This window comes from Schistosoma haematobium, chromosome 6 (assembly GCF_000699445.3).
Source record: "Schistosoma haematobium chromosome 6, whole genome shotgun sequence".
NCBI lineage: Eukaryota > Metazoa > Platyhelminthes > Trematoda > Strigeidida > Schistosomatidae > Schistosoma > Schistosoma haematobium.
In genome coordinates, this window is record NC_067201.1 from 18611296 (window position 1) to 18755474 (window position 144179).

Consider the following 144179-nt stretch of genomic DNA (forward strand, 5'->3'; position numbering starts at 1 on the left):
CTCTAAATTAAGCTGTGGCATATGTGGTGTTTGAATGAACTAATGATTCCTTTGTACTTGTTGAATGCTTGATTTCGAATTCTAAATACAATACATTTGTTCTTGCTTGTCTAGTACTTCTTGATTCAATTACGTTAATTCTGGGATTCCTAGTTCATACTATAATTCAAATAATTCGAAACATAATAAACTACTTTCAGGTCATCGGCAACGAGGAAAGGCTTACCATACTGAAAGAGGAAACACACCTCATTGATAAAAAGGAGAAAGAGTAATGGACCAACCACACTTCCTTGTATAACCCCACTGGTTACATTCACAGGTTTAGAGTAGCAAGATCCAAAGCGAACGATTTGGCTACGTTCTTCTAAAAAAGATTTGAGCCAAGATAAAAGGGGATTCTGTATGCCAAATGAAGAGAGTTTTAAAAGAAGAAGTTTGTGTGAGACACTGTCGAAAGCCTTACTAAAATCGAAGTAAAGAACTATCACTGACCGACCAACATCTCTTCTCTGGGTAATTTGATCAAGAAATTCCAGGTGCGATGTGAAACATGAGCGTTTAGTCATAAACCCGTGTTGGGATGGGCTGATCAGACTAGCCGAAAGTAAAAATGATAGTAGCTGTTTGTGGATGATTTTTCCATGGTTCTTGAGAGCACGGATGTCAAATTAATTGACCTATAGTTAATAATATCACTACGTGATCCTGTTTTGAATCTAGGGGTAATAAGGGATGTTTTCCATACATATGGATGGGTCCCATATTCCATAGATAGATTGAAAAGTTTCAAACAAAATAGTGGAAATTCTCTACTTCCATATTTCACAAATGATGAAGGTATCCCATCAGGTCCACTATCATAAGACTTTTTTAGGGCAGCTTTGGTCTGCTTGATGTTGGAGTGTGTAAAATCAATTTTCGACAGATGTCTGGATGTCAGCATTGGTAATGTAATGGTAGGGCTTTCAGTTCCAGTTTTGTAGCACTGCGAGAAGTGCTTGCTGAATTGTTCGCATATAGTATTCGGGTAGTTAACAATGCTTCCGTTAACTATGAAGAATTTAGTCGTGCCAAGGGAATTTGACTTTACACGGGATTTAAAAAGCCGAAGTATTGATAATTCTGGGCTTTTACTACGTAGAGCTTTATTTTCTATATTCATGAAATGCTTACGTTTAGATGAAGCATTTCTGTCGATTAATTTAAGTATACTCTGAAGTGCATACACATCATTCTGCTCATAGTAGCGGTATTTTAATTTCCTCAGCTTTCTTTTAAAAGTATTTTGGCCCCTATTAGAATTATAAGCCACACGGCCAATAACTGGAGCAGTGCAGCCGAGACAATATATCAGGTTGTGGTATAGATTGGAAAGCGCAATGTCAACATTATTTGTGGTAAAATAAGTTTCCCATGGTAACCAGTGAATGAGAGTTTCAGTTCGTTTCCAGGTTTGTTGATCAAAATGTCTGCTCTGATACATCATTGAAGCTTTAGAGTTCAATTGTATGGCGTTTAAAGAGTGAATAATAATCAATACAACTCCATGATCACTCATAAAAAACTCATGACTGGTATGTACCGAGATAGAGTCTATGTCGGTTGTGAACAATAAATCAAGTATATTATTCCCCCTAGTCGGTTTTCGGACCTGTTAAACCCATCCACAAATTTCCATTGTTTCAAATAGCTTGTTATATCCACCCGGTACCGCAGTCGAACCCCATGTAATTTTTAGCAGATTAAAATCACGTCCGATGATTTTAAAAGTATGCGGTTGGTGCGAAGCAATGGAAAATATGTTTGTTAGTAATCTGTCAAACTTAGTATCCACATGAGGTGGTCTATATATGCATCCCACCAGTAAATAATTTTGGGATCCACAGTTTACAGTAACCCAAGTGGAGTCGTCTATAGCATCAAGAGATTTATCCCCAAATTTGCATGCTTGAATGTCTGAACGGACATAGATAATTGTACCGCCTCCTAATCCATAACATCTATCGGTTCTGAAGAAAACGTAGTCATCTACATTCGAGGAATGATCGGATATAGATTAATTGCACCACGTCTCCGTAATGAGTACAATGATTGGATTTACAAGGAATAAAAGAGTTTTAAGATGAATAAGTTTATTGGACAGAGAGTGGGTATTGAACGAAAAACTAAGAACCTCAGACTTATCATATTGAAGCAGGTTAGAGTATAAATCGTAGTTGGTAGTTCCGTGAATACTCGTAGGATTGGCTAAGGTAAGAGTTGTGTTGCGAGGGGAAATAGATTCAACCACTTTGTAATCATGTGAAATATGTTTACCGTTGCCGGCAGGAAAGCCGGCGGAATTACAGAAAAAGTCTTCTCATTGCCATTGGATATAACATCTGATAAAAGGCAAAGTGTACATATTGGGAACCGGACCAAGAAGGCTATCAGGTCTATGTGTGCGACAAAGTGGCCTTTTACAATTCAACTTACTATTTATACCTGATGTATGGGTAACATGTCCCAGACGTTTACTTCCAAGGTTTGTGGTTAATTTCGGCTTCTTCATAATTTGGAGAGGATCGTGTGCTGTTACACATACTTGGGATGGTTTGCGAGGTTCAAATATATCAGCGTTAACTATGTGGTCAGTTATATGAATGTTATGATTAGTTTTCCTGTTATTCATTGCACAGTTACTGTGACTTGGTGTTGCACCAACAGGGGTTTGGACTGTGTTATCCCATTCGTCATCAGCACAACTACTTCGGGTTGAATCTTAGTCAACATTCTTAAGAGGATGGACACTACCTACATCGGGATTACTTTCTTCTGGGTTTTGAACTTTAAGAGATTCAGAAGAGTTTTTCGGTGGCGGCATACCTGCAAAGCTAGACGTCCTCTTAGAATCGGACTTAATTTTACGATCATTAGGATTACGATGCGTTTGGGAGTTTGACGCTGGTGGTCTGTAGCTATCTCTTCCTGCTTTTCGCTGGCATGTTGTTCTATCCGGAAGAGTCTTAATATCCTTGAAAATCTGTTTTGGTCTCAATGAATTGGAGGAAGTTAAAAATTCACTGGCGCCTACAGATGAGGTGAATTTGAACAAGATCGGTCAGTGCATACCAGGATGACTTATTTTTAATCTTGTGCATACACATGGTACGTGTGTCATATTACTGGCTCTAAGCAGATTAGATTTGATATTTTTAAGGGCATATGTGTCCGGTATATTGAACACAATTGGACTGCTAGATCGTCTTATTCTTTCAAATACCTCTGATGCAACATGATCTAGGAAGTTATTTATGTCATTCATTTGACCTGGAGTCTCTGTGAGGTTGGGGTTGATGAGATATTTAAGCGGATTGAGAATGTTTATGTCTACTTGCAACTTTCTTATAGCATCCATATGGTTGCAGTTGAGATTATCACCACTGTTTACCAGCAGAGTTTTCAACATGTCTGGAATGGAGACAACTGGTAAAAGCTTGTCTGCTTGCGGATGAACAGAGTGGCTCTTCTCGTTGAAACTGTCGGAAATCATGTCAGCAGTGGAGTTAAATAGTGTCGTTTTCCTACGATGGCTGGACGCCTAGAAGCAGGGGTCTTCATTTTCTTTTGTGGCATGATAAGAAAGTGACGTATAGCAAGTGGATTGAACAGAATGTTGGAAATAGAAATGAGTGAAAAAATCAATTCCGAGGGCTCAAGTTAGTCTAGAAATCAAAACCTATGTTTTAACCAAGAGTGAGTGTATCGTGAGGATTAGTGGTGTCAAAAAACAAGAGATGATTCTGTGTTGTGTGGTCCGGTGGAATCCATATGGCTTTCTGTTTGCGTTTATGTGGGAATATGGTGCCGCCTATGACCAGCTTATTGAAAGCACATAGATTTGCAAATCTTTCAACATTTTCGTTTCTTTCTCCCAGTCCATGTCGTCCCATGGTGTCTTCATATGCGGTGTTGTCCGTTCCAACCTTGGCATTTAGGTCTCACATCACAATGGTCAAGTCATTTGTTGGGCACTTCTCGATGATTGACTGCAGCCTATTGTAGAATTGATCTTTAGCCTCTTCATCGTAGTCGTTGGTAGGCGCATAGCATTGGATGATGTTCATTGAAATGCCCTCTTTCTTTGTTTTAAACGACGCTTTGATGATCCTTGGTCCATGAGATTCCCATCCTATAAGCGCATTTTGTGCTTGTTTGGACAGCATCAATGCAACTCCTTGTGTATGTGGTGCATTTTCTTCTTCATGGCCGGAGTATAACAGGAGCTCTCCTGTAGTTAGTCGTTGTTGTCCAACTTGTGTCCAATGTGTTTCACTGATCCCAAGTACCTCTAGGTTGTATCTTCTCATTTCTGCAGCAATTTGGAAGGCTCTCCCGGTGTCCCACATTGCACGAACATTCCATGTACCTAAATTAATGGTCGCTCTGGTTGTCAGAACGGCAATCGGTCTCATGGCTTTCGAAGGAATTCGGCGTTCACTGTGAGGTGGCATAACTCTTCTAAATGAAGACATTCTAACTCCCAGGGAAGAGTTTAAATGGCTTGAATTATTTTGTCTGGTTAGCTTTCTACGAGATGTGGTCGCTAACCCCATACCAATGCTCCTCTTTTGTCCGGGTTTGAGACTGGTAGTATCCCGACGGGTCTCCAGGCTGAATTTCGAAGTAACCATAGAACCTAGATATGACGGAAAATAACCCACGTTGGGTGATTTCGCTTTTGGTTGGTTGACCACACCACTCCGTCTAAATCAAGTGGGCCCTCCAATCACTAACATAGATCACCTACGTTGGTGATCTGCAATCGAAAATACGAGTGATGAAAAAAACTACCCACAAAATAAGTTTGTGCTAACTACCTCCGCGAGGATTAACCACGTGACAGTACATCTATCATCGACGGCAGTCACTTTGTTTCGCACAAAAACATAACAAATGAGAGAAACGATAGTATAACATGATTGACTCGGAAATAATCGCAAATAACTGACTTCAAACATCTAACTACATTTCACCAAGACTACCGTAGCGAGAAGGCTAGAAACATTTGGTGGAAGCAAGTGTTGAATCTGAAAACCCTACTTAGGGAAAGCGTTAACCGGCTAATCATAGCTTACCAAGACGATGTTGACGCATGCGTTTCAAAAAGGGGGGTGATTTTGTACTTATTGCGATTACTCTTGCTTTTGTGTAATTGTTGCATTAAAAGCATTATGGGTCTACATTTGAAATCTCGCTAAAGTTTGTTTTGCGGTACCCTTTTACTTATTGACTGACACTTGTGTTCATATTGTGATCATATTGTGCTATAAATCTTAATCTGACTACAATGGTTGGTAGTACTCACAAATGTGGTCAACCAAACTTTGTTCCCTGTGGAGGAAGGAATGCAGTGTGATGGATGCAAAAAGTGGTTCCATAAGGTGTGTACCCATTTAAGTCCCACTGCATACAAAAGATGTTCGAAGCCTAACTTGCATTGGCTTTGCATATTTTGCTATGTAAACAAAACGTTACTAATACAGGAGGCTATGAACCCATTGGCCTTGGCCTGTAAGAAGAACGATAGCGGTTGTGCTGAAAACACGAGCACTGACATTGCAGAGTGTGTCAGTGTACGTGCTGTTGCAAGACGCCTCAAACTAACGACTGTGGTTGACGGGAAAGCTAAATCTCCGTTAACATTAACGAGAAGGGAAGTACCACCTGAAATCGACATTGGTAGTCATGCACCTCTAGTGAGAATTGAAGATGCGGATAAAATCGTCACCGTTCCAAATAGTCCTAGTGTCCTGAGGGATAAAAAATGGACTAAAGTACGGAGAAGACGAAACGAAAAGAAAAAGGCTGTAGGCAGTACGCAGGTAGTTAGCAAACCATTGGTGGACTCCTATTATGAGTCACAAAATGCACTGCCAAAGTCTGATAGTAAGAGAGAAACACACCCTGGCGTGACCGAGAAGGAGAATTTAATCTCATCGAATATTATTGTGAGCAAATTGCTGGAGTCAAACGACCCTGATCCCAAAACTAGACACGCGCATGATTTAGAGAAGCTGGGAGAATATATTCGTGGTACCTTACCAGATAACTCTAAAGGAGTTCAGGTCGAAAAACTGGTTAGGATAGATAAGAGGACCGAGAAGGACGTTGAACCCTGACCATGCAGACTCCTTAAGGTAATCCTAGGATCGGAGAAGCAACATGATCTCCTGTTAAGCAGCGCTCGTAGTCACGACAATTTCGACATCCAAGTTAGACCTGATATGTCTCTTGAAGATAGAGTAAGAAGGAAGAAAGCACTAGCTGAACCAGAAACCCGTCGATAAAGCGGTGAGGAAAATCTCCGGTTAGTGGGTTTTCGGAAAGTCAGGTCTTGGAAGCGAATGCTACCAAATTAATGCCACTCATTGTAGCAGTGACAGAAACTTGCTTAGTCTATGACTTAGACATTACTCCAGAAATATCGGGATACCATTACCTATGGAGTGATAGGCATAGATGTAGAAAAGGTGGCCTCCCTTTACATATAGCCAATAATATAAATATCCGCTCCTCTGCTAGCGAATCCCATGATAGCGGCGCTTGCAAAGTCATTAGCTGTAAATTGGCTATTGGATTTGGTACATTTATGCTCAGTGTCATCTATCTCAGCCCAATCTACTTAGCTGATGACTTTATTTTAAAGCACATTAAACTATGGACTGCAAATAACAGATGCTTGATAATAGGAGACTTTAATGCACCTGATATTAGTTGGACTGAGATGGTCACGGAAAGATGGAAACATGGAAACGGACTAAAACTCTCATTCACTGGTTACCATGGGAAACTTATTTTACCACAAATAATGTTGACATTGCGCTTTCCAATCTATACCACAACCTGATATATTGTCTCGGCTGCACTGCTCCAGTTATTGGCCGTGTGGCTTATAATTCTAATAGGGGCCAAAATACTTTTAAAAGAAAGCTGAGGAAATTAAAATACCGCTACTATGAGCAGAATGATGTGTATGCACTTCAGAGTATACTTAAATTAATCGACAGAAATGCTTCATCTAAACGTAAGCATTTCATGAATATAGAAAATAAAGCTCTACGTAGTAAAAGCCCAGAATTATCAATACTTCGGCTTTTTAAATCCCGTGTAAAGTCAAATTCCCTTGGCACGACTAAATTCTTCATAGTTAACGGAAGCATTGTTAACTACCCGAATACTATATGCGAACAATTCAGCAAGCACTTCTCGCAGTGCTACAAAACTGGAACTGAAAGCCCTACCATTACATTACCAATGCTGACATCCAGACATCTGTCGAAAATTGATTTTACACACTCCAACATCAAGCAGACCAAAGCTGCCCTAAAAAAGTCTTATGATAGTGGACCTGATGGGATACCTTCATCATTTGTGAAATATGGAAGTAGAGAATTTCCACTATTTTGTTTGAAACTTTTCAATCTATCTATGGAATATGGGACCCATCCATATGTATGGAAAACATCCCTTATTACCCCTAGATTCAAAACAGGATCACGTAGTGATATTATTAACTATAGGTCAATTAATTTGACATCCGTGCTCTCAAGAACCATGGAAAAATCATCCACAAACAGCTACTATCATTTTTACTTTCGGCTAGTCTGATCAGCCCATCCCAACACGGGTTTATGACTAAACGCTCATGTTTCACATCGCACCTGGAATTTCTTGATCAAATTACCCAGAGAAGAGATGTTGGTCGGTCAGTGATAGTTCTTTACTTCGATTTTAGTAAGGCTTTCGACAGTGTCTCACACAAACTTCTTCTTTTAAAACTCTCTTCATTTGGCATACAGAATCCCCTTTTATCTTGGCTCAAATCTTTTTTAGAAGAACGTAGCCAAATCGTTTGCTTTGGATCTTGCTACTCTAAACCTGTGAATGTAACCAGTGGGGTTATACAAGGAAGTGTGGTTGGTCCATTACTCTTTCTCCTTTTTATCAATGAGGTGTGTTTCCTCTTTCAGTATGGTAAGCCTTTCCTCGTTGCCGATGACCTGAAAGTAGTTTATTATGTTTCGAATTATTTGAATTATAGTATGAACTAGGAATCCCAGAATTAACGTAATTGAATCAAGAAGTACTAGACAAGCAAGAACAAATGTATTGCATTTAGAATTCGAAATCAAGCATTCAACAAGTACAAAGGAATCATTAGTTCATTCAAACACCACATTTATTCATTCTCTTCTCCCACGAAAGAAAGCTTTATTTCAGCGGTAATCCCAGAGGAAATAAACAAGTTATACGAATGGACTGTTTCGTGGAATTCGCCACTTAATGTTGACAAAAGTGGATTTATTCACATTGGTCGCTGCCTTAAATTAAATCTGACTATACACAAACATACACCCAAACCTCTCAACACTGTTCGTGACTTGGGTTTAAGATATAGCAACAGTCTGAACTTTTCTGAACACATTATATCTCAAGTATCCAAAGCTAGAAAGCTCATCGGATTGATAATGATAAACTTCAATAATATCGAATCGAGATTGTTATTATACAGAAAATGTATCTTACCCATTCTTGAATATGGTATTTTAGTTTACAGTAATTGCAGACATAATGACCTGATTTGAATTGAAGGTGTTCAAAGAAAGTTCACCAAAGCTGTTCTGGGGTATTCCGATAACAAAGACTATTACTAAAGATGTCAACAACTCAACTTAGAACCTCTTTGGATCAGACGTATGAAATTAAATCTTGCCTTTATCTACCGGCTTATTAACGGTACTTCCTACTCTTCGGTATCCACCCCTTCATACTTTATGATATCATCCCACAATCTACGCAATAAGGAGAATGTTAGAGCGATTCCAAGAACCCACACAGAATTACGCCAGAATTTTCTCCTTGTTTGCTACTCAACCATGTGGAACAGACTGCCAGTGAACCTCCGTTGCAGTGAAACTACAACCCGGTTCAAAAGTCTCCTTGACGATTTTCTTTCCGAAAGTGGATTATGTCACCTATTGAATATCAATGTATTCAACAATGATTTATAGAAACAAGGTCCGTCATCCATCTAATTGTCTGAAAAGCAAACTTAAACCTTTAAATCTTTCCACGGCTATTTTATTTTATTACTGTTTATCTTAACTCCGCCTGGAGTCCCTCCGGGGGCTACTGCCGGTCCCAAGCCCGGATAAAGGAGGAGGGTTGGGCATGGGATTAGCGTCCCCATCCCGTAGAAAACTAACTCGCTAAAAAACGCTAACCAGAAAACATTATTCAAATCTTTTAAACTCTGCCCTGGGAGTCAGAAGGTCTTCATTTAGAAGAATTATGACGCCTCATGATGAAAGCCGAATTCCTTCGGAAGTTACGAGGCCGATGCCCCTTCTGACAACCAGAGCGACCATTTATTTAGGTACATGGAATGTTCGTGCAATGTGGGACACCGGGAGAGCCTTCCAAATTGCTGCAGAAATGAGAAGATACAACCTAGAGGTACTTGGGATCAGTGAAACACATTGGACACAAGTTGGACAACAACGACTAACTACAGGAGAGCTCCTGTTATACTCCGGCCATGAAGAAGAAAATGCACCACATACACAAGGAGTTGCATTGATGCTGTCCAAACAAGCACAAAATGCGCTTATAGGATGGGAATCTCATGGACCAAGGATCATCAAAGCGTCGTTTAAAACAAAGAAAGAGGGCATTTCAATGAACATCATCCAATGCTATACGCCTACCAACGACTACGATGAAGAGGCTAAAGATCAATTCTACAATAGGCTGCAGTCAATCATCGAGAAGTGCCCAACAAATGACTTGACCATTGTGATGTGAGACCTAAATGCCAAGGTTGGAACGGACAACACCGCATATGAAGACACCATGGGACGACATGGACTGGGAGAAAGAAACGAAAATGTTGAAAGATTTGCAAATCTATGTGCTTTCAATAAGCTGGTCATAGGCGGCACCATATTCCCACATAAACGCATACACAAAACCACATGGACTTCACCGGATCACTCTACACAAAACCAAATCGACCATATTTGCATCAACAAAACGTTCAGGAGGACTATAGAGGACGTGAGAACCAAGAGAGGAGCTGATATAGCATCAGATCATCACTTACTGGTCGCTAAGATGAAATTGAAATTCAAGAAGCACTGGACAACGGGGCGGTAAATATCACAAAAGTTCAATACGGTCTTTCTTCGGGAAACTGACAAACTCAACAAATTCGAGATAGACCTCAGCAACAAGTTCCAGGCCTTTCATGATCTACTCAAAGGAGAAGGAACTACTGTGGAGAGCAACTGGAAGGGGATCAAAGAGGCAATCACTTCAACATGTCATGACGTCCTGGGTCACAAGAAGCACCACCACAAGGAATGGATCACTGTTGATACACTGGATAAGATTCAAGAAAGAAGGAACAAGAAGGCAGCGATCAATACCAGCCGAACATGAGCAGAAAAAGCCAAGGCACAAACTGAATACACGGAAATAAACAAACAAGTGAAGAGGAGCATCAGAACCGACAAACGTAAATATGTGGAAGATTTAGCAACGATGGCGGAAAAGGATGCAAGAGAAGGAAACATGAGACAATTGTATGACACGACAAAGAAACTCTCTGGAAATCGCCGCAAACCAGAACGACCAGTAAAAAGCAAGGAAGGCGAGGTAATCACCAACATTGAAGAGCAACAAAACAGATGGGTAGAACTTTTCAAAGAACTCTTGAATCGACCAGCTCCACTGAACCCATCCAATATCGAAGTAGCACCCACGGACCTCCCAAGCAATGTTGGCCCACCAACAATTGAAGAAATCAGCATGGCCATCAGACAAATCAAGAGTGGCAAAGCAGAAGGACCAGACGTAGCGGCAACTGCAAAGATACTCCACATTCTCTTCAATAAGATTTGGGATGAGGAACAAGTACCAACAGACTGGAAAGAAGGACTTCTGATCAAAATACCGAAGAAAGGCGATCTCAGCAAGTGTGATAACTACAGAGGCATCACTCTTCTCTCAATACCGGGAAAAGTCTTCAACAGGGTATTGTTAAACAGGATGAAGGACTGCGTAGACGCCCAACTTCGTGACCAACAGGCAGGATTCCGTAAGGATAGATCGTGTACAGACCAAATCGCAACTCTACGGAACATTGTGGAACAATCAATTGAATGGAATTCATCACTCTACATCAACTTCATTGACTACGAAAAGGCATTTGATAGCGTGGACAGAACAACACTGTGGAAACTTCTTCGACACTACGGCGTGCCTCAGAAGATAGTCAATATCATACAGAACTCATATGATGGATAACACTGCAAAATCGTGCATGGAGGACAGTTGACAAAGTCGTTCGAAGTGAAGACCGGTGTTAGGCAAGGTTGTCTACTCTCACCCTTTCTCTTTCTCCTGGTGATCGACTGGATCATGAAGACGTCAACGTCTGAAGGGAAGCGCGGGATACAATGGACATCTAAGATGCAGTTGGATGATCTAGACTTCGCAGACGATCTGGCCCTTCTATCCCAAACGCAACAACAGATGCAGGAGAAGACAAACAGGGTGGCAGCAGCCTCAGCAGCAATAGGTCTCAATATACACAAAGGGAAAAGCAGGATTCTCCGATACAACACAGTATGCAACAATCCAATCACAATTGACGGAGAAGATTCGGAAGATGTAAAAACCTTTACATATCTAGGCAGCATCATTGATGACAACGGTGGATCTGGTGCAGATGTGAAGGCATGAATTGGCAAAGCAAGAGTAGCATATCTACAATTCAACAACAACTGGAACTCAAAGCGACTGTCAACCAACACCAAGGTCAGAATTCTCAATACAAATGTCAAGACAGTTCCACTGTATGGGGCAGAAACCTGGAGAACTACGAAAGCCATCATCCAGAAAATACAGGTGTTTATTAACAATTGTCTACGCAAAATACTTCAGATCCATTGGCCGGACACTATTAGCAACAGCGTACTGTGGGAGAGAACAAACCAGATCCCAGCGGAGGAAGAAATCAGGAAGAAGCGCTGGAAGTGGATAGGACACACATTGAGGAAAGCACCCAACTGCGTCACAAGACAGGCCCTCACATGGAATCCTGAAGGTCAAAGGAAAAGAGGAAGACCAAAGAACACATTACGCCGAGAAATGGAGATAGACATGAGAAAAATGAACAAGAATTGGATGGAACTAGAAAAGAAGGCCCAGGATAGAGTGGGTTGGAGAATGCTGGTCAGCTGCCTATGCTCCATTGGGAGTAACAGGCGTAAGTAAGTAATTAAGTAACTATTTATCTTAATATATGAAATCTGCTTATGTTCGTGTTTATCATTATTACCGTTATTAATATCATTATTGGTTCCCCGACACACTAGATATTCTTTTTGTATCTTCTTATTCTTCTAAACATATTTAACTCCAGATTGTCCTTTAAAATCAATTGTGACTTTCATAGCATCAATCTTAATTATTATTGCACAAATATTTATACTAATATCCGGTTTCACTCTGTATACTATTACATAAATCTAAATGTATTCATCCGAGTGCATTAAAGGATTTTTATTTTATTTTTTCAATTGCTGGTTTCCTCCTGAGGTTGATATTCATTACACAATTATTATTCTTATCATGGATCAAAACTTTTCACTAAGCGTTCACTTCTTTTCTCTCTTCTTTCCCTCTAAATGAATATTATTCTTAAGATTACGAAGTTTGTAATTAAGACAATAACTTGTGTTATACTTACGTTAACTTCTCAGACCTGTTTTATATTCACTATGCATATATGTCTCATACATATTGATATTTTATTATCCTTTTCACTCAATTGAGACTTTCATAGCATCACTCCAAACTAATTTAACGATACACACATAGTCGTTTATTCTTGTCCTGTGTTCATAAACACGCCTATTAGACTGTTTGCGTATTTCACGTCTCCTTTATTTCTATTCCCTTATTTTCAACCTTCCCTTCTTTAAACTCAATTCAATATTCTTCTCAATTACATAGACCCGATTTATTATTATTAATATTCTACTATTATTGCTCTAAATTTTTATTTTTTATTTTTTTAAATGGCAAGTATAATGCTGAAATTATTGAAAATTGTGTATTATTGCATTTTTTGAAGAAACCCGAAATGGTTTCTTCACAACACTTATGTACCCATAAGATGTTTGTGAATAACAATAATAATAATAATAATAATAATAATAAGGAATGCCTGTAAAGCGTTAATAAGTAGGGCTAGACGATCATATGAAAAACAATTGGTTGGGGATTCTAGATATAGTTCGAAACTGTTATTCACGTATATAAAAAGGCAAACTCAGAGAAGCAATGGGATTCCATCAATTTTGATACAAGAATATCCGTTAATCTTGGCGAGAAACGATACCGATAAAGCCTCAGCTTTTTCGGAATATTTCAGTAAAGTGTTTTCTATCGGTAATGAGGAACGACCAACGATTAATTGTGATCGCGGCGGCTCGCTGACAGACCCTGTAGTCATTGAGCAAGGTACTGTTTTAAGGCTACTTCATCATCTCTAACCTGATAAGTCCAGTGGTTCTGATGATATTCATCCTAGGATGTGATCTTCATAGACATAAGTAAGGCCCTCGATAAAGTCTCCCACTCTGGTCTTAAATTCAAACTGGAACGTTTTGGAATCCATTATACAGTCGTAGATTGGATAAGTAACTTTCTCTATGACAGGAGACAAAGGGTAACGGTAAAAAGTGCAGTTCCCTCGGTCCGCTTCTCTTTTTACTTTATGTAAATGAATTACCAACTATAGCGAAATCCTCCGTTCTACTCTTCGCTGATGACATAAAGGTTTGGAGACCCATACACAGTATATTGGGTAGAATAGTATAACAGAATGATCTTAGCTCATTGATGGCATGGTTGTACAGGTGGTCACTAGAAGTTAATCCTAATAAGAGTGTGGTGATGCAATTAAATAACTATGATGAATCGTATCACTATACAATATGTGGATTAGTGCTACCCAAAGTAAGGAACTAGTGTGGTGGACCAGACAAATATGAACGCTCAAAGGTGTTAATCAAATTATAAAGAGTAAATAATAATGTTAATAGTTATTAATACAACATAAGAATATGGACTTTACTTAAATTCACCAAGTGTTGCGTGTTCTGATTGGGTCTGGTATTGTAAATCCACAATTATAATGTCCGATAATTCCGTACAGGTTATTGAACTCTCCAATAATGAAATCCACTGTTATGTGCGATGTGTCTCAGCTCACAGTCTATAAACGTGAATAATGTTCAATTTAGGATGCATTTAGCTCAATAATGAGTGAGAGTAGAACAAGGAGTGTGTGTGTAGCAGTGTATTTAAGAACAACCACAAGTGTGTCATGCTATGTAGTTACACAACGGAAAGTGTGTTCAAGGTCATTCACTAAAACAACGGTTACAGCCATTTAATGTTAAACATACATACAATGAAAGATTGGCAAAATAAATACAAATAGTATTAAAAACTATTTACAAAATAGGCTTGCCGGGCCTATCTCCACACTAAAAAGAATAAGGAGTCATATTAAGCAGTGACCTATATAACCACTAGTCACTGTAAGGCTGTTGCTGTGAAAGGCTACAGGTTAAGAGGCCCGTTGATCAAACTTCATGATCGTAAAAATGATTGTTATCGCCTATTCTCGTATATAATCGTCGACTTAAATCGCGTTAGTCAATAACGGAATTAAATAAGTCAACGAGAATCGACCTGTGCATACAAAATGACACGCAGGGAAGATGGCTGGGAAGCCAACTCCATTTTAGTCAAGCGTTACTCAATATTTATAGTCAGACAAAATAAAGCTACAGACATGTGATCAATGGGATAAGAAGGGCACACACATATACGCTCATATAAAAACAGTCAAGACTGATAAGCGAATAATTGACAAGGTCAAAATATGACTCAAGTAGAATGAATAGATTGGTTTGTCCAAAAACTAGAATAAGGTATATGGGCTTAAAATAATGACTGACACTACATAGGGTATTATGGTCTATTCGGTCTTTCCAGTATTTAGATGATGAAATGTTTAGATTATTATACCCGATTTACACTAATCGGATTCAAGCAACGAGTCCTTGTTTCGAGTATGAAGCAGATATGCTAGAAAGAGTCCAACGATGAGGTAATAAGATGGTAAAAGTTCTACCTGGCCTATCTTATAATGACAGACTGAGACACCCTAACTTATTTCCGTTATCTTACCGTAGAATACGGGGTGATATAATATTGGCTTATCGTATACTGAACGACGACCTTGATATGAACATGTCTTATCTTTTACTTCCGTCTAGGACTGATCATTTGAGAGACATTCGAAGTGAGTTCAAAAACCGAGATCAGATCGTTTACGTCTGGAGTTTCTTTTCTTTCACCGAGTAGTGGATTACCTGAATTCTCTACCGGAACACGTAATATCAGCACCTCCTGTTGATATATCCAAATTCAGATTGGACTTCCACAGTATAACTGAAGACTGATTATTGGACACCTTTTGCCTGGCTTATTCGTTTTACCTGTCTGACCTTGGCAGTCGTTCTTGTTGTGACAAGTAATTCCAAGCCTCTTGCTGAATTCAACACGTCGTGTCACGTCATTCGCACACTATAACTTTCAGTAGCCTGGTGGTTAGATTAGCCTCACTGGAAGTTGCTAAACATTTAAAACATTTTTCGTAAGTAACGCGCGCTTTTCGAACGGTAAGTTTGGTCCTAACGTGATTTGCGTTTATCAAACTTTTGCTGTGTTCTTACGCAACAAAAGTACCATTTCAGTTCTAAAGAATCTATCCTGAGCTATACGTTCGTTAGATTACTTTTTTTGAGTTTCACCATATTTAATAGTTACCTGTGGTTCTGCCTCAGCTTACTGTTCGGTTTTTTTGTTTTTCACGTATAGACTAGTTTCAGTTTATATTACTCGTTTTATCCATTTTTGTCCGTTTTCAGTGTGCTTTTTGGTGTTTTTTAAAGGTCTTAGACTTTTGCAAGCATCTATGACATAGTTTGCTTCAACATAGTCATGAAAAACTCATGCAAACGTCCGGGATGCCGTTTTGCTGTTATAACTGGCATGCAGTGCGACAACTGCAAAGGTTGGTTCCACGAAGCATTCACAGATCTGACAGCAACTGCTTACAACAGACTCAGCAAGTCAGACCCAAAGTGGGTATGTGTCACGTGCAGCACGGACGCTGTAGTCTTGCTGAGTAACATCATTGTCCTACTGACAGTTCTTCGGAACAATTTGTCAGTTAACTTGAATAACGATAGTAAAAAAACCGGTAGACAAACAAGAGCATGCGACGGATACAAAAATAGGGATGTCGACAGGTATACCATCGATGGAGCATCCATCAACACTAATGATGACGTGTCGAGGCTCAGCACCATCATTACGTCGACGGTATTAGACTCGCTAAGCAAACTCGGGTCTCCCAGCTCAGGGTCCCTGAACACAACCGTGGTTCCCAAAAACCCTGTAGGTGATTCGACCCACGTTAAGAGAGCCCAAAAGAACCAGGCATCACCGCCTAAGCCGAGCAACCCAAGTATTGCTGTACGGAAAATAACTGGCGATTTGGTCGCACAGTCTACCCCCAAGACTGTTCGTCCGGTCAATAAAGAGCCCAAGACTCAAAAACGCGCACTGACCTCCAAACAACAAGTTATTAAACCTGAACCCATCGTGAAACCTGGTAAATTAACAACAGTTCGTGACGATTCTCTCATTATCATGAACCTCGTTGACAATCCTGACCTTCCTCTCAGTCTGCAGGACAAAAACGACAGGATGCTCTGGGGTGAATTAAACAAGAAGCTCGGACTTCCTAGAATAGAGCCTTTGATGGTCACCCGGCTCACTCGAGGAAAGGATTCTAAGCATCTAAATCACCCGAGGCTTCTCCAAGTAACACTCAAGAATGCTACCGAAGTAGAGGACGTCTTGCTAGCAAGTCACTTGCTGAAATCCGATGGTAACGTAAGAATATTGCCCGACATACCGTACTCTGAGCGCAAAGAATCTCGCGAGTTTTTCCGCGAAAGAAACAACTGTGCAAGGTATACCGGAAAATGCAGACCCTACTCAATCAAATTCTGACATCAGGGAATGGAAATTCATCAAACAGTCCTTGAGGCTCAAACACATACTGACTCAGCATGTGACGAGACTAGCCAAGAAGGACGGTGATCTTAGACCCCGTCTAATGAAGATAACCTTCCCATCTTTCCGCATGGCGGCTGCAGTTCTGGAAGCATTTCGTGCTAATAGACGTCGATTGCCACCTGGAATCCACATGCACCCGGATAGGCCATATGAAGCTAGGACCAAGCACAAAGGCAAGTTGGAGCTGACCATTCCACTTGTGGACTGTCTAAATGATAAAAAACGTGTAAAGGACAGGGCCTACCACCTCGGCAAACCTCATATAGGTGGGCTACCTGTCCATTCACATAAGGCTCATACAGAAAAGCAGGACGAAGCTCACGCGTTCCAAATTGAAAGCATAAACTGCTTATATATGAACGCCGCAAGTCTACCAAACAAACTGGATGAATTACGTGAACTTAGTAACGCTAATAAGGCCCGTCTGATAGGAATATCTGAAACCTGGATATCTCAGTTCTCGGACCAAGAGTTAGCATTACCTGGGATGACTTTGTTCCGCAACGACAGGAAAACAGGAATTGGGGCTGGAGTAGCCATATACATAAGCTCTTGCTTGGAGGTGCACCAAGTTCACAACCTCGAGTTTAACAATCTTGAGGAATCCATATGGTGCTCTGTTAGATTGTCAAGTACTTCGAGGTGTCTAGTCGGAGTCATTTACAGGAAGCCAACTGCCGACATCGAGTACGATAGTTGTATGCTGGAAGGACTATCCCGCTCTACTCGTCTCGGTTTCACACACATCCTGATTCTAGGGGACTTCAATCTCCCTAGAGTCAACTTCGCGGACACACACGTACACTGGAGGCGACAACTCAATTGAAGCTCGGTTCTTCAACCTCATCGATGACTTGGGCTTATATGAAAATGTGAGGTCGGCAACTCGTTGGAGAAACAGTCAGACACCATCGCGCTTAGACTGTGTATTCACAAACGAAGAATTCCTAGTTGACAACCTCTCAATCCTGGCTCCTCTGGGAAAGAGCGATCATGCCATCATAGCCTTCAGTTTTGTCATCAAAACTAAGCTAAGGTATCCCAACAATAATTTGCGTTGGAATTTTAAACGGCTGAATGTGCCAGCTCTATATTGACTATGTATAACAGGTGGTTTGGGATGTTCACCCTCAACTCGATGTGGACGGTCATTGGGACTTCTTACTGCACACGCTCTTATGTGCTACAAACCATTCAGTTCCTCAAACGGTTCCCAAAAGCTGCAAGCCACCTACAGTAATCAAGAACCGTACCCTTCGCCTGCTAAGCCGCAAACGGCACTGTTGGGCGGAATACAAACGAACTGATAACTACGGGGCGTATAGGCAATATAAACATATAAGGAACACATGCACGAAGGCTATAAGAGAAGACAGGCTTCAGTACCAGACAAAGCTTATGGACAAATTTGCCTCTAACCCTAGAAGCCTATTCCGTTATGCAGCCTCTCTTCGTCAAGCCAAAACTGCTAGGTCTTAACGGCCCGACTAACAACGATGGCGACGCCGCTAACCTTGTGGCGGCACATTCCTCTCAAACATTTCAACCGGCTGACATCAACTTTACTGACGACAGTTTCATCTGCACTTCCACAGGACTTTCCGAAGTGGACCTAAGCGCTGACTTGGTGTTCCGGAAATTGCAGCACTTAAGACTAGATACTTCTCCTGGCCCGGATATGGTTCATCCTGCCATACTGAGGGAGGCAGCCTCAATCCTGGCAACGCCGCTTAGCGTGATGTTTTCTCACTCGCTTAGCCGAGGAAAACTACCGGAAAATTGGAAGTTGGCTCACATCACACCAATTTTCAAAGGAGGTCGACGCAATGAACCTTCAAGTTATCGGCCGGTGGCTCTTCTGTCATTACCTTCAAAACTCATGGATTCTCTGATATGCGACGGTTTGAACGACTATCTACTGTCCTTAAATTCCTTCTCACCCCAACAGCATGGTTTCAGGAAGGGTTACTCTTGTATAATCAACCTGCTGACTGCGGTGGACAGATGGACAAGCATCCTCGATCGCAAGGGAAAGGTTGATATCAATTACCTTGATTTCTCAAAAGCTTTTGATAAGGTTAACCACTTGTGTCTTATCAATAAGCTCAAACGACTAGGTATCAAACCACCTTGATCGATTGGCTTGCTTCATACCTAAAAAATCGACACTTTAAGGTTAGGGTTAATTTCACTTTATCTCAGGCTATGGAATGTCCTAGTGGGGTCCCCCAGGGCTCAGTACTAGGGCCTCTTCTCTTCTTGATCTACATAAATGATCTTCCTCAACAGGTAACGTCAGACTTATTACTTTTTGCCGACGACGTGAAACTTTGGAGAGAGAGAGATACGCAACCAAGATGATATACAGGCACTTCAGGAGGATCTGACTAGACTTCAAAGTTGGGCAGACGATAACTGACTTACCTTTAACACTTCAAAGTGTAAAGTAGTCCATCTGCGACATGTCGCAAACTACAGTTACAACTTAGGAAACTTCTCTCTAGTAGTATCCCAAGTGGAAAAAGATTTAGGAGTCCTGGTGCCCCATGATTTAAAGTCTTACGCTAACTGTGACAAAAATGCCTTCCGAGCAAACCTTGCACTGGTAACGTTGAAGCGCATTTTTGGTCAGTTTAACGGACGAACTTTCCATACAATCTTCAATAGTTTCATCCGTCCCCATTTAGAGTACGGAAACATAGTATTTCCTCCCTCACTCCAAAAGGACAAGGTCACTTTGGAGCGTATCCAACGGCGAGCCACGAAATCAGTTCGAGGACTCAAATCTAAACCTTACGAAGAACGCCTCCATTCACTAGACCTTTACCCATTAGAGTATAGGCGTCTTAGAGGTGATTTATTAATGGCTTATAGTATTCTTAACACTTCTGGACATCCTCTTAAACACCTACTTAAGCTTAGTTCGAATAATAACCTAAGGGGTAACACCCAGAAACTGGAGACACAACATAGCAAGACGGAGTGTAGACACAACTTCTACTCCTTAAGAGTTGTCAAAAGCTGGAATTCGCTGCCGGCCGAGCTAGTCCAAGCGACTTCTCAGGAGTCCTTCAAGAGGCAACTTGACCTATTCTTAAGGACCAAGGTCAGCATCACACTATGATTTACCAATTTCTTTCCCTCTTTTATTGTTAACATACCTAGGTTCCTGCCTGGAGGATCTGGTGATCCCCTGCTACTAGACACGGAAGCCTGTTAAGCGAAAGCTTCTATTCCATCCACAACCATTTGAACCATTTAAAAATGAGTACAAATTGTAGGCAAGGGAAAGTCGAGGTTAGTGGTAAGTATTAATGTATGCCAAACATTTTTCTATGAATCATTTTGAAAAAACATCAAGATCACTCGCTATTATCTGAATTTAATCAAGATGTTTGTCTTCAGCTTATTAATGGTCAGAAGGTCGGAAAGGGTATGTTTACATTCTGCTCATTAAATTTAAATATTTTCCAAATTCTAAAGATTCTGAAGCCCAAAGTCATAGTATTTTGAGTAATTATTTCACTGAAGAAATAAATTCAGACGATCCATTCGGTTCTGTTTGTGACTCAAAGCCTAATGAATTGGTAAGAGAGGTCAGTTTCTTAATTCATTTTACACTTCGTTAAAAAGTTATTACAATGGGGCTTTCAATTTTTGATTTTGGCATTTGCGGACAGACTTGTATAATGAACAATAGTTCATGACTGTTGTATAATAACTAGTAACTTCACCTGGTTACTGGTATTCGGTTACATGGGAAAAATTCCGAACCTGGTAATCAGTAATTAAAAAACGGGAACATGTTCTTTCTTCCAAGTGTAGGTCATGAGGTAACAGCAGCTTTATCGACCACTATGTTTTTTTTGTAGAAACTCAATAAAAATCTGAGGTAAATTTATCGACATTCAGAACCAGCTCTTGATGATTTTTTTTACTTTCTCTTAAATTTTGGGTTCTTGTAATGGGGTTTCCAATAATTTGGGTGGAAACGTATTAAAAACCTGGCTACATCAGCTGTTTTTGAACCATCTCAACTCAGCTTCAATCCCATATACTACTTGACTGGACTCTATAGTTTGTTTGCCAACATATCACAGATAAAATATTCAGATCACTCACTAAAAAGTTTTATCAGGTAGCAATGTACAATATAAGGTGTTTTTATGAGAACTTAAAGTCAACAATTAGGAAAGGTATCTCAACAATAAAGGTGTTTATCTCCGGGCTCTTAATTCATTATAACGATTTGGAAACTGGATAAATGGAACTTTTTTACTGGTCTTTTTTTATTGGGTCTTCAACTTTTGCCAATACTTTCTAAAAAATGGTCGTGATCATCACCTGTTTTAGGGAAGTACATATCCACCAAAGTTACTAAACAACTACCAACGTGGCAACTGTGTCAGTTTGGATTGTCATACCACATTAGTACAAGATAAAATTTGAAAGATGGATAACAAGAGTTCAAGTAGTGTAATAGCGAATGTCCGGCGCTTTAACGGGGTTGGTGGGTACGGAGGGTTCACCTAGAGGAGTTGGAAAATCCTGATTTCAAATCACTGGTGCACACGGGCTCTAGGATCCTAAGGAAACAAATGACGTATGAACCTATTGTTGATTACCGGCTACCATGGAACTTCATCTCCTGACATCCCACTGCCTTGTGGATTAGACCGTCGGATCAAGGGCTCGGGGAGTTTTTCCTAAAGAAAGCCACCTGCTTCGGTTTGGACACTCGGGCAGTATCCCAGCCCCCACACATCGAATGGTTTATGTGGCGCATATCTGTTTGATGCGTCCTTGTACTAATGTTTGTGTGTTTGAATAAATAAATAAAAATAACAGCGCTAATCATAAAAACTAAACACTAAATATATGGTTTGGATAGACTCGATACAAGAGTACTTAAAATCGAGATCTAGAGTAAGATAAAGAATGAATGCATTTGATAATATCATGAAACATAAACAACTAGTTTCAGATGTCTCGCGCACCCCAAACGGGTAATCTGAGTCTACGAACATGGGTCAAATCGGTAAGTCAGTCATATACAACATAGAACCCGATACATATGTGCATCGGTCGAAGTCGCCACACAACATTAGCACAGCGTGTTAGAGTGATCAAGACATCTTACTGTAGTAGAAAAAGTCACAGTATAAATAATATTGGTGGTAGTCGTATTAGTAGCAATAGAAAAGATTAAGTATCCCAACAAAGAAAAATATCTAAGGAAGTCTCAGGTCCTAGGGCCTGAGAGAGGACAGAATAAATGCATCTGAGTCACTACAAACTATTTGAAGCCACATCACCCAAAGTATCTAAGTATTGGTCACTACATTCACTCGGATCTCAACCAGGTACTCTACATCTACCTACAAAGCTCAATCTGACAGTCAGCGACTTCATGGACTGGTCTTATATCTTGGTTTGGCCACCCCTAGCTTTCTTCCAACCTACTGTTACACCAGTAAATATGTCATGCTTTTAGAGATTACACTTTCCTCATCCGAATTTCCAGGGGTTGAACTTCTACCGGGAGATTCACTTGTTGACTTAGAATATACTGATGACATAGTTTTGTTTGTTGAAGACGCCGACAAAATACAGAGTCTTCTGACTACTCTAAGCAACAACGCAAGCATGGTTGGGATGCGATTATCTCCCTCGAAATGCAAAATGTTGCTTCAGGATTGGGTTGCATCGACACCCGAACTAATGATAGCAAGTGAAGTAGTCGAGCGTGTCGACCGCTTCACTTATCTTGGGAGTCTCATCAGCCCTTGTGGTCTGGTGTGTGACGAAGTCTCAGCACGGATACAGATTGCTCGACTAGCTTTTGCCAACATGTGTCATTTATGGCATAGGCGAGATATCCGTCTACCAACCAAAGGACGGGTTTACTGCGCAGCAGTTCGTTCCGTCCTTCTTTATGGCAGTGAAACATGGACGGTAAGAGTAGAGGATATTCGTAGGTTACTAGTATTCGACCATAGATGTCCTCGAGGCATTCCTCATACATCCTGAGACCACCTGATAAGTAATGTAGTTGTTAGGAAACGGGTACTAGGTAAGGATGACGAATCAATTGATGAAGTAGTGAAACTTCATCAGTTGAGATGGCTGGGACACGTGTTACGTATGCCCGACCACCGACTGCCCCGACGTGCGATGTTTTATGGTGTAGGAGTAGGTTGGAAGAAAGCTAAGGGCAGCCAGACCAAAACATGGCACAAATCCGTGAAGACACTGACAAGTGGACTGAGCCATGTTCATAGGTGTAGACTACCTGATTGGGGTCCGCGAGATGATAGCAACCGATGGTTAGAGACCCTGAGTGACATGGCTCAAAATCGTTATTAATGGCGCAGGTGCACCCACTCTTTGTGTTCGCCCAAATTCTAATCTTTTGAATTCTTGATGTCCCTTTCTTTTTTCTCTTCCCAAATTTATTTCACTGGATTGTACTCCTTAGATGACATCTTCAAATCCTAATGTTTCCGATTACTGCTTATACTTTTACTACCTCCACCACTTAAGGACTTGAATCGACAATTGTGTCTGTGTGCTAATGTGGTATGGCGACTTGAACTGATGTACGTACGTAAGAAGTTCTACGTTGTTACTGACTGACTGAGTAGACATGTTAAGGTATGCAGTGAGTGATCTTGAATACGTAATGCATGTCCCAACCGCTTCGGCTGGTACAGATTCACTACCTTATCAACCAATTTGTTATCGCTACCTGGTACTCTGCGTCTAACCTCAGCGTTGCTTACTCGGTGGTCCCAAAGTGCACAGATAATGCTTCAGAAATACCTATGATCGAATGCTAGTACCCTATTATTATTATTATTATTATTATTATTATTATTATTATTATTATTATTATTATTATTATTATCATTATTATTATCACCGGCTTTATTCAATATTATATTTTTGGTACAATATAGAGTTCTCAGCGTAAAGTATTTCAACAAGTTTCCGTTTCTTTCTTCTTGGTCGGTCCTGGCCATAAATATCGAGTGATCGCCCGCTAGATGTTAGTAGTTCAGTAAATGAACATCTGAATAATGTGCATTCTTTTCGTTGTATATTGCCAGCAACCACATTGTCTCTTATTGAGTTTTTTGTAACCTTGACAACGAAAGGTTGTACACTTTTCAGAAACGCAGCAGAATAGGTTATGCGATTAATAAACATAATGATATATTAAAACAAACAAAAACAGATAACTTGTTGAAATATTTAGATGGCAGTAACAGGTAGCCCAGATGCTCAAGCAGGCCGCCCTACGAATATCCCTTGTTCTTAATAGCTCCTTATCGTGTTTGAAACCTATCGGGATACGTTTTCCAGCATCTATCAATTAAGTAGATGCCATCAGTATCCAGTGGTTTTTCAACCCATTGGTTTAAGTCACTGGTAGATATCACAGCTGTTTGTATATCATGCTAAGCCACATCTGGATGATCATTACTCTCATGATTCACTAGCTGCTTTTCTAATTGTTTCTGAAATATACTTTGAGGGTATCGTCGTTAAACTAAATTGTGATCAGTCTTTCTTTTGAGACTACTGCGTCCCGTAAAATGTACTAGAGTATGATTAAAGTCCAAATATATGCTTCAGAATGAGTTGGTCTTCTATTGAGCTTCTCTAACAGAGGCTGATTGCAATGTATTCTATTTGGGTCTACCGTTGAGTCGGTTGCCGTATCAGACGAATGCGTATATCGTGCTCATAGTTGGTGCTTGCTAGAAATAAACAATTGTCCGAGGATAGCTGCAGCAACCAGTCACCGTTATATGTTTGGTTTACTCACTCAATCTTTCCTATTTTTTCACGGAATTTCCTCCGATTAGCCCTTTTATTTGACTACTTATTTATCAATGTGCTTATACAGTTTCTAATTCTTGTTTTAGTGTTGATGACACTGGGGCTTATAGAAAAGGGGAACAACAAATATTTGTTACATAGTATTAAAGTTTACTCGTATACAGACATGTATACGCTATTTCTCTCCACCTATCTAACAGCTTTACGCTATTTTCATAGACCAAATCACCTAGCAATACTGATCTATCAAAGTGCTCTCAGTTGGATCCTAAACAAGATGTAACGAGTTTGAACCGTCTAAGACAACGAGATGCCTGGTTGCCTTCTGAATCTACTCAAAAAGCATTATTGAGTCCAAGTCCCGAAAACAAGTTAGTTGAGGTAAAACCTATTCTCATGGGCAAAGATTATGAGATTGGCGGTAGTGGTAGCACTTCTGCTTTTGATCCATTCCATTATTTGTTGGCTCAGTATACGGGCGATGAACCAAACGTTAATGCAATCCAACGGGTTCCATCTATTGAACTGAGGAGTCAAAGTGGTGATGATCTCAAAAAATTAATTGTAAGTTGTTAACTCTTCAATGGGGTGCATATCACAATTCAGTTATTAAAGATTCCCATTGTGAAAATCAGAACAACACATATAAGCGAACAATTGTTTTCAATTAGATTGTCATCAGGCTTTACTCTAATATACATGAATATTTATACGAAAATGTTAAATCAATCAAGGCAATATGGGTCAATAATCACAATGAAATATAATAGGTCACTGTTAATTCTATCGAAGCGTCTAAGTAACCCCGATTGAGATACGCGCAAAATCGAAGTTCCAAAACAACGATTTGTCTACAAAAGCGGTTCTTTATTAAATAATACACAAAATTTAGTTACAAACCTCAACTTGTGAGGTGTCTAGGCGTTTAAACGCGTCGTCCAAGAATGAAAATAGTAAAGGCTTCCTGTAAAAGTAACATAAAGGATGATTACAACATACGATAGTCCAAAGACAGTCGATAGCTGTGTCTAAATTTGATAACAGTTTATGAACAACCGAAACTCGAACCAAGAGCAAACAATATGGAAACTGTTGCGTTTAAACAAATGCATAAAACTGTGGATAACCGTTACAGCAATTAAATTACAGTGATTATAATGATAAATACAATGATGAGTAAAATAAACGTTAAAGATATATGTGAACATTTCAGAATGCTACAGTACAACCTGAGTTACAACATGATTGTGAAAATTGTTGGGCATACAACTGCTTACTGAATATAAATAAGTAGTATAAACCAACATACAAAAGAGTAGGAAAGGAATGAGCAGGAACAATGTAAAATAAACTTAACACCGCCCCCCAAAGATAGCATGTCTTTCCTTACTTTCGCTGATTAGGTATTAACGTAAAAACATTCAGAGGTGACAATGGTACGATTTACTCTAGCCACAGTCACTCTGAAAAGTCTCTCTATCCTCTACTTTTCGGTCGTCAGCTCCTTCTAATAAACAAATTTTACGTATGCCTCTAATAATTGTACCTTTCCACGTTCTGATCTTCGCTTGTTTCCATAGACCATCTCCTCCTGGATCAAAACTTACCACGAGGCCTTTAGGCCAGTTATTTCGTGCATAAGTGTCTCTAATAATCAAGACTGGACCGCGAACTTGTAAATCTCGTCTTCCTTGTGTCCATTTTGTTCGCGTCTGTAAGAGTGGTCTATCATTAGGTATTCTTTCTGCTTCAGTCAAACAGGTGGTGAGTGTCTCGTAGGACATAGATACTGCGCTCAAAAGTCTACGTATGCTTCCTATTAATTTTTCCCATACTCGATGATGATTTGCGTAGGGAGTGTTATGGTGCCATTCTATGTTCCGATGAGTCATTTCTTTAGCTACTCTACTATCCTTAGAGTCTGGTAATGGATGTTGTATCTGCTTGTCTAACCCAACTAAAGGGGACATGGATGTAGTTGTCTTAAACTTCTTATCATCATCAGCAGACTGAATAAAACAATCATCTTTCTGATTCTCTGTTTCATGCTTGATGTCAATAGAACTCTCAGCAGACTCCACTACAAGAGATACAAGTTTCGTATTTGCAGAGAACTGATTTGTTGTTGCTTTGCAACTAATTGATGACTCGTGTAGTAGTATCACAGACTTAGCACTATCGTTCACGTCAGAAACACCAGGGAGATTTGTTTCGGCAGAGAACATAACAGATGTTTTCGATGACATTAACTCGCCGCTATCTGTTGGAAGAATTTTGTCTGGAGGAGAAATACATCTAAGGTCAATATTCACTGCTGTATCGACATGACGATCGTTGGCAGTTTTTAGAAGGTACTCATCGTCAACAGCTGGTAATGAAATAACTTGTTCTAAATCCATTAAATTCTCGTCTGTCGCTTTAGATACAGAATCAAAGGTGTCTATAAGTCAGTTACTTCTTGAATCAGGTGGAGTGTTAAATCCTAAAGAACGAACTGACGGTAAACCTTGATGAACTCTGGAATCTTCAGTCTCAACAGCGGCTGCTGTTACTATGAGTGAGCGTACATCATCATCATCGACTATGAGTGACACATCAGGAGAGTGTTTAAGGCATAAACCAGGATCATCTATGAACGGCAACAAACGATTTGAAGAGTTTTCAGGCGCTACTGTGGTCAAAGAATGGGGTGGCGTGGGTCCGTCCTCGATAGAACTCTTTGCTTCTAAACAACCTTCCCAACTCAATCGTGACTCTTCATCTATCATCTCATCCCACCCATAGTTTTTACGACATAGCTGTTGCAGAATTCGTTTAGGGGTAAGTGATAAAGGCGCTAGAAATCCAAGCGGATCATATAACGATGATGCACATGATAGAATGCCTCTCTTAGTGATCGGGCGTTCGGGAAGATTTACGTCAAATGCAAAACAATCGGATTGCGTGTGCCAACAAAGTCCTAAAGTTCTCTGTATACGTTCTGTTGAACCTGGTATACGAACCAAATTGTTTGATCTATCACCTATAGGGACGTCATTCAGCGCTTCATTTACGTTACTAACCCATTTATGTAAACGAAAACCTCCAAGCGCAACGAGTCTTATTAGGTTATTTGCTAACTCGGCAGCTTCTGGTATTGTTTCTACTGAGACTAGACAATCGTCTACATAAAAATTTTCTCGTAAGGTGGACTGGGTTTTTTCATCAAACAAATCTCGGTGGTCTGTAGCTGTACGTCTTAAAGCATAGGTAGCGCAAAACGGCGAGGACGTAGCCCCGAAAGGGTGTACATGCAACTCATAGACCTCAGGAGGAGAATCAAGATTGCCATCGGGATACCATAAAAAGCTGAAGGCCTTTGTATCCTTTTCGGGTAGATGTACCTGGAGGAACATTTCTTCAATGTCTGCTGACAATCCAATCTTACGCTTTCTGAATCTAAGCAAAACTCCCACTAGGTCGTTTGTAAGATCTGGTCCAGAATATATACAATCATTTAGAGACCTGTTTTGTAACTTAGCAGCACAATCAAAGACTATCCGAACTTTACCTGGTTTTTAGGGTTAAATACGGGATGATGTGGAATAAAATACCTTTCTTCTTCGATAGCTTGAGTTACTCGAGACAAATATCCTTTACTTTCGTGGGTAGCTAATATAGTATACTGTTTCCGAAGCTGTTCGTCTTTTAGCAACCTTTTACGTAGGTAAATTAATCGTTTTTCTATTTCGCGCTTATTCCTTGGAAGTGAGTGCCAATCCACCCTCCAGGGTATCGGCACTTGATAATGTCCATCGAGCAATACTGTTTGTTTGTCAGTAATCTCCATAATGGTCTTATCACATAGGGACATGGTAACCTTATCAGAATACTTATTTTCAGAAAATTCATGTTCAAATAATTTGAGAATATCCTCCTCAAGGGAATTTTTCGCTTTTAAACAGTTCATGAAGACTGAAGTTTTATTAAGTTGACCCGTTGGTCCAAATAAAGCCCACCCTGACATGGTTAGTGAAGCATAGGGTTGTTTAGGCTTTCCGATACGCTGATCGAGTACCCAGTGGGCCTCTGGAACGTCAACACCAAGTAACAAACCAACCTTGTCACAGGCTATGGTGGGTAGTTGTATACCTTTCAAGTGTTTCCATCTTTCTTGGAAGTCCGTTGGTGGGATTTCTGCTCTTTTAATAGGTAGGTTATCTATAGTATATGCACCTTCGATTTTTATTCGGTTGGTCTTATCTAAAGACTCAATTTCGAAATTGGTAAGTTCGGCGTTCTGAGATGACGCTCCAATTACCGAAGATATGTTTAATCTTGTCACTGTACCAGAAATTCCTACCTGCTTTGCCACGTCACTAAGCAGTAATGTCGAGTCTGAACCATTATCTAACAATGCATAGGTATCCACGATGTCATGTGGTCTGCCGAACCGTTCATGTAGAATTTTAATTGCCTCAGTATAACCTTCCTTTTCTGGTAATAAAACACAGTGTTCTATAGCATCCTTTGCTATGCCTTCGCAATAGTGTATCAAGTACATTAATTTCTGAGTGTCATCATTTACTCTGTCAGCTATGTTAACCTTGAATCCCTTCATGAACGTCCGAAATTTCAGAGGGCTCCCGTCAAATTGCGTGATTTCTACCTTCGGTAAGCTTACTGACATACATAGCGCCTTGACGCTATCTACCTGTGCTTTGAATTGCATTTCATCGCTCGAAGGTACATCGGTGTATCGGTGACTTGCTGTAACTACTGAAGTCTTATCCTCGGATCGAGACCCCGACAACTCGGTAGTCTCCCTAGGTCTTCTCACTTTGTTTGAAGAGTTCGGAGTTAGCTCTAACAATCGCTTGCGTAGTTGGAGTTCTCTAATCTCCAGCTTAATCTTTTCTACTTCCCTTTCCCTAGAAACCACTTCGTCTTCTACGCTGTATCTAGTCTCTACATAGTTGTCTCCTACCGAGCAACTGTCTTTGGGGTTAGGTTTAACAATATCAAAGGCAAGATTTAAAGGAATAGGTGAATTCACCTTAGAAACTGAAGGAATAATATTTTCAGCACTGGAATTGTCTGTCTTGGGAACTGTCCTCGTTGTACTTCATTCTTCTCGTTTTAGTCATCGTTGGGATGAATGAACCAAACAGGATTCCTACCAAATTCGGAATGAGCAGGAACAATGTAAAACAAACTTAACAGTCACCACACATAATAAGTAAAAATACAAGTTGATAGTAGGAAGACAGGTGTACTGATAGTAGTAAGAATAATAAAATACGATAACAAAAGTCATATCAATAGTTAAAAGTTGGGAATAGAAGGTCAAACGTGGGTAAATAGACTTGGAATAGTCATCACAAAACATTGAAATCATTACGTAATAAGAAGCGTGTAAATAATTAGATAGTGAAGAATACAAACGGCAAGAAGCAGAAAATTACAAACAAATACTAGATGTGAAAACAAGGCTAATGATAACAAAGATAGAATAAAATAAATAATAACAATAATAATTAGAAAAAATTGTTAGTTAAGTTAGAACTGGTCATGGGAGGGGTAGGGGGGTTACGAATTTCTTCTGTACACAAATTGAGGTTATATGTACGAAATCCTATAGCTTCAGCTATATGTAGGAGGCGGGAACGAACTCCGTTGGGAAATGATGGAGGTATACGATAGATCACTCGAAATGGTTTTTTTATTATTATTGCTATTATTTATTTATTTTATTCTATCTTTGTTATCATTAGCCTTGTTTTCACATCTAGTATTTGTTTGTAATTTTCTGCTTCTTGCCGTTTGTATTCTTCACTATCTAATTATTTACACGCTTCTTATTACGTAATGATTTCAATGTTTTGTGATGACTATTCCAAGTCTATTTACCCACGTTTGACCTTCTATTCCCAACTTTTAACTATTGATATGACTTTTGTTATCGTATTTTATTATTCTTACTACTATCAGTACACCTGTCTTCCTACTATCAACTTGTATTTTTACTTATTATGTGTGGTGACCTATTATATTTCATTGTGATTATTGACCCATATTGCCTTGATTGATTTAACATTTTCGTATGAACAATCCAGTTAGCAATTGCATTATCTTAAGGATAGCCTATTTGCACATTTTGATCTTTCTATGACGCTAGTCTACCTCTAATAAGTTTGATAACTATGGTTGCCTGAAGCCTACATCTATTATATCAAGAGTGGATCTGATATTTGATAATTAAGATTTATTAACAACTTGATGTCTACTACTTTTAATGTGTCACCTGTCAAAAGCGAACTATACTATATCATTGAGTTATCATTCTGCTTTATTGACAGTAGTTTCCCTGGCTTGTAGATATTCTTTACAAAGGGCTACGTGTTCCAGAACCTCTGTGAATGCGTTTTCTTGTAAGGCATACTTAGTGTTTAGTAGCTAAATAAACTGCTAATAATTCTTTGCTAGTTCTGTTGTAGGACTTCTCGGTGGAAACAGGTTATCGTTAGTTATCATGCAACTCTTGTCGTAGTATTTATCCGACAACAATATTTCATGCGCCTCAACAAAAATAAGGATACTTTGACGTCGCTACAAACAAAAACGAATTTTTTGTCCACAAACTGTTTGGTTTCATATGACTTAATGTATGTATATATGCTCATATATAATATTATATGTATTTGGGTGAGGTTTTAATTTAAACGAAATTCCTCTCCAGCTAATTGCTATGTTTCAGCTTTCTGTTTGTGGAACAGTTGGTTGACTTCTAGGCCTAAACTTCATCCCACATACTTATGTTTGGGTAACCTCATAGTATTATTAGCCCTGGCTTACAGTAGATAACTCAAAACTGCATACACGTACTTCTGTCTCATTACTGAATTAAATCGAAGTTCTTTATTGGCTTAAGATATAATACACTAGGTGTTTATAACATTGAAAATTCAAGAATCCACCATCTCCATCTGTTTCTTTTCTCTCTTAGAACAATGGATGGTATACTTGTGCACTGAATCTTACTTATCGTATTCTTTCAGCTGCTGGTTTTAAAAATGACGAAAGTGAGGCCGTTTTATCTCCATATACTGCTCAGGTAAACATTGTGCTATTGTTGTAACATAGATTACTTTAACGTGTAAATATATCACCTATTAAAAATTATTTGAATTGTAAAATATCACTGGATTAAAATATATTTATTGTATGTATTTTGATTATTCTTGATCAATTCGGCTTCAATTTAAATTGATCGTAAATGACTAGTTTTTTATTTCCTCTGATGTATGGTTTTGTTTCATTGCATATTCACCGAATAACTCAATTTATCATTTTTATTTATCATAAGTTTCAACTGACGTTCCCTTTTATTTTGCCTCCTCTCTGTCATCTGGATCATATAATAGCCGATTCATTATATGTGTGCCTTTTCATATTATTGAATAGAAATTTGTATTTTTAATATATATATATATATATATATATATATATATATATATATATTGGTTGTCTAGATCTTCCTGCTGATGTTTAAGACTTAAGTTAATCAATCTTTTCGGTGTATGCTACTTATGTCCGTCGACATAAGTAGCATATAACACCCATCGGAAGTGGAAGCCCTGGCAGTAGAAGACTAAGAAGATCAAGCTGAAGAGAATAAAAAAGTTAAATAGAAAGGAATTACGAATAGTAAGAATCATATAGAATGCTGAGGTTGGATGATGGAAATTTGCAAATGAAGTATTCAATGTATGGTTCTCATATTTTACAAAGACATTTAGTAATTTTTTATTGAAATACGATTAGTTGTTCCCTATTTGTGTTGTCGTTCACAACATATGTGCATCCTGTGCGGGTTGCCTTTATATTCCTAGCAAGTCATAAACATACAAAGCATAAACGGAGATGGATGGCGACTAGCAGTGGAATCCAGGACGCGTGTTTTGTCCCATTCGGGACTCGTCAGCTGGGTGTACCTGCATGTTAGAGTCGATGTTCGCTCCGAGACTCGAACCCATCACTTTCAGGACTGATCAATTGCAGTGCTGAACATCGATGGGAAAATCGAAACAACCAATGTATATATGAATGAGAATAAAAATTCACCCCATTGCTCAAACCATAGGCTATCTGAACTCAGTCGCCAACTGGATGATAACACGATGGCGTTTGAAGCGAAAGGCATCGGTTCGAGTCACGGGATGAACATGGACATCCATCTGACGAGTCCCAAATGGAACGAAATGCGCGTCTCAAACCCCACTGCTAGCCACCATCCACCTCTTTAGAAATCTGTATGCTTCTTTATCTCTCATAAATTTACATGCATTCTTAGCTAGCATATGCTTAGTTTAATCTTCCTTGTATCTTTTCACTCTTTGGGGCCGTATTTTTTGCTTGTTTGTTTTTTCATGCTTTTCCTTCTTATGGTTAGATAATGGGGTGGTAGTTTTGTGGATAAAAGACAGGATTATCAGGCACTAGACTTCAGACTTGAGCCTATCAAACATTTGATTTCGGCTGTCTAGTAGTATCTTTGGTCTTCGGAAAATTATTTGATTTTTTATGTGCCATATGCCTTTGTTAATAAGAGTAGATTCTAAGTTTATGTTACAGAAAACCTTCATTACACAACATTAATCTAGTATCAAAGTAAATAGTTTCAACTCAAAACCCTTGACTAAATAGACATATTTATAGTCTTGAGTTGATAGATAATATCGCTTTATTATTCTTTGGCATACAAGTCACCCAAACTCCACGTCATCAGCTGATAATCGCCGCCCGCAAAAATTGCATTTGCACCATCGAAATGTATTTTTAGTCAGCCATAGACAATGTGGGACGTGATACAATTATGTATCGGTGCAAGTTATCAGATATGGCTCAGAATAGAAGCCAGTGGCGATCCTGCTGTAACCTTTTACTTTCTTCATAAAAAGTGGTTATGTCTCCCTTACCTGAAAGGTTTCTTCCGATTGTACCTTTCCGTTCCCTCATTACTACCACCAATCTCTTCGTTATTGTCCTCTTTTTTACGCTCCTTATCTTTTTTTTCTTTTCTCTTCGAATTCCCATTGTTTTGTGTGGCGCATATATATTGGCGCTCTCTTGTACCAATATTTATGTGTTCAAATAAATAAATAAATAAGGTACCATATCTCAAGTGAACATATTCAAATGGAATTAACAAAATTTATGGTATAAAAGTTGAGATAATATCATTGCTAGTGAATACTAAGTGTATGAAGTATAGTTAACAAGAAACTACTTGATTTAAAGACTCAATGAAATGAAATAATATTAAAACCCAATATGTAGAGAGGAAGATAGAGAGTGAGGACAACTATACCACGTTGACTGATTTTAAGCAATTATCTAGGGATTTCCACCACAGTTTACTATTATTTCACGAAGTGTATATTTCACACATCTCAAACCAGCGGTCTCCGATTTTATAGATTGGTACCATGTACTCAATTGAGGCTCCAACGATAACCAAAGTTATCAAATTAACAATTTCACTACTTGTTTTAAGGTTAAGCATGAACACAAGTTCCTTCTGAACCAACATTTTAGATTTACAGTATGGGGTTGAGGTCGTTGACACAGCCGTCGAGTGCTTTCAGGTTTTCAATGAGTGATCTAACATTTATCGGTTCATAGTTTCAATGAAGTTTTAGATTTAATGAGTCTTCTTCAAGAGTTTCTGACAGTTAGGTTAAAATAGATAAGTTGGACAGCCATAACAAATAACATTTGATGCAAGCAATTCCACTGGTACGATTTATATCATTTTTATGAAGAATCTTTAATAAATTGACTCACTTTATTGACAATTCTTTCGATGAAACACTGTCGAAAGCTGTTATTTCCACGAAACTGGCGAGAACATTTGCCTTCAATCATCTTCGATAGTGGGGCTATGAAAATAATGTAAAGGTTCATATATCTGGATAGTCGTTTGACTGTCAATACTAGTAAGGAGAACAAATTCAATCCTTCTAAAACATTTTAAGACTTCTTTTTGCAATCTGAGCCATATATTGCATCATCATAATTGTTGTATGGTCGTAAAAAATTTGGTGTGTATTACTACGGAATGTTCAGTTATATTTCATACTTGCAAATATGGTCTCTTTTAGCTCAAAACCTTTGATAGCGGTGTGTGTAATTACTATTTCCGAAGAATTTATTCCATTCAGTGATAATAATGTATAGAAAATCATGAGGCATGACATGTGTTTGGACTCAATTTAGTCCATCATTCATCTGATTAACTCATTTTTATATGTTTACGGTGATGACCTGAGCGCATGGCACTCATTTTGTTCCAATTACTGCCATACTATGCGTTGTCTACTGACTGAGGCTAGTGACTTGGTTCAGCTGAACGACTGATAGTTGTGTAACAAGCCAATGTGTTGTAAATAAATAACGACATATGACTTGGGAATTTTTGAATTACAAGATAGATTGCGTATTTTTCTCCATGTATTAATGTTATGAAAATAATAATTAACCACTACTGTTCTTGTTGATTGCTTGTTTTAGATTTGGTTGTGTCGATTGGCCTTATTAGTTCGTACGCAAAATTATAAATTGGCTGAACATGAATTTGCTACTTTTCATAACATGGAAGCACCGAATTTCTATTTTGAATATTCTCCCCAAAGATATCCTGGACGGACAGGTACTGAAGTATATATATATAGGGGTGTTGTGTTCATTGAGCTAAATGATTTAGTCGCAGAGCTTTCAATTCCATTCTTGACATCTTAAGCGCCTATTTCATGTAGAAGTTACTTCACAGGTGCTATGTCAGCTCGTCCTGATGGCTTTGCTTGTGATTGGCTGTCTTGGTTGATTTTTCTGTTTTCACCTGCTCTCGGTTTTCTGTTTGACTATCTTTGCCGTTGATCTCTGGCCTTGTGATTGATTTCGTCGTTTCTCTAATAGTCTCTATATACATAATCATTTGCATGCACTGATATCATCAATAATATATCGTATCACCTTACTGTTTATTTATGGGTAGGTGAAGGCGTCCACTTTTTTTAATATATTCTTCACAGTATAACTTATATTGTAGAAGGTATTGAGTTTTCCTTCTTTTACTGTTGTGTCTTTTGGCGTCCATAGTGTGGTTGTGTTAGTTTCTGAACGTCATCGATCTCAAAAGACTCCAGAATCCCTATGACAGTTTCAGAGATATTTTTCACATACGGTAGCACAACTTGTTTCTCGGTTTCCGGGATTGGTTACTTAACGATATATCTATTGATTAGGCACTTTTTAGTGAATTTTTCGGGAATGCCATTCTTATGAAAGACTAACAGATGCTTTTCCTAAATTTTTCATGTGGTGGGAGTGCTGCAGTTGGCTTAGACTCTTTTGGTCATTGTCTGGACACAACTGTTAGCATGTTGCCAGATTGTTGCTGTATGACTTGGTTCCCTGCATACTTGTTTTTCTCCGTTGATTAGAACATTCAGGAATAATATTTTGTTTCCCATATCCTTTGTAATTGTAACATTATCGAATATGTTGTCGGTTAACTTATGAGTATTCTTAGGTTTGTTACTTTTGAAGATAACAAATTTGTTATCTACATAACGTATTCAAATCTTTGGCTTGATCATTGACAAAGTTGTAGCTTCAAATCTTTTCATTACAGCTTCTGTGATTGGTGAAGCGAATGTCCGGCGCTTTAATCGGATCCCAAACCAATGGTGCACACGGGTTCCAGTATCCTGAGGGAACAAATGGCGTATGAACCAATTGTTGGTCACCGGCTTCCATGGGACTGCATCTCCTTACGATGCTCCACTGCCTTATGGATCAGGCCTTCAGGTCGAAGGCTCGGGGAGTGGCCCCTTAAGGAAGCCACCTGTTTCGGTTTGGGCACCCGGGCATTATCACAGCCCTCACACATATCGAATGGGATTTGTGTGGCGCATATGTATTTGGTGCCTCCTTGTACCAATATCTATGTGTTAAAATAATAATAGTAATCTGTGATTGGTCCTGATATAGGGTACCTCATTGTAGTCTTTTTTATTTGTCAGTAAATCTGACTACTGAATTAAAAGTACGTTCAAGAAACAGATCTGTGAATTCTGTCTATTTCGAGTACTATATTTTTGTGTTCTATGAGTTCATCGTTGCTGAGAAGTCTCGATATTGTATTTGTAATGAGCTTCGCTTTTACTAAAGTGAAATGAACCGCAAAATCCAAGGTCATTGTTACTTCGTCGTTGGTCAGTTGTAAATTTTTGATCTTGTTTCAGAACTGTGTTGAGGAGTTGACCGAATGATTGTACAATCCAGTCAGATGTTCTACTATCGTGTAGAGTTTTTTTAGTATATGGTAGGTTGGTATCTCTGGTGTTGACATGGATGGTTAAAATGGTACATTGGGTTTGTGCAACTTCGGTCTTCTGTAAAATCAAGGAAAATAAGTCCATCATATCTTCTTTGTCACTGGTGTTGGTTTGTAGTTTATCCGCCTTTGACGAGTTTTCCTAGAGTTTTATTCATTAGACTGTCTATTCTTTAATAGAATTTTTCACTAGTGTTTCGTATGCATTGTTATCTTTGATTAGGTCCTCAACTTTCTGAATGTAATTTTCTTCATTCATAAATACTGTTGTCCATCGTTTGTCTCCTGGTACGATGAAGGTGTTCTTCTTTTCAGTCTTTTTTTTTAAACTATTTACTTCTCTGTAATATATGTGGGGTTAAGCTGATATGAAATTTTCGGACTAGCTCACCTCTACATGAAGTGGACACTAAAGATCTTGTTAACAATAAGCTCAGAGAACACAACTCCACCAAAACCACTGACCTGAGCTGTGAATCTCCGTCATTCCAATATATATGTGTATGCTACATTTGCGTTGTTTTTCGTTTTATATTATTTTACTGTTTAAATTCAATAGGAATGAATTTTTTATCGGTTACAAATCTGCACAATGGCAATTAATGTAGCTCATTAACGAGGCACATATTCACGTAAAGAGTTTTTCTGTCACAGTTTCTATATAACGCTACCCAACTGTCCAGTGGGGTAGCTGGGGTGAAGTTCGGACCTTTAGTTTGTTAACTGAAATCTAAGTGCTTTAACGAATAGGTTACCACTCCCTATTAAATTCATAACAGGTAAGTAACTGGCATGATTTCTCAACTCATCTGCAGGTTAAAATTGTTATCATTTGGTGCTTATCTAAAATAATTGTATTTCAGCATACTGTACCACATTATGAGATAATCTCAGTCTTTTTAGCTCGTTGATGTATCAACAGACTATATCCGCTATCAATGGTGTTAAAGTAGTATTTATGAATTGTACTCACTCTTTCGGAACTATTGTTTTATTTGGTCCCTGTACGTTCAATGATGTCTTTGGTTCTTGTTGTAACGGGTGACTGCAGATTAGATGGGCAGCGTTTTATTGATCGATTCAGTGACACGTAAAACACGCACGGACGACCTAGAGTCCCGATTGGCCCTGCTTCGCTGTCTAACCCAGCCAGTTGAGTCCAGAACACAAGTCACAGCCTCTGAGATATGAATCGTTGTATTTCAGACATACTCTATTTATATACCAACCAAGCAGACCACATCGTACCATAAAAATAGAAAACAACATCTGTACAGTATTTAACGAGTGAAATAAATAATGACCAATAGGAATTGTACATTTAAAGTCTAAGGACATCATTAGACTTAACATGATAATGATTGGTAGATTATTCTGCATCCATAACAGTTCTAGTCAAAAACACCTTACTCAACCTTAGTGTTACTAACTGTTATGACCTTGAAGTTGAGGGTTCAAAACTTTTCTCCACCCCGTCGCCAATTGTTATGACCTTGGATGTCTGACTTTTCGATCACACGACTTATCTACCAATCCGAATACGACTTATACGAATCTTCACACTAGGCCAACCAATGACGTTCAACCGGTGTGGGCAGTTTAGCGTCCTTATTGGTCCTATGTCCTACGAGCCCTTCCACTTGAGTCCAGAACACAATACCAGCTTCCGAATCAGAGCAGATCGTTTATTTCATGCATACTTGGTTTATATATCAATCACACAGACCGCAACGTACCATAAAATAGGAAATAATATTTGTACACAAATAAGCCCAAAAAGTGGCTGTGAATGTGGGAGGCAGTAGTTAATAAACTGAACATAACTTAAGAACCGTAAATCGTACAATAATAAATTATAGGCCAAAATATAGCTTGTCATAAGAGGGATATAAATATACATAGTGTAATTGTTGAGTAGTTATACAATAAGAATATTAGTCCATGAATAGTCCTCGGAAGTTACCTGTAATTTAATCTCCACTCGGATATAACACCTCCCTTTTTTTTTTGAAAATTACAACTTTAGATTCTGATTAAAAAAAAAGAATTATATGTGACTTTAAATTCCTCAACATTCTCCTCCTCCTCGAAATAATGTTGGGTCCTTATGGCTCCAAATTACAACTAGTAGGACTTTATTTAAACCATGTTTCTCGTATTGACTGGAGAATCCACTAAAAATGACTAGATGATGATGAACGACCTTTGACCTGAGTTCATTATTTTCAAATTCATTATGAATCTCGTTAGCAGATAACGAGTCATTAAGAAAGTCAACGTCTAACAGAATTAAATTAGATTTTTGGCCATCATTCGACTCAGCTGACATATTTCCCTCATTGTTATAAGAAGTTTCATCAAAATCATATGCATTATTCTGAGAATCAATATCTGGCACACTGTCATTAGAAATGGGATAAGTTGACTCAATATAAAATTCTGTCTTCCGGTGATTTTGAGTAACATCTGGTACAATTTGGTTCATCGTGTTGCTCCAGTTATTTTCTGAATACGAGTCACCATAGCTTTCTCGACTAATAGCACGTGGACCACAATTTTGTTCGAGCTGACGTTTATTTTCGCAGCTAGACAGTACCAGTAGTGTTTCATTTGATTCTGGACTCTGAGCATCATCTACAGGATCTGGCTCCTGATCATCTGGTATTGTCACAACTTCATGTGCATTTAGCACAATATTTTCTTGCTCTGAGCTGGACACGTTACCAATATTACGTTTTCCTTCTGGCAAAGGTAATGGATATGAATGATTTTGTAAAGCGTCATTTAATCCTGTTGAAAAATCTGCACAAAGGCGAATAGCTCCGCTCGCTTTCTGAACTACTACAATTGGTGCTGCCCATGCCGAATAATTAACAGGTTGTATAACACCGAGTTCCTCTAGTCGGTCTAATTCTTTGTCGACTTTGTCAATAGCTGCATATGGAACTTGACGCTTTGGACGGAAAACAGGTTTTACATCCTGTCGTAGGTATAATTTTGCCTTCTCAATTGTGCAGCATCCCAATTGATTCTGGAACAAGTTTTTATGTTTCTGCAAAAGATCTTCTATCGTTACGACTTTCTTGGTTACATGAACTGCGGGTGGATCTCTAGGATTATTTGCGCCTTTCATTGTGCATATTTCATTTAATGGTACATCCCATAAATTTAGTTTATCTATCCAGTCTATACCAATAAGGTCTAACTCATGTCTGTTCGTTAAGTAGCAATTTCCTGTAAAGTAATTACCTCGGAATTTAACAGAGCATTTTATCATTCCCACAAGTTTCAATATATCTCCGGACGCATTCCGTGCAGTGTGCTCTGTTGGTAATACTTTCGGACACCCAATTAAATACCAAGTTCGTCTCGAGATTAGTGTGATATCTGACGCTGTGTCCAATTGCAATCGAATATAAACACCATTAACAATTAATTCCACATATCTTCTTTTATTCGCTACGCTTAGAGCCCGTGTAGAATATACGCTGTTTATATACTTATTTTCGTACTGGTGCGGACGTCTGGTTCGTTTTGGTCTTAAACTTTCTCTAGTTCGGCAGACTAATTCTTTGTGGCCAACTTTATTGCATATAGTGCATCTATGATTTCTAAACCGGCAAAATCTTGAGAAATGCCATGCACCACAATACCAACATTTAGTTGCAGGTTTAGGAGCTTTTGAGTGATATTTATGACTTTTGGTACTATTTTGTCTTTGACCTGTCTTGACAGCATGAACAGAATTTGAGGGCACAACACTTTTGGTTTCCAGCATAGCTGTATCTTGTTTTAGGTTTATTAATCGTTGACATTCAGTGGTGATAGTTTGTAACGTCATTTCATCATCATGTTCCATACGGGATAACAACTTCATGCGAAAGTCAGCATCAACAGGAGAGTTCAGACCAGAAATGAATAATAAGCATTTAAATTGATCACTGGTTAATACATTTAATTTAAATCGTTCTGCTTGTAAATTTACTCTTCCGGCGTACGTATTATAATCTTCATCAGCCTCTTTAGTCAGCTGTAGACAGTTATACCGGATACGGAATAAAGACGCCTGTTCACAAAACATTTTATTTAGGATGTTAACAGTTTCATCGAAATTAACTTCTCGCGGATGTTTAGGCAGAATATGGTTTTTATACTTTTGATGCTCATTAGGACCAAGTTTCTGTAATAGCAGCCGGACTTTCTTTGCATCATCCATAGTAGCAAATTCTACTCGAAAAATATCTTCTACTCTGCCGAACCATGCTTCAAAAGTGTGACCGCTGTCTGCATCAAATATAAATTCTGGAATTGGATTGAGATATGATTCTATACTTCTATAATCTGGATTACCTTGTTGAATAGATAGTTTACCCAAAAGTGCCTCCAATAGTTGTTGTTGCGAAGCTAACATTTGATGCTGCTGCTGTAATAATAACTGCAATTGTTCTGAAGAATCTGACATTTTTTTTTTTTTTTAAAATAAAAATTTTACTGCTAATAATAATATTAATCCAAAAATCACCGGCAACTTATTACAGATAATTTATTTCCAAAATCTGAGTCACCACTTGTATTATTATTATTTCTTTGTTGCCAAATTCCCCGTCGCCAATTGTTATGACCTTGCGTCTCCCAATTATTTTGTTTTTGCCAAAATCCCCGTCGCCAATTGTTATGACCTTGAAGTTGAGGGTTCAAAACTTTTCTCCACCCCGTCGCCAATTGTTATGACCTTGGATGTCTGACTTTTCGATCACACGACTTATCTACCAATCCGAATACGACTTATACGAATCTTCACACTAGGCCAACCAATGACGTTCAACCGGTGTGGGCAGTTTAGCGTCCTTATTGGTCCTATGTCCTACGAGCCCTTCCACTTGAGTCCAGAACACAATACCAGCTTCCGAATCAGAGCAGATCGTTTATTTCATGCATACTTGGTTTATATATCAATCACACAGACCGCAACGTACCATAAAATAGGAAATAATATTTGTACACAAATAAGCCCAAAAAGTGGCTGTGAATGTGGGAGGCAGTAGTTAATAAACTGAACATAACTTAAGAACCGTAAATCGTACAATAATAAATTATAGGCCAAAATATAGCTTGTCATAAGAGGGATATAAATATACATAGTGTAATTGTTGAGTAGTTATACAATAAGAATATTAGTCCATGAATAGTCCTCGGAAGTTACCTGTAATTTAATCTCCACTCGGATATAACACTAACATGAAATTGCTGTTGAGCATGAGCGATACTACGTTTGGTACTTGAATAATTTGGGTTGATTTTAATAGTCTGGTTGATGAATCATATCAGTTGTAATCCTAATAATTCCAATCATCTTCATGTTTTACCATATGAGTCTGAATTATTTTCGTGGTACGTTCTTGATTGTTTGCTCAGTCGTGAGTGAATTGTAATCACCTAATTAACTCTAATTCTAACTCACACAATATTAATCAAATACAAAATATTACTAAATGTCAATTTGCGGAAATGTTTCGAAAATATTGTACTACTCACGTTCTAGACGAGATTGTGAACAGAGTTCATAGGTCGTTATCATTCGCTCAAACGCAAAGACTAGTGCTGTTGAAGTGAATCTATATCACTTGTGCTCTTGTACTTTTTATTACTTTAAAACTGCACTTTTGATCATTTTTGTTTTTCTCTCCTCTTAGGTTCTATCATTCCATTTTCTTTAAGACTACTTCATGCTGAATTACCATTTAATTTAAATCGTACAAATGAAGCATTAGATCGTCTATATTACTTATTAGCTATTATTGGTCGAGTACGTTTATTTGCAATTGGTTGAAATTTTTTGATGAAGTGCTACTTATTTTAGTCTTTATTGTTGACCCCTTAACTATGCTTCGACTTAAAGTCTAGTAATAACAACTGTATTTACTTTTATTTCACCGTGCAGTATCTCTACATTCCTCATACATTAGATGGATGAGTACACATACGTGTGTATATACTTACTGTGTCAGAAATACACCACGTCAAAGGAACTTACAATATCATGACGAATTAGAGAGATACAATTCAAAAACGTAAATAAGATATACCGAATAATCGAGTTCGATAAAGAACAAAACCAAGGTAGATTTCATTTATTTACAAGTCTTACTGTTTGTAATAAAACTAGCAGAAACCTTCAGGAAACTCGTCAGGTTCATTTTGAGTCATACCTGATGACACCTCAAGTCACTGAGTTGCACGGTATGTAAGACCTTGCCTATGTATTCACGATAAATCTATAAGTATCGGCCCAGCACATCAACCTTTCTTCCTGCGGTTCTCTATCGTAAACTGATTGTCTCAGCTTTTTAGTGTCAGGAAAGCAATGTGTGGTTTGAATAACATTTGGAGGGGGCAGCATGCATGAAAAGTATCTAGGTGGCCGAATAGGGTATTTCAAGATTATAATTATTTGAGAAATTATATATGGTATACTATAAATGTTACTGGATCTCGGCATTACTTACGCAGTAGTGAAATCGTATATATGTAGTCCTTCGAAGATAACGATGACTGATTACAGAATACTCGCCGGAAATCATCTCAAAGAGTCTAGTTGTCCGAATCATAATCCGAAATTCCTCTCATTGGCTAGACTATCGAAAATTTTGATATAGATCTTGCAACCCTGTTTACTACATGATTTGTTGATTATTTCCGAGAATGTGACCACTAAATTTGTCCACAAACAGTCAAAATACCCACCCATTGTTAAAAGTTATTTGTGATCTAACTGGAGCAATGTCCAAATCATAAAAACGTTTATACTGTTTAAATGTATGCGTGTAAACTTATTGGTATTAATCACTTAAGCAATTCATTTTCTCAAACCGTCAAGTATGTATTTGAATCACTACCAGTTTAGTTTGAATAACTAAGTCTTTTTACTAAAAAGTTGTACACTTGGTCGGCATTTAGTCTTTGACACGGTTTTGAATCTTGGTTAGTGAGAAATGATTTTACTGAAGGAAGAGTATAAGTTCATCAAAAATTCACTCTGTTGAACCTTGCTGGCTAAATATATTACAACCACATCTTCAAATTCACTTGGTATTGTTTACCTGAGTCTTCCCATTGATGTTTAAGAGTGCAATTGACCAGTCTCTTATTGGCATCTATGCATACTGTGTGCATTGCCTTAATTCACAAATATTCTAAGCAAAGATGGTTAGTGGCTAGTAGTGGAATGCATGACTCGCGTTTCGTCCTATTTGGGACTCGTCAACTGGGTATACCTGCATTCCAGAGTTGATGTCCACTCCTGGACTCGAACCTAGTACCGTTCGTTTCAAACACCATCGCGTTACTCACTTAGCTACTGATCAGTTGCAGTCCTAAACATCAATGGTAAGATTCAAGTAAACAATACTAAGTGAATTTAAACTTCGCCCCATTGCACAAGCAAGTGGCTATCAGGACTCAGTAGCTAAGTGGATAACGCGATGGCGTTTGAAGCGAACGATACTGGGTTCGAGTCCCAGAGTGAACATTAACTCTGGAATGCAGGTACGTCCAGCTACCAGGTCCCAAATAGGAAGAAACTCGAGTCCCGGATTCCACTGCTAGCCACTATCAATCTTAACTATATCTTCGTTTTATGGATAACCCACGTTCACTTGACTGAAAATTTCTATAGTGTTGTTCATTACGTTACCCTTCTGAGAATTTCTATAATGGTATTCTGTCCTCATCCAACTTGTGTTTATGTGCTCACTTTAGAATCATGCATGTGTGACGTTTGAGAATACAACCTTTCTGTTAAAACTAAATTAAGTGTGTAACAGGATTCTTTAAAGTTGAATACTTAAAGTATGATCAGCTTATGATCTTGGGATCCCCTATCTAAGATCGCTACTATTAGAAACTTTGTTTCGTCTCTTCTTTCACGAACAGTAATCAAAGCAGTTTTTATTATCCATTAATTTAAAATATGTGGGGTTTAATCAGTCTAGACACTTTCAAGCATTAGGATCGTGAATAGTTAGGAGAAAAGCTAGACCCAGTTGTGACGTTAAAACCTGTTAAGTTGTTGAGTTATTGGTGCGACGTATTAAGAATTATTTACTTCCTGAGTGAGGTGGTGTAAATGATGGAGATTATGCAGTCTAACTAGTGTAGTTTTGTGCGATTTACCCCATTATTTGTCATATTTTTTTAGAAATTAATTTTCAGTTTAGTTTCTTTTTTCTAACTCTAGATTCAAAGTAATTTAGAGAAAGGCTTTAGAGAGGATGGTTCAATAAGTGAACCAGATCTTGTTTACCGACAAGGTATGAATATTTTATACTACAATGAACTATATATATATATATATATATCGTCATATATACTCAGCTATGATACTATATATTGATTGTGATTTATAGTCACCTGTCACATTATTCTAAAACAGTTCCTAATGGATCCAAAATATTCAAGAGTGTGGTAATTATCCTATTGATTTATGTGCAATCTTGAAGCCAGTTTTCGTAACAGACTGACACATTACACCGGAGAATCAGCGAGAAACAATGGGAGAGATAAAAAAACTTTCATCCGAGCTTCAAACTCCTCAATGGTGAGCACTAACGAGTGCACATGGTCTTGAACTCAGGAACTCCAAGTTTTGCAGTGAACACTACCTTATTCACTGAATGAGTTAGATTTCAGTAGTCCATATTTTCAAACATTATTCTTATTTTTCGTTGTTTAATTGTTACTGTTATTATGAATGACCTTACCATTCGAATTCATAGAGAGATTAAATTAAACAACAAATGTAAGTCATATCATAAATGTGCTCTAGTCATACAGTGAGGATGATTTTTAACTTTGGCCTAACTACTCAACGATATTGTACTTCGAAATACAGCCTGGATCAAACTACGTGACAGAATAATCTGTGTTAGGTAAACTTCTACCTCATTGATCAGCAGTTTAACTTGTAAATTTCCAATTAGGGCTCCTGTTGTCACTTGTGTACCATTAAAGAGTAATTGTCGAACTTTATCTCAGAATATGATTGTTTCCTTTTGTATCTAGCCTCATTAAATTTATGGACTGCTCGTAAAATTCGGGTGCTTTCCAGCTGTTTATCAATATTTCTACATAAGTTAGATTATCAATCAGCACTAAATATAGTACGTCAATTAACACATCTATGCAGTGATAATCAGGTTGTGCTTAGAGGATTCTGTAGTTTACTTGGTCGTGTTCATTTGCAGGTAGGTGTTTTTTTTTAATAAGGAGAGCATTTGCAGTATCGACTCGGCTTACCATTAGGACTGTTGTACTGAGGGTTAAGCAGCTTTAGCTATAATCTCATTCAAAAATGGGCGAATAGAGTAGTTTCGTTTGAAATTGATTGGAATGTTCCGAAAGCCCACTATATTCTCGAATAAAAGACAGGAAAGATTGAGTAACCTCATTTATTACTGACTTATTTTGATTAAGGCATACTACAGCCTTTTGACATTCTTATCACAAAACGCTCGTTGTTAAATTGTCTCCACCTTTCAGATTCTCATAACCCTTGGAATGTCCCGCCAACATGACATGCTAAATGAAGATTGGTGATAAATACATTAGTAAAAAATAAAAGGGCTCTTAGCTCTATGAGGAGATCTGCAACCTTAAAATGATAAGCACCATGAAATAACCCAGCTGTCGAGGAAGCCCTATTTATTCTAGTTAAGTAAAACGTTTTTATTAAATCGTTTCTTCTATATCTGGGTTGACGGAAGTGGGACCCAGATACTCAGAACAAACGTACATTTAACTTATTTATTTTAACACATAGACATTGGTACAAGGAGGCACCAAATACATATGCGCCACACAAATCCCATTCGATATGTGTGAGGGCTGTGATACTGCCCGGGTGCCCAAACCGAAGCAGGTGGCTTCCTTAAGGGGCCACTCCCCGAGCCTTCGACCTGAAGGCCTGATCCATAAGGCAGTGGAGCATCGTAAGGAGATGCAGTCCCATGGAAGCCGGTGACCAACAATTGGTTCATACGCCATTTGTTCCCTCAGGATACTGGAACCCGTGTGCACCATTGGTTTGGGATCCGATTAAAGCGCCGGACATTCGCTTTTCGTCCTCTCATTTTCGTAAACAATACCCCCGCCACGAGAAGGTAGTGAGTAGGACTTCCCTGGCAGAGGCTATATACGCGTGGCCATGTGAGAGCATTTCGAGAGAAAGAGTGGACTCTCCCCACTCTCGGCCGTACCAGGGCATTTGTTCAAAACAAAAACAAAGAACAGATGTTTCAACTATCATAAATACGTTCCAAGCATTACAGAATCCAGTACTATGTGGTGTCTGTCATATGATACGTTTAAACTTACTTTTTGAAGATCAGCCATTGAATAGATACAGTTTTAACTATTTCTTCTAAGATATGTTGGTTAAATTGTTCACTTATGCCCTTGTGTTATTATACTAGTTTGTGAAATAATTTACCTTCTATACTGAGCGATACAGCTATGGTAACTTGCTAAGGTGAATCACACTTTTTATCAGCATCTTCCATTACCCATAAGGATGATAAAGAATTCTCTTTATATTTACTATTGTTGTATATAGTATGTTGTCACTAATCGGTTACTCTTCTATTGTGATTAACATGACATTTTCAGTTTTCTGAATGTTTCTCATATTCCACTTGTGTTACATACATCACTATCCCATGTTCTTGAGCTAAAACAAGTAAACAAAAACCACATCTTTTCTCAATTACTAATTCACGTCTTAAAAACATTAATCCATAATGATGTAAACTTGTCTCATTTAGACGATAATAGGTCCAGTCTTTACTGATGGAAATTACTTTAAAGATTAACTAGACGAATTCGTATCAAGTAACACAAAGAAATGTTTTTTGTTCAGAAAATGCTCATCGTTATTTACAAATGATCACACATATAAGTCATTAATTGGTTCTCATACAATGTTCTTCCATTTTTACGCCTTGTTTTCTTCATGTTTTATTAGTTTGGGGATTTGCAAACGGCTAAAGCACTTTTCGACAGATCGTTACCTAATGCGGAATTTCCACTGGGCTATAAACTTCAATTACTGATTCTACAGAATTTTCATAAGTAAATTTTCTGATATTCATCAATGAAGCCTTATCGTGTTCATTTATTTCTTCCTTGCACACTGCTTGAACATATTGCAGACACTTGTTTACTACATTCTCAATGACCCTATCTATCATCGGCCAGTATACATAGCTGAGTGATAACATATTTATGTGTCCCACGCCAGGATGACATTGGTGGAGTTGCTTTAATACTTGCCATCTGAGAGTGGTCTGGACATCTAGACGCCCTCCAAACAGCGAGCATGAATTGGTAATAGATAATGCATCACGCCGTCGAAAATTCTCTAATAAATCATTGTTGACTTTGTTTACTCGACCATCGTGCACTTAACGCACCTGCTATAGTTCACAGTCTGCCAGTGTAGCATCCTCGAGCATATTCACCGTTACTAGCAAGACACAGGTCAAATGTGATACAACTCGGTTTACTTCTGCTTCAACTAATATTGCGGCAACAACACAACTTTTATCGACGGGTGTATTAGTTTTGATAATCCGTCAGTCTGTCCAAGACTGGTCGTTGACGTATATTTTATAGTAAAATTATTACTAAGAAGAAATTTAGTCTACCACTGGAATACATTGTGTGAACCAGATTGATAGAACAGGTTTATGAAATGTCGCCCATAGATAATACAAAACTTTTCGACTGAAAAAAATGATTACTAGTATTTATTCTGTTTGGCTGTTTTTCTCGGATGCATAATCAATATCCTTTGGGTAGACATCCTGGGGACTGTGAAAAATACCAGCTTTGAGTCCCCAGTTCGATGCATTTGAGGCAACAATTATTTTGAAGTTAGGGCTAAAGTATATTAGAAGCATATTGATTGGCGGCACTTCCTTAATATATTTAATGATGTTTTGACACTAAGGAGACCAGTTCCATTTCGTCTTTTCGCTCAAGAATTTATTAAGCGATGCATAATGATTAACTGATCCCATGAATGGTTGTAGGGAGTTAAGGCCGAATGATGATGTTCTTTGCTTTACAGACTTAATATTCTCCGGATCACATCATTTTTCGTTGCGATTGATTGGTGGAAAAGTTACGTTTATCTTGTTTTAGTTTAGAACCATAATCTTTAATATGTAAGAGTACCATATCTAGACGGTTAAATAATTCTTCTGCGGTTGTACCAAAAATTATAATATCATTCCCGTAAGCTAAGATACCTGATATATCTGTATGCATTACATCCACAATTCGCTGAAACGTGCCGAGGTCTCACTTGACTTCAAATGGAAGGCGAGCATAATGACATAGACCTCAATGTACATTAATTGTAATTGATTTTCAGGATGATTCATCTACCTCGATCTGTAGATATGTATCAGCTAGGTCAATCTTGGCAAAGGATCTGCCTCAGTTCACGTTAAAAATCCTCTCGGACTTCTGTTGAAACTACACAGTTATGAACATTCGATATGCGGGTTGTAAAAAAAATACAATTAAGCATTTTTATAAAATTCATGAATATGTACGTGTATCTACCAATTAGAACCACAGTTAATTGGATAGCACTAGACTGATTAAATGAAATAACAATTTGGCTGAGCTAATTATACAACAGTACTGTTTATGACCCATTACATGAAAAGTTTGAACCTTCCTATTCGCTACTTTTTACGACAACATGCATGTCAAACTTGACGTGGTGAGTGAATTAGAATATAAAGTATTGATATCCAGATAAAAATTTGCAATTTAAGCGTGCGTTGGAAAATCTTGTAGTTTTGTATTTGAAAGTCTATTGGTTTGATGGTTCTTTGTTATTCTACTATTTATACCAGTCTATATCATTTCTTACTTCATTCTCACTCAGTATTGTCCATCCAGATCTCAACTTTTGAGTCCTCTATCAAGATTGTGAAGCTTTTTCCTCAGTCGTTTTCTCTACGAGTAACTTAAGGCTCATAAAACTGGTGTTTACTATCTTTGCTGCTATCATCAGTGGAAGCGTAACGTTGCATGAGATTCATCATTTCTTTCCCGTTTTGTTTCATAACAGGCATCGATGATCCAGGTTCCTAGGATATCTTATTCTATGCTCACTTTTGTGCTTCTTTGAAGATTATTAGTACAACCAGCTATATGCGTAGCACGTTTTTTCTTTCATTACTATAATACAGCTTCATCTCTCACAGCACATATCTCTGTACAGATTATGCCCAATAGGTTTCACTTATGCTAAGGAGAGCCAATTTCTATCTCATAATTTCCGTCACTGTTTGAGTGATCATTACGGTCTTCCACACTGTTATTATATTTTTATCTATATGTTTATTGTTGACCTGGTTATTAAAAAAGCCGTCGACCCATTAGTTTCCGAAGAGTCTCAGCTTTTACCCTAAGACGTAATAATTCTTCTGTATAAATACTCTTCAGTGTTAAGTTTAATTGGCTTACATGTTTTTCTGATTAGCTTTCCTATAGTGAAATTCTGGTTTACAAAGTGAGATTTCTAACTTAACATCCATCACTTTTCATTTACTCAGACTTTGAATCATGAATAACCTTTGACGGGCTCCAGGCGATGTTAATTTATACTTTAGATAATTGCTGTAAAGTATATATTTCTCTTCGTTAAATAGCTATACGATAGTGGTATATATTTATTTTTTAGTGCGTTGTTATCAATTGGTAAAGGGGAATATGAAGAAGCGAGAATGTTCTTTGAAACTGTTCTACAATTAGATCCTACAAATGTGGCAGTGAGCGCCTGTTTTCATTTATTTTTATCTTTTTCATTTGATACTTGTGTTATAGTAAAACACATAACGCGTGTTTCTTCTTGTTTGAGACTCTCCAGCAGAATTTACGTTAAACCATAGTAAGTTGTTATCCTTACTGAGGCCCAAACGTAGTACCCATGACTTCAAAAATTAAAGCTTTGTCATAGATAAACTAGAATAAATCATGTAGACACGGTTAAATAATTCACTTGTTTGAGTGTTCGTTGAGACTATAATTTATGGACGACCTTTGAGCGACGCCAAAGTGATGTTGAGGATGTCCACCTATTAACTGGAACTAAATGATGGTTATAAACCAGCGTGAGGAATTAGATTTAGAGTTTTCATCACGAACTGACATAAGCTGAAATACCAAAACTCTATTTAGCCAAATAGATGGACGAATTATGCGCCACAATCCAAGACCTGTTGTCCCAAATCTGATTGGTTCGTCCGTAAATTATAGTCTCGCAGAGTGTTCTTGGAAAAGTGTGTCTAAAGTCATGTGACTGAAATTCCTCCGATGAAATATATCATTTTCCCAATTAATAAAAGCTAAACTAATTCGTCATCCAAAACAATTTTTACTGTTTTCATATTTACTTACGCATCTAAAGGTGTTATTGTCCTGAGAGACCAATTAAAGACAACAAATCAGTGATTTGGTATCCTAGGTAATATGTGCGATCTTCTACGTTGATAAATATAAAGTTTTTATGACCAACTTGGGAGTCCTTTGAAGTACACACCAACGAGACATCGCGGCATCGAAGACAGAGCTCTCTAGTCTATGATACTTTCATATCAGCTACTGAATACTACGGTTCACATTTCGGAACTCAGTTAATTGATTGGTATGCATCTAGCTTCCGCACCAGTAGAAACTAGGACACATTCAGACTTCACTCTCCATAGTTCTTCAAATCTCATGGGTGAGTGCCACTGTACTTCAAACCATATTGTGGTAGTAAATGTGTTTTCACTTTTATGGAAAACACAGTAAGTTAGACTTCTGTGTTAATTGTCAATTTCGTACTGTGAAAGTATAAATCTGCAATAAGGATAAATATTTCTTAGGGAAGACTCCAAGTCATGTAACCTGTGAGTAAAACCACGTATCTGATGTCTAAAGACTTGTGATGTTTTCTGGACCATTGTGTTTTAAATTAGCATCAACAGGACACTTTCATCGTACCAAACTGATTCCGTGATTGTTTATGACGACCAAATTTCACTCCTCTGTTGTTTAGAACATTTATATTAAAAATGGCATAGATTTGTCGTTAGTTCAGTACTCTTATGCAAATTATTAAAACAAAAACTCATGTGGCTAGACCTATAATAGACAGTATGTTCTTTCCATAACCGCAGCTCCTACTTTTCCAGACAGGCTGTTTGGAGAACGGTAAGACTAAAAACAGCAAACCAAGGTGTGTGGAAGAAGTTGTACTACCGACTCTATAAGGGTGTGGTAGAAGTTATTTGTTCCTCCAGAACAGCCAGTATTTACAGCGAGTCAATGAACATGATAAAAATGTACATATATATACATAGTGAAATAAATTAATCATCGAATCAATTAAGCGACTAATAGTAAGGCTAGTAGAATGAATGTATATGCGTAGGCAGTAAGCAATGCTCAGGCATACATATTCATACAAGTGCAACAATAATAAAGGTACAATGATATAAGTTGTTATAGTACGGATGACTCTGTCCGTTAAATAAGTTAACAAAAGGGCTTAGCCAAATTAAATGTGAACATACTCAATTGCACGTGAGCTGCTATATCCTTAAATATAACCCTTCTCACTTATCTTTATCACCACGTGCCACCAATGCTAATGACTGGAGTTAACGAAATGTTGATCTTGGTTTCTAGAAGCCGGTCACATGTTGTAGCTCTTGATGTTCGGACCCTGTGCTAGATAGAACAACAAGCTTCCTTGCCTAGGACTCCTGAACTCTGCGCAATCGATGTACGCCGCGACTCCATTGCTACATCCTATGAACTAACTGGTGTAGGTATAGCATTAAGTTGAAAAGCAGAACAGGCTCTACTAGACTGGTGGTTTGTCCGACTGAGCAGTATAGTCGGAACTCTGAAAGATAAGATATCACACTTTCCTCGTCATCTCTGCCTACGACCCCACTAATCACAGTTCGGATGAAATAATAGACGAATTTTATGAGAAGCTTTCTAGACTCCGTCAAAAATCAAAACGCTTGGATATGGTGATAGTGGTAGGTGATTTTGTACCGAAATATGTAAACTAAAGCAAACTGAAAAGCACTTGGGACGGATCTTACGATGCCGCGTCTCAGTACACTGATAATGGTGACAGCCTGCTGTCATTGTGCTCAGATAACCGTCTTTTCGGCAAGCACAAACTTTAATTATAAGTAAAGCATCATCTGAATTTGCGACCCATATAATTGACTGGACAATGGACTTAAATTGCCCACATTGCCGTTAGCCATCGTTGAAGAGGCTCGATATAAGACTGTCACCCATTCTGAAGCATGCATTGTCCACGTCTTCAGTCAGTAACAACGTAGAACTTCGTACGTACGTACATCAGTTCTAGTTGTCATGGACATAACACTTTAGGAAACAGTTTAATTGGCCTTCAATCGCATTTCAGTTATCCACTGTATCCTAACGATCTTACTGGCAAATTGATGCAAGTCCTCCAAAACTTAATAAAACAATAAGCAATCTATAACAAGCGGAAGCCCGATAGACTAGCGTGAGATTTTTGGGGATGGTGGTCCAGTCTTAGCAGTTACTTGATCTGAGCCCTTAGCTAAAATCTGTGAATTGTGCGTAATCTCATCTGACAGGTTTCGATCGCTGATCGTCCCAATTTAAAAGAAAGGAAAAATCCTTTTGTGACAATTACAGCAAAATCAGTTTGACTAATTTAATGTCTATAATATTATCTACAATGATACTTTGGCGCCTAACTAGAGCTTATGAAGAGCGAATGTGAGAATGTTAGACTGGTTTCAGACGTAGACCTCGATTTATAGACAATACTCAACGTTCAGCAGATTCTTGGCACATAGATATAGTTTTCGATGTCTGACTGCAGTTGTGTTCCTTTATATTATGGTGGAGTTCTACTCTGTAGATCGTGATATTCTATGCCAACCTCTATCATTGACAAACGTACCGAATAGACAGTTCTCTACTCGATCGCTACTGGTCAAGTTAGAACTTACGTCGAACTAGGATATACCAAGATTGCTAGGTGATTTGGTCTATGAAAATAGCGTAAAGCTGTTAGATAGGTGGAGAGAAATAGCGTATACATGTCTGTATACGAGTAAACTTTAATACTATGTAACAAATATTTGTTGTTCCCCTTTTCTATAAGCCCCAGTGTCATCAACACTAAAACAAGAATTAGAAACTGTATAAGCACATTGATAAATAAGTAGTCAAATAAAAGGGCTAATCGGAGGAAATTCCGTGAAAAAATAGGAAAGATTGAGTGAGTAAACCAAACATATAACGGTGACTGGTTGCTGCAGCTATCCTCGGACAATTGTTTATTTCTAGCAAGCACCAACTATGAGCACGATATACGCATTCGTCTGATACGGCAACCGACTCAACGGTAGACCCAAATAGAATACATTGCAATCAGCCTCTGTTAGAGAAGCTCAATAGAAGACCGACTCATTCTGAAGCATATATTTGGACCGATGTACATATATCCAACGTTTTACATTGCATTTAACGGACTGACTGTGCCAGTTTTTTCCAATCAATAAAGCTACGTTCGAAATAGATCTATCGAATGTAGGAAGCTTCCCAGCATATGTTCCTGCTAGCTGACAGTGATCGATAACTTTATTGATCATTACTTTCTATATGCCGATTTTAACGTTGTACGATGGCATCTAAGAATCATTTAGCCTCAAAGAAATGGATATACATTTCTTTTACTAAATTGCTGTTTTCAATAAGTCTCATCACCTTAGGTGAATATATAAATAGTTTATAAGATTGACATATTCATTTACAGTCGTAAATTGAAGTTAACAGTCACTTTACCGTAAGTTGTCTATGTTCAGTTTTTTTGCTATACGATCTTCCTCATTTCATTCATATTCCACAATTCAGGCGGCCAATAATTTAGCTATTTGTTCTTTATATGTTGGACGACTATCAAAATCAATTGAAGTGTTGGAGGATCTAACAACAACTGGACTAACTAGTCAACCAATAAACAATTTAGGCGTTATTACAACTGCTTCAACAACTACAGGATTTTCTACATCATTCATGTTCAATGCACGATGTCGTCGATTCTGTCTACATGATGTAATGATTTCAAATTTAGCTGTATTATATGAGGTAGAATCAGATCTGGCCACATTGAAAAAAGTTAACTTACTGAAAAAGTTGATTGAAATATCTGGCGAACCAGTGCACATATCATCATTTAAATTGTCTATGAAACAATAAAACAATAATTAGTATGTAATATTAACAAATATCTTTCATTCTAAATCACTTGAATGAAAAAGAACATTTATTTGATTGATGCCTATAAAAACATATTGTTAAAACTAACCTCCAAAATTATATCTCATATTAGAACATAATAATTCACTGTTTCGGTTTTACTTACACCTGTTACTCATGGAGGAGCATAGGCCGCTCAGCAGCATTCTCCATCCAACTCTGTCCTGGGTAATCCTTCCCAGTTATATATTCAGTATCTATTTGTTCTTTAGATGTCTGCCTCCGATTCCTGACTCAATGTGTTCTTTGGTCTTCGTCTTTTCATTAACTCTTTGGATTTCCGACTTAATAAGATTGTCGAATTTTTACTACTAGAATAAGAGACAATTTTGAACGCACAATGGATGTTAGACAAATAGAAACGGTAAAGCAGTTAGTATTATCTTATGAATTAAAAGAACACGAAGTTCAGTGAATGGATTTATCATGTAAAGTCGTATATGTGTAAAAAAACTTTCAAGATTAAGGACGTATGAGCAAAGAATACATATGATGATGTAATAGAAAAGTTATGATACTGGATTATATAATGTAAGCAGTAAAGATCTAAGATTGTGTATGCAAATAGAAAGGCTTGTACGTTAACAATAGCTTTTAGTCTGAAAGCAGTAAGATAATTAAAACGTTCGTGTTACTATAATTAAAAGTAATAGCGGGGTTAAATGAAATGATGTTGAAAAGAATTATCGATATGAGAAAACACTAAAGAACGAGAATATTATCAAATACGAAATACAATAATGATCGTAGTTATCGATTTCTATAGCTGTTATGACTTTATGTCCGGCTTTTTATCACGTGATTTATGCGCCAATCAAAATACGACTTATACAATCTCAGCACTGTGCCTAACCAATGACGTCTGACCGGTATGAGCAGCCTAGCGTCCGAATTGGTCCTATGTCCGCCTAGCCCGTCCACTTGAGTCCAGAACAACAATACCAGCTTCCACTATGCGAATCATATATTTCAAACATAATGTGTTTATATATCAAACAAACAGACCGCAATGCACCATAAAATAGGAAATAACATTTGTGCGCAATAAAGCCAAAAAGTGAACGTGGGAGGCAGTAGTTAATAAACTGAGCATAATTTAGGGACAGTAAATCGTATAATAATAAATTATAGGTCATAATAAAGTTTATAATAAGAGGGATATAAATATACATAATCTAACTATTGAATAATTATGCAATAAGAATATTAACTCATTAATAGTCCTCGGAAGTTACCTGTAATTTAATCTCCCCTAGGATATAACAATAGCAACTGTCCCACAGTCGATGACCTAAGATCATTTAGACAGGACGAAACTTCCATAATCGATAAGCCTCAGGGTAAATTGGGAGAACGTACACAAAATGGGAATAAAAAAGTGTTAAGTAGCTAAATGTGAATCATAAACGACCATAACGAAATATTTGTGAATATCGTTTGTGCGAATAGTAGATTCATTGTGTGGACTAGGATGCTTGTGTGCCACGTGGTCCATCGATTAAAATTTAATCCTCAGGCAGAGTCGCAATATCAAGGGGATTCATTCCCTTGATAGCTGATAACCAAAATAGGTTCTTAAACAATCCGTTTATATGCACGACTTTCGTAAACAGGACCTCCTAACCCCATAGACTGATCGTTCGTACCAGTCCAGGTAAAAGTCTGAACGTTTACTCCTTATCCGCTCACTTTGGCAAACAACACCACAACCGGGAGAAGACAATGAGAATCCTCTAGCTTATGCCATATATATGTGGCTCTATGAGAGCATTTCGAGAGGGAAAGCATATACCCCATCCCAGATCATAGTAAAAATCTGACTCCTCAAAGATGTTACGACTTCTGGCCATGCATAGTTTTCGAATTCTTGTCTAACTGCTGAAACGCTAGATCCTCTAGAAAATAATAGTGAGGAAAGATGAGTCAGAGTCCTTGTTTTCCAGCTGATGTTTCAAAATGCTAAGTTACTGATAATGGAAGTCACAATGTCGAACCATTCAGACCTAAACTCAACGGCTCACGTCTACTCATGTGCTGACGCTTCCCACAGTCCTGCACAAACACGTAGACGATATAATGAGACCTTCAATCTTCTCAAAATGTTTTGTTATTCAAAATATTACCCCACTAACCAGTTTCGATTCGCAGTTGTACGCCCGTGTCAGCACAGATTCTCAAAGACTGCTTCCTTCCCTACAGAATTCTCTAACAAAACTTTCCAAACTCCCTTCACAATGTACCTTCAGCCTGGAAAATAAACTAAAGCCTGATGACGATCTAATTGAAAACAATTGTTCGCTTATATGTGTTGTTCTAATTTTCACAATGTGAATCTTTAATATTCTAAATTACATTTGTTGAGTCCAAGCTTACACTTCAAGAGGAGCAGCAATTAGCAGTAACAATGTTGTTTATTATGGACACTAAGCTGTAAATTATTAATTGAAAAGCAGTTCTCTCGTGGCCACTGGTGAAGTGGAACCTTGGGAAATTCATTGGTTTTATAAATTGAGGCGTACTCAAAGGCCCATTATAGTTTATCCGTGTATCAGTCGCAACAGGCTCGTTATTACATATATTTCCTTGTGACTCCGTCACTAACCTGTTTCATATTAAAGAATCGAATCTCCAGTTGTAATAAAAATAATGTTTCTTTTATTTTCAATAAGTCACTTAATGGGGGAAATACAAGTATTCAGGCTATTCGCCTCTAGAGGACAGTAAAAACAGTGGGTGGTCACATAATAGCTTATAAAATGAACCCAGTTTCAAATTATCTAAAAAAGATATGCGCAATCAGTTCAAATCACATATTGTAATGACGTTTAGGCCACCCATTTGACTTTAAAACTGAATCACTGACTTACTATGACCTATATTTGACGAAAGTTTGGATGGCAACCAAGAAAACATCTTCAGCTTCACTTTACTAACTATAGAAATGCTTTTCAAACCCAACAGGGTAAGCTATTGGTTGACGATTCATACAAAGTGGGAACATTCAAGGGACATGAACAAGATTTGTTGATCGATTACATCGAGTGAGCACTGAGCAGTCAGCTACAACGTAGGACCAGGCACATATATGCAACAGTCCAAGTTGTGATACCTCATTAGCACAACAAGATGAACACCGAATTCATAGTGGTTAATTCAATCGTGGTAATATATAAAAGGATTGAATATAAGGATATATTACAGGATGAAAGACATAAAACAATTTTATTCTCATAGTTTAAGGGGAGACAGGAAGTGTATACACCTACCCCATTGTTATCGGTTCTGAGCCATGTCACCCAGTCTCCAACCATTGGTTACGATAGTCACGCAGACCCCAACCGAGTAGTTTGCATTTACCAACATGACTAAGACTAGGAGTTAGTGACTTCAAGCACTGATGCCGCGTTTTGGTTTGGCTGCCCCTAACTTCTTTTCAACCATCACCAACACTAGTCAGCATTGAGCGTCATGGTAATTGGTGTTCAGGCATACGCAACCCGTGGCCCAGACATCATTCCCCAATACCCTGCAGCTAACCTCACTATTACTCACCCGACGATTAAAGGTGCGAGAAATGTTCCTAAGGCATCCGTGGTCAAATACTAGTAACTTACGAATATCTACCCTTAAAGGCCACCTTTCGCAGCCGTAAAGTAAAACAGAACGAACTGCCGCGCAGTATACTCGTCCCTTAATTGATAGACGGACTGAGCCGTGATAATTTATAAACTAGATTACTACTCACTTAATAGTCACAGCCGTCAAGAAAATGGCAAACCGATGAGTGGTTAGTTCTTACTTATGATCTCATACCTGACAAGCATGTGCACCCAGTCGCGGGAAATTTATTCTTGTGCAAAGTCAATAAATCCAGACAGAATCATATTCCATTAAAATTTTAAGTCATTAATAGTCCATACATCCTGGCTGGTAATATGACGGTGGTATTATTGTTTTAGTCTGGATGTTTCAAGTGTGCTAAACGCGGCAAACTGTGGTGGTCAAATAACATCTAAGGTTCTGAACGAAATCGTGAACTATTGAGCCTCCAAATTCTTGGTTAGTCTTAATTGAAATATCTGCACCTCACTGAAATCCGTTATCAAAAACCATTGATTGAGATCACACTTTCTGAACACACTGACTCCCACAAATATTAACATCTGAGATATACGGAATACACAAATCACGTCAGAACCTGACGACTATACAGTATTTTGGAGTTAAGGTGGACAATTACAAGTAATTTCGACCGCAGTAGCGGAATTGAGATACCTCTTGTGACAATCACAGAGGAATTAGTTTGACTAGTATAGAGTCTGAAACATAATCTCCAATAGTACTTCGATATCTAACCAGAGCTCATGAAGAGCAAATCTGAGAAAACATGGGTGGTTTCAGACCTGGATGTGTAGACTAAATACTCAAAGTCCGTCTGGTCGTGGAACACGGACATATCATCCCGATGTCCGACCACAGGCGTGTCCTTTGACCTTGAGTCGACGTTCGACCCCGTTGATCGTGAGGTCTTGTGGCAGTCTGTCATTAAAAGTCGTACCAAGAAAGTATACTAACCCTTTAGAAGCCCTACTCGAACAGTATTGATTGAGTCGGAGTTTGTGGAGAACTTTCGTCGGAATCGGTTACTGCAAGTGGTGTTCGTCAGGGTTGCCCGATTTACCCATTTTGTCATAGACATGCCTTTGAAAATAACACTTCCATCGTCTGGCTTTTCAGCGATAGAACTCCTACCAGATGATGTAGTTCCGTTTGATGAAGACGCTAACAAACTAGTCTTTTGACCACCCTAAGCAACAATGCAGACATCTTTGAGATGCAGCTATCCTCATTCAGAGACATGAATGGCACGGTTAAGCAAGACACTATCATTCAAGAACACGTGGTATTTGTACTAACTGATGACTTCTTTGTACTTGACTCCAGACTTATTACCAATTCCAAATATATCACGTTCAATTGTGCTGATCTATCTTAACTTGTCATAGATTGGGGTATTTGGGGAATTCTTAGTCAGCACATCAATTCGACTACTTCTAATCATTTTAGAATATCACTCACATGTGAAGCTATTTATCAAGATAAACATACTATGTGACAATAAAAGGATGGATACAAATTACTCTTTATATCATGTCACTGTTCACAATGGGTAACAAAGTACAGTTCGCTACATTTGACAGGAAGCAACCTAGAAACAGTGAAAACTATGAGTGAAGAGAAAAAAATCAAAAACTATAACGAAACGTAATTATAATTAATGGTAATGTAAGAATAAAAACTGAATTCCTCAAACACAAATGAAGTGTTGACGTGTGCTTATATGAACAAAGCTAATTTAAGAAATAAAATACTGACCATAGATAAAAATCCCCAAACAACTTACACCAAAATCGAAGTCACACAGAATAGTGGAAAAAACATACACAAAGTACAGAAGGTGAGGAAGAGGAAAAAACGTTGACAATAATCACAGCTTAAGAATTTCATACAAAAACAAAGAGGAACAATATCTGGTCATGATTAGGCATTTCAATCCACCTTGACAACCGAGTATATTTTACGAACGAATCTATTAGCAGCAATGTATCCAACTGAACCTTGAAAAAGAGAGAGATAATTGTTTACGTTTTCATGCACAGCTGGTTATATTAGAAAGTAAACATATAGAAAAACGGATTGGCATATATATATATATAAATATATATCACTTTATACGTAAGCCAGATTAAGCATCTATAATTAACCACAGATTCAGATAATTTTTAAGGAAAACAAATTTTCCACGATGATCATAAGTTAACGCTCACAAACAACACTAACATATGTAAATAATCACAAAAGATGAAGTGTGAGTGAATAAGAAAATAAATGAATACTAACCGAATGGAGACACCATATATACTTTATTATATACCTAACAGTCGTGAACTTGTCGGTTATGTTCCACTCAGATCAACCACAAACAAAATCAATCTCACTTATCTACAACACAGCGCCCTCAATAATAAATGTAACATGGAAAAAACATAATAAACATCTGCAGCTGAAAAATTTACAAATTACATTGACAACACCAGCACATGCAGCACATAATGAGTAATACCTGTGTAAGGGATATAGTACTATGTAGTAATAACAGACCGATTGATGAGGTAGTAAGTATTCATCAATTGAGGTGGTTGGGACGCGTGTTACGTATGCTTATTCTCTGCTTACTTCAACAGGGGATGTTTTCTAGTGTAGGAGTAGACCGGAAGAAATTTAGTGGCAGCCTAACTAAAACATAGCATTGGCCCATGAAGTCACAGACAATTGGACTGACCCATGTTAAAAAGTATAGATAACCTGGTTAGGGTCCGCGTGATTATCGTAACCAATGGTTAAAGACTTTGGAAGACACGGCTCAAAATCGTTTGAAGTGGCGCAGTGCATTCGTTCTATATCTTCCCCTAAATTCACCGTAACCTTTTTTGATTTTGCTTCACTAAATTATATATTTTTTTCGAATAGTATCTTCGATGCCCATTCTTCCCCATTACCACTGATACTTACTACCTCTACTATTCTGTGATTTGGCCTGACAATTCCATACCTCTGTGCTACTGGGGTATGACAACTTGAACTGATGTACTTACGTAGCTGGTTCTACCTTATGACTGACTGACTGACTGACAAGTTCCCCAAATTTTATCGAAGTTGAAAAGGTCATAACTAATTTGAGGCAGGTCAGAGTAGCAGAATCCAGAGTCCTGTAAGAATGGTGGATTAGTTTACCAATTAGGTGAAATGAGATACCAAAATCTGAACGTATTTTCTCCTGACTAGTATCATTCGACGATCTCCCCAGTTTAAAAAAAGAACGGAAACTCCTATGTGGTAACAACAGAGGAATTAATTCGAGCAAAGTAGCGTCTAAAACACTAGTCTCAATAGTCATCCGACGCGTAATCAGGGTTTGTGAACTGGAAAATCGAAAACCCGGGTTGGTTTGAGATCTGTGTATGAGTGTAGGTCAAATACCCTTTTCTATTCACATTTTCTAGACTCTACTTTCTGACTATCTGACCGACTGATAAATTTCTGGTTCAAACGTGCACATACGACTACCCGATCTCTAAGCACCAGCTAATTTCCTTAGTCGCGATAGAGTTTCAGTATTAAAAATATTGCAGTTATCTGGAGTGTGAACGTGAGGACTAATTTCATAAGATGTGGCAAAGAACATGTTGAATTTCTTAATCTCCTTGTGTTTTGGACGTTGGAGATGGTGTTGGTTGTATTAAATTCTGTACCGTTTAATGACAATGGCACATTTACTTTCTAGTTTCGGAGTATCATTTTGTCTAGGTAATTCATCCACTTGACCAAACTAGGCTGTCTGTTTTTATTTAATTATAAATCGTGTACAGGTATTATGATATTGCTAATGAGTCACAATATAAAATGGAATGCCCCTTTCGCATGCAAAAATGAAAATGCGTGGTATGTGGTCTACAGATAAATTAAATTAGGGACTAAATCATTTTGTGCAATTTCTTGACTGAAAAGAATAACCCTAAAACGTTTTATATCTGACTGTATTTGGTTTCAGTAGGGTTAAGTTCTGAGTGCAAGTGCTATTGATTTTGATTCTACATCTGGAAAACGTTATTTGATAACTGGATCACTATCATAATTAGAAGTATCGGCGGATTCAGTTATATCTAGTTTAGGATTATAGTACATCAACAGTAAATTAGTGGATAAAAATCGATTCTCCGTGGATAGTCTATTCGTCGAATTTACAAAATACTATACTATCATAATCATATCAAGAAATGACTCTAGGTTAGTTAAATATGAAGGTGTCGGTGTTTGTTTGGTATGACTTATGTAATTTGGATTCTTTCGATGATCATTTTTATGAAAAATAAATCCAGGATACTTAACAGAATAAAAAAAATATTACAAATTAAACAAATAATAGCAGTACACGTTATTTTCAGTAACCACTAAATCGGTATTAAAAACATCAAAATAATTCGAAAATGTTTTTCTAACTATAAAAAAGACAAGTAGCCGAAACGTTTCATGCAATACAAAATCCTTCTGCCCTCAATAGAAAGAAAGGCCTGAATACTCATCCAACTTGGATTGTTTATCCAAACAGCCACATTTAACTCTATTCATTCCCGGCCCAATCTCCACCTACACTCAAATTCTAACTGCATTCTTTCATATTAAAAATTAGACATTTTTCATAACCACCATCATACACAGAATGACGTCTCATACAGAAGCACCTTAACCAAAAATTCCACATGACATTGATATAATCAAACCTATTTCCGGTGGAACTCAATACTTCGTCCTTTTCCTGTTTTATTTAAGGTGTGTTAATTTGATTGCACTATCTATTTATTTACTCTGAAGAACTGGCTTACATTAAGTCGCGAGACGTCGGAAATTTCAATTCTTACTATTTTGGATATTCATAAGAAGTAGTATAGCAAACAACTGTTAACGCAACGTATAATTTATTTGAAACAATCAAGTTAAACATTGCTAATGATCTTTATAATAATAGTGTGAATTCACCGGTGCAGAGTTAATGGGAAGTGCTACATATGAAGCTTGTTTTCTAATAGGTTGATGTGAACAGAAAAACAAGAAATCTTGACAAACTACGGAAGCCATTTTTTGGGAATAAATCGAGTAGTGTTCCAGTTGATTTGTCTTCTCTCGCTCGAGTGCTTGTCAACCCATCAGATGATAGAATAGTTTTCGTCTCTCTATGCCAAGCAGTTGGTCTCACTCCGAACTCATGCATGCTAGCCTCAAGGTTAAACCAGTCAACCTATCGCGTCAAGGTCCTAATCTATAGAAGCGGGTAGACAGACCAAGGACGTAAGATAGGTAGATACCTCATCAGTCCGTTTCCATGGTGCAGGGTGTTAGATCACGAATAAGTCTTTTATATTCCTACTGAGACTTTGTCGATGACCTAATTATAAGTAAGGGCTCGAACAGTTAAGCCTTTATTTGTAAACGTGACAGTGCAGACTAGAAATGAACTTGTCTGCTGAAAAGTACTTAAAATTCAAAATTCTGAAATCGCCACTCAAAGCACCAGTACTTTTATTTGAAGAACAAAGAATTTCGCGTTACCTTATATTCGAATAAGTCTAAAAGTGTGCGACCAAAGAGACTTACCACAAAGTAACCCTATACATAGGCAAAACAATGCCATATAACCGAAATAGAAAGTAGTTTGAAATAGACCAAACATTCTGAAATTGAAACAAAGAAGAATATTAATAGTGAGGATTTTACATTTCAGTCATCTCTACTACACACCATACTACCTACTTTTAATTGTAACATTAAATGTTTGGTTAAATAGAGCCTTGAAAAATGTGTTTTACGTGGCAAAACGAGACATAAAAAGATGGATTTCATTTAGTCGGAAAGTATGTTTTACTGTTTATGAAGTATAATGTAGAAAACTACAGCAAGGCCATCACTGATTTTCGTTTTAAGTCAGGTCTCATAAATGTCTTAAGATAATGAGTTGCATGACAATTTAGAACCCACAGTGTCGTGATAAATGAATATACACAAATCCGATACGACTATCCTTCATTTCTCAACACCACATCTCAAATTCACCACTATTCCGCCTCTACCTAGTCCTATATCGCTAAATGGTGAGCCATTCAGATCCAGCTGGGGAAACATGTAAGTCACACGACCCATCGGGACAGAGTGGAACTACCCTGTTTGAAAAGTGCAAACACAATAATGGACATCAGGATCACTTAGAAAGTGACACCACTGAATATAGGCAATTTATTGAAGATATCAATGACACGTTATATACTAAAATAGCAGCCCAAAGCTGAAATACAAGGAAACATATGTTGACAGATACTCACTTGGTTTTGAAGAAGTAGTAGTAAATCGAATATAAATATGCATAAAACGTGATCGATGCACCAGAAAGAAAACTTGTCCATTGCCTAATAAAGCAGGATATTAACAGTAATAACAATAATAATAAAGGCCATCCAATAAAAACACATAAGAAAAGGAATACAAGAATATTCATCAATATATGACAGTGCGATCAATACTATTTTAATGCAAAGAAACCTTGGTGTTTAAGTGTACGTTGTTCTAGTTGAACTCGGTGGTTTTTCCAATTCATTAAAAATAATTTGCTAAGAAAATTCAGAAACTAGTTTTCCAATGAACAACATAGTTTGATAATGTTATTAAAGTATGTGGTTTTAAATCGCTTCAAGGAATGGAATCGAAGATGTTATAAAGATTTGACGGTACAACGATTTGTGGAGGCTAAGTGGTTAGATCTCTTGATTTTTTTTACCGTCGTATTACAGACCTGAATCTTGCTTCAACAACCTTTTTCTGACCAACAAAACAGTACGACTGATACTTACACAGAAAGTGCCATAAAGCAGAAACTTAGGTAAATGCGTTACAGTATACGTCTTAAACTAAAATGAAACAGTTAAGCATTGTTATCTCTTTCTAGTCACTCAATAGCTAATATTAAATTATGGACAAGTTAATTTCAAAATAAACTAAGCTACCAAAAATACTAATGCGTAAGGATATATGTATGTGGATTAATCCCGATAAGAATGCTTAGATGGGAATTATGAATCTGTTGAAGAAATATATAGAAGGACTTAATGGGCTTTTACGTTACATCCCTAAACTTACGCTAGCGAAATGTGATATTAACTTTACCATGAGTTGCATCCAGATCAATGACAATCTTAAAGATCTATCAATATCACAGGAGAAAATACACTTTTAACAAAAATTTGAGTTGGAAAAAAAGCCGCAAAGTAGAGTTGCATTAGTTATCTTAACAATAATCGCAAATCTTGAGTATAATATTTCATACTGTTATTAAGTAAGACCATTCTCATATGGAGTTTTCATAATTAGACAGAGAAGAAATAGATCAGATATAAAGTAGGAATTTCTGCATTCAGGATACCCGAACCTCGGTCAGCAGAGAGGATTCAAACCTGAAAACTGTCAGAAAGTTAAGTGGATTGGTCAGTAACACGACTCTAAACAAGTTTTCATGGTAAAACTACAAAATAATTGAGTTAATCTCACTTACCAACGATAATCCTCGGAATTCAACAAGAAATAGGTGCCCACAACAGTAACAGACGTTGTCACAGCAATTAGAAGAAATAAAACAAGCAAAGTAAAGCCAAAAACAAAGTAAATTTTATACGCCCAAAATGATGTGAAGACAAAATATCTACAATTAAGCAATTAGAAAGAGAAAAGATGAAAAGTTGAAGTGTGAATTTCCTAGTTATAAAATACAAAATATTCTCTTCTGATTATGTTAAATTAAGTTTGATGTATATTCTCATTTACTGATAACAACATTCAGTTGAACTATAGTAGCTGGTCGGAATGGAGGAAAAGGCAATCAAAATAAATGTCTTAACAATAACCGTCCATATTACATAAATATCTCCAAGTAGATAAGTAATCTCGTAACTGAACGGTGCATTAAAAATGTTTGACATCTCTGAAATAAACGTTCACTGGTTCAATTTTGATTTTCCTATGGTTATATGAATATATGACATGATATTTAAGTATTAGTAAATAACTGTGAATCTGTTGGTTGATTTTCGGTGCTGACGTATAAGTTATTTAATCAAATTCAATGTTTTTCCTACATTCAAAAAAGGTTAGATGGGTTCCATCAGAGATAGACTTTGCTGATCGATTTGATAAGTATTTGGATTACGAATTCTTTGGACACAAGGTAAGAAGGTATTAGATTACTCTTTATGATGAAGTATTGGTATTTTAACCTAAGGTAGATCTGTGTAAACTTGGTCGATACTATTATCATTATTTAGTGGCTGAGAAATTGATATTACACAAATTTATGTGTACAAGTTAATAAATTAGTTTGCTTATAAACATTCCACACATATTTTCTATTAGGCTGGATAATAAAATGTAGTTTTAAATACCTTTGTCGCATATCCGTAGTCATTATTTAATCACCCATTGTAATTACACCAGTAAATCGAATCCCTCAGTTTGAGGCTGAAAATTTCTCTTTCTCTAACAAGCTATGAAATAATTTGAAACCCACTATCGTTTCTAATTACAATGGGATTGTTAACTAATTCCTCACTGAATATGCATACAGTCAAAAAGATAGTTGAAGCCATCTACGGTGTTAAAAGACTCCAGCGACTGGTATATTCGTTAGCGTTTCATGGCAGAAATGTTACCTTTTTTTGAGCGGTTTGTTCGTTTAGCAAAGGAGCTTTCCTATTTAGTTGACACAGTTTATTTATAGCAGAGTTTATGCTCACTGTTAGTCTGTTTCGTATGTTTATTCGAAGAAATTAATGAGTATAAAACTGACTATCACTTAACTTGATTCATTTTTTTATCCATTAGTTTTGTCTAAAAGGTAGCAGTGTGAATAATCTGTAAAGAAGGATTATTCGTATTCGCTTGTTGCTTCCATGATCTTTTGCGCGTCTTTCTAGCCTTTCAACAAGTACTTACTATTTCATATGATTGGACAGCTTCTTTAAGTTTATGGGATTGCTCATACAACTGTATACTGACCCAACTAAATTCATCGTCCTGTTAATAAGTCGTTCAGTAGATTTCCTAGTTAAAATCATGAGGCCACATTCTATCAATTTAATCCTGCTTGCATTTCGTAGCGAGTTACAGTAGTAATAGGTTTGGTTTGTTGCGATTTCGATAATCTTGTATCTTCCTGACAGATATTGTTCTTTAAGCGATGCATACCGCTTGACTTCATTATAGTTAATACTTAACCATTTTACCTATTAAACTGCCAACAATAGTTTAATATTTCGTTTACAAACGCATTATTGACTGTAATCCCCAAAAGAAAAACACTGGGTTATACATTTTTCTTATTTGTCAGACCTGTAATGTTTATTCGCATTTTACTGTAATGCTAATAATAGTTTTCAGTATGGGGTTGTAAAGATTGTTGAACTTTTTTAAAATCACGAACCAATGTAAGTTAGACCATCACTGAAAAAGTAGAAGCACATTGTTATGACCTTGCGTCTCCCAATTATTTTGTTTTTGCCAAAATCCCCGTCGCCAATTGTTATGACCTTGGGTGTCTGGTTTTTTCTGTCACACGACTTATCTACCAATCCGGATACGACTTATACGAATCTTCACACTAGGCCAACCAATGACGTTTAACCGGTGTGGGCAGTTTAGTGTCCTTATTGGTCCTATGTCCTACGAGCCCTTCCACTTGAGTCCAGAACAAGATACCAGCTTCCGAATCAGAGCAGATCAGACCAGAATCAGAGCAGATCGTTTATTTCAGGCATACCTAGTTTATATATCAATCACACAGACCGCAACGTACCATAAAATAGGAAATAATATTTGTACACAAATAAGCCCAAAAAGTGGCTGTGAATGTGGGAGGCAGTAGTTAATGAGCTGAACATAACTTAAGAACCGTAAATCGTACAATAATAAGTTATAGGTCAAAATAAAGCTTATAATAAGAGGAATATAAATATATGTAATGTAATTGTTGAATAATTATACAATAAGAATATTTATAGAATATTAGTCCATTAATAGTCCTCGGGAGTTACCTGTAATTTAATCTCCACTCGGACATAACACCTCCCCCTTTTTTTTTTTTTGAAAAACCCAACTTTAGATTCTGATTAAAAAAAAAAGAATCATATGTGACTTTAAATTCCTCAACATTCTCCTCCTCCTCGAAATAATGTTGGGTCCTTATGGCTCCAAAATACAACTAGTAGGACTTTATTTAAACCATGTTTCTCGTATTGACTGGAGAAGCCACTAAAAATGACTAGATGATGATGAACGACCTTTGATCTGAGTTCATTATTTTCAAATTCATTATGAATCTCGTTAGCAGATAACGAGTCATTAAGAAAGTCAACGTCTAACAGAATTAAATTAGATTTTTGGCCATCATTCGACTCAGCTGACATATTTCCCTCATTGTTATAAGAAGTTTCATCAAAATCATATGCATTATTCTGAGAATCAATATCTGACACACTGTCATTAGAAATGGGATAGGTTGACTCAATATAAAATTCTGTCTTCCGGTGATTTTGAGTAACATCTGGTACAATTTGGTTCATCGTGTTGCTCCAGTTATTTTCTGAATACGAGTCACCATAGCTTTCTCGACTAGTAGCACGTGGACCACAATTTTGTTCGAGCTGACGTTTATTTTCGCAGCTAGACAGTACCAGTAGTGTTTCATTTGATTCTGGACTCTGGGCATCATCTACAGGATCTGGCTCCTGATCATCTGGTATTGTCACAACTTCATATGCATTTAGCACAATATTTTCCTGCTCTGAGCTGGACACGTTACCAATATTACGTTTTCCTTCTGGTATAGAGGGATTTGAATCCTGCACCGGATATGCTTCTGAAATGTCCATTACTGCACCATTATCTGCATGATACATAGATTTCTTATTTTCTGCTTGAATGCAAAGTCTGCCCAAAACTGTTATAAATAGCTCTTGTTGCAAGGCAAACATCTTCTGCTGGTGCTGTAATATTAACCGCAACTGTTCGAAAGAAATCGACATTTTTTTTGCCAATAATATTAGCTCCAAAAATCACCGGCAATTATACAGCTAATTTATTTCCAAAATCTGAGTCACCACTTGTATTATTATTATTTCTTTGTTGCCAAAATCCCCGTCGCCAATTGTTATGACCTTGCGTCTCCCAATTATTTTGTTTTTGCCAAAATCCCCGTCGCCAATTGTTATGACCTTGGGTGTCTGGTTTTTTCTGTCACACGACTTATCTACCAATCCGAATACGACTTATACGAATCTTCACACTAGGCCAACCAATGACGTTTAACCGGTGTGGGCAGTTTAGTGTCCTTATTGGTCCTATGTCCTACGAGCCCTTCCACTTGAGTCCAGAACAAGATACCAGCTTCCGAATCAGAGCAGATCAGACCAGAATCAGAGCAGATCGTTTATTTCAGGCATACCTAGTTTATATATCAATCACACAGACCGCAACGTACCATAAAATAGGAAATAATATTTGTACACAAATAAGCCCAAAAAGTGGCTGTGAATGTGGGAGGCAGTAGTTAATGAGCTGAACATAACTTAAGAACCGTAAATCGTACAATAATAAGTTATAGGTCAAAATAAAGCTTATAATAAGAGGAATATAAATATATGTAATGTAATTGTTGAATAATTATACAATAAGAATATTTATAGAATATTAGTCCATTAATAGTCCTCGGGAGTTACCTGTAATTCAATCTCCACTCGGACATAACACACATCCCAATAACTCTCTTATCATCACGACTAATCATTCTTATGTCCCTTTATCATCTCGCACCGCTAGTGCAAACGATTCGAGTACATGGAACGTTATTCCCGGTCCCCTGAAACCACTCTCTAAAATACATGTAGGAGCTTTGAACATCCGAACACTGGGCCAAATAGGACAACAGGCTTCCTTAGCTAGGACTTTGGGATCTCGCGCCATCGATGTGCGCTACATCTCCGAAACGCGCATACAGGATCCGAGTAGCGCCATTTATTTGACCTCACTATATCAAAATAAAGAACCAACTCGATTCACGCTTCGTGTATCTGGGAGCCCAGATGCTGCTTCCCGTAGCCTCGCCAATGTAGGTATAGCATTGAGTCCTAAGGTAGAACTTGCTCTCCTAGACTGGATCTCAGTAGACAGTCGTTTGTGCGCTGTCCGACTAAATGGAACAGCAAGGACTCGGAAAGATAGGGACACAGGTTGTTGCCTCTTCGTCGTCTCTGCCTACTCTCCTACTGACTGCAGCTCACATGATGTGAAAGACGAATATTACAGAAAGCTTTCCGACCTTCACTGAAAAGCTAGGCGCTCTGATATAGTAATAATGGCTGGTGACTTTAATGCTCAAGTAGATAAACTAAGCGAAAAGGAAGGATACTTGGGCGGATCTTATGGTGTCGTGGCTCAAAGAACAGATAATGGCGATCGTCTGTTCCAGCTATGCTCAGATAACTGTCTGTTTCTAGCAAATACTAACTTTACGCATAAAGAAAAAACATCTTGTGACATGGCGATCCGTGGAATCTTCCCAACGTTGGACCAAATAGATCACATCGCTATCAGCCACCGATGGAGGGGCTCGATAGAAGACTGTCACTCATCCTGGAGCACATGCTTAGATTCAGATCATGCTCTAGCGCGAGCGCGTATTTGTCTGCACCTTACTGGACGTAGAAAAGACTCTTCAAGGAAACCTCTTAGGGTTCTACTTAATGATAGCCAAGCTAAGAATATTTTTCAGGAACAACTAGAAAACCAGTTAGACAGCCACGTAAGTGATGCCCACCCCGAGGCAGCGTGGAATGATATTCGAAAAGCTGTGAAAACAACAGTGACATCTGCTAGTAAGGTCAACCATAAGGTTAGCGAGAAACACTGGATCGCAGCAGCATCTACCGCACTGACAGATGCTCGAAAACTCATTCCATCTGGCTCTGAACATAACGAAGAGCGGAGTCAGCTTAAGCGCAGGCTGATAAGTAGCCTAAGCAATGATCGCGAACAGTGGTAGGTAGCGAAAGCAAGAGAGATGGAAAAGGCAGCGGCAGACAACTGTTCAGACTTGAAAAGAAAACCGGTATTATGAATCCAACTGCTAGTGAAACTATCTCCGAAAACGATGGACATATTGTTCACTCTCAATCCATGAGATTGGATCGATGTGCAGAACACTTTAGGGATCAGTTCAACAGGCCTTCAATCACACTTCCGTATCCCACGATCTCCAGTCGACCTGAATAGCAAGTTGATGTAAGTCCTTCAACTCTTTACAAAGTTAAAAAGCTATAGGAAATCTGAAGTGTGGGAGAGCAGCGGGCCCTGACAGGTTTGCCCCTGAGATTTTCAAGGATAGCGGTCCAGTATTAGCAGCGAGATTGAATGAGGTCTTAGATAGAATCTGGGGACTGGACGTAATCCCATCTGACTGCTCTCAATCTCTGATTGTGCCAGTCCATGAGAAAGGACAAAAGTCCCCTTATGATAATCACAGAGGAATCAGTTTGACTAGTATAGTGTCTAAAATATTAGCTTCAATAATACTTTGACGCCTAACTAAAGCTTGTGAAGAGCAGACTAGAGAAAACTAGGCTGGTTTTCGACCTGGACGTGGTCGTATAGACCAGATATTCATACTACGTCAGGTCCTAGAACATAGACACACATTCATACGTCCCACAATCGTAGTATTTCTCGATGTTAAGGTGGCATTTGACTCTGCTGATCGTGAGGTTCTATGTCAGTGTTTTTCACTGAAAGGAGTACCAAAGAAGTACATTAACCTTATAATGGCTCTCTACTTGAACACAACTGGTCGAGTGAGAGCTTATGGCGAACTGTCATCATAATTGATTACCTCAAGTAAGTGATGTTCGTCAGGGTTGTCTACTCTCTCCATTCTTGTTTAACTTTATCGTTGACGTGCTTTTAGAGATAACACTTTCCTCATTTAAATTTCCAGAGGTTGAACTTTTACCGGGAGATTCACTTGTTGACTTAGAATATGCCGATGACATAGTTCTATTTAGTGAAGACGCTGACAAAATGCAGAGTCCTCAAAACAAAGGAAGAGATCACAATGGATGTCGTCCGATGTTACCCACCTACCAACGATAGCGGTGGAGAAGATTAAAATTAATTTGATAGGGGGTTTCAGTCCATAGTAAACAAATGTTCAGGAAAACACCTGACCATCCTGATGGGGAACTTAATCTTCGAGGTTGGTATGTACAATACCGGGTATAAAAATATCATGGGATGACATGGACTGGGAGAAAAGGCGGGAATGGTGCAAGAATGATAAATCTACATGTTTTAAACAAATTGGCTATATGTGGTAGCATTTTTACTCACGAAAGTTATATGGGTTTCCACCGACTACGCTATAGAAAACCAGATCGATCGCATCTGCATCAGCAGGCAATTCAGAAAATCTGTGTGAAACATAAGGACAAAGAGAGGAACTAACACAACTGCAGACCACCACCTGATCGTGACAATACAAAAACTAAGGCTAGAGAAGAACCGGAAAAGTAGACGAACAGAACTACAAATTTTCGACGCAACCTTCATTTGAAATGTTGACAAACTCAGCGACTTCAATATAGCTCTCAAAATTAAGTTCTAAACATATAGAGAACCTTATACATACAGATACCTAGGTAAATCTAAACAGAGAAAAAACAACAAAAACGAAAATAATTCTTTCTATTTCACGGTTTCTCATCAACTGCGTACAACCTAGAATTATAATTACCTACATTATTAACAAATGTTAAACAAACTTTAGTTTTTGAAGTTTATATAAATGTTCGAAACGTTACTAAAATCATAATGATAAAAAGAACACGGATACGAAAAACTGGAGGATGTGCCACGAAGAAGCCAATAAATTGTATCAACAATTAGTTTTCACTTTGAATTTACAATATCCAAAAACAACCTTTGCGACTGTATTACCGCTGATAACCTGTCAAGAACAAGCATTGCCAGTGGCGTATACAGGTTACAGCAGCTACTTAGACATCCATTACTTGCTCTGAACAAACGTATGTATATATGTATTTCTATCATGTTTAAGTTACATGGAACCAGAGAACAACAAACACGAATGAGAGCTTCGTGTACAAAAGAACTCCCGTCGCTCGCACTTAAACCATCGCTCTGTGGAGCCGAAGTCACATACCTAGACAATAGACCATATTCACCAAGAAGCAACCTACTAGTCATATTCTCAAAAAAAATAATTGATTTTGACGGTCGACTTACTTTGACTCGTTTATTTTGGAAAATATTGGTCGAGTGCTGGGGACAGCTCGTTGCTATCACATCCCAATAGATTTGAAATATGACCTTAGATATATTACCTTTGATTTTACCGTTCTTTATTAGACCTCCCCATCATAAAAGGGCATCGAAGAAAAAGTATTCGAGCTAATATGGTTCAAATGAGTCATCGCAATAGACCACCATATCAAGGTAACAGCAAATGTTATTATACACACCCTCTTTTTGAAATATATTCGCCAATGCTTAATTTAGTCACTATTATTTCTTTTTCATTTTATCCGATTGTTCTATGAAGCATAACAACTTGGGCAGTCGAAAAAATCGCTTCAGGCCCTAAGTTGCTTATGATTGACTACAAAAAGAAAAGCAGCATTTATTTGATGCCATCTATATTGGTTAATGATTCGTAAAATGTCAGTTTCTAAGACCTGTTCAATATAATGGAAGGATTAAATCAGCAATTACTGGTAAATATAAGTACGGATCTGGCTGTATAAAACTAGTGTATAGACTTACAATTCAATAAAAATTGATCCAAACGGTAATAGTCCACTTGCAATAATGAGAAATGACGGTTCCATAAACCATTTCTTTTCCGGTATTGCTTTGGGAACAGGATTCACTCGACATGGAAAATTCGCTAAACCAAATAAATTACGGCCTAACACAGTACCGACTAAATTTAATGGAATGACTACGAATAAGATAATGGAAGTGATGGAGAGCATTGTGAAGAATGGGATAGACCGACTTGTACGGTAGTATATAGCAACAAGATCAACCAGAAAAGTGAAACAACATATTAGAAAAGGCAATAACGTAGCACCCATAAGGAATTGACGAATCCAGCGTTTGCCTGAGAGAAAATGAAAAGTTTGAATCCAAAAGATAACTAAAGGGAACACTCTAGTGGACTAATTACTTCAAATTAGAAACAAAGATTTTGAATAACGCTGATAAGAAAGAAAACAATAACCACACAAAATTTTAGGCAATAAAATAATTACTTTTACAAATTCCCTTAAATGTTTTAAAACCTATTGGAATTTTGAGCTGAAATAAGCGATAAAGCGTTGCACCACACGCTCTGTAGCCCAGAAAAGATAGAGAAAAGGGTCACCAGAAGGAAAAACAATTAGAATAAGATAAACGTTTGAGATACGGATAACATCTCACCATAGTAAACAAAAATGTAATTATCTGAGAACAACCCATAAAAACAACAATAGGAAATGGTTTTCGAAAACTTTCTTCATTTCATTATTAATACAGATACTTTCCAGATTAATTAACCTTAAATAATGTAACTTAAATTGAAAGCCCTAAGATTTTACATCATTTAGTTATTTCAGTACCTTACATAGGTGATAAGTCACTAACTGAGGAAGAATAATTAACTGGTAATTAATCTTTTTTTGGCACCGAGATTCGACTAACATATTGTTCGATTTGAATATGGTTTTCAATCCGAAAACACTAGAATGACGGAGCAATAGGCATACGTTTGATTCTAGTTTAGAATGGATATCAAATGAAGACAGATAACAACATAATTTTCTGAGTATAAAAATCTCCGAATTTCGCGATGAGGACCGTACTAGCCAATAAGTAAAAGTATAATTGCACGTAGTTTCACATTTCAGTCAGTTTGCGATAAAACAAGATGTTAACAATCACACCTACGGTACTGAGTTTACTGTGCAACTCAATAACTTCCAGTCACTTCATAAACATTTTCTAATAAAGAGCTTTAAGAGACAAAAACACATCTGCTGAGTGTCTTACAATACATCGGTTCCTGATACTACATTTTGAAACGGCAGGAAAATACAATGGATGGAAATAGACGAAAATTTCAAAACGAACAAAGTTATAGGTAATTTTACAATGAAAGTGTAGTGTATCGGCGAATAAATGAAAAACGGAAAGCTATAGAAGCTATTCTTCAATGAATCAAACATTTTTAAAGCAAATTTATTGATCATAAGACTTCTAATTGGACGCTCGATTCAATTTGCTAGCCCCTTTTAATGACCCTAGATTAAATCTACAAGGTAACTTGGTACAAGAGAAAAGGCGTGAAGAACAAAAAACACTTTACTCTAAGGTTAGTTAATGTTCAGAAAAACGAGGGTATTTATAGTATTACAGAAGGCTTTAGGCTTCTAGTACAATACTTAATGTGGTAGCAGCGTAGGTAATTATCCAATCAGGAACGTGGCACAACACTCCTCACTTTCTACATGTTTTTGAGAAGCTTCTACTCGACGTTGATTTGAAAAAAATGTTTTGCAGTTTCCCGGACCTCTATGAGCTTTTACGAGGAATACTTTGGAACTCTTTAACAATTAATAGATGACTTATGACGTTTTGGCTTTGTTCGAATACTAAGCTTCGTTTGACCCACTAACTATTACCGAATCTTTTCAAAATCACAAATGTTTTACTGAGACTTTGAATGAAAAAGTTCCTACTTATACACATATTGGGATTTGTTACTTATAATGCATTGAGGACTTCTATTCATATTGCCACGTGATTTTCAAGTTTAATAATAGTACAAAGAGCTTCATAATGTTGAGTTGCAGTTTCAAATGAAAGATTTGTTGCGTGGGCAAACAGGCGTTAACTAATACACTGACTGTTTACTTCGAATGTAACTACCGAGATCAAACCATTGACTTTAGCAGACCTATACGAAAAACATCTAACTGTATTCAAGATCATGTATGACCGTTACACAATTGAGAGCGAAAACATATTTGTGGCAAGATCTGATGTTTTTTTCCAAAAACACAAGTATAATGTTTTTAAATTGAGAAAGTTGATAAATGACTGGATTAGTTATGAGAGCTCGGTTTTACTCAGTCATAACTAAATATGGAACTACTAGGACATAGGAAAGCAAAAGGACTAGGGTTGGAAAAAACATATTTTTCTAAAACTTTGTTCAAGAGCTATGAAATGGATGGAAAGATTGATTTTAAACTACAGCTAATACTAAAAATGATAAATCCATCGGATTAATTTGTCTGCATGTACCAAGTGAAATATTCATTCAGACAATCCAAATTGAATGAATTCCCACTTCTGTAACCTCCTAATGTTTTTACAAGTTTACATGTACATGCGGAACACATACCCAGGAAGAACAGAAAGGATAATTAGTGTTCACAATTTCTGACACTATCAACAAAGTGTAACTAGACAGAAAATGTTTGCGACTGCTGGAGAGGATGATGTTGGTTGTTTAAAATCCCTCAACATAAACAAAAGAGGACTTCAAATTTATTAAGCTTTGCTAAATCCTTCAAAATGAATCTTGTTGGTCACGTTTTTGTGAGTTATGAGGAATTTTCCTATGGCTTTATGTCCTTTCTAATGTTCTATTTTATGCTTCTGAGCCTTACTCAGCTGTTCATGATTTCTCATATATCACATATTCTACCACTTAAATCTACGATTACGAGGAAAAATCCTATTTTCATGCTCCAATTTGTCTCTTTTTCTGTGATACGTTCATATAAGATGTACATAAGTAAACATTTGAAATTTTTCAATCTTCACTAAAATATATTTGTAATATTTTAAAGAATGACAATTAAAATTCTCGACGTCTCGCGACTTAATGTAAGCCAGTTCTTCAGAGTAAATAAATAGATAGTGCAATCAAATTAACACACCTTAAATAAAACAGGAAAAGGACGAAGTATTGAGTTCCACCGGAAATAGGTTTGATTATATCAATGTCATGTGGAATTTTTGGTTAAGGTGCTTCTGTATGAGACGTCATTCTGTGTATGATGGTGGTTATGAAAAATGTCTAATTTTTAATATGAAAGAATGCAGTTAGAATTTGAGTGTAGGTGGAGATTGGGCCGGGAATGAATAGAGTTAAATGTGGCTGTTTGGATAAACAATCCAAGTTGGATGAGTATTCAGGCCTTTCTTTCTATTGAGGGCAGAAGGATTTTGTATTGCATGAAACGTTTCGGCTACTTGTCTTTTTTATAGTTAGAAAAACATTTTCGAATTATTTTGATGTTTTTAATACCGATTTAGTGGTTACTGAAAATAACGTGTACTGCTATTATTTGTTTAATTTGTAATATTTTTTTTATTCTGTTAAGTATCCTGGATTTATTTTTCATAAAAATGATCATCGAAAGAATCCAAATTACATAAGTCATACCAAACAAACACCGACACCTTCATATTTAACTAACCTAGAGTCATTTCTTGATATGATTATGATAGTATAGTATTTTGTAAATTCGACGAATAGACTATCCACGGAGAATCGATTTTTATCCACTAATTTACTGTTGATGTACTATAATCCTAAACTAGATATAACTGAATCCGCCGATACTTCTAATTATGATAGTGATCCAGTTATCAAATAACGTTTTCCAGATGTAGAATCAAAATCAATAGCACTTGCACTCAGAACTTAACCCTACTGAAACCAAATACAGTCAGATATAAAACGTTTTAGGGTTATTCTTTTCAGTCAAGAAATTGCACAAAATGATTTAGTCCCTAATTTAATTTATCTGTAGACCACATACCACGCATTTTCATTTTTGCATGCGAAAGGGGCATTCCATTTTATATTGTGACTCATTAGCAATATCATAATACCTGTACACGATTTATAATTAAATAAAAACAGACAGCCTAGTTTGGTCAAGTGGATGAATTACCTAGACAAAATGATACTCCGAAACTAGAAAGTAAATGTGCCATTGTCATTAAACGGTACAGAATTTAATACAACCAACACCATCTCCAACGTCCAAAACACAAGGAGATTAAGAAATTCAACATGTTCTTTGCCACATCTTATGAAATTAGTCCTCACGTTCACACTCCAGATAACTGCAATATTTTTAATACTGAAACTCTATCGCGACTAAGGAAATTAGCTGGTGCTTAGAGATCGGGTAGTCGTATGTGCACGTTTGAACCAGAAATTTATCAGTCGGTCAGATAGTCAGAAAGTAGAGTCTAGAAAATGTGAATAGAAAAGGGTATTTGACCTACACTCATACACAGATCTCAAACCAACCCGGGTTTTCGATTTTCCAGTTCACAAACCCTGATTACGCGTCGGATGACTATTGAGACTAGTGTTTTAGACGCTACTTTGCTCGAATTAATTCCTCTGTTGTTACCACATAGGAGTTTCCGTTCTTTTTTAAACTGGGGAGATCGTCGAATGATACTAGTCAGGAGAAAATACGTTCAGATTTTGGTATCTCATTTCACCTAATTGGTAAACTAATCCACCATTCTTACAGGACTCTGGATTCTGCTACTCTGACCTGCCTCAAATTAGTTATGACCTTTTCAACTTCGATAAAATTTGGGGAACTTGTCAGTCAGTCAGTCAGTCATAAGGTAGAACCAGCTACGTAAGTACATCAGTTCAAGTTGTCATACCCCAGTAGCACAGAGGTATGGAATTGTCAGGCCAAATCACAGAATAGTAGAGGTAGTAAGTATCAGTGGTAATGGGGAAGAATGGGCATCGAAGATACTATTCGAAAAAAATATATAATTTAGTGAAGCAAAATCAAAAAAGGTTACGGTGAATTTAGGGGAAGATATAGAACGAATGCACTGCGCCACTTCAAACGATTTTGAGCCGTGTCTTCCAAAGTCTTTAACCATTGGTTACGATAATCACGCGGACCCTAACCAGGTTATCTATACTTTTTAACATGGGTCAGTCCAATTGTCTGTGACTTCATGGGCCAATGCTATGTTTTAGTTAGGCTGCCACTAAATTTCTTCCGGTCTACTCCTACACTAGAAAACATCCCCTGTTGAAGTAAGCAGAGAATAAGCATACGTAACACGCGTCCCAACCACCTCAATTGATGAATACTTACTACCTCATCAATCGGTCTGTTATTACTACATAGTACTATATCCCTTACACAGGTATTACTCATTTTGTGACCTTAGAATAGTACAGCATATCGGAGGCTCTTTCAACTTAACCAAACCACTGACAGGAAGTTTGCTGTGAGCGAAACAATGTGTGAAGATGACGGGATGACGACCACTAACATCTATCGATGTCTTGGACGACGAACAGTTCAACTGGTCTGTACCCCGGTAACATTCATCAGACTGTCCTGTGACGACTAATCCATCAAATGACGCGGAAGTCCGCAAGGAACTACAACTCTTGAAGCGCTACAAATCACTAGGCCCAGATGACAGGACGGTTCACTGGGACTGTCTATTGAAGTGTGTGCCTGAACAGTTCGCACCCCGAGCAGAGTGAGGGCATACAACCACCTCTCTCTATCGTTCCATTCAAGCAGTGAGGTTAGACGGGGTTGCTCAAGCTCACCATTCCTCAACTTTGCGAATTGACGACGTTCTGGAAACAGTTCTGATGAATGTAATTAATGACAGTGTGAATCTGTTGCCTGGAGAGACTTCTAGACTTGAGCATGAGGATGATATTTTCTTACTGTGCGACAATACTTAAGCCATGTAATCCGCACTTAACCAGTTGGCAATTAGTGTCCGCAGGTATGGTATGTGCTTCTCACCTTCTAAGTGCAAAGTACTTTTACAAGACTGACAGGACCCCGATCCTGCACTCACCCTGGGTAGTGAGCAGACAGAACTGGTCGAGAAGTCCGTGTATCTGGGAGGCTGCATAAGTACTGGTGGTGGCGTGGGTGATAAGATCAATGCACGTATAGTGAAAGCCAGATCGGCTTATGCCAATCTGGGCCATCTTTGGCGCCTTCGTGATGTCTGTCTGGCTGTAAAAGGTCGGATCTACAACGCGTCGGTGAGAGCAGTTTTGCTCTATGCTTGTGAAACCTGGCCTCTCCGAGTTGAGGATGTTAGACGACTCTCTGTGTTTGATCATCGTTGTCTCCGAAGGATTGCCAACATCCAATGGCAACACCATGTTAGTAATGCAGAGGTTCGGCATCGTGTGTTCAAGCACAGCGACGATAATTCAATTGGTGTCACTATCTTGAAACACCGACTTCGGTGGCATGGACATGTTCTACGAATGTCGTCCCAGAGAATTCCAGGTCGTGCATTACTTGCCGCCGCTGTGACCGGTTGGAAAAAGCGGAGAGGTGGTCAGTGTATGACATGGTGTTGTGGTATGAAACAGAGCTGTACAGGACTGGCTTCAGTCGGTCCTTCACAACTCCCTTGTTGGGGTCCTAGAGATGGTTTAACACAGTAGCTAGAGAAGTTATCAGATATGGCTCAGAATAGAAGCCAGTGGCGGTAATGTTGTAACATTATTTTACTTTCTTCATAAAAAAGGACGTAACTTCTGTTGCTGGAGGAATTCTTTCTTGCTGTACCTTTGCTAACTGAACTGCTTCTTCCATCATTATTATTTCACTATCATACACTAATTTATGTTCTTTGATGTTCCCTTTTTTCTTATACGCACCTTACATTCTTTATCTCTCCATATTCTCATTATTTTTGTGTGGCGCACATGTATCTGGTGCCCCTTTGTACCAATATTTATGTGTTCAAATAAATAAAATAAATAACTCCTTCCTTCCGTTGTTAGGCTGCAGAAACACTGTAGATGCCGGTCGTTTCAGGGAAACACTTATACCCGTACATAGTTGGCAGTAAGACTTTGCTCACAAACCATGAGCTTGCTGCTCTTAATCTTGCCGTTTTCCAAACGACCTGTCTGGCATAGTAGAGCGAAAAAAAAGTGTTCCGGCCAATATATCTCGAAAGGGTTATCATGGTATCCAAGCCCAATCACGAAATCACGGTAGCAGCTAGAAGCGAGGACAATAAACTTTTCAGATGTATCAAGGAAACGGGCATTAAATTTTATTATATTACATAAAACTTTTCTAGTCACCAGTTACGTTAAATCCCGTATTCTTTCTCTGTTTGTTATATTCATAGGATATAAAACATTTAAAAGGTTTATCACATTGGGGGTTCTTTATACAAAGTCAGTCTTGAGTGTTCAGTCATTATAGCATTCCACCCAATTGACTCAAAGCCAGTGAAAAAGAAACACTAAAAACCATCTATTCGAAGTTTCACCAATTCACTTAGGATTTACGATACTACCACTAGAGAACGAAAACGATTGGCGATGATAACATACAAAGATAATACAAACAAGTGACTTACCAGACATGCGTGCGTATAGACTGCCACCAACCAATCCATTTACCGGTGAAGTAGAAGCGAAAACAAATATGGCAGTAGAAATGAAACTTCCACGTTCGGTGTATAATTTATTAGTTAGTGCCAAAAATAATACAATGGATGAGACCACGGCAATATGAATCCCTGTTCCAACTAAACTAGCTAATAAAGATGAACGAGGCGGTGAGCGGAAAACATCTCCATGCACCTGTTTCCAACCGTATTCATCGCCTAATTCACGATCCTGAAAAAAATAGCAAGAAATTCGGCTACTTATTTTTAACCGTCTTTATAAATATATGTATCTTATGAAAAATAAAAGTCATCATTGAATTTCCCTACATTTTTCTCCTCCATAATGTGAAAAAAGAGACGCTTATGTCCTGAAAACGGATAACTTGGTAACGGATATTCAATCATCGAGAAAACTCAAAAAAGTTAAACTAGTTAAATAGTATTGGTTCGCTGAAAGACTATTGATAATACATAACGTCATATTTATAAAGTTATGTATTAATAGATAAATATAACTGAATCGAGTATTAGCATTAGTCAAACATCCCTTAGTGGTGAATGAAACGCAATCACTATGACTTCCCAATCTAGAACTATGCTCAAATAGACTTGAGAAAGTCCATATTCGGAGATAATCAAATGGTTAATTAAAAACCAAGAACTGAACAAACTGATAAAAGAATTAAACGAACGATCAAATGACATATCACCATGATTCTGTGTACATGTTTAAGTTATCAGTATTACTCTCTGAATGTTGGTAAAATATAACCATAAAACCATTAATGGACCTACACATTCAACTCACTTCTATTTATCATTAAACGTTTTCTCTAACCTTACTAATTTTTTCTTACATACGATCATTTAGGTCAATGCAACGAGTAAAACCGGAAGTAATTCGCCTCTCAGATAAATAACTAATTTACTGGAGCTTGAAACATGGACGCATAGTTGTCTATGTGTATTATGCTGCAGTGTCCGTTGATATGTTAAGCCCACACATTTTACTCTAGCTTCTGGACAGGCCGGTCTATTCATTCTTCTTGAGCCACGTCTTGACCTTGTTAGTTATTCACTTATCAACACTGACTGTTTTTATATGAGCTTGTGTGTGTGTATGTCTTATCATATTCATCACATGTTTGTAGCTTATTTTTGTGTGACTATAAATATTGATTAACGCTTGATTAAATCGAGTTGGCTCGCACGCCATCTCCACTGCGCGTCATTTCGCTTCGCTCTCTTCTTTTCGCTTCACTCCTCTAATTATCTGTTTAAATCAACAAGTGTACAAAATACACGCATTCAAAAATCCATTCTCGTACTCGGCTTATTTTAATTCCGTTATACACTAACGCGGAGTAAGTCAATAACAATAAACGAGAATAACCATGATGTATATTTCGACAGCAATCATTCAATAACGATCACTTGTCAGATCTAGCCCCCAAATGCCCTGGTACGGCCGAGAGTGGGGCGAGTCCGCTCTCCCTCTCGAAATGCTCTCACATGGACAAGCGTGTATAGCCTCTGCCAGGGAAGTCCTACTCACTGCCTTCTCGTGGCGCGGGTGTTGTTTACGAAATCGAGAGGACGAAAAGCGAATGTCCGGGGCTTTAACCGGGTTGGTGAACATGGAGAGTCCACCTGGGGGAGTTGGAAAACCCTGATCCCAAACCAATGGTGCACATGGGCTCCAGTATCCTGAAGGAACAAGTGGAGTATGAACCAATCGTTGGTCACCGGCTACCATGGGAATGCATCTCCTTACGATGCTCCACTGCCTTGTGGATCAGACCTTCAGGTCGAAGGCTCGGGTGTGGCCTCCTAAGAAAACCACCTGCTTCGGTTTAGGACCGGGCAGTATCACAGCCCTCACACATATCAAATGAGATTTGTGTGGCGCATATGTATTTGGTGCCTCCTTGTACCAATATCTATGTTTTAAAATAAATAAAATATAAATAAATGTCCGATTAACCTGGAGTCAGATCCCGGGCCACTGAAATACTATTTTTTGTTCAAGACTCAAGTTCATGTAACAAGATACCAAGCAAACTGAATGATCGAACTATTCGGCTACTGTGAAAAGAGAATCTAACTTCCTATGTTATTGGTGAATCTGCAAGACGACTGTCAAATCTCAATGGAAACTGGATTCTCGGTTTAGTCGTTTAATTAGTCGAATGTAGGTACTTATGAGGAATATCAAACTGCCATCGACTTTCAATTAATAAGATACAAATATGAACCCAACAGAAGATAACGAAGCCTCAAAATACACATATAGTTGTCAGAAAAATGGATGAAACTGTACTTGACACTAATCGATATACATTGAAAAAAATTCAGATACGGATTAAAAAACTGACAGTTCTTTAACCCTGACTATCCGTAGTAAATCTTCGAATGAACTAATACTCTTAATGTAAGGTCCCAGATACATATAAAACTACACAAACGAACGTGTAAGTACTAGAAGCAAAACGAACCCCTTATTTGGAAAAGTCAGAAACCAAAAAGCCTTACAACAAGACCTGTGAGCTCTGTGTAATGTAAAATTGAGAGAATAAACAACAGTATTTCAATTGTTTTGCTACAATTACACTAAGCATAAAAGTACTGGGAGACTTACCAAATCGCTTAGACCATCTTCTTTATTATATCTTGCATAATCACGCCGTAATGTTCGCATTAAAATCATGCAGACCAATGCGACAAGGAACAATACCATCATAAATGAATTAAAGATTGAAAACCAATGAATCTATGACAAGAACACGAACAAAGAACAACAAAAATATCGATCAAAGCAGTAAACTTTTGGAAGTGACTAATCTTCTAGAATTTACACGAGATAATGAATCGGTTTGAATAATTAAGAAAAAGTAATCGCGAATAAAAATGTAATTACTAATTGTGTCTATCTAACAGACAATGTGAACTTACGAATCGGCCTTCTAATTTATGAGGTATATTAACGATGAAACGAACTCCTTGTGATATTAAAAAGGTAAAATATTACGTTGAATAAATGCTTAGAACTCTTCGCCTGACCATAGCACTACACGTAAAAATAGTGCTTGGAATATCTCTATGGGAAAATATTACTTCCATTAAGACGAACAACATACAGACGTATATCGAAAAAAAGTTTAGACTCCCTCGTTCCACTTTCGAAACTGTTGGCAAACATACACACCTGAGAGGACAATAAGATGTCATCACAACTCCGGAAACCGAAATTATTTAACTTGTTCGTTTGCTGTACTGATTAGAAGAGACGTATAAATATTTATATTTGGCTGGTTAACGTGCTCGATTGAGACACTGCTTATATGTCATTCGGGATTGAGATTTCGGACAAGAAAAATACGACCTTTACAACTTAAATAAAATTTAGGAAACTTGTGTGAATTTCCCATTCACATTGCTTTGAAACACTGGGTATTTGGAGGGTTATCTATTTGAGGGTATAAATATTGGCACAAATGGATATCAAAATAAATATACACCACACAAATAAATGGATGAAGTTATGAAGAGATATGAAAAGGGTGAATATACTTAAAAAATAATTAAATGAAAAAAATAAGTGCATGAGCTTAATATACAGTGGGAGAAATAGTTCGGTTGGAAAAGTACAACAATTCTCTTAAGCAAATAAATTTCATTCATGAAGTAAAGTGAAATAAAGTTATAGCGCGGTCACCATTGGCTTTTATTCCAGAAGTTACTAGATGCAGATGTTTCGAAGTCGACAGTACGTTCCAACTACCAAGATTTCCGATCATTGAGCTAATTGAATATAATTTATATATGTAGAAATTTACGTTTGTTACGTGGATACAGGCTATATGGGCTAGAATGTTTGTTGCTTGATGCTAAACCATACCAAGAAAGTCATTTTGAGGGTGATATTATCAGAAGCAGAAAACATTAAGTTCATGAACTAAGCTGTATCGCCTATTGTACTAGGCTGTAGTGTAGTAAAGTGTTTCATTCAGTCAACCAGCTTTTCTAGTAATGCTGCCTTTCCACTACCGAATAAGTGTTAGAAAAGGTGGTTGTATATCCTCGTTCTACCTGATGTATTTGTACATAGAACCTTCAAAATGCTGACAGATTTCTCATCAGCTCTGGTAGGGTGGTATCTGATGAAATCTCAGTACAAATAGAGGTCAGTTTGGATTTTTCCAACTTGCGTCACTTATGGTGTAGGTGAGATATTCATCTACCAACCAGATAACGAGTTAACAGGGTAGCAGTTCACTTTGTTCGAATTCCTGGCTGTGAAATGTGATATTTATAGGTTACTAGTACTCGACAATAGGTGTCTCTGAACAACTGCTCATGTATTTTGGGACCATCGGGTAAGCAATTCTGAAGTTTGACACAGTATTAGGTAAGGATGGCGGACCCGTTGATGAGGTAGTGGATCTTTGTCGACTGGGATGGGTAGGATACAAAATATTTACAACCATTCACCGACTACCTTGACGCAAGATGATGATTGGTATAGAAGTAGGCTAGAAAAAGCTAACGGTGACTAAGCCAAAAAATAGGATTAGACCATGACAACCGCGACAAAAGGAATGAGCTGTGTAGTTAGGTGCATACTAACTAGTTAAGGTCTGCGTGACTATGGTGGTCTATTGTGATGACTCATTTGAACCATATTAGCTCGAATACTTTTTCTTCGATGCCCTTTTATGATGGGGAGGTCTAATAAAGAACGGTAAAATCAAAGGTAATATATCTAAGGTCATATTTCAAATCTATTGGGATGTGATAGCAACGAGCTGTCCCCAGCACTCGACCAATATTTTCCAAAATAAACGAGTCAAAGTAAGTCGACCGTCAAAATCAATTATTTTTTTTGAGAATATGACTAGTAGGTTGCTTCTTGGTGAATATGGTCTATTGTCTAGGTATGTGACTTCGGCTCCACAGAGCGATGGTTTAAGTGCGAGCGACGGGAGTTCTTTTGTACACGAAGCTCTCATTCGTGTTTGTTGTTCTCTGGTTCCATGTAACTTAAACATGATAGAAATACATATATACATACGTTTGTTCAGAGCAAGTAATGGATGTCTAAGTAGCTGCTGTAACCTGTATACGCCACTGGCAATGCTTGTTCTTGACAGGTTATCAGCGGTAATACAGTCGCAAAGGTTGTTTTTGGATATTGTAAATTCAAAGTGAAAACTAATTGTTGATACAATTTATTGGCTTCTTCGTGGCACATCCTCCAGTTTTTCGTATCCGTGTTCTTTTTATCATTATGATTTTAGTAACGTTTCGAACATTTATATAAACTTCAAAAACTAAAGTTTGTTTAACATTTGTTAATAATGTAGGTAATTATAATTCTAGGTTGTACGCAGTTGATGAGAAACCGTGAAATAGAAAGAATTATTTTCGTTTTTGTTGTTTTTCTCTGTTTAGATTTACCTAGGTATCTGTATGTATAAGGTTCTCTATATGTTTAGAACTTAATTTTGAGAGCTATATTGAAGTCGCTGAGTTTGTCAACATTTCAAATGAAGGTTGCGTCGAAAATTTGTAGTTCTGTTCGTCTACTTTTCCGGTTCTTCTCTAGCCTTAGTTTTTGTATTGTCACGATCAGGTGGTGGTCTGCAGTTGTGTTAGTTCCTCTCTTTGTCCTTATGTTTCACACAGATTTTCTGAATTGCCTGCTGATGCAGATGCGATCGATCTGGTTTTCTATAGCGTAGTCGGTGGAAACCCATATAACTTTCGTGAGTAAAAATGCTACCACATATAGCCAATTTGTTTAAAACATGTAGATTTATCATTCTTGCACCATTCCCGCCTTTTCTCCCAGTCCATGTCATCCCATGATATTTTTATACCCGGTATTGTACATACCAACCTCGAAGATTAAGTTCCCCATCAGGATGGTCAGGTGTTTTCCTGAACATTTGTTTACTATGGACTGAAACCCCTATCAAATTAATTTTAATCTTCTCCACCGCTATCGTTGGTAGGTGGGTAACATCGGACGACATCCATTGTGATCTCTTCCTTTGTTTTGAGGACTCTGCATTTTGTCAGCGTCTTCACTAAATAGAACTATGTCATCGGCATATTCTAAGTCAACAAGTGAATCTCCCGGTAAAAGTTCAACCTCTGGAAATTTAAATGAGGAAAGTGTTATCTCTAAAAGCACGTCAACGATAAAGTTAAACAAGAATGGAGAGAGTAGACAACCCTGACGAACATCACTTACTTGAGGTAATCAATTATGATGACAGTTCGCCATAAGCTCTCACTCGACCAGTTGTGTTCAAGTAGAGAGCCATTATAAGGTTAATGTACTTCTTTGGTACTCCTTTCAGTGAAAAACACTGACATAGAACCTCACGATCAGCAGAGTCAAATGCCACCTTAACATCGAGAAATACTACGATTGTGGGACGTATGAATGTGTGTCTATGTTCTAGGACCTGACGTAGTATGAATATCTGGTCTATACGACCACGTCCAGGTCGAAAACCAGCCTAGTTTTCTCTAGTCTGCTCTTCACAAGCTTTAGTTAGGCGTCAAAGTATTATTGAAGCTAATATTTTAGACACTATACTAGTCAAACTGATTCCTCTGTGATTATCATAAGGGGACTTTTGTCCTTTCTCATGGACTGGCACAATCAGAGATTGAGAGCAGTCAGATGGGATTACGTCCAGTCCCCAGATTCTATCTAAGACCTCATTCAATCTCGCTGCTAATACTGGACCGCTATCCTTGAAAATCTCAGGGGCAAACCTGTCAGGGCCCGCTGCTCTCCCACACTTCAGATTTCCTATAGCTTTTTTAACTTTGTAAAGAGTTGAAGGACTTACATCAACTTGCTATTCAGGTCGACTGGAGATCGTGGGATACGGAAGTGTGATTGAAGGCCTGTTGAACTGATCCCTAAAGTGTTCTGCACATCGATCCAATCTCATGGATTGAGAGTGAACAATATGTCCATCGTTTTCGGAGATAGTTTCACTAGCAGTTGGATTCATAATACCGGTTTTCTTTTCAAGTCTGAACAGTTGTCTGCCGCTGCCTTTTCCATCTCTCTTGCTTTCGCTACCTACCACTGTTCGCGATCATTGCTTAGGCTACTTATCAGCCTGCGCTTAAGCTGACTCCGCTCTTCGTTATGTTCAGAGCCAGATGGAATGAGTTTTCGAGCATCTGTCAGTGCGGTAGATGCTGCTGCGATCCAGTGTTTCTCGCTAACCTTATGGTTGACCTTACTAGCAGATGTCACTGTTGTTTTCACAGCTTTTCGAATATCATTCCACGCTGCCTCGGGGTGGGCATCACTTACGTGGCTGTCTAACTGGTTTTCTAGTTGTTCCTGAAAAATATTCTTAGCTTGGCTATCATTAAGTAGAACCCTAAGAGGTTTCCTTGAAGAGTCTTTTCTACGTCCAGTAAGGTGCAGACAAATACGCGCTCGCGCTAGAGCATGATCTGAATCTAAGCATGTGCTCCAGGATGAGTGACAGTCTTCTATCGAGCCCCTCCATCGGTGGCTGATAGCGATGTGATCTATTTGGTCCAACGTTGGGAAGATTCCACGGATCGCCATGTCACAAGATGTTTTTTCTTTATGCGTAAAGTTAGTATTTGCTAGAAACAGACAGTTATCTGAGCATAGCTGGAACAGACGATCGCCATTATCTGTTCTTTGAGCCACGACACCATAAGATCCGCCCAAGTATCCTTCCTTTTCGCTTAGTTTATCTACTTGAGCATTAAAGTCACCAGCCATTATTACTATATCAGAGCGCCTAGCTTTTCAGTGAAGGTCGGAAAGCTTTCTGTAATATTCGTCTTTCACATCATGTGAGCTGCAGTCAGTAGGAGAGTAGGCAGAGACGACGAAGAGGCAACAACCTGTGTCCCTATCTTTCCGAGTCCTTGCTGTTCCATTTAGTCGGACAGCGCACAAACGACTGTCTACTGAGATCCAGTCTAGGAGAGCAAGTTCTACCTTAGGACTCAATGCTATACCTACATTGGCGAGGCTACGGGAAGCAGCATCTGGGCTCCCAGATACACGAAGCGTGAATCGAGTTGGTTCTTTATTTTGATATAGTGAGGTCAAATAAATGGCGCTACTCGGATCCTGTATGCGCGTTTCGGAGATGTAGCACACATCGATGGCGCGAGATCCCAAAGTCCTAGCTAAGGAAGCCTGTTGTCCTATTTGGCCCAGTGTTCGGATGTTCAAAGCTCCTACATGTATTTTAGAGAGTGGTTTCAGGGGACCGGGAATAACGTTCCATGTACTCGAATCGTTTGCACTAGCGGTGCGAGATGATAAAGGGACATAAGAATGATTAGTCGTGATGATAAGAGAGTTATTGGGATGTGCTTCTACTTTTTCAGTGATGGTCTAACTTACATTGGTTCGTGATTTTAAAAAAGTTCAACAATCTTTACAACCCCATACTGAAAACTATTATTAGCATTACAGTAAAATGCGAATAAACATTACAGGTCTGACAAATAAGAAAAATGTATAACCCAGTGTTTTTCTTTTGGGGATTACAGTCAATAATGCGTTTGTAAACGAAATATTAAACTATTGTTGGCAGTTTAATAGGTAAAATGGTTAAGTATTAACTATAATGAAGTCAAGCGGTATGCATCGCTTAAAGAACAATATCTGTCAGGAAGATACAAGATTATCGAAATCGCAACAAACCAAACCTATTACTACTGTAACTCGCTACGAAATGCAAGCAGGATTAAATTGATAGAATGTGGCCTCATGATTTTAACTAGGGAAATCTACTGAACGACTTATTAACAGGACGATGAATTTAGTTGGGTCAGTATACAGTTGTATGAGCAATCCCATAAACTTAAAGAAGCTGTCCAATCATATGAAATAGTAAGTACTTGTTGAAAGGCTAGAAAGACGCGCAAAAGATCATGGAAGCAACAAGCGAATACGAATAATCCTTCTTTACAGATTATTCACACTGCTACCTTTTAGACAAAACTAATGGATAAAAAAATGAATCAAGTTAAGTGATAGTCAGTTTTATACTCATTAATTTCTTCGAATAAACATACGAAACAGACTAACAGTGAGCATAAACTCTGCTATAAATAAACTGTGTCAACTAAATAGGAAAGCTCCTTTGCTAAACGAACAAACCGCTCAAAAAAGGTAACATTTCTGCCATGAAACGCTAACGAATATACCAGTCGCTGGAGTCTTTTAACACCGTAGATGGCTTCAACTATCTTTTTGACTGTATGCATATTCAGTGAGGAATTAGTTAACAATCCCATTGTAATTAGAAACGATAGTGGGTTTCAAATTATTTCATAGCTTGTTAGAGAAAGAGAAATTTTCAGCCTCAAACTGAGGGATTCGATTTACTGGTGTAATTACAATGGGTGATTAAATAATGACTACGGATATGCGACAAAGGTATTTAAAACTACATTTTATTATCCAGCCTAATAGAAAATATGTGTGGAATGTTTATAAGCAAACTAATTTATTAACTTGTACACATAAATTTGTGTAATATCAATTTCTCAGCCACTAAATAATGATAATAGTATCGACCAAGTTTACACAGATCTACCTTAGGTTAAAATACCAATACTTCATCATAAAGAGTAATCTAATACCTTCTTACCTTGTGTCCAAAGAATTCGTAATCCAAATACTTATCAAATCGATCAGCAAAGTCTATCTCTGATGGAACCCATCTAACCTTTTTTGAATGTAGGAAAAACATTGAATTTGATTAAATAACTTATACGTCAGCACCGAAAATCAACCAACAGATTCACAGTTATTTACTAATACTTAAATATCATGTCATATATTCATATAACCATAGGAAAATCAAAATTGAACCAGTGAACGTTTATTTCAGAGATGTCAAACATTTTTAATGCACCGTTCAGTTACGAGATTACTTATCTACTTGGAGATATTTATGTAATATGGACGGTTATTGTTAAGACATTTATTTTGATTGCCTTTTCCTCCATCCCGACCGTTGTTGCTACCTTGACGTGGTGGTCGGGCTTGCCTATCGTGATGAAGCAACCGAGCTATACTGGCTGGAACAACCGTTCCTCAAGGTCCTACCATGTCAGACAGGTCGGTTGAAGAGCGGTAAGACTAAAAGCAACAAACCCAAGGTCCGAAGGCGAAGTCGTACTGCTGACTGTACAGAGGTGTGACAGCAGTAAGGTTTTTCCTTCAGACAACCGGCATGACAGTGATGCTGCCTTCCCACAAGGAGGGGTGGGGTTAGAAAAGGTCGACCCTAAAAATGTCACACCTCACCTTACCTCACGGATTTCCGTCTCCGGCGGTAAGGCCCTTTGAAGAACGGAGCTAACACGTCAAAAACCTCCCACGAAAAGGCCGTGCGCGACCGGCCTCAAGCAGTTGTCCTTTGGGCACTGCGGTCACGCTCTCAAGTCACTGAGACCACCTCTAATCCAATTTCCTTTTCAGGTACCTCCAGAAGAACCCTTCCTCGGTGTGGGCAACCGGGAAGCGATAACCGCCCTCATACCTCTAACAGCACTCGAGACCACTGTATTCATAATCAACCTTCCTCTTCAATTCCTTTTATTCCTCCTACATCGACTTTCCACTCTAAACTTCCTCTTTCGGCTTCCTCCTCAAGTGTCACCATAGCCAACGATTCTAGTGCTCAAAACTCTGTCCCAGGTCTACTGAAACCTCGCTCCAAACTACACATTGGAGCCTTCAACGTACGCACTCTATGTCAAATCGGTCAGCAGGCTTCCTTGGCTAAAACCCTAGAGTCTCTTTCCATTGATGTATGCTGTGTCTCCGAAACACGCATACAGGATTCCAGTGTGGTCACTCACTTGACCTCACCTCGGCAAAACGTAGAGCCAACGAGATACACCCTACGTGTATCTGGTGACCCGATGGCCAGTTCTCGTGGACTGGCAGGTGTAGGCATAGCACTAAGCATGAGGGCGGAACAAGCACTGCTAGAGTGGATCCCCCTCAACAGTCGTCTATGTGCTGTTCGGCTAAACGGCTCTGTAAGAACTCGGAAGGATAGGGATACACGTCGTTGCCTTTTCGTCGTTTCTGCCTATGATCCCACTGACTGCAGCTCAGATGATGTGAAAGATGAATTTTACAGAAAGCTTTCTGAACTTCTTCAGAAAGCTAAACGTTCAGACATAGTACTCATAGGGGGTGACTTTAATGCTCAGATAGGTAGCTTAAACCAAACAGAAAGGCATTTAGGTGGATATTTTAGCATTCCAGCATAGCGAACAGATAATGGTGACCGTCTGCTGCAACTGTGCTCAGACAATCGCTTATTTTTAGCAAACACAAATTTTAAGCAAAAGCAGAGACATCGTCTAACATGGCGACCCCCTACACTAAACCAACGATGGACTCAAATAGACCATATTGCCATCAGTCATCGTTGGAGAGGGTCGGTACAAGATTGTCGCTCATTCTGGAGTACCTGCTTGGACTCCGACCACGCCCTAATACGGGCACGCATCTGCTTGCGCCTCACTGGACGCAAAAAAGCCACAGTAAAAAGACCCATTAGAACCGAACTGAGTAGCGAGGAAACCAAAAGTAGGTTCCAGGAACAACTGAGGTCACGATTAGGTAGTTCTGAAAACGAGGTTGACCCAGTTGTTGCTTGGAAAGCCATACAAACAGCTGTGGAAACAGCAGTGACATCTATCAGTGATTTAAACCAAAGGGTTACAAAGAACCAATGGATTTCTTCAAAGTCTATCACACTGATGGATTCTCGCAAACTCGTCTCATCAGGTTCCGAACATGATGAAGAGCGACAACAAATCAGATCTAGGTTAAGAAAAAGTCTAAGAAACGACCGTGAGCAGTGGTGGGCAATGAAAGCAAAAGAGATGGAACACAAGACAGCTTTACAGACTAATAAAAGAAACTGGAATTAATAAGTGTAAGTGAGATTATATCAGAAAAAGACGATACTCTCATCTGCTCCCAGTCCAGGCGTTTAGAACGATGGGCGGAACATTTCAGAGAACAGTTCAGCTGGCCATCAGCTACTCTACAACTACCCTCCATTCCCAGACAGTGTGAATGGAACATTGAAGTAGGTCCCCCAACTCTTGCTGAAGTTCAAAAAGCTATAGTTAATCTGAAACGAGGAAGGGCAGCTGGTCCAGATGGATTGGCTCCAGAGGTCTTTAAGGATGATGGTCCAATTTTAGCGATTAGGTTGACTAATATTTTAGCTAGGATCTGGGAGTTAGACGTTATTCCATCTAACTGGTCACAATCACTTATCGTCCCAATATATAAGAAAGGGTCAAAATCATCCTGTGACAACCACAGAGGGATTAGTTTAACTAATATAATATCTAAAATACTAGCCTCGATAAATATCAGACGCCTAACTAAGACTCGTGAACTGCAAACACGAGAGAACCAAGCTGGCTTCAGACCTGGTCGTGGCTGCATCGACCACATATTCACCATTCGTCAGATTCTAGAACACAGGCATACTTATCGGCGTCCGACAATGGTGGTCTTTCTCGACTTAAAAGCAGCATTTGACTCGGTAGACCGCGAGATTCTGTGGCAGTGTCTGTCATTGAAAGGCGTACCTCAGAAGTACATAAACCTTTTGAAGGCTCTTTACTCGAACACTAATAGTCGAGTGAGAGCTTATGGTGAACTGTCATCTACTTTTGCAACTTCAAGTGGTGTCCGTCAAGGCTGTCCACTTTCCCCATTTTTGTTTAACTTCATCATAGATCTACTGCTGGAAATAATGTTCTCGTCGACTGAGTTCTCGGGTATTGATCTCCATCCAGGAGGTCCACTTATCGACTTAGAATACGCAGATGACATAGTCCTGTTTGGTGAAGACGCTGACAAAATTCAGAGTCTTCTGGTAGCACTGAGCAACAATGCCAGAATGTTTGGAATGCGCTTCTCTCCCTCGAAATGCAAGTTGTTGCTTCAGGACTGGTCTGCGTCAACACCTGAACTAAGGATAGGGAGTGAAGTAGTCGAACGCGTTGACAACTTCACTTATCTTAGAAGTCTGATCAGCCCTAATGGGTTGGTATCTGACGAAATCTCAGCACGGATTCGAAAAGCTCGATTGGCTTTTGCCAACTTGCGTCACCTTTGGCGAAGGCGAGATATCCGTCTATCAATAAAAGGACGGGTATACTGCACGGCAGTCCGTTCTGTTTTACTTTACGGTAGCGAAACATGGCCATTAAGAGTAGAAGACACTCGTAAGCTATTAGTATTTGACCACAGATGCCTCAGAAATATTGCTGGCATCTGCTGGGATCACCGGGTAAGTAATAGTGAGGTTAGACGCAGGGTATTAGGGAATGATGGTAAATCAGTTGATGAGGCTGTGAATCTACATGGACTGAGATGGTTGGGCCACGTGTTACGTATGCCTGAACACCGACTACCACGACGTGCAATGCTATCCGGTATTGGAGATGGTTGGAAGAAAGTTAGGGGCGGCCAAACCAAAACGTGGCATCAGTGCTTGAAGTCACTAACTTCTAGTCTGAGCCATGTTGGGAGATGCAGACTACTTGGTTGAGGTCCGCGTGACTATCGTAACCAATGGTTGGAGACTCTTGGTGACATGGCTCAGAATCGATCACAATGGCGTCGGTGTATACACTCCCTGTCTTCCCTTAAACTAAGAGATTAAAATCACTTCATATCTTTCCTTCTACGAACCAATTCTTTCTTCTTGTACTATATCTCTATATGCAATCTTTCTCTTATATATTACCACCTTTGACCTAACCACTGCTGTGAATCCGGTGTTCATCCTGTTGTGCTGATGCGGTATGGCAACCTGGACCGATGCACATATGTGCCTGGTCCTACGTTGTAGCTGACTGACTGACTGACTTTTCCTCCATTCTGATTTTTTATTTTAGAGTTATTTAGCCCTTTCCTTAATAGCTGATAGACTGGGTCGACTGATGCATGATTGGGGTGTTCGGCTTTGAAAATACTCTTTAGTTTTCTTTATATTTCTCCTGTTAAATATCTGTCCTCTAAGTCGAGCGCACGTCTATAAATATCTATATGAATTGATATGAACGAAGCTATGTCGTGACGTATAACAGTTAGCTGATGCTCACGCAGAAGTGAAAGGGTAGGGTGGCTACACTGCTCGATCCATTGCTTCTCACAGCCATTGCTTATCATCATATTATAGATGATATTTGGTTTGTTTCCCTAACAAAAGCCTGAACACAAATACTTTAGTATAGTGCAAATCCCAATTTAGATAATTAATAAAAAGACGAATAGATCGAAGAAATTCCTTTTTATTAATGTCTCATCATGGCTTTATGATATATATATATATATATATATATATATATATAATACTAGTCGAGTAGTCATGTCACATAATTGTATAATCTTAATGTGATTACAAAAATATTGAATGATTAACTGAGTAATTGAAAGAATTCTGATAATGCAATGGTTTGCGTGAATCGAAAAAATCAAATTGAACGGTCGCTAGATTACATAATATTTAATAACAATTAACAAAGTATTTTGAAAAAGTCGATTATCAACGAACAGATATCGATAATATGTGAGAACACAAATGTGAGAGATTATAAAATTTTCTATTTTTTAGAAGTGGCGAGAAATCAGCTGGAGCGCGAATGATATATGAAATTGATTTTTTTCCAATCATACGTGAAATATAATTACATCTCAAGCAGGATTGTAGATGCTTAATTGCGTAACATGGTAAATATGTGTTCACACAGTAACTTACTGAATTATCATTTTTAAATACAATCTAGCTCACTTAAGACAAATCTGACTTTAAATGTAATTAAATGAATCATATAAAAAGTGGTGAATCAATAAATCATTGATTTATTTTGGCAGTCAAATAAATCCTTATCACCAGTCTTTGGTTTGCACTTCGCTGCTTTCTATTGTGGTTAATTTGCCAAGTGAATTCAACCAGAAAAAAATGGAAACAGCTAGGAAATTAGACCTAGCGTTCAATTAGCAGACCTATCATGAATGAATGGAGTGAATCGAAATTCAGCTAAAACTCACTTTCATATTGATAATCAAGATAGAGAGAGGAATTGTACATACTTTTTAGTACGAAGGTCGGGTCTTTAAATGTGAATTTCTATAGCATCAGCAATATACAAAAGATGAGTCCGCAAACCATGCGGTGAATCTGATGGAATATGGTGGATGACCGTAAAAGCTTTATTCGGGTCAATGTGGTGAACTGTGTCCACTAAGCATGGGAGAATAAAACACCTAAATGCTCTTAAATGTCTTTTGGTTAACCAAAACGATTATATAACTAGCTCAGCAGGAGCAGTTTAATTCATAAACACACATGAATTTAGCGAATTCAGACAGTTTATCGTTATTGGCGATTCTCATTGCGTGACGATTGGGAATAATAAATCTTTTCTGAACAACTTTTCCTAACCTTTATGTTATTACTTTACCGGTAACACCAATTTAGAACTATAGCTCCAAGAACAGCAACTTCTTTGGAACAGATGTTACCTCCGGTCTTGTTTGTTAATGGATCCACTTGAATAGTATTAGGAAGGTTACGAATATTATCTGATCAAATACTACTATTAGCTAAATGTTACTTAATTAAATAATGTTCGTAACCTTAATAAGAGTGGACATGAAGACAAATAAACGTTCTAACTTATTTTATACGAAGGTGTACTTGATAGTAATTTGAATTACCTTGATTTATATTGTATATTCGAAGATAACCAACTAATAGGACGACGGTTGACAGACAGGAATAAAAACAATGTGCAACATCATAAAGTTTCACTCTATTAAATACCGTAGACTTTAAATTGTAAGTAAATATACTGAAGTTTGTAATATTCAGAAATTTGAGACGGAATAGTAGACAGCTTACCTTATACGAGAATGTAATTTTGGTGTTCAGTTTTAAAGGAGTCAAGTCACCGTTGATTAAATTGACAAAAACTATTTGATTCTCATTATATCCGATTTCCAGTTCTTTATGAGTCCAAATACTAGGATGACCGTCTTTGCTTATCTCCCCAACAACAGCCCAAATCGGTAGATCATCCAAATACATTTGATACCAATATTGTTGCTCAACAGCTTTACTAAAAGCTATGTAAGCATCTGAATTGACATCAACTTCACACATCGTTGATTTAGGTTTGTTAACTAATTCAGAAGAGTTTATAAAAAAATATACCCACTTTTAAATCGAATATCTATCCCGCTATATTGAAGTTCTGTCCCCTGTAAAGCTTCACCCAAAGTTTCATGGGTATGTTCAATTGAAATTTTAGGTCCACGACAAAAAGGCAAGGTAAAGTATCCGTAAGTTTCTTGACGATTATGATATGGTCCAATAGTGTTCATCCATAGAACCACTTCTTCTGCAACATCATACTAAAAATGAAGTCATACAATTAGAATGACTCATCAAAAATGCAGCAATTAATAAAATCCAACACATACTTTGGCATGTCTGAATTGTGATAAATTCCTTAGTAAGAAGACGGTTTAGTTAGCATTTGATTCAACTGCATGGAAACTAAGGTTGAAAATGCAAGCAAAAGTCAACAGTTATGATAAGAGCGAACATTTATAAAGTAGCTACCCCCCATCAACTGCAACTGACATCTCGGTGATTCACGACAGTCAGTCATTCACTATCAACAAATGATCTTACACGCATTTTCATTATTATTATTATTATTTACTAATTAATGGCTTCATTCAGTATTATATTTTGGTACAATATAGAATTCTCAGCACAGGGTATTTCAACAAGTTACTTATGCAAAAAAACTAACAAATACAAAAAAGGAAAAAATGTTCAGATTCCCATTGTTCAAATAATCCCAACAAAAGATTTTAACATGAATAGACATAATAATATCAGTGGCATAAAAAATATACAAAACAGAGTACAAAGATAATAAATGAAAAGTATGAAATGTTATTAAAACCCTGACCTTAAAGGGATATTAATGATGACTACATCTGGGCCACACCCAACCACACCACCTAAGATATATACAAAAGTATTTCACGGTCATTTCGTGGACCTTATAGATAAAATCTGGAGCCACCGCCAGTCCATCTAATTAAGTATATCTACTGTAACAAGCGGACTTTGGAATAATAGTCGTAATTTCACCCTAACGAAGCAGTTACATTGACGCAGACAGTTCAGTCGGCCACATGGACAGTATCTGTTCCTTTATCAGGTTTCGTGATAATAAAATTCTTGTCTTGTTCGCTATCAATGATATGACTGTTGCTTTGACTATTCCGTTGTTCGTTGCGTATCGATACGTTGGTGTGATGGTATCTTGGGTCGAAAAGCATTTATTTCAAGTTCGAAGTTGAATATGGAAAGAACAAAGCTTTGCTGATATTTGCTTTGCATGCAAACAGTGATATACAATCAACAAGATATCACAGTGAAAGATTAAGTTATTGAGATATTTTTAAACTTGGTTCACTTTCCCTGTATAGCAAATCTTTACTGATGGTATATGTAGGCAAAAGGGAAATAGAGTCGTGAACAGCAAACCTTCAGTAGTCTCTATACATCACTGCATCCCAAGAGTCCAAAAATGACAGCTAACAATGTGTACTGTCGAATACTAGCGTATACATTAAAACAACGGCTGTGATGGCGTGGTCGATTGTTCAGTGTATTAGAATGCCGTCAAACGACCGACCTTGGAAACGTATAAGGAAACTTTCGGGGAATTATAGGGGAGAACTATATTCTGAGTTAACTTGAGCGCCACCATTTTGTGTTTTCAATATTTTCCCAAAGAATGGTGGGGACCTTAATATATAATGTGGTGTAATAACAATCACTATATACTGACTAATATCTGCATATTTTTCGTCCAAAGAAATGAGAACGTAATAGTTCCGAGTCTGTTTGTGTCCTGGTTATGCGAAAGTATCACTTTCCCCCAGTTTAATTGTGATTGAACACAGCAAAAAGACTGCAGAACCCTTCAGAACAAGATAGATAACAAACACCTAGTAGATTACAACGGACAGTTCCAATCAAATAACTCGTCATTAGGTACCTTCTGTTAATATATTCAAAACGAGATTTGACCTCCACAGTGCTACAAACTGCAAGGATTAATATAGGTCGATAGTCCTCCTATCCTTATTACTGAAGACAATTCGACAGGCGTTAGTTCTTTAAATACAATTTATCCGCCAACTCTGAAAATGACTGCTTGGCTCAATACAGGCCGTTAGTCATAAAAACTGACAGTACTGAACCTTCACTAGCGTACAGGATCGCCAAAGTAACTTGAATGGTTATAAATATATGAAGGGCGCTTACAAGACTAAGTCGAACGAACCTACACTGACCAGTAACGTTTCTTTTCTTTCCTTCAACAGGACCGTTGGCCAGTAAAACGGAAGTCTTGAAGTATGATCTACGAATTTAGATAAGGAAGGTAATAATATACACAAGAATTTATGACCCAAGAAACTCACTACATGACTATGTTCATCCGGAAACACGCCAGTTAAGACAGTGGACACAAACACAGCGAGCAACCTCAACATCACAGAGCTAATCTTGGCTGGCAATGAATATTCTGGAACGTCTAATCGTCAGTAGGCTTGAGCACGATTTGTTGATGAGGGATGAAAAACGCGAAAAGAACAGATCCAAAAAACCCTCCTTGATGATTTGGGAGAGAGAATAACAAAACGTTTTAGCGTTAAAGTCGGCAAGCGCAAACCCAATAACAGTAAAGACTTAATAACGCCGAACAAACGTGGATCCAAAATGGACTCAAACGAAACCAGACGCGCTTCAGTCCCAGGCCTTAAAACACCCGGACAATTCAATATCCAATTCCGTTTCAGTTTGGAAAGGACAGGACGCTTGATGGCCTGTGTTAGTCCTGGTAATAGTGGTCTCTCGGTTGACCCGACTTTCTTTTGAAAGCGTCGACGGATGGAGCCTCAACCACGTGCCGAGGTAATGAATTCCACTTGTTGAGGGTTCGAGGGGAAAATCGATAGTCACCTGACAAGTAATTTGTTCTGGGCTTGTGAACTATTTTGGAGTGTCCTCGTAGATTCTCTGTTTTGGAAGACCAGAAAAATGAGGGCATATCAGGTGCAAATTTATCACTAAGCAATTTGAAAACTGTAATCAAGTCGCTTCTAGTTCTACGATATGACAACGGGAAAAGGTTCAGCTTGGCCAGTCGAACTTCATACGGAAGCTTCGCTATTACGGGACTAAGCTTAGTTGCTGTTCTCTGAACCTTTTCCAGAAGCTCACTGCCTTTTTTTAAGCAGGGTTAGCCGCTTGTATGCAGTGCTCAAGTTTGGGACGTACAAAGTCTGTATACAAAGTCAAAAACGTTTTAGCGTCGACATGACTAGAACCCCTACGTATTGACCATAGGGTTCTAAAACCTTTGGTGTCTATTGCACGGCAGTGTGCAGTAGTCTTTAATTCTTGGCCAACGATGACTCCTAAGTCACTATGTGTCTGGACGACAGGTAGCTCAGTGTTATTCATCGTATATGAATCTGTACTTTGATGACCGATATGCATCACAACACACTTGGAAGTATCTATCGACAACTTCCAGGTTTGAGACTATTCAGAAAATTTCTTCAGGTCATTTTCGAGTTATAAGCTATCACCTTTACATCGTATCGTTCTCCATATCTTGACATCGTCAGCATATAGCAAGGCCGATGTTGATAGGAGATGAGGAAGGTCATTTATATACAAGGGGAATAGCACTGGCCCTAAAGCTCTACCCTGGGGCAATCCAATAAGCACGGCTTCCCAGCTAGATGACTTTGAGTTCACCTGTACTCTTTGCTGGTGCCCAACTAGGAAGTATTTTATCCACATCAATAGATTGCCTCCAATTCCGACATTTCTTAGCTTATATAACAGCTGATTGTGCGGAACTTTGTCAAAAGCTTTGCTGAAATCTATGTAGGCTACGTCTACAGGTAACTTCTGGTCCTTAAGAGCGCACCAGCTTTCACGAGCGACTAATAAGTTAGTGAGACATAAATAGTCTATCTTGAAACCGTACTGCTTCTCCGAAAGGATCCGGTTTCCATCGAGATACTTATACAGCTCCTTCCGAATAATCTTTTCTAAGATTTTAACAAGTACACTAGTTAGGCTAACGGGTCAGTAATTCTCAGGTTTATGTTTCGTACCTGTTTTGACGACAGGACTTACTATGACGTTCTTGTAGTCTTTTGGTAAACGACTCTGCGTTACGGATAGATTAAAGCATATACTTAAAGGGCTTGCAACGAAGTAAGATAATTCCTTCAGTAGCCTGGGATGTAATTCACCGAACCCCGTGGATTTACCTGTGTCAAGCCTATTTAGCAGACCAAAGACACTGAGTTCTTTAATGGTCTCGCTATCCAGCATATGTGTGGGAGGATTTGTATGCGCCGACAGGAAGGGTGCTTCTATGGTGTATACATTACTAAAGTAGTTTGAGAACACTTGAGCCTTACCAAAGTCGTCCTCCACTAGTGACGCGGCAGTACTGTCTCCCCATAGAGCAGGAATATTTCCTCTTCTCTTTGTTCTTTGGTTTATATAAGGATACAAGCGTTTAGGACATTCTATAGATTCCTTAACAGTCTTTTCTTCGTACAAATTTCTAGACTTACGGAGGGTCGGGGCACAGGTATTCCGAGCTTTTCGATACTGTTTTTTTGTCTCATCAGTCCCCAGTAACCTAAATCTATCCAACTTTTTCTCTTCTCTTACGGAGAAGGATGCGGACCACCCTACTGAACCATGGTAGAGAGTTTCTCAGCGCCCTCGGTATAGTCCAAGGGATGTAGGGTGCGGTAATTTATAAGCATAAACTTCGAAATGCCTACCAAGCCGTTTCAATTGAGGACTCTGGGTCCATTGTCCAATCTACTAACGATGCTGAGTGCGTGATATCTGGTATGTTTGCTTTCCAGACATTAGGTCTGGATTGAGCTCACGCGTGCTCGTGATTGACAGTTATATGGAAGTCGAAAGTCAAAACTGCGTGATCACTTTTACCTAGGAGTGGCACGTAACGGAGGTTCTCAACGTCATCCTCATAATGAGTCAACATAAGACCTAGTAAGGATGATTCAGCCTCCGGGTCGTACCTAGTCGCTCCTTTCACATGTTGCACTAGGTTACATGTGGTAACCGCATCAACTAGTCCCTGATCGAAGGTATTTTCTGACGATTCAGTTCGCAGATTTTCCCAGTCTACCATAGGTGTATTAAAGTCCCCTAGGATTGGGCATCGACCACTTTGTGACCAAGTATTGAGACTTCTTAGCGGGACCTCATTTACCTCACAACTTGGACTGCGATAGACCAAATCAATCAGCAGCTCATGTCCCTTACATTTCGAGCGACAACTAGCTAACACGTCCCACTCTCATCGGACACACCGTCGATAACTGCAAATGGGATAGCATTGCTAATGAATAGAGCTACTCCCCCTCCTTCACGCTTTGTATTCTGTCGGCCCTTACTAACGTAAAACCCTCGAAATCAAGTTCCATACTATCTATAGACTGTGTCAGCCAGGTTTATGTAACTGCGATTTTGTCTGGCTTTGTAGAGTCAATCTGTACACCTAGTTCCGATCGCTTATTGAGTAAGCTTCGGGCATTAGTGTAACAGATCCGAAGCCCATTTAAGTGGCTTCGTGCTTCACCCATAGTGGTTTCGGCATCATTCTCTGTCGAAGCCTTACAACCCGAAAATTTAGAATTTTTAGGTCCTTTTCGCCAGCGTCTAACCAAAGTTGTAGTTCTTTTTCGGCTTTTCGTCTTTTTACACGGTCTGCCAATGGCAAATCCTTACGGACAAAAACTCCTAAATCCTTTAATTTATGTCCATTATGTAAAATTACGTTGCGTTCATTCGAAGATTTGAATACTACTTTAAGCATTCTGGATTGATTAGGCTTCAAGTTCTCTAGGCTACCTAGTCTGTATACCTTTAGCAAGGTGACTCCGGGAATATTTTCAGGCATGAGATGATTAAGTAGTTGTTCTATCAGCACAATGTCATGCTCAAAACCAGTTTTTGGTTCAGAGCTTTCACTCTCCCTGATTCTATGAAAAATAACGGATCTGTCACCGCGATCAGCCTTCGATTTCTTGACTACTTTTATGGGGGCAGGATTCTCTTTTATATCGTTGTTTTTTCTTCCTTACAACCTGTACCCATTCGTCAACGTTGCTAGGAGAAACAACCACAGTTGCATCAAACATACTGTGGGATTTTGGAGAGTTGTCGACGATTTGGGAGGTCAGGTTATGTTTCCCGCTAGAAGCCGATCGAGCCTTTCGATTGCGGCTTCTAGGCGTTTCCTGTTCGATACCATTTAGAAGACGTGAGAGAGAAGAAACTTTTCTTGAGGTTTTAGTTAAGACAGACCTCTTTGAAGACAGTTTTTCCTCCTTTGGTCGGTGTGAGTCACCTGTTTTCGAACTCAATTTGCGTGTCGACATAGCAAGTACTGTTCAATGTGTCCCAACCACGCTTGCCAAAACACTGTTTGCAGCATTTACAAATAAGATGGCCTCGGTTAGCAAGTTGTTTGCATCCGAACAGCACTTTTGACAAAGCCATTCACAACCGTTTTTACTGAACCGTTTGAAAGCCGCAGGTGTTAAATCCGTGCAAACGTCGTTGTACCAGCCCTTGCACTAATCGCACTGCATGCCGCTTTCAATGGGACAACGACAGCCCGGACGTTGGCGATTGCTTTTTTGCACTGTCCAGTCATCAGACAGAGGTTTTTTAAAAAAAGAACTAGATGCGATAATACTCAGTGGAGAAAATGATTTCTAACCAAAAAAGTGGAAAACTATAGATTGATAGAACCAAAAGTGCTAACAAATAGAACGGAAAACAAAGTACTCAAAAGTACCGACGACAAACTAATTTAGACACAGAAACGATACTCTAGTCGAAAACTTTAACTGAACTAAATTCAGTTAAAGTGAAAACAGTAGTCTTGATACGTAGTTAACGATCAAAACAATAGAATTAACCCAGCAAGGAAAAGTATCACTGTCTTTTTAATATATACCCAACACTTTTCTGGTGAGCTATTGTAAACCAATTAATTCCTTTGTGCCCGCTTCTTGATTTCGGCGACATTTCTGATGTTTGATGTCGTCTAGTATGTGAAGATAGTTGAGCAAAAACTCAGAAATTGTCAATGATATCTCGTAACCATACCTCAACCTCCCATTTCTACCTAGCTTACATAGTCATTAACAATGTCAGTAAGACGACGTCAATCAAATCTTCATTTGAAATTTGCCACTACATTCTGACAGAAATCAGGGATAACAGACTGAAAAGAAAGACACCTAATCTAAATACTAAAGAAAGATCTCAGCAAGTGTACGAACCGCAGAGGCATCACCCTCCCCTCAACAGGACAGACCGAGTGGCAACAATACGGATCATTGAGGAACAATCAGTTGAATGGAATTCATCACACTGCATCAACTTCATTGACTACGAAAAAGCATTTGCTAGCTTGGACAAGACAACAACATGGATGCTTTTTCGACATTAAGACGTACATGTCTTGGTTGAGCAAAGGACCTTTTATGTTTATTAGTGTACAGGCATGATGAAAAACTAATTGAAAAGAAATTTCTTCGCTCCGTTCATCCTTTTTACCAAATGTTACGATGGGAATTTTCGCTATGAAGTCAGTTTTTCAAGAAACCTGTCTTCAGGCTCATTCGAAATGTTGTACCTTTCTAGCTAATTGCTACACTCTTCACTAGGGTAAGCAAATTATGTGTACTGTACTTCAATTTACATTCCATATAGCATTCTGTTCATAATATTAGTAAAAAGTGACTTGAAGTCTTTATATCAGAACAGGATATCAGACTTTCTTGGTAATATTGTGTTTGTGAGTTGTTGTTTTTTTAATTTTTAATAAACTAATTTAATTTCCATCAACCGTACTTAGTTTTGGTAAAAGTTTGTATCCAAACCACTTTTTTATTTTGAAATTTATTATCTATTTGAGTTCTATTTAGAAAAGAATAATCTATGGACACTAGTCTGGAATAGTTAATTTGATATAACAAAATTGAATCGGTCCACTTTTAGATACTTGTTAACATTTTAACTTCTTTGATGTTTTATGAGATATTCTGTAATATCACGAATTACATCTCATGATGAAAAAACCGGTCAACCTATTTTATCGTTTCAATGAACTTTACTATGGCTAATACTTCTAAACTTACTAATTAAGTTGATATGTCCGTTCAGACACTCAAGCGTGCAAATTTGGGGATAAATCTCTTGATGCTATAGACGACTCCACTTGGGTTACTGTAAACTGTGGATCCCAAAATTATTTACTGGTGGGATGCATATATAGACCACCTCATGTGGATACTAAGTTTGACAGATTACTAACAAACATATTTTCCATTGCTTCGCACCAACCGCATACTTTTAAAATCATCGGACGTGATTTTAATCTGCTAAAAATTACATGGGGTTCGACTGCGGTACCGGGTGGATATAACAAGCTATTTGAAACAATGGAAATTTGTGGATGGGTTTAACAGGTCCGAAAACCGACTAGGGGGAATAATATACTTGATTTATTGTTCACAACCGACATAGACTCTATCTCGGTACATACCAGTCATGAGTTTTTTATGAGTGATCATGGAGTTGTATTGATTATTATTCACTCTTTAAACGCCATACAATTGAACTCTAAAGCTTCAATGATGTATCAGAGCAGACATTTTGATCAACAAACCTGGAAACGAACTGAAACTCTCATTCACTGGTTACCATGGGAAACTTATTTTACCACAAATAATGTTGACATTGCGCTTTCCAATCTATACCACAACCTGATATATTGTCTCGACTGCACTGCTCCAGTTATTGGCCGTGTGGCTTATAATGCCAATAGGGGCCAAAATACTTTTAAAAGAAGGCTGAGGAAATTAAAATACCGCTACTATGAGCTGAAATTATTGAAAATTGTGTATTATTGCATTTTTTGAAGAAACCCGAAATGGTTTATTCACAACACTTATGTACCCATAAGATGTTTGTGAATAATAATAATAATAATAAGTCTCTAACTCGCATTTCATTGAAACCATATATGATGGATGAGGTGTACCAAGTTTGGTAAACAAGATGGCCCTCGATATGTGTTGCGGTATCACACATATCATAGCAACTGTCCTACAACTAATTTTGATTGCTGTTAATTTTGTCGAGCCTTTTATTAACTTATTTAACAGACGGTGTTATTCAAACAGTAATAATTTGTCTATTTGTTTGTATTATTATGATCACTATCATGTCTGTACAAACGTGTATGCTTAATCACATATGACAGCCTACGTAAAATTCTTCACCATATCTTAAATGTTAATCGCATAAATATTTTTTGGTTAGCGTTTTATTAGCGATTTAGTTTTCTATGGGATGGGGTCGCTAACCACATGTCCAATCCTTCTCCATTATTCCGGCTTGGGACCGGCAGTAGCCCCAGAGGTGCTCAAGGAACCCACAGACGTCCCAATGGATGTTGGCCCACCAACAATTGAAGAGATCAGCATGGCCATCAGACAAATCAAGAGCGTCAAAGCAGAGGGACCAGACAATATTCAACCAGGGGCACTGAAAGCAGACGTAGCAGTAACTGCAAAGATTCTCCACATTCTCTTCAGCAAGATTTGGGGTGAAGAACAGGTATGAACAGACTGGAAAGGACACCTGACCAAGCTATCAAAGAAAGGAGATCTGAGCAAATGTGAAAACTACAGAGGCATCACACTGCTGTCAATACCAGAGAGAGTTTTTAAAAGAGTGTTGCTGAACCGGATGAAAGATGCAGTAGACTTCCAACTTCCAGATCAACAAGCTGGATTCCGTAAGGATCGGTCGTGCATGGACCAAATTGCGACACTACGGATCATCGTCGAACAATCAATTGAGTGGAAATCGTCACTGTACATCAACTTCATCGATTATGAAAAGGCACTTGACAGTGAAGACAGGAGGACGTTATGGAAACTTCTTCGACACTACGGAGTTCCTGAGAAGATTGTCAATATTATCCGGATCTCATACGACTGACTCAAGTGCCAGGTCGTGCATGGAAGACAGCTGATAGACGCATTCCAAGTAAGGACCGGAGTCAAACAAGGCTGTCTACCCTCTCTCTCTTCCTCTTTCTTCTGATGGTTGACTGGATTATGAAGACCTCAACATCTGAAGGAAAACACGGAATACAATGGACAGCTCAGAATCAATTAAACGATTTGGACTTCGCAGATGACCTAGCCCTCCTATCGCATACACACGAACAAATGCAGATGAAGACAGCCAGTGTAGCAGCAGTCTCTGCATCAGTAGGCCTCAGCAAACGCAAGGGGAAAACCAAGGTCCTCAAATACAACACGGAAAACAGCAATCTAATCACTGTTGGTGGTGAAACTCTGGAAGATGTAGAATCCTTCACATACCTGGGAAGCAACATCGATGAACAAAGTGGTTCAGATGCAGACGCAAAGGAGAGGATTGGCAAAGTAAGGACCGCATTCCTACAATTGAAGAACATATGGAACTCAAAACAACGTTCAATCAATATCAAAGTAAGAATCTTCAATACGAACGTCAATGCAGTTCTACTGTATGGAGCTGAAACTTGGAGAACTACAACAACCACCATCAAGAAAGTACAAGTATTTATAAATAGCTGTCTATGCAAGATACTCAACATTCATTGGCCGGATACCATCAGCAACAGCCTATTGTGGGAGAGAGCAAACCAGCTTCCAGCTGAAAACGAAATCAGGGAAAAGACGATGGAAATGGATAGGACATAGATTACGAAAATCATCAAACTGCATCACGAGGCAAGCCCTAACTTGGAATCCTGAAGGGAAGCGGAGAAGAGGAAGGCTGAAGAACACATTACGTCGGGAAATAGAAGCAGATATGAAAAAGATGAATAACAACTGGAAGGAGCTGGAAAGGATTGCCCAGGACAGGGTTGGATGGAGAATGCTGGTGAGCGGCCTATGCTCCTTCACGAGAAGTAACAGGCGTAAGTAAGTAAGTATATCTATCATATCGATAATTGCTGGCTACTTCGTATAATTGTGTATTACGAGACAGGGACTCAAACTCTCTTGCTGCTGTCAATTTAAGTAACGTCCCATATTTCTTCTTGATGGGTATTTATATTTGCGTATATTGCCAACTTTTTGTGATAAATTTAATTAGTTTGGTATTGATTAATTTGGTTCGCTACAATCGTTGACTCATATGACAAGCGCAACTGGCATTAACGCTAGTAGTATTTATGTACCTAAAGTTTTCGTTCACCACTATTCCAGTCGATCTATTTCATCAACCTGGATGAATTCGACCGCTGTTTGGAGGTCAACATGTATGGATTATGAATACGTTTATTCCAGGAAGGTGAGGTTACGAGCCATCTGCAGAGTTCAAGTCATACGGCTGCATCCCAGGTGTTCATTGTATTCTTTGATTTCTCTGGGCTACGTAGATCCTTACAACTTAGGTAACATATAGCGAAAGGAAAATAGGCGAGACTGGATAGCTTTGTCAAATATCAGCCTCCACTCCAAATTTATCTTTGAGCATCCATCCATGCCCGAATCTCACCAATGAAATTCTAAGACTAAAGTTATGCAGATCATTCCAAAGAACTTTTAATGCAGGTAGACTTCAATCGATGTTTTGCGCAAATCCAATGATCACCCCGGTGTTGAAAGATAAATGGACTAGACTAGCCACTTCTTTCTGTATCTAGCAATTCAACTGTTCCTGTGGAGCAAGTTATATCAGTAGATGTTCTATGAATTTGTATTTTTGGGCTTCTGAGAACCTTCCAGTGTGGTTAAGCAAAGCTGTAGTTACAGTTGTTAACAACTCCATTTTAGCTCATTTAATAAGGACGGGACATACAGTCAACATGGAACAATCTTTCACAGTGATAAATTGCGTCAGCAGCAGCCTACCTAATTCTGTCTGGCTGAGAATCCTGTAGACGTCTAAATCAATTGTTATTTGGACCAAAAGACCAGAGCTATGAATCCAAAATAAATATTTTCAGCTGCTCCTTTTACCACGGTCAACTTCGGGCCCAATTATTTAGTAATCTATTTCATGCCATGGTGATGTAACTTGATTGATGTTCATTTTTATATCATAGAATCACCCACACACCTCACCAATGTCATTACTATTATCATTATATTATTATTGTCACACTTGCTAACCTTTTTGAGAAATTTATTAAGCATCCACCCCTATCTAACAATTCACGCCTAATTTCCGATTTGCAATTACATTATTCTCTCTTTCACCCCATTTTGACCATATTTACTCTGATCATTTATCTCACAACTTCAAGTTAACATTTCATATTAGTCGACCCAAACATTAACGATTTGATTTGATATTATGTGAAAAACAATTCGCATGTTATAATGCCAAATGACGCACTCTGCCTTAAACCTGGCCCAATTTATGGATCATTAATTTGGATATATAATTGTAGAACCTGATGAAAATTTATTAAAAAGAATATAAACAATACCAAGTGAATTTTCTTCGTTCATATAATTGTTTCTTAATGTTTTTATTGATTTTCAGGTATCGATTTGTTACTCGTTAGCTGATTTTTTTTTGTTTAACATGTTAGCTTCTTCTAGAGAATCCCTCGACTGCATAACACGGTGTAGCGGTAAATAAATCCCCAAAATAAATAGCACTGTAAGTTTTCGACATTGGATGCTGACCATATGTTTTAGTGGACTCATCTAGCTGAAGGCGCTCGGTCAGGCATCCGCACCAGATCACGTGTGGTAACGCTGTGCTCAACATCAACCGCAATCGCTAGCCAGATTAGATAAGAGGATTCCGATATATTGGTCATCGCCAAATATACTCTTCCGATCTCCTCGACCCTGTCTTTTGATTTCTCTGGGTGGGAACGAAATATGTTAGAAGGTGTTACTGGTAAAAGCGTTGTCAAACACTGAATACCTGTGACATCATCATTGGTGAGACCGACGTGATCTGGTACACCTTATTGCAACTGTGAGTCTGTTCCTTTTTGGGATTTTTATATATCATTGCCTTTATTTTTTTTATTTTTTTAAACATTGTGATTTTCTTTTCGTGTTTTTTCTTGGATATATATATATTTTCCCCTCGTTCATTATCGTACTTCATCATGACTGAACAGACACCTAAAGTACTCAAGCTTAAGACTTTGTCCCCACCTTCGTTTCAACTGATGCCTTTCTGGCCCGACAACATCGAAGCCTGGTTTTGCTACGCAGAAGCCGACTTCCACGAGCACGGCGTGATCGACACACGTGCACAATTCCTCGCAGTAGTTAAGGCTCTACCGCGCGAATTCAACAGGTACGTAACACCTAGTATGTTTACTAGTGATGTTTCCGAACCTTACGAAATCTTAAAACGCTCGATTCTTAAACGAGGAGACCTAACCGATCGACAAAGGTTAGATCAACTCTTCAATAACATCGACCCGCAACACGGTTCTGCGACGGACATGTTGCAACGGATGAGAGAGGTAATAGGCCCAAGAACTTTCGACGAAGGTCTATTCAAACAACTCTTCTTGTCAAAACTTCCCCAACAGGTGCAAGCAGTTCTGGTCTCGTTTCAGAACAACGCCTTAGATGAACTAGCTGCATCAGCCGACCGCATTTTAGAAATTACGAAACCTTCTACTACCGAGGTATTTTCAGTCAAAGAAAAACCTCAAGCGACTCAGAATGATATAACCGATTTATGTCATACACTCACGCGTTATCTTAGTCTTCGTACCGACCGTAAGAGATCGCGCACACCACGTAGAAGCATTTCTCGTAAGCGATCTGTCTCTAGACCACGAGAGACAGATAACCCCGACTGGTGCTGGTATCATAACCAGTATGGAAAGTTTTCCAGAAATTGCAGAAAACCCTGCAATTTTCCCAACACAAAACCGAGTGACTCGAAAAACAACTCGGGAAACTTCCAAGCCGGCACGCGTTAACGGCAACCGTAGCCGGCGAACATAGCCGTCTGTTGTACGTCACAGATGTGACAACGAGAGTTCGCTACCTCGTCGATACTGGCGCAGAAGTTAGCGTTCTCCTGGCGAATCCTAACGACCGACTTCACGAATCGACCCTAAACTTACAGGCGGCAAACGGAAAACCGATCGCTACGTATGGCAAAAGGTACGTTTACCTTAACGTGGGTTTACACAAACCCATTCACTGGATCTTCGTTGTTGCGGATGTTTCTATGCCAATCATTGGTATGGACCTTCTACAACACCACAATCTGATCATCGACACGCGCAAACGGAGGCCAGTAGACGGAAACACTAATTTGTCCGTTTGCGTAACTTCTTTTACTGGTTGCAAATTATCCCCAGTCACAATTAAACATATGATAGACCCACTTTATCAGCCACTTCTCGATAAGTATCCTGGGATACAACAAACGCAACCGAGATTACCGTGTGTAACCAGCAACGTTACACATCACATCACGACTACAGGACCACCTGTATTTTCTAAAGCACGACGACTAGCTCCCGAAAAGCTAAGGTTAGCGAAAAACGAATTCGACCATATGATAGACTTAGGAATCATACGACCGTCAAGTAGCCCATATGCATCTCCGTTGCACATGGTCCCTAAAAAGGACAGCAACGATTGGCGTCCAACTGGTGACTATCGGCGATTGAACGCGAAAACCATTCCCGATCGTTACCCGTTGCCTCACATTCACGATTTGACAGCTACCTTGAAAGGTACAACTGTCTTTTCGAAAATCGACTTGGTTAAAGCGTATAACCAAATACCTATGGCTACTGACGACATTCCGAAAACAGCCATCATAACTCCCTTCGGATTCTATGAATTTTTGCGAATGCCTTTCGGTCTACGAAATGCTGCTCAAACATTCCAAAGATTCATAGACGACGTTTTCCGAGGTCTCAACTTCGTACATGCGTATGTTGACGACTGTCTAATCGCAAGTCCGGACAGAGAAACACATCTCAAGTATCTGGATCTTGTTTTCAAACGACTACAAAAACATGGCATAACTGTAAACGTTCAGAAATGCCAATTCGGAACCGACTCGTTAGACTTTCTAGGACACACTATCGATGCTCAAGGCATTCGACCTCTCAGGACCAAAGTGGCGGCCATTCTGGATTACCCAGAACCGACCACCGTCAAGCAATTACGCACGTTTAACGGCCTGGTAAGTTTCTATAGACGTTTCACGCCCAAATGCGCATTACTTATGAAACCTCTGACCGACCAACTTCGTGGAAATGCGAAATCCATTAATTTAGACGACACCGCACGAAAAGCATTCTCCACAGTTAAGGAACTGATCGCTAAAGCAACAATGCTTGCTCATCAGGACACCGAAGCACCCATTAGTATCGCAGTAGACGCATCCGACTCAGCAATCGGAGGAGTCTTACAACAATGGGTTAACAACTCCTGGCAACCTCTGGCATTTTTCTCTAGACGGTTACTAGACACCGAATCGAGGTACAGCACATTCGGTGGGGAACTCCTAGCTATGTATTGTGCTATACGGCATTTCCAACACTATATAGAAGGCCGTGAATTCACTCTTTTCACGGACCATAAACCGCTCATTTTCTCGTTAAGCTCTCCTTCAGACAAGTACTCTCCCCGTGAGTCTCGACAACTGGACTACATTTCGCAGTTTACTTCAGATATTCAACATATTTCTGGAGCAAACAATGTAGTTTCAGACGCCTTATCTCGCATAACTTCCTTGAACAGTTTCCAAGGAATCGACCTTCTGAAACTCGCCGAGCTTCAAAAAGAAGACACTGATCTTCAGCATGAGTTATCGTCCACAACCCTTAAACTACGCATCAAACAGATGGGAACAGGTAATGAAACCTTACTGTGTGACACATCTACAGGTAGGGATCGCCCAATCGTGCCGAAACATTATCGACGCAATGTCTTCAATACATTGCACAGACTTTCTCATCCAGGTGTTCGTGCAACCATTAAGCTTATAGCAGAACGGTTTTGCTGGCCTGGAATGAATAAAGACGTGAGGGAGTGGGCACGCTCCTGTGTAAGCTGCCAAAAATCCAAGGTTATCAGACACAATAAATGTCCCTTAGGCTCATTTAAAACTCCCGATGCTCGTTTCGACCATGTTCATCTGGATTTGGTAGGACCTTTGCCAGATTCAAATGGATACTCTTATCTCTTAACCTGCGTAGACCGTTTCACTCGATGGCCATAAGCAGTACCTATCAAGGACATCACTGCTGAAACAGTGGCCCGCACCTTCGTCGAACGATGGGTAGCAAACTTCGGCTGCCCTTCAACCATCATTACAGACCGCGGACGTCAGTTTGAATCTGATCTTTTCCGTCGTCTGACCACACTTTTAGGAATCAATCGCTTCCGAACGACTGCCTACCACCCACAAGCAAACGGGTTGGTAGAACGCTTTCACCGACAACTAAAAGCTTCACTATCAGCTGCAAACGTTTCACAATGGACCGACGCTCTTCCACTTGTCTTACTAGGTATTCGCAATGCAGTGAAAGCCGACATTGGATACACTGCGGCTCAACTGATTTATGGAACGACACTTCGACTTCCAGGAGAATTCGTGGATCCTTCGTCCTCTTCAATGAACATGGATCATACCTCCTACACGAACAGGCTTACAAACGCAATGAGTTCAGTTAAACCTGCTTCCACTCGACCTCAATCAACTGATGTTTTCGTTCAGCCTGACTTACGATATAGTACACACGTTTTCGTTCGTCGAGACTCGCATCGACGACCATTCGAATCAGCATACGAAGGACCCTTCAAAGTTCTTCAACGTGAATCTAAGTACTATATAGTCGACAAGAACGGAACAAACGATAGCATCAGCATCGATCGCTTAAAAGCAGCGTATTTAGAAGGAAATCCCATTCACGTCGACTTTCCTTCGGTACAATCGCGCAACACGACTCCCACACTCATAATTCCTCAACCGACAACCAACACTAGCGATGATACTCCGAATGTATCTGAAAATATACCTAAAACGACGCGTTCTGGAAGAAGAGTAAGATTTCCAGAACATTTAAACGACTACTGCACGTAAGGCACTACTCGACATTTTATATTATCCCGATCTTTCTTTTTAACGATATATAATTTATTTTTTTTTAAAAAAGAATTTTATTATGCCTATATATTTATATTTTTATTTAAAAAAAAACAAAACAAAACATAAAAAACATTTTTTTAACGCTATTACGTGTGCTTGAGTATATTTTCCATTTTTTCGCCGACATTGTGTTTTCACGCACATACGAGCGTATTTCGACATGCACTTACACTTTCTTTTTTCTTTTCCAGGACGACTGGAAAAGAACGATGCAGTTTACGAGGAGTCGAAATTTTCGTTGTAACTCTTTCTTTTTTTACTATGTTGTACCTCGGTCCCATATAGTAAGGAAAGGCGACCAGACGCTGCTACACTTAGTAAGCTATCAGAAGAGTGTTTACCAACGACAAACTCGTTGGGTTTAAACTTCTGGCTGGCCACGTCTTAGGGTCGTCACTGCCCCACTAGGGGGGGAGTGATCTGTAGTGGTAAATAAATCCCCAAAATAAATAGCACTGTAAGTTTTCGACATTGGATGCTGACCATATGTTTTAGTGGACTCATCTAGCTGAAGGCGCTCGGTCAGGCATCCGCACCAGATCACGTGTGGTAACGCTGTGCTCAACATCAACCGCAATCGCTAGCCAGATTAGATAAGAGGATTCCGATATATTGGTCATCGCCAAATATACTCTTCCGATCTCCTCGACTCTGTCTTTTGATTTCTCTGGGTGGGAACGAAATATATTAGAAGGTGTTACTGGTAAAAGCGTTGTCAAACACTGAATACCTGTGACATCACCAACGGGCTTTACCGTTGACAGTATTTTGTGCTTTTCATATAATTTATTCTCTTCGCCATATTAGAACCACTTAAACTGGACACAGGATTTGTGTTTTGATATGATTTATTATGAATCACTCAAAAACGCTTCGTTATGCGATTTACTATTCTCAATCTGTCGCCAGTCTATTGTTTACAGTCTCCCTTAATCTTAACCACTTTATTGGCCTTGAAATGTATTATTTTTGTCCCTTATTTTACGGTGTGAACTGGTCCAGTGTGGTATTTGTAGGAACTAATGATTGTTTTATACTTGACTCGTAGCTGGTTTCACATTCCCAATATAATACATTCGTTAACGTTCGTCTAGTAACACTTCCAGTTTCTTGTACTGTTTCGCGAATCACTAGTTCGTACAATAATTTGAACACTTCTATTCATCATATCTAGCCTGCTTGTAAACAAAACACGTCTATTGGAAGTATGAAAACGATCTTGGACTGGTGATTATTGGCATTATTTTCTCCCTCTTCGTTAGATAACACTTCAGCCCATCGTCCGGCATACATTATCAATCTTATCGTCCTACTTGCGTATTGGTTGGTCCCGAAAAATCATACCATCTGGCTGTAAACATCATACAACTGTTCAGACTTGAAAAGAAAACCGGTTTTATGAATCCAACTGCTAGTGAAACTATCTCCGAAAACGATGGACATATTGTTCACTCTCAATCCATGAGATTGGATCGATGTGCAGAACACTTTAGGGATCAGTTCAACAGGCCTTCAATCACACTTCCGTATCCCACGATCTCCAGTCGACCTGAATAGCAAGTTGATGTAAGTCCTTCAACTCTTTACAAAGTTAAAAAAGCTATAGGAAATCTGAAGTGTGGGAGAGCAGCGGGCCCTGACAGGTTTGCCCCTGAGATTTTCAAGGATAGCGGTCCAGTATTAGCAGCGAGATTGAATGAGGTCTTAGATAGAATCTGGGGACTGGACGTAATCCCATCTGACTGCTCTCAATCTCTGATTGTGCCAGTCCATGAGAAAGGACAAAAGTCCCCTTATGATAATCACAGAGGAATCAGTTTGACTAGTATAGTGTCTAAAATATTAGCTTCAATAATACTTTGACGCCTAACTAAAGCTTGTGAAGAGCAGACTAGAGAAAACTAGGCTGGTTTTCGACCTGGACGTGGTCGTATAGACCAGATATTCATACTACGTCAGGTCCTAGAACATAGACACACATTCATACGTCCCACAATCGTAGTATTTCTCGATGTTAAGGTGGCATTTGACTCTGCTGATCGTGAGGTTCTATGTCAGTGTTTTTCACTGAAAGGAGTACCAAAGAAGTACATTAACCTTATAATGGCTCTCTACTTGAACACAACTGGTCGAGTGAGAGCTTATGGCGAACTGTCATCATAATTGATTACCTCAAGTAAGTGATGTTCGTCAGGGTTGTCTACTCTCTCCATTCTTGTTTAACTTTATCGTTGACGTGCTTTTAGAGATAACACTTTCCTCATTTAAATTTCCAGAGGTTGAACTTTTACCGGGAGATTCACTTGTTGACTTAGAATATGCCGATGACATAGTTCTATTTAGTGAAGACGCTGACAAAATGCAGAGTCCTCAAAACAAAGGAAGAGATCACAATGGATGTCGTCCGATGTTACCCACCTACCAACGATAGCGGTGGAGAAGATTAAAATTAATTTGATAGGGGGGTTTCAGTCCATAGTAAACAAATGTTCAGGAAAACACCTGACCATCCTGATGGGGAACTTAATCTTCGAGGTTGGTATGTACAATACCGGGTATAAAAATATCATGGGATGACATGGACTGGGAGAAAAGGCGGGAATGGTGCAAGAATGATAAATCTACATGTTTTAAACAAATTGGCTATATGTGGTAGCATTTTTACTCACGAAAGTTATATGGGTTTCCACCGACTACGCTATAGAAAACCAGATCGATCGCATCTGCATCAGCAGGCAATTCAGAAAATCTGTGTGAAACATAAGGACAAAGAGAGGAACTAACACAACTGCAGACCACCACCTGATCGTGACAATACAAAAACTAAGGCTAGAGAAGAACCGGAAAAGTAGACGAACAGAACTACAAATTTTCGACGCAACCTTCATTTGAAATGTTGACAAACTCAGCGACTTCAATATAGCTCTCAAAATTAAGTTCTAAACATATAGAGAACCTTATACATACAGATACCTAGGTAAATCTAAACAGAGAAAAAACAACAAAAACGAAAATAATTCTTTCTATTTCACGGTTTCTCATCAACTGCGTACAACCTAGAATTATAATTACCTACTGTTGTAACGGGTGTGACTGCAGGTTATGCTAGGCAGCGTTTATATCGATCGCTTCTGTGACAGTGACACGTAAACACTTAAGGATGACCTAGTGCCCTGATTGGCCCTGCCCTGCTGTCTGTCCTGGCCAGTTGAGTCAAGAACACAAGTCACAGCCTCTGAGTTATGAATCATTATATTTCAAACATACTTTGTTTATATACCAATCAAACAAACCACATCGTACCATAAAATAGGAAACAACATTTGTACAATATTTAACAAGTGAAATAAACATCGACCAATAAGAAATGTACATTTAAGGTTCAAGGACACCATTGGACTTAACATGATAATTATTGGTCTCTTTTTCCGACTATCCTAACACCTCCCCTTTTTCGAAAGATCCGGAGTTCATATCTGCGTTTTAAAATTTTCTGCGTCCGTCCTCCCCCGCGAAATAACGTTGGGTCCTCATATACCCAAGTAATAGTTAGTCTGACTCTATTTAAAGCATATTTCGCGCATTGAGTAGAGGGTTCACTAAAACTGACTAGATGATGAGGATTAGCGACACCCGACATGAGGTCATTACGGTTTGATTCTTGTGCAACATTTTCTTCAGACCTCTTCAAAATTCCATCAGTGGGTAATAGGTCACTAATATAAACAGCATCGTTGAAATTCGTATTGGATTTCTGACCATTATTTGATGCACGGGAAACATTTTCTGGCATGAGGGGTTCTTCTTGTAAGCTGGATACCTCACATGTTTCAGGCACAGTGGGATTTGAACCCACAACAGGGCATGCTTCTGAATTGGACAATTCTGGATCGCTGGACGGATCATGAGTGACTGCCTCGTTTGCAATACTGATCATAAGGGATTCATAGAGGCTTTTGTTTTCATCTTCATATGTCCTTCAGTCATTCTCGAGTTCAGTATGCAAGTGAGAAATTAATTCGTCAATTTCTTTCACATCTCCAAAACATGGGAGATTTAGCAGTCGCGTGCGCATATAGTCCAAAACATTCAACTGGCTTTCTCTGAAACGCTGCTGTTGGCGATCTAGTAGTAGCTGCAATTGATCGGGAAGGATATTCATTTTCTGAGTCAGCGGGGTAATGAGAAATACTGTAATCGATTAACAACCAATGACTCCCAAGGACGCCGATGACAAATCTGGATACTGATTGGTCAAAATAGATAGGCTGAATCTTGTCCAATTACAGGGTTCAAAATTTTCTCTACCCCGTCGCCAATTGTTGTAACGGGTGTGACTGCAGGTTTTAGATAAGCAGCGTATTTTATCGATCGATTACAGTGGACAGTGACACGAAAACATGTACGGACGACCTAGTGCCCTGATTGGCCCTGCCCCGCTGTCTGTCCTGGCCAGTTGAGTCAAGAACACAAGTCACAGCCTCTGAGTTATGAATCATTATATTTCGAACATACTTTGTTTATATACCAATCAAACAAACCACATCGTACCATAAAATAGGAAACAACATTTGTACAATATTTAACAAGTGAAATAAACATCGACCAATAAGAAATGTACATTTAAGGTTCAAGGACACCATTGGACTTAACATGATAATTATTGGTCTCTTTTTCCGACTATCCTAACACCTACATTATTAACAAATGTTAAACAAACTTTAGTTTTTGAAGTTTATATAAATGTTCGAAACGTTACTAAAATCATAATGATAAAAAGAACACGGATACGAAAAACTGGAGGATGTGCCACGAAGAAGCCAATAAATTGTATCAACAATTAGTTTTCACTTTGAATTTACAATATCCAAAAACAACCTTTGCGACTGTATTACCGCTGATAACCTGTCAAGAACAAGCATTGCCAGTGGCGTATACAGGTTACAGCAGCTACTTAGGCATCCATTACTTGCTCTGAACAAACGTATGTATATATGTATTTCTATCATGTTTAAGTTACATGGAACCAGAGAACAACAAACACGAATGAGAGCTTCGTGTACAAAAGAACTCCCGTCGCTCGCACTTAAACCATCGCTCTGTGGAGCCGAAGTCACATACCTAGACAATAGACCATATTCACCAAGAAGCAACCTACTAGTCATATTCTCAAAAAAAATAATTGATTTTGACGGTCGACTTACTTTGACTCGTTTATTTTGGAAAATATTGGTCGAGTGCTGGGGACAGCTCGTTGCTATCACATCGCAATAGATTTGAAATATGACCTTAGATATATTACCTTTGATTTTACCGTTCTTTATTAGACCTCCCCATCATAAAAGGGCATCGAAGAAAAAGTATTCGAGCTAATATGGTTCAAATGAGTCATCGCAATAGACCACCATATCAAGGTAACAGCAAATGTTATTATACACACCCTCTTTTTGAAATATATTCGCCAATGCTTAATTTAGTCACTATTATTTCTTTTTCATTTTATCCGATTGTTCTATGAAGCATAACAACTTGGGCAGTCGAAAAAATCGCTCCAGGCCCGGGTACTAGGTAAGGATGACGAATCAATTGATGAAGTAGTGAAACTTCATCAGTTGAGATGGCTGGGACACGTGTTACGTATGCCCGACCACCGACTGCCCCGACGTGCGATGTTTTATGGTGTAGGAGTAGGTTGGAAGAAAGCTAAGGGCAGCCAGACCAAAACATGGCACAAATCCGTGAAGACACTGACAAGTGGACTGAGCCATGTTCATGGATGTAGACTACCTGATTGGGGTCCGCGAGATGATAGCAACCGATGGTTAGAGACCCTGAGTGACATGGCTCAAAATCGTTATTAATGGCGCAGGTGCACCCACTCTTTGTGTTCGCCCAAATTCTAATCTTTTGAATTCTTGATGTCCCTTTCTTTTTTCTCTTCCCAAATTTATTTCACTGGATTGTACTCCTTAGATGACATCTTCAAATCCTAATGTTTCCGATTACTGCTTATACTTTTACTACCTCCACCACTTAAGGACTTGAATCGACAATTGTGTCTGTGTGCTAATGTGGTATGGCGACTTGACTGATGTACGTACGTAAGAAGTTCTACGTTGTTACTGACTGGCTGACAAGGAACCAGTCTTCAGCCATTTTGTGACTAGTCCGATTCGCTTAGAATATCAGCTGACCTTTCAACAAAATACAAACAAACAAATAAGAACTTCATTAAGATAAACTAAATAAGAATACCAAGCCCGGTAGACAAATACTTAATTCATTTTCAGTGGCCCGATATCTTCCATCTTCCTTTTAACTCTGAATGTTAAACCTGGGCTAGACCCGTCTGTGATATGATGGTAATCAGAAACGAAATACGGATTCAATCTGTTGGGTTTATTTCATACACTCACTTAGTGTTGATACCAGCTATACATCATTTAAAAATCATGTAGCACTGAATATCTATTCCATTCTAATTTGGAACTTTTGATACTTATTTATGATTGAAAGTCCGTTCAAGCTCAAACAGTTTTAACAAATAAACAGTAATCGCCAGGTAATTGTGTCGCCTTACGGATGAATTACTGAGGTTCTAATGAGGAGTTATTTACGTCATGAATGAGACAGTCATCACTGGCTACTCCGTTTAGTCATCACGCTAAATCATTAATTGACTGAAGTTCTGAGCCACTGGGTTTCCAATCAATGATCTGAAAGCATAACTCTGGATTAAAACCTATTTTCCATGAATGAAATGTTTGAAATGTCCCAGATTATCTGTTCAATTTTCTTTATTTGTAATCAGTTACTCAGATAATTTCACTTAGTCGTACATTTGGTTAGTCTTTTTGATTCCATTTGAGTTGTGAATATTTGTATTTTATTATGGTTTTATTTTCTTACGCCTTCACTAAGTTTCCGTGTTTCTTCCTGAAATGCATTTGTGTTGTTTTGTCTGATACTTAGTCTTGAAGACAGCCATATTGATTTGTTCCTCCTTTTGATTGTGTTGCTTGCATTGACAGAAATTGTGCATTTTTGATTGTCAATTGAGGCACTCTTCCAGAATTCGAAACACTCTGTGTTATAAAGCAACCAAATATTATCTTTTGAACAAATCTGTGCGTGGTCTATCCAGACAGAATAGAATACCATTTATTTGTTGCAATTGGTAATTATCTCGCATCCTTTATCAACTTCCTTGTTTGTTGTAATTTAGATTTGATTAATTGAACAATTGTTGGTTGAGTAGCCGGGTGGTCATATTTGTTTAGGTAACAATGTACATTTAAATTTATGATGAATTTTAGAACCGTCATTTTACCCAACCACTTTATTTTGGTTTCAAATGGGCAAGGGCGCGTATCTGACCCACCTAGAAAGCTATTCTTCAGTCCAAACTTAGTTTGGATCTTATAACAAATGCATTAAAATTATTGTTCGCATCTGCTGGAATCATCATGCAGCGAGCGCTAATTTGGAATCCCGAAAGGAAACGGAAAAGAGGAAGACCAAAGAACACATTGGGCCGAGAATCGGAAGCGGACGTCAGAAGGGTGAATAGCGACTGGAAACAATTGAAAAAGATTGTCCAGGACAGAGTAGAACGTAGAATCCATATCGTTGTCCCAATCTCCACGAGGAATAACAGACGTAAATAAATAAGCATAATCTTTCGACCAACTCTAGTACGTTTAAAACTACCATCTATCGCTATATTATTATGAATTAAGGGTGCTAGATTTTGCTGGTGACGGTCAGATTATTGAGACTATACAAGGTTACTTATACGAGTCCGGCAATGATAGTTTTCCACACGAAGACTTTTGGTCTCATACACAAACACTTAACATGTAGACCAATGAGCAGGCATTCAACAGTGTTATTGCTCAACTTAAATCGATTCATGATCTCCCGCAACCCTTCATCAATTGTATGAGGTGGATAAATGTCTCACACACGGGAGTCTGTATTCAATAACCTTAACTTGAGTCGGCGAAAAAGCTATTTAAAACAATTAGTCTCTTCTATAAATTTCGATAATGTAATTAGAAGACAAAGATTATCAGTGTTTCTTTAGCTTCAGTCCCATCTTGGCCACAACCAGATGTTTATCTGAAGCTATGTCGGCTCCTCTCCTGTTTCAAACATCTTCCATTTACCTTATGGACTTTTTAGTGATGCAAATATGATGGATCTGGTTCTGTGTAGTGTGATCCAGTAAAACCCCTGTAGCTTTGTGTATGCGTTTGTGGGGGAATATAGTGCCACCTATAACCGTTTTGTTGAATGCACGTAGATTTGCAAATATCTCATCATTCTCGTTCCTTTCTCCCAGTCAGTCCATGTCATCCCCTGGGTGTGTAGAATATACAGCAGACGGCTGTAAAGGAAGAAAAGTATGAAGAAGGAGAAAAATGTATATAAGACATTAAGACCGTGGTTGAAGAAGAGGGTGTTCCAGTATCTTTTGCGCACACAATTCTAGTTTTACAGATGTATGGCTAATGTTTCGGCATTGCGAAGAAGATCCAATCTAACTATATTTGTAAGACTTCTAGTTGCCTTGTAGATGATTTTTGAACGCAGAGTCTGTCTCGGTCGATGAAGATTCGCATTCTCAATAACTAATTTACCATCATTCCCTAATACCCTGCGTCTAACCTCACTATTAGTTACCCGGTGATCCCAGCAGATGCGAGCAAAATGTCGAAGGCATCTCTGATCAAATACTAGTAGCTTACGAGTATCTTCTACTCTTAATGGCCGCGTTTCGTAGCCGTTAAGTAGAACAGAATTAATTACCACGCTGTACACTCGTCCTTCAATTGACAGATGGGATATCTCGCCTTTATCCTAGGTGAGGTAAGTTGGAAAAAGTTAAACGAGCTCTCCGAATCCATGCACAAATTCCGTCAGACATCAACCCATTAGGGCTGATCAGACTTCCAAGTGAAGTTGTCGACGCGTTCGGCTACTTTAATCCCTATCCTTAGTTCAGGTGTTGACGCAGACCAGTCCTGAAGCAACAACTTGCATTTAGAGGGGAAGAAACGAATCCCAAACATTCTGGAGTCGTTGCTCAGTGCTAGCAAAAAAACTCTGCATTTTATAACCATCCTCGCTAAACAGGTCTATATCATCTGCGTCGATAAGTGTACCTCTCGGTAGAAGATCAATACCCGAGAATTCAGTCGACGAGGAAGTTATTTCCATCAGTATATCTATGATGAAGTTGAACAAAAATGGAGATTGTGGACAGCCTTGCAGTAAAGCACTTGACATTGCGAAATCAGATGACAGTTCGCCATAAGCTCTAACTCGACTGGTAGTGTTCGAGTAAAGGGCCTTCACATGGTTTATGTACATCTAAGGTACACATTTCAATGACAGATATTGCCATGGAACCTCTCAGTCTAAGGAGTCAAATGCTGCCTTTAAGTCAAGAAAAACTATCATTGCCGGACTCGTATGAGTAACCTTGTATAGTCTCAATAATCTGACCGTCACCAGCAAAATCTAGCACCCTTAATTCATAATAATATAGCGATAGATGGTAGTTTTAAACGTACTAGAGTTGGTCGAAAGATTATGCTTATTTATTTACGTCTGTTATTCCTCGTGGAGATTGGGACAACGATATGGATTCTACGTTCTACTCTGTCCTGGACAATCTTTTTCAATTGTTTCCAGTCGCTATTCACCCTTCTGACGTCCGCTTCCGATTCTCGGCCCAATGTGTTCCTTGGTCTTCCTCTTTTCCGTTTCCTTTCGGGATTCCAAATTAGCGCTCGCTGCATGATGATTCCAGCAGATGCGAACAATAATTTTAATGCATTTGTTATAAGATCCAAACTAAGTTTGGACTGAAGAATAGCTTTCTAGGTGGGTCAGATACGCGCCCTTGCCCATTTGAAACCAAAATAAAGTGGTTGGGTAAAATGACGGTTCTAAAATTCATCATAAATTTAAATGTACATTGTTACCTAAACAAATATGACCACCCGGCTACTCAACCAACAATTGTTCAATTAATCAAATCTAAATTACAACAAACAAGGAAGTTGATAAAGGATGCGAGATAATTACCAATTGCAACAAATAAATGGTATTCTATTCTGTCTGGATAGACCACGCACAGATTTGTTCAAAAGATAATATTTGGTTGCTTTATAACACAGAGTGTTTCGAATTCTGGAAGAGTGCCTCAATTGACAATCAAAATGCACAATTTCTGTCAATGCAAGCAACACAATCAAAAGGAGGAACAAATCAATATGGCTGTCTTCAAGACTAAGTATCAGACAAAACAACACAAATGCATTTCAGGAAGAAACACGGAAACTTAGTGAAGGCGTAAGAAAATAAAACCATAATAAAATACAAATATTCACAACTCAAATGGAATCAAAAAGACTAACCAAATGTACGACTAAGTGAAATTATCTGAGTAACTGATTACAAATAAAGAAAATTGAACAGATAATCTGGGACATTTCAAACATTTCATTCATGGAAAATAGGTTTTAATCCACACGCGTCATTTGGAAAGTTTGATTGAACGCTTCTTAGATTCTCTTTTTATTGTTATTATTATTATTATTATTATTATTATTCACAAACATCTTATGGGTACATAAGTGTTGTGAAGTAACCATTTCGGGTTTCTTCATAAAATGCAATAATACACAATTTTCAATAATGTTAGCATTATACTTGCCATATTTAAAAAAAATTGAGAATAATAATAGTAGAATATTAATAATTATAAATCGGGTCTGTGCAATTGAGAAGAATATTGAATTGAGTTTAAAGAAGGAAATGGAGAAAATAAGGGAATAGAAATAAAGGAGACGTGAAATACGCAAACAGTCTAACAGGCGTGTTTATGAACACAGGACAAGAATAAACGACTATGTGTGTATCGTTAAATTAGTAACAAAATTAATTAAGAAAAATAACTTATAATTGCAGTAAGATATGACGCTAGAATAAATGTTTGTGCAGTTATAATTTAGAGTGATGCGATGAAAGTCACAATTGAGTGAAAAGGATAATAAAATATCACTATGTATGAGTCATATATGCATAGTGAAGATAAAACGAATCTGAGAAGTTAATGTAAGTGTAACACAAGTTATTATTTTAATTACAAACTTCGTAATCTTAAGAATAATATTCATTTAGAGGGGAAGAAGAGAAAGAAAAGAAGTGAACGCTTAGTGAAAAGTTTTGATCCATGATAAGAATAATAATTGTGTAATGAATATCAACCTCAGGAGGAAACCAGCAATTGAAAAAATAAAATAAAAATCCTTTAATGCACTCGGATGAATACATTTAGATTTATGTTATAGTATACAGAGTGAAACCGGATATTAGTATAAATATTTGTGCAATAATAAAGATTGATGCTATGAAAGTCACAATTGATTTTAAAGGACAATCTGGAGTTAAATATGTTTAGAAGGATAAGAAGATACAAAAAGAATATCTAATGTGTCGGGGAACTAATAATGATATTAATAACGGTAATAATGATAAACACGAGCATAAGCAGATTTCATGTATTAAGATAAATAGAAATAAAATAAAATAGACGTGGAAAGATTTAAAGGTTTTATTTTGCTTTTCACGCAATTAAATGGATGACGGACCTTGTTTGTATAAATCATTGTTGAATACATTGATATTCAATAGGTGACACAATCCACTTTCGGAAAGAAAATCTTCAAGCAGACTTCTGAACCGGGTTGTAGTTTCACTGCAACGGAGGTTTATGGTCTGCTGAATAATAAGAAATCATGTTGAAGAAGCACAACTTTTCGACAGTGAGGCTCAGTCACTATATTGTGAAACGTTTTTCTGGCTCAAACTGTTGTAGTGTACTGAGAAAATTGGTTACTAAATACAACTGTCAGTACTGGCGTTTCAACAGGAACATTTTCGCTGAAATAGCATCCAAGTTCTTTTGGGAAGAATCAAGTGAACATTAAACATTTTCATCATAAAGCCAAAGTGCAATAATGGACGATTGCTCCACCCGGCAATACTGAGTTCGTAAAAACAAGATCTAATCGTCAACGGTCCAGGACCATGAAATAATAAAGACGAATCTTGACTAAATTGAAGTGATTAAAGTTTGGTTTGTGAAGATTGAGAAGAGTCAGAATATGAATAAGAATGTTCTGGATAAAAGTTAAAATACACACTGAAAACGGAGGTAGAAATTCAAGATAGGATAATTGTACTATCGAAAGAGACAAAATCCATTCTGTTACGGACAGTGTCTGGATTAGTAAGCCCACTATAATTAAAAGACTTGGTTCGTTTATTGTTAAGTTAAAAAAACGAAGCACCATATTTCCTGTTGTAATTTACTCAGCGTAGGAAACAAACGTTGCTCATAAACCTAGTAAACGATGATTACAAGTTACTAAAACGAATAATATAGCTGTAGGATTTAATTTTTCCCGCAGATATTCTTATAGAACTGTAAACGCGCTACTGGCAACCCTAGAGTCTATGTGAAAGCAATAGTCGGAACAAGGAGAACTTGGCTTTAAACTTTATCTGTCTCCAAACTTAAAAGTATCAATTTGATTAATACAATAACCAAAAGAATTATGGTCATTAAGTGGAACGCGCAAACATACCAATCAGTATTGCGTGTTTTATCGAAATGAATAAAATTATCAGTCACACTAATATAATAGGATAATAGTGTCCTTCAGTTGGCAGGTCACCTGCAACAGGGATAGTCCTTCATACCAGATTGACGTGATGGACGCTTAAGTGACGATTTGGTTGGTTAGTTATGGACATAACTAACAACAGCTACGTCGGCGAAACTGATATCATTTAATATAATAAGTCAGAAATGTATAAGTAACACATCAATTTGGACCAATGTATCAGGCAGTGTAGCAGTCTGATTTTGTGCGTCCTCGAATATCTAATCGAACTTGTAGTGACAATTAGTTTGATTCCTATTCGGTTACTCATTATTTCGTTGGAAACATGCTGAAGGCTTCCTGCAAGCTTAGTACATAGAGCGATCGCTCTGATCTTGTTATCCTCTGGAGTAAAATAAATTGTCCCGCGATTCTTGTTACTTAGGCTTTAATTTGACCCTGTCAATGATAAGTGACTGTAGTTTTGGGTTCGATAGGGAGTAGGAAATTGATTGTTAGCGTTTGCCTTTGAGGAAAATTTAATCACAGTACCTCACTTAAAAACCGAAATTCTCGGTTCTATGAAATTTAGATTCAACTGTTTGAATGGTGGACTAACTCCGATATTCCCTTTGTCCCGTGAATGAAAATATCTACTTAGTGTGTAGGAATAGCGCGAATTGGACATACATTGAGAAGTGTTCAGCCCCGAATACGTTGTGTTTAGGACTTAATGGCGATTGTATCTATCGTACGACTTCTGAAATCTATAGGAAAACTGACTCTGTTGAAGAAACTGAGGGGTGAATTGTATATCGGCTGCGTCATGGTAGAGAGTGAGTTGTCCTCGAACACTGTAATCGCATGGAGGTTACTGTATGGTGCCTAGGAGTGCTTTATCTGGAGTTAATCTAGCAACAACCTTTGCTGTGTAGATGTAATAGATGTAGCTTTCGGTCATCGTATACAACAGTTGATCACAAATGCTACTACGTAAAGACCTTGGATATGAAGCAAACAGAAAAGAGTATCTGCAAACGACAGTGAGATAATACTTTTAGGCATTACGAATGTGAGGACCTGTTAGAAACACTTCAGCCTGTAGAGAATTTTAAGAATTGATTAGTTCTAAAGAATAGAATATACGTCTGTAGTCCCGTTCGCTATGCTTTACTTTAAATTTCTGAGCATTCGTCCTCAAGGTTTGGCTATCAGGACTCAGTAGCTAAGTGAATAACGAGATGGTATTTGAAGCGAACAGTACTGTGTCTGAGGTGAACATTCCTCAACTGATTTCGTAGTACATCTTCGGACGCCCTTCAGAGCATTCATGTTCTTCTAGAATGAAGGGACACTTCACACATTTCATATGACTGGTAGGATTAGCAGAAATCCACTGCTTCCACTCAGTATCTCCACAGGTGACAATTGAGTTTTGTAAAGTTTAATTAAACTGTCATAACAAGTAGCAAAACTACATTGGATACCTTAGTGAAATGTAAATTGAAAGAGAACTCTGTATCTTGACGCGGGCTTTCCGGACCACTTTGAGCGGTACATGTGACCCCTTGGTTTGCAAAGATGGGAAAGAAATCGAAGAAAAATCGTTTCAATCAGAGCGTAGATGTCGACATTGTGTATTCAAGCAACACAGTATGTGAACGTTTGCTCTATAATACCACTTAGATAGCTGAAATGGACCCAACAGACAACCTAGCAGAGCTCAATTTATCGTCTGAAAAGGCTGAAGAACTTCAAAAAATCAGAGCAAAATTGCCAACATTCACATCAACATCTTCAGTTGAAAACGAACTGGCGAAGCTACCTATGGAAAAGCCTTTTAGGGCATTTGTTTACAATGTATCGTATTCAGCTACAGAACAAAACGTCGCTGAGTAACTTTTTTTTATCTCACGTCGTACTAACTTCCCAGTTTTTTCTCCCCGCTCAAGGTTACAAACATTAATATTGTCGGTGGGGATGGTGGGTCTCGTGGTTTCTGTTTTGTTGACTTTGCAAGTCGAGACGTGGAAATATTTAAAGGTTTTATTTTGCTTTTCACGCAATTAAATGGATGACGGACCTTGTTTCTATAAATCATTGTTGAATACATTGATATTCAATAGGTGACATGATCCACTTTCGGAAAGAAAATCGTCAAGGAGACTTTTGAACCGGGTTGTAGTTTCACTGCAACGGAGGTTCACTGGCAGTCTGTTCCACATGGTTGAGTAGCAAACAAGGAGAAAATTCTGGCGTAATTCTGTGTGGGTTCTTGGAATCGGTCTAACATTCTCCTTATTGCGTAGATTGTGGGATGATATCATAAAGTATGAAGGGGTGGATACCGAAGAGTAGGAAGTACCGTTAATAAGCCGGTAGATAAAGGCAAGATTTAATTTGATACGTCTGACCCAAAGAGGTTCTAAGTTGAGTTGTTGACATCTTTAGTAATAGTCTTTGTTATCGGAATACCCCAGAACAGCTTTGGTGAACTTTCTTTGAACACCTTCAATTCAAATCAGGTCATTATGTCTGCAATTACTGTAAACTAAAATACCATATTCAAGAATGGGTAAGATACATTTTCTGTATAATAACAATCTCGATTCGATATTATTGAAGTTCATCATTATCAATCCGATGAGCCTTCTAGCTTTGGATACTTGAGATATAATGTGTTCAGAAAAGTTCAGACTATTGCTATATTTTAAACCCAGGTGACGAACAGTGTTGAGAGGTTTGAGTGTATGTGTCTGTACAGTCAGATTTAAGTTAAGACAGCGCTTATGTTTCCACAAACTACATGCTATCTGCAAAAGATGTCATTAGTTATATCAGAAATGAGTGCAAACATTATGCAGTTCATATCTAAGTCTGATGGGCATGAACATCCTCAAAAATCCGATATCGCGCCATCATGTTTGCCGTTCCTTTTATCGTCCAAATAGGAACTCAGAACATTGTATACATGTCTTCAGAAAGAAGACACGAGGGACAAATTTGTGAGTCCACTCAATTCATTTGATCATTAATCCACATTGTATGCGGCTATGGTGCAAAGAGCACCTCAAAAGTGTAGGTTTTACGGCAGGATACGATGTATAAAGTGTTTTTCCCAATCGTAGAAATTGTTAAACACTTTGACATTGCAACGCCAGGATATTTCACGACATGGGAGACAAGATACTTAAGCGTTATAGAAGACAACCAGAAAATGTATGTGCCAATTTAAAATCATAATCAGAACTTGTAAGAAAATAGAGGGTGAGAAAATAAAACAAGAATATCTGGGAAGATGACATGAGTGGGATTCCCAACAACATGTTCGTGATACAAGATTTTTCCCATGCTCTGTCCGGTTATTAATTGTTTACTCACATGCCTCTTGAGTTACCCTCAAGTCAAAAATAAAGGAAAAAACAACTCTGAGGAAAAAAATCAGCGTTAATCAAACCTGATGAATTGCCCCTCTGTTTATGTAAAAAAATCAAGTAACAAAGGGAAATGCATAATTGGAATCGATGTATATTCAACACCACAAAGGTATTTGGTTTCCATAACGGATTGGCAATCTGGAAAGAAATAGACACAGTGTATACATCTTGGACACGAAACTGCATTAAACAGAAATTTACATCTTTAACGAGGAAAATGTATGTAAATGTGTGTGCTACAGAAGAAATGAAGATATTTGACTTATCAGAAACTGTTATATTCAATACTAATACTTTCATTTTGTTTTTGGATGTTTTTGTTTTACTCAACATCTGGACTTGTTTGTTTAGATTTTTGCCTTTGGTTTTGTATTTGTGAGTTTTTGTTCACGGAACCTTAAAAATTGAAGGTCTTCTTCGTAATTGTTATACTTATTATTAGAACGATATTTGGGACGATTATTTGTAAGCTACAAATATACTCTTGTGGCTGAATCGAAGTTTGGTTCTATTGTTATTTTGGGTTCGTAAGTTACAAGTAAATCAACATACCGTGTCTCAATAACGGAAGAGAGCAAAAACTTGGAAATAACAGTATGAACCTGTCAGATGTTGGATTGATCACCAAAGTTGATCAAATATATGACCTTGATTCGGTGATGACCGCTTTTTACAACCGGGTTCGTAACCGCAGGTACAGAAAGTACTTGCTGACCCGGGGAATTAGGTCGAATGATTAAGAAAATAAACAAAGACCCAAGCTCTCAATTTTGGGGAAAATTTGACCCATTTTGGGGAAAAACCTCAACTTTTTTCCTCAAAATATCCCCAAACTTGGGAGCTCGGGTTCGTTTTTTTTAATTAGTTAAATCTTTTTTGGATTCATCCACCTTGAATCTCGGTTGGTCGTCTAGGATTGACTTCATCTTAGTGATATAACCAGCCGTATTCATCAGGACGATACCTAGACCTTTATCACCCCAAAACTAGAACCGTTTCGTCGGAGATTAGCAACATATGAATTAAGAGATTCGTTCCAGTTTGCTGATAAGCTAAATCGTACGAATGTTGCCGATGAGTTCACGTTTCCTTCTGATGTAGCACCCTTGTTCATCAGGATACCTTTTTAAACTATTCATATATTTTGTCAGGATAGGATCTACCTTCACCAGCCCAAGAATTAAAAGAAAACTACTACTGATGTGCACAACAGATGTTGAGTTCCAGTTTAATAACACTAGGTCAAATTATGGCAGATATATTTATAAGGTATCTTGGAAACACGGTGCTTAAACAGGTGATTAGCGAAACGACAATACTCCAGATATGTTGATGGCACGTTTATTGTCTGTAACAATAAACAGCATGCAATCAGCCTGCCGAAACTTCATAATGTTCATCCTAATTTACTACGGAACACGAACAGAATGCGACGTGTTCCACTTTCTTAACGTTGCCATAAAATGTAGAGGGGACGGGACATTTCAACGTTCTGTTTATCTAAAAAGTACATGGAATGGCCTTTACCTGGATTTCAATAGCTTTTGTCCAATCAGCTAAAAGAAGGCATTGGTTAAAATACTGTTTTATGGGGTAAAAAGGATGCGTACCAAAGACAAACTGGAAGAATTGATGAACGTGCAAAAATGCCTAAGAGACAACTGTCACACGCAAAAATTTATTGACCAATATAAAAAACCTAAAGAAAACAAGACGGGAATAACTATGGTCAGTAAAAAACCAATGTCTGTAAATCTTAACTTCAAATGTGATGTCGCAAACATAATCGGCAGGAGACTGAACACTACGCCAGCCAGAACTTATATGGCAGCCAAGCTTTTACTTCAGTATAAATCATGTCCAGTAACTTAGTCAAAGGTTAACAAACACCCCTTTAATTTTACCGCCAACTGTATCTATAGATTTATGTGTACTTGCCAAGGCAGCTACATTGACCGAACAGAAAGAAGGGCATGTCTTAGATCAGGTTGACACCCCGCAATCCTTGATGGTGATTAGTGAGCAGCCAAACCCTTCTTATGCCGTTGCTATTAGGCGTCAAAAACCTGACTCATGTATTCAAAGAGAGATAGTTAATCTTTGCTTGCCTTGGTTTCGAATATTCCTTCGCTGCACCTTATTATTATTTTTAAACTCTCGTGCATTTATTATGAGTTTTATTTCAATTATCTTCGGATTAGCAACCTTATTTTGTCAACTGAGCTCTACTCATTTTATTCCTATCAGCGCTTACTCATTATGTAATCACTTGTTTTTGATCGTTTGAGCCGTTGTCACAATCAATGCTGTAGAATATTCTTTTACACCATCCATTCTATTTACACCCTTGCTATACTATACTAATGTATCTTCAATATAACTTCCAACTAAACCCTTTTGTGTAAGCAAATTAAACCCACTATGTAATTGATTTTAAATAACAGTTTGTAAACAGCTGACGAGAATCAACGAAATAAAGTGAATCCATGGTGTTTTGTTAGGATTTTTGTTCTTGCTCTTTATTACGCTTCATTCAGTTCATTTGTAACAAATTCCTACGGAAATTTTAGGAACTATTACAACACGTCGAATCACGCAAGTACTTCGGAATAACAATGGCAGGGATTATCTTGGGATGTTTCTTGCGGGACGATAAGAATCGGGATTACTGTGAATATTCTTTTGGGACATCCCGTATTATTTGGGATGTCCATAATTTCCTAAAAAGCAGATGGTTTTTCTTTGCATTTATTCATCTCATTTTTGACTTACAAATCTAGTAAAATTCATGTACTTGGTCCTTGTTTGCAATGTTTGTATTAGGGGCAGTGATAATACACAAATGCTCGAAACCAAACTTTTCAGAGCGAAATGCGATCTTCCAACCTAGTGGTTAAGTCGAATGCCGTAGACTTTGGGCAACCACTTTACACAGAAACAAAGAACTGTGTCTTACACTGTACAGAACTGGACGTGTTAGTAAACGTCCCTTAAGTGATAAGTTGACCAGTTATCTTATTAGATCAACCTCCTAGTTAGATTGCTAACCTCTTTTCCTTCCGTGATATATCAGAAAGCATCGGTCTAAGTGTTTTTAATCATTTTCCTAACAAAAGCCCAAATAACTATCGTATGGCAAAAGCACAACGGTATGTTTGTTATTTAGATGTGTTCGGCATTCGCACAAATCTGATAGTCAATCTCAGAAGCTCCCTTTCTGTGACACCTGTTTCCTAACACAGGAAGTACAATTGTATCCCCATATCAATGCATGAACAAAGCCAAGTTCAAAGTGAGAAAAAATTAGCGATAAAATAGTGGAAGTACGAGAAAGTTAACGATACAGCTTTACAAAATGTGTTGATAGAGAAACCCTAGATTACGTTCTTAATTGTAAGGTGTTCACATTTATAAGATCAGAGTGGAAACAAAGGAGAAAATGATGTATTGTGTCACCCTGTCTGATACACGGTATTCTCTAAACACTTGGAAATACTGTATGTGGAACATGAGAATACAGAAATGGAGTTTAAGGATTAATAGAAAATACACTAGTTTGATCAGTTGCAGTTAGTCGCTGCTCAACTTCACGGTTTTTACTAGCCGTATCTACTGGTCGAGCCTCACCAAAAATCTTTGAGTTGCGTCCAGATAGTTCATTTAAATCTCGTGGTGCAGAGCGAGGTAGTAAATTAAGCTTCGGTCGCTCTCCTGTTACAGCTGGTTTAAGGTTAGGCTCCAAAGACAGCTGACCTTGATTTAGTGGTGTCAACCCAGGTGACCCAAAGATGCTTGTACGACTGACGAAACCTCTCTTCCAAATTGATTCGACATCTTCACCATCATCTCTAAATGTATAAACAAAGATACTCAAAGTTAGTGAAGCATGCTCAAAATAGGGGACGCTTCTTGTTTAGATATATAAGCGGTAATCAATATGATGAGATAGAAGGGGGTAAATTAACTAAGGAGGTATTGTGGTGAGAAAATATAAAACAAATAGCTATGAAAGTGCCATTATCTTTTGTTATACAAATTTATTATGTATCAGTTGAGATGTGAATATGGAGCATAGTTTTTTCTGCCCTTTAATGACGCGTTAGAATTTTCAGCCAACCTGTACTTTTTTCACGTTACTGAGGTGAGAATCATTATTTCGGTTTAGTTAGGTGGTTATAACCCAGCAGTGTGCACCAGTTCAAGTTACCATAAAGTTGCTTCCCGACGCTGTCTAGACGCTAATGAGATTATGGTCATGTCTTCCAAACAAATCAATATTTATCGAAACAATTGTTTTGAGCTTACAACTACTTTAGCTTGGATTGTTTTTAACATTTTAAAACGTACTCACGGTCTCACCTCGAAGTCAACCACTGATTGTATTGTCAGTTACTACATTTTATTTATCCGACTGTCTCTAATTCTCATGTGGAAACTTTTTGATAATTAAATGTTACCAGATTGTCCGAAATGTAGGATAAGTGCCACATTTTTCAGGTCAGTTGTCTTCTCATTGGAATTATAGACGTTATAAAAAGAGACCAACCATTTCACATCGACTCATTGTGTGTTCAAGAAAAGATGTGACTTCAGTTTATTTGCCTCGACGTATCCCTTAGGTCGCATAAACATCTCGTAGGATTTTGTCTCAAGGTTTTATGTTGATTGTCCCCAGTCACAGAAAGTCAATGTGATTTCACTTAATTCATCGATCATATCATGGTTTTTATCCACAAAATTTTCTGAGTAGTAGGTAGTAAACGTTATGAAAACTGATCAGAGCGACAAAATAATTAATTACATATAAACTAAGTGTTTCATTGACCATATTACCACATACCGAAGAGCGACAGGTCTGTAGCCACCTCGCTGGCGCTCAAAAGCCATTTCACTACGACGCATCCCAGAGCAATAATTCTTCTCACGTACGAACCCACCTCGCTCAGACTATGACAAAAAGAAAACATTATACAACATCGAGTCAATGTTTGACAGTGAAACAACAGCCTTATTTTCGAATGTATAGAAACTAGTTAATAACGGGAAGACATTGATTAGCATTCTGTTAGTCTGTGTAGAACCACCTGGAGATACTGATTCACCTGATGCGACCGAAAAGCATTAGTAGGAGACTTAAGGTTGTGAATAAAATGCGCGCAAGGTACTCATCTGTCAAGGTGAATATTTAATTTAATAAGGTGTGCAAGAAAGTCCAGTCAGTCGCAACTTAGAACACGGTACGCATATACAGTCGACCCCATTTGCTATACCTTACTAGTACAGGAAAATAAACTAGTGAAATAAAAACAAACGAACAGTTACAAAAAAAGCCTAGAACTTGCACCATCGCAAGTGATTTTGAGCCATGTTATTCATGTCTCTGAAGAGAACCGGTGAGACTTTTAAGTGAAGTGGTCGACGCGCTCAACAACCTTACTCCCTATGATTTATTCAGACACCGCGGCAAAGTAATCTTGGGGCGACATTTTGCATCTGGATGGGAACAGCCGCATCTCAAAGATGTCTGCATTGTTACTTAGGGTGGTCAAAAGACTAGTTTGTTAGCGTCTTCATCAAACGGAACTACATCATCTGGTAGGAGTTCTATCGCTGAAAAGCCAGACGATGGAAGTGTTATTTTCAAAGGCATGTCTATGACAAAATGGGTAAATCGGGCAACCCTGAGGAACACCACTTGCAGTAACCGATTCCGACGAAAGTTCTCCACAAACTCCGACTCAATCAATACTGTTCGAGTAGGGCTTCTAAAGGGTTAGTGTACTTTCTTGGTACGACTTTTAATGACAGACTGCCACAAGACCTCACGATCAACGGGGTCGAACGTCGACTCAAGGTCAAAGGACACGCCTGTGGTCGGACATCGGGATGATATGTCCGTGTTCCACGACCAGACGGACTTTGAGTATTTAGTCTACACATCCAGGTCTGAAACCACCCATGTTTTCTCAGATTTGCTCTTCATGAGCTCTGGTTAGACATCGAAGTACTATTGGGGATTATGTTTCAGACTCTATACTAGTCAAACTAATTCCACTGTGATTGTCACAAGAGGATTTTTGTCCTTTCTTGTGGACGTAGACTCAGAGATCGAGACCAGTCAGGTGGGATTGTTTCGAATTCCCTGAGTTTAGCTGAGATTTCAGCTAGTCTAACCACTAAGATTGGACCACCATCCTTAAGAATTTCAAAGGCTAATTCATCAGGCTTTGCTTCCCTTATTCGCTTTAAATTACTTACAGCCTTTTTAACCTCACTAAGAGTTGGAGGACTTACGTCAATCTGCCAGTAAGGTTGTTAGGAGATAGTGGGTAACTGGAATGCGGCTGAAGGCCAACTAAACTGTCCATCGATTGAACATCCTAGATTGATATTGAGTAATAATACCACCATTTTCCGAGATGGTTGCGCTATCAACCGGACTTTTAGTACCGTCTGCTCGATAAGTATGAACAGTTATCTGGTGTTACCTATCGCCGCTTTTTTCACCTCTTGACTTCGCTACGCACGCCTGCTCACGATCATTACGTGGCCTTTATCAGCCTACATTTAAGCTCCATTCGCTCCTCATCGTGTTCAGTCAGACTAGAAGAGCCTGTTCTGATTTTGAGCTCAAAGGTATACCTACACCAGCAAGACCATGAGAAGTAGCAGTGGAACCTTCAAATGCACGAAAGGTAAATCTCGCCAGTTCTTTATATTGACAAGGCACGACCAAATCAATGAGCGTATTTGTATCCTGTATGCATGTTTCGGAGACGCAGCATACATCTATAGCATGAGTTCTAGCTAAAGGAGCCTGTTGTTCTATCCTGCACAAGGTTTGAACATTAGAAGCTCTAACGTATGGTTTAGAGAGTGGTTTTAGGAGACCGGGAATAATCATCAGCAGTCCTTTTTAAATGACCAATAACTTTAAAAGCGAGAAAATTTGAGACTGTAATAGTGTAGACATTTTTTAGACGTGACTTCACTTGGAAACACATCGTTTAATCCTCAACAACTTATTCAACAAAGTGACCTGGTATGGTTGGGATTATCAAAGCTGAACGGCAATTAGGAAGATTAACTCGGTGATAGCAGTACACTGTATGACGAGAATCACGTTTATGGATGGCTAAAATTTTATCACTCCACAACGTAGAACTTTGCAGAGGTACATCGGTTTTCGTTACTACGAAGAACAGTAAGAACGAACGTGATGAAAAGTGAGTAAGTAATAATATCGACGGCGTAATTACAATAGGTGCAGAATATGGGAAAGAATAATAAAGGTTGAGCTATATAAGAGACCATACAAATTTAGGGCTTAGATTAAGTTTGCGAGGAAATATATATTAATTACTAGCTAACCTATGGGATTAACGGTTAAAATTTGTCAAAGAAGTAAACCCCACAGCTATATTCTACCAATTACATGTGATTATATAAGTTCTTCAATCTCGAAATTCAATGGAGATACACTTAGGATTTTTCGGCTTTACTACTAGTTCGTCATAAACTTGACTTTAAATAAGCGAAAAGGTAGTACTTGAACAAGAGCACCGTTAAATTGTCTTACCTGAGGTTACCTTGAAGTTAACGGTTGCTTATATAAAATTGAAGTTGTCTGCAAAGGCAAGATATGGCAGTGAGTGCACAATGCCTAGTCTTTCTTAACGATCAATTTCCCATGATTCTTAAGAGGATTTAAGAGAAACTCGGGGAATTAATATTAAAATTCACCTTACGGAAACTAGGGAATGATGTTATTGTCTGTATGTACAATTAAAACGAATTGTGCGACAAACTACTAAGAATACTAACAAAAACCCCTTGAAGTTGAAAAAATTGATACAAAGTCTTGGGAACATTAAGGCAAGAGATTTGAAAAGCTCAGTAGATCAAGGTAGCCTGAACTTACCGTATAGTAAACATGTTTGCAAGACGTTAGCACAAAATACTTCAGGATTCTTTACTTACAACTAAAATTTAATTGAGTTTATGATTCGCACATAATAGCAAACCCTAAATGTAAGATAACAGTCGAACAGTATCATGTACTTATGATGCCGACAAAAATGCCAAGTCAGTTTTCAGTTGTAGCGTCTACTGAAAAGCGTTATTTTATGGAAGCTCTATGAAGATCTAGACTACAACAGAATTAGTGCGACCAACTTGTGAATATATTTTACAAATCTTAATGATCTATGTATAAATAAGAACTTTATGTTACTACTTATAAAGTTAAAAACGGTGAGTAGCTATGTGACATCCAAGTTTACAGACCTAGTCGTCCGAACTAATTTATCATGTAACTTGAAAATTATTGGAACTCGTAAATGTAGATAAAACCAACACCGTGTGTGAAGAAACGGTAATCAGAACTGAAAAATATAGGGCCATGGCAAATCCCAGTGTGACAGTTCAAGGGCTTACATTATTTGGAGCAGCAATGCGGACATTGACTTGTCGACCAGCCAAAGATGAATCAGAGCGTTCAAGAGCTTTTGCCAAGTCATCTCGACTTGCAAAGTCAACAAAACAGAAACCACGAGACCCACCATCCCCACCGACAATATTAATGTTTGTAACCTTGAGCGGGGAGAAAAAACTGGGAAGTTAGTACGACGTGAGATAAAAAAAAGTTACTCAGCGACGTTTTGTTCTGTAGCTGAATACGATACATTGTAAACAAATGCCCTAAAAGGCTTTTCCATAGGTAGCTTCGCCAGTTCGTTTTCAACTGAAGATGTTGATGTGAATGTTGGCAATTTTGCTCTGATTTTTTGAAGTTCTTCAGCCTTTTCAGACGATAAATTGAGCTCTGCTAGGTTGTCTGTTGGGTCCATTTCAGCTATCTAAGTGGTATTATAGAGCAAACGTTCACATACTGTGTTGCTTGAATACACAATGTCGACATCTACGCTCTGATTGAAACGATTTTTCTTCGATTTCTTTCCCATCTTTGCAAACCAAGGGGTCACATGTACCGCTCAAAGTGGTCCGGAAAGCCCGCGTCAAGATACAGAGTTCTCTTTCAATTTACATTTCACTAAGGTATCCAATGTAGTTTTGCTACTTGTTATGACAGTTTAATTAAACTTTACAAAACTCAATTGTCACCTGTGGAGATACTGAGTGGAAGCAGTGGATTTCTGCTAATCCTACCAGTCATATGAAATGTGTGAAGTGTCCCTTCATTCTAGAAGAACATGAATGCTCTGAAGGGCGTCCGAAGATGTACTACGAAATCAGTTGAGGAATGTTCACCTCAGACACAGTACTGTTCGCTTCAAATACCATCTCGTTATTCACTTAGCTACTGAGTCCTGATAGCCAAACCTTGAGGACGAATGCTCAGAAATTTAAAGTAAAGCATAGCGAACGGGACTACAGACGTATATTCTATTCTTTAGAACTAATCAATTCTTAAAATTCTCTACAGGCTGAAGTGTTTCTAACAGGTCCTCACATTCGTAATGCCTAAAAGTATTATCTCACTGTCGTTTGCAGATACTCTTTTCTGTTTGCTTCATATCCAAGGTCTTTACGTAGTAGCATTTGTGATCAACTGTTGTATACGATGACCGAAAGCTACATCTATTACATCTACACAGCAAAGGTTGTTGCTAGATTAACTCCAGATAAAGCACTCCTAGGCACCATACAGTAACCTCCATGCGATTACAGTGTTCGAGGACAACTCACTCTCTACCATGACGCAGCCGATATACAATTCACCCCTCAGTTTCTTCAACAGAGTCAGTTTTCCTATAGATTTCAGAAGTCGTACGATAGATACAATCGCCATTAAGTCCTAAACACAACGTATTCGGGGGCTGAACACTTCTCAATGTATGTCCAATTCGCGCTATTCCTACACACTAAGTAGATATTTTCATTCACGGGACAAAGGGAATATCGGAGTTAGTCCACCATTCAAACAGTTGAATCTAAATTTCATAGAACCGAGAATTTCGGTTTTTAAGTGAGGTACTGTGATTAAATTTTCCTCAAAGGCAAACGCTAACAATCAATTTCCTACTCCCTATCGAACCCAAAACTACAGTCACTTATCATTGACAGGGTCAAATTAAAGCCTAAGTAACAAGAATCGCGGGACAATTTATTTTACTCCAGAGGATAACAAGATCAGAGCGATCGCTCTATGTACTAAGCTTGCAGGAAGCTTTCAGCATGTTTCCAACGAAATAATGAGTAACCGAATAGGAATCAAACTAATTGTCACTACAAGTTCGATTAGATATTCGAGGACGCACAAAATCAGACTGCTACACTGCCTGATACATTGGTCCAAATTGATGTGTTACTTATACATTTCTGACTTATTATATTAAATGATATCAGTTTCGCCGACGTAGCTGTTGTTAGTTATGTCCATAACTAACCAACCAAATCGTCACTTAAGCGTCCATCACGTCAATCTGGTATGAAGGACTATCCCTGTTGCAGGTGACCTGCCAACTGAAGGACACTATTATCCTATTATATTAGTGTGACTGATAATTTTATTCATTTCGATAAAACACGCAATACTGATTGGTATGTTTGCGCGTTCCACTTAATGACCATAATTCTTTTGGTTATTGTATTAATCAAATTGATACTTTTAAGTTTGGAGACAGATAAAGTTTAAAGCCAAGTTCTCCTTGTTCCGACTATTGCTTTCACATAGACTCTAGGGTTGCCAGTAGCGCGTTTACAGTTCTATAAGAATATCTGCGGGAAAAATTAAATCCTACAGCTATATTATTCGTTTTAGTAACTTGTAATCATCGTTTACTAGGTTTATGAGCAACGTTTGTTTCCTACGCTGAGTAAATTACAACAGGAAATATGGTGCTTCGTTTTTTTAACTTAACAATAAACGAACCAAGTCTTTTAATTATAGTGGGCTTACTAATCCAGACACTGTCCGTAACAGAATGGATTTTGTCTCTTTCGATAGTACAATTATCCTATCTTGAATTTCTACCTCCGTTTTCAGTGTGTATTTTAACTTTTATCCAGAACATTCTTATTCATATTCTGACTCTTCTCAATCTTCACAAACCAAACTTTAATCACTTCAATTTAGTCAAGATTCGTCTTTATTATTTCATGGTCCTGGACCGTTGACGATTAGATCTTGTTTTTACGAACTCAGTATTGCCGGGTGGAGCAATCGTCCATTATTGCACTTTGGCTTTATGATGAAAATGTTTAATGTTCACTTGATTCTTCCCAAAAGAACTTGGATGCTATTTCAGCGAAAATGTTCCTGTTGAAACGCCAGTACTGACAGTTGTATTTAGTAACCAATTTTCTCAGTACACTACAACAGTTTGAGCCAGAAAAACGTTTCACAATATAGTGACTGAGCCTCACTGTCGAAAAGTTGTGCTTCTTCAACATGATTTCTTATTATTCAGCAGACCATAAACCTCCGTTGCAGTGAAACTAGAACCCGGTTCAGAAGTCTGCTTGAAGATTTTCTTTCCGAAAGTGGATTGTGTCACCTATTGAATATCAATGTATTCAACAATGATTTATACAA

The 144179-nt window shown here is 38.3% G+C and overlaps 3 protein-coding genes across 14 annotated transcripts; 1 reads left to right on the top strand and 2 right to left on the bottom strand.

The window, feature by feature from the left end:
* Window positions 1-15425: 15425 nt before the first annotated feature.
* TM9SF3_1 (Transmembrane 9 super member 3) lies at window positions 15426-55990 on the top strand. Of its 4 annotated transcripts, XM_051217034.1 has the most exons (14): window positions 15426-15521; window positions 15560-15809; window positions 20443-20581; window positions 20639-20710; window positions 20761-20864; window positions 25342-25686; window positions 32108-32215; window positions 35674-35812; window positions 43195-43307; window positions 45738-45810; window positions 46562-46743; window positions 48519-48625; window positions 51258-51345; window positions 55499-55990. In XM_051217034.1, exons 3-14 carry the CDS (start codon window positions 20542-20544, stop codon window positions 55841-55843), a joined length of 1716 nt encoding a protein of 571 aa, XP_051065668.1. In that variant the 5' UTR covers window positions 15426-15521; window positions 15560-15809; window positions 20443-20541; the 3' UTR covers window positions 55844-55990. The 4 variants fall into 4 exon arrangements, with proteins under 4 accessions (XP_051065668.1, XP_051065667.1, XP_051065669.1 ...); XM_051217035.1 differs by lacking the exon at window positions 15426-15521 and having other exon boundaries at window positions 15773-15809; window positions 20761-20873; XM_051217033.1 differs by having other exon boundaries at window positions 20443-20710; window positions 43195-45810.
* Window positions 55991-60978: 4988 nt separating this feature from the next.
* TM9SF3_5 (Transmembrane 9 super member 3) lies at window positions 60979-102027 on the bottom strand. 8 transcript variants are annotated; one of them, XM_051217042.1, is made up of 12 exons: window positions 101924-102027; window positions 101673-101862; window positions 99380-99575; window positions 99064-99344; window positions 92755-92832; window positions 85710-85841; window positions 83039-83300; window positions 75389-75728; window positions 67062-67208; window positions 65839-65922; window positions 65117-65193; window positions 61158-61521 (listed from the first exon to the last, which is right to left on the bottom strand). In XM_051217042.1, the coding sequence occupies exons 2-12, from the start codon at window positions 101742-101744 to the stop codon at window positions 61454-61456; spliced, it is 1737 nt and encodes a 578-aa protein (XP_051065675.1). In that variant the 5' UTR covers window positions 101745-101862; window positions 101924-102027; the 3' UTR covers window positions 61158-61453. The 8 variants fall into 8 exon arrangements, with proteins under 8 accessions (XP_051065671.1, XP_051065672.1, XP_051065673.1 ...); XM_051217041.1 differs by having other exon boundaries at window positions 99064-99575; XM_051217038.1 differs by lacking the exon at window positions 75389-75728 and having other exon boundaries at window positions 60979-61521; window positions 101673-102027.
* A 33881-nt stretch (window positions 102028-135908) lies between these two features.
* EIF4B_1 (Eukaryotic translation initiation factor 4B) lies at window positions 135909-141818 on the bottom strand (the record flags this gene model as incomplete). 2 transcript variants are annotated; one of them, XM_012946276.3, is made up of 5 exons in its annotated part: window positions 141514-141818; window positions 141272-141480; window positions 141059-141233; window positions 137463-137569; window positions 136152-136470 (listed from the first exon to the last, which is right to left on the bottom strand). In XM_012946276.3, the coding sequence occupies exons 1-5, from the start codon at window positions 141583-141585 to the stop codon at window positions 136152-136154; spliced, it is 882 nt and encodes a 293-aa protein (XP_012801730.2). In that variant the 5' UTR covers window positions 141586-141818. The 2 variants fall into 2 exon arrangements, with proteins under 2 accessions (XP_051065678.1, XP_012801730.2); XM_051217044.1 differs by having other exon boundaries at window positions 135909-136470; window positions 141059-141480.
* Window positions 141819-144179: the final 2361 nt, after the last annotated feature.

Coding starts and splice junctions, on each gene's coding strand:
- TM9SF3_1 (XM_051217035.1), top strand. CDS start 20,542: ATGAGTACAAATTGTAGGCAAGGGAAAGTCGAGGTTAGTG. Junction 35,813..43,194: donor AAGATATCCTGGACGGACAG/GTACTGAAGTAT, acceptor CTCTCCTCTTAG/GTTCTATCATTCCATTTTCT. Junction 46,744..48,518: donor TTGGTCGTGTTCATTTGCAG/GTAGGTGTTTTT, acceptor ATGTTTTATTAG/TTTGGGGATTTGCAAACGGC.
- TM9SF3_5 (XM_051217042.1), bottom strand. CDS start 101,744: ATGTTGAGGTTGCTCGCTGTGTTTGTGTCCACTGTCTTAACTGGCGTG. Junction 99,345..99,379: donor GATAGATATTCGATTTAAAA/GTGGGTATATTT, acceptor CTTCTGAATTAG/TTAACAAACCTAAATCAACG. Junction 65,923..67,061: donor AATTCCGAGGATTATCGTTG/GTAAGTGAGATT, acceptor CTGCTTTATTAG/GCAATGGACAAGTTTTCTTT.